At 45.4% G+C, this 121,896-nt stretch overlaps 2 protein-coding genes across 4 annotated transcripts; both read left to right on the forward strand.

Annotated features, from left to right (window-relative positions):
- The first annotated feature begins 17,950 nt into the window (after positions 1-17,950).
- On the forward strand, positions 17,951-93,738 carry SPACA6 (sperm acrosome associated 6). The gene is made up of 13 exons (XM_061597739.1): positions 17,951-18,105; positions 43,990-44,050; positions 49,585-49,650; positions 65,387-65,458; positions 76,658-76,740; positions 79,227-79,237; positions 82,895-82,972; positions 85,048-85,116; positions 86,790-86,867; positions 87,583-87,686; positions 89,028-89,184; positions 90,360-90,609; positions 93,520-93,738. Exons 1-13 carry the CDS (start codon positions 17,951-17,953, stop codon positions 93,554-93,556), a joined length of 1,221 nt encoding a protein of 406 aa, XP_061453723.1. The 3' UTR covers positions 93,557-93,738.
- An 8,128-nt stretch (positions 93,739-101,866) lies between these two features.
- On the forward strand, positions 101,867-120,877 carry LOC133370398 (protein BTG3-like). Of its 3 annotated transcripts, none has more exons than XM_061596666.1 (5): positions 101,867-101,983; positions 111,990-112,185; positions 115,878-116,015; positions 117,247-117,502; positions 119,174-120,877. In XM_061596666.1, exons 2-5 carry the CDS (start codon positions 112,013-112,015, stop codon positions 119,354-119,356), a joined length of 750 nt encoding a protein of 249 aa, XP_061452650.1. In that variant the 5' UTR covers positions 101,867-101,983; positions 111,990-112,012; the 3' UTR covers positions 119,357-120,877. The 3 variants fall into 3 exon arrangements, with proteins under 3 accessions (XP_061452650.1, XP_061452651.1, XP_061452652.1); XM_061596667.1 differs by lacking the exon at positions 101,867-101,983 and adding an exon at positions 109,945-110,013; XM_061596668.1 differs by lacking the exon at positions 101,867-101,983 and adding an exon at positions 110,172-110,191.
- Positions 120,878-121,896: the final 1,019 nt, after the last annotated feature.

The following is a 121,896-nucleotide window of genomic DNA, read 5'->3' on the forward strand; positions in this document are numbered from 1 at the left end:
TGTTGCAGTGGCCCCCACAGCCTCAGCCAAAAGCATTTTTGCAGCTGAGGCGGAAAATTCTGTTTTTTAAAAAATAAATTAATAAAACAAAAATGACAATTTGTCACCTTTTTGTGACACACAGTTTGCTACCTGGGGCAGCCACTTCATTCTTCCTCATGGGTGCACAGGCCCTGGGATGGCCACTTCACAAGGTCTCTCCAGGCCTGTGCAGGACAACCAGATAGAAGGTTCAGCCTTTCTTTTCTTTAATTTTCCTTATTTTTAGGCCGTTTATATACCACTTCAAAAAAACAAAAAAAGGCAGCTCTGGGCACCAACGTTAAATCACACGGTGGGGAAATGTGTGTATAAAAATGAATGAACCAGTGAAAGCACCAGAAGAAAATGCATTACATTGGGATAAATGGCTTGAGAAATGTGTACAACAGTCAAAACTGCCTACAAAAATGTATGAGGCCAAATTTGTCTTTAAAAATGTGCAGGAATGTGGAAAACCCAATTTGAGATGAGAAAAACAAGAAACGGAGAGAACCGAAAAGGACAAATCATTCCGTCCCTACGCCTGCGCCAACTAGAAACTCTTTACCTAGAACGGCAAATCGGATCCTAGGAGGGGAAAGAGCCGGAGTGTTGCTACTCCCGGTGCTCAGGCAGGAACCAGCCGGATGAGAACCAGGATCGGGCTTTCCACATCTCTCGTGTTGAGCCGTCCGAGCTCCTCCCAGCCTTTGCTGTGGCTCCCTTGGCTGCGGCGGAGCGGGGAGGGGAGATGGAATTTTTTCTCCTGGCTGTCGGCCAAAGGCTCAGCCTGGCTGCCCGGCCGCGCAGCGAACGACAGGGGGAGGGGAGGGAGGTAAGGCGGGAGCCAAGGCAGCAGCGGGGGACGGAGACTCCTCTCTCTGCAGCCAGCAGCGCAAGCACAAGCGCAAAGAGACGCAGAGACAGACACGCGGGCACACGCAATCTGGCTCCCAGAAAGACACGGACTCCTCGGGCCCTCTCCTGCGCGTGGCCAAGTAACGCGGGCAGACAAGGAACGGCGCCGAACGTACTTCCTTCTCGCGCTTTGGCCGTGCGAGTTAGGCACCCCGGGGGATGCGGAAAGGAGCGCAGTTGTGCCTGCACCTCTGTCCAGTGTACAGTGGTTAAGATCACCCCCTCCGGGGTAGACACGGAAGCGGGCGCAAAAGCCTTCGTAGCAGCCGCTACAGGCCCTTCCCTCCCGCCTTGAAATCTCCCACGCAGGAGTAGACCAGCTGCGAGCCTCTTGAACTGCCTCTGCTTGGGAAAAGCGCTCTGCAGCCCAAGACTTGGGAGGCGGCTTCCTTAACCCCAATGGGCTTACGCTACCTGAGACCCTCTTCTAATGCTATGCTATCCAAACCTGATCTTCTGCTTCTCTTGTGTCTCCGTGGCTTTCTTCCTACCTTTGGGGTACCGCAGTGCAGCCAGAAATGCAGACTTGTCCCTAGAAAAGGAAAGCAATTCCTTCCTGTCATAGGATCCCCCTACATGGACAGCTTGATGCCATCTGTGTAAGACTGTGCATCCTGCTTTGGTCCCTTAGTTGCCTTCCTGAGCCTTTGTTGTTGTTGTTGTTATGTGCCTTCAAGTTGATTACGACTTATGGCGACCCTATGAATCAGGGACCTCCAATAGCATGGGTTGGGGAGAGAATGCTGGCTGAAGATCCTAGTACACATGAGTTCCTCCCCAGTCTCCACTCTGCGACACTATATGAGTTTTTGCCCAAGCCCACACTAATTCAAATCAGGGCCAGCCTTAATATGAGGCAGATGGCTACTTTTTTGTACGGCCGGCCCTACCATTAGGCAGACTGAGATGGCCACCTCAGGCTGCAGATGATGGGGAACGGAGTAGTAGAAAGATGTTGGCTGTGCCCTGTAAGCTAGCCTGCTGTCCCTAGGAGGACACTGTCCTGTCCCCAGTGTTGAAATAAGAAACAATTGCCAATCTACCATCTGTATGTGACACGGGAGCACCACAGGCAACAAAATGTCTTGAGTCAGCTCTGGTTTAATGTATGAGCAGACTTTCACAGATGAATCACCACAGCTTGCCCTTTCATATCACCCAATGTCAGTTCAAGCCCAATACTATTCAGTGGAAACGATTCACATGTTCATCCAAGAGTTACCATGTGATGAAAGATAAGTGATGGGCATGCACGTGTGAATAAGCTTATAGTCTGAATAGCTCCCATTCACCAATATCCCTCACTTGCCTTCCCTTGTTCTTATGACTTAAACAGCAGCCTGGCATACAAACAGTTAACAGGATTATTATTATTATTATTATTATTATTATTAATTCTCCTCTCATGGGGTGAAGTGGTGGGAAAAGTTTCATCTAATAAATTTCTGGGTATTGTTGCTTAAAGGCACAAGAGCAATGCCAGTTTTTTGTTTTTTTTAAAGGTGACAATCTTATCGGGAAGAATATAGTTTTCCGGCACAGATATGGCTTAGCTGTTACCTGAAGCATGTTTTTATATACATTTGATTCTTTTCCCTAATTTATTTTGTGTGCAGAATTTGAATTTCCATCATACAGAACCCGTTTCATCCACTTCTCGCTATCAGGCTCTTCTTTCTTCCTAAGCATCAAAGACTTTAGAAGCAGCCATAAACCCTATTAAACCTTGCTGGGGAAGCCAATTACCACCTGTAAACACATTATCCTTGATCAGCAAGAGACTAATCTGCCCAACAGCAAAGTGGATCTCAAATTGGGGATTGAGAGACACCAGCAGAACATGGGCACCAAAAGAAGAAGAAGATGGTGATGATGAAGGGTTTAAAAAGTGTTTCTGTGTGTTGTGAAATTGAGAACAGAGCTGGGTATATAGTGAAAGTGAGTCCTAAAGTGGATTGTTTCTTTCCAATTCTGTGTCCTGTCAATTACGCCTGCCTCAGTGCGAACCAATAATAATCCCTTTTATTCTGCATTATTTTCCATTTGTCCTTCCAGTGAGATGGCTATAAATAAACCAGAGCAAACAACAACAGCATGTTATAGCTAGCAAGAACTTGACAAGACAGCAAAAGCTAAGGAGAGCTGGTAGTTGGAACTCAGGGCTAAAACTGGAGAAAAGGGAACTCGGGCCCCAGATCAGCTGTGGATTGGAAGGGGTGTATGTGGGCTTGGTGAAGCTGGCCCACTCTCAGTGTGAGACATAGGACTGCGATGAGGATAGCTATGATTAAGGGATTTCAGTTGTGCCAATTGTCCGGCAGGGCTTCATTTAGTATTTTGAAATGACTCTCAGTTTAGCTGGGGTAACTCCAACTGAAGTAATTGATGACCCTGCCTCTGTTCAATCGAGCCACATTTTTTCTTTCTGCAGTATGAAATCAGTATCAATCAGAGGGTGGGGAGTATATTCTGTCTGTGGCTTACATGAAATTATTTCATGAAACTGATCCCTTCAGTTTCGGTTGTGTACTGTACAACTTTTCTGAGGATTGTTAGTTTGCCTTGGCCTGCCTTAGACACCAAGTTTGCAAGAGCAAATACCCTCACTGAGAGATTTCTCTCTACTTTCCCAACTGTTTGCTGCTACTTCCTCTTAGTCCATATTAGAGCTGCCAACTGTCCAGAAACTGACCTGGACAATTCAGAAGTGGCATGTTGAGAAAACATTTTAATTCCACCTTGGATAGCCCAATGTCCAGGATGTTGAAGATTTTTAGGATGGGACTGGTATGAATTTTCTCCTTTAAGACAGGACGTGATCGTGACGGGAAGGTTTTCTGCATGCCCCATTCTTTAGGGTTGCCATTATTTGCCCGGATCTTATGAGGACTGAAGATATACAGTCAGTGCCTAAGCAACACTTGACCCAGATTATCAAAATCTAGAAACGGCTCAGAAAGAGGGAATATCAGTGTTTTCCTTTCTCTGCCCTGCCCTGCCCTGCCCCACTCTGTCACTTTTTTTTAGGAGGGGAAAGAGCAGAGAAGAGAAATTTAATTTTCAATTGTTAATAAGAACACAATATTGGGAAAATCAGTATCCTGTTTCAGCAATGGCCAGCCAGATGCCTCTGAGAAGTTTACAAAAGCTCCCGTTGCTAGTCCCTAGCAGCTCCTCTTCAGAGATATACTGCCTTTGAACTTGGAGGTTTCATTTAGAACATGGGATATTGCCTGTGTTGTAAAACCTGTGTTATGCCACCGTTAAAGTCCCTTTGGCTGGTACATTGTATACAAATGAATATAACAGAACCCCAACAGCAATAGAACAGCTGCTTCCACAGCAATGGAGTCAGTCCTGGACCAGTGCCTTGGAGAGGACAAGGCAAGCGGAAACCGCATGTCTTTCTTCTTGTTTTTATGGCCGCTCATATGCTTGGAGAGGGCAGGTGATCAATCAGTGCCAGCAAGGAGGAGTGGTGCCAAGCAATTCTGGGAGATAGCAGAGGGGCCCCCTGCAGACATATGGGTCTTGGCAGGTGCCCAATGATGTCAATAGGTGCATTTGCGTGGCGCCATGCATGGCCTTCCAGAGGCCTGCTCCTGGTTTCAGCCATGCAAAATACAGTATTGCAAGGTTCCATTTTCTGAACGAGGGCCAACTCAAAACTTTTCTAGGAGTATCATACTTGTGCAGAGTGCGAGCAGGTTTCTGCTGGGCCTTCAACGGGCGAACTACCTTAAGTATAGACTTTCTTTCCACTATAGAACAATGTAGGCAATTTTTATTTTTCCTGGGATTTCTTACTGGCCAAATTTGCAACTCTCGCTCCTATTGCACAGAAGTGTGCATAAACATGATGATCATCTTGCATCGCCACAGGACAAACTCCTCAGGCACTTCCAGGTCAACCCTAAAATGGCTACAAGGAGTGGGGCCTACAGTTGCTAGGCAACCAAGGTGCTTCTTTGGCCTTGCCAGGCACGACAGCCAGGCTGCCAGGACTCAAAGTAAAGGTAATTGTCAAAGCACAGTGAAAAGAAGAAGGGGGGGCATTTAATGTGCACACACAGTGCTTTATCCAGGAAATAAAAAATCTAGGGCATGTAGTGCCTGTTTTGGGCTAAAAAATTCCACACATCAGGTCTGCCTCAGGCTGTGAATTCTTGTGGCCTATTTTAAGCTTTAAAATATCCAGCCATTTTAGAGGACAAAACCAGGCCACAAGATATTGCACTTCCTATGTCAAAGACAGTTGAATTTTCAGAAGTTTCAATTGCTGTGCTTCTAGACTTAATCTGATAATGGAAGCCACCTTCGTGTCAAAGATGGGCCTTTCTTCTTTTTTACCTCCCTATAGGCTGACTGGATTTGACTGCAGCTGCAGCACAGAGTTTCTTGGTGGGATCCTCCTCCAAAGTCTTCATTTCTACGGCTTGCATGCTCTAGATTTTGAGGCCTGTTCAAAACTTTCTCTGTAGTTATTTCCCAGGTGGGATCAGGGGCCTCTGCGGCTGGCTCCAGGAATGAAAATCCAGGCAGGATCTCTTTCTTCCGACGTCAGCACAGTTTTTTGATGTCCCGATGGTGAGGTCCCAACAACAGTGAGGTGAAAGAGGTAAGCAAAATGGAGGGAGAAGGGATGGGAGGCACATTAGTTACAAGAGCATTCAGACCCACTATAGGGCACTCATGCATGGAGTCAGGAGTCTCAAGCCATGTCACCTCTGTGCATTTGAGGGAAGATCCAGGGCTTATGAATAAGAAGAGCTGTGCTCCTGTATCAGGCCAAAAGCCCATCTCATCCAGTACTCTGTTCGCATGGTGGCCGACCACATGCCCATGGGAAGCCCACAGATAGACAGGAGAAAACCAGTGGGATACGGTTATCCCTGGATATAAACTATATCGGAAGGACAGGGAAGGACGTATTGGTGGCGGAGTCGCTCTATACGTGAAAGAAGGCATTGAATCCAGCAAGCTCGAAACCCCAAAAGAGGCAGACTCCTCCACAGAATTGTTGTGGGTGGTGATACCGTGCCCCAGGAGGGACTTAATACTGGGAACGATCTATCGTCCCCCTGATCAAAATGCTCAGGGACACCTTGAGATGAGATATGAAATTGAGGAAGCATCCAAACTAGGAAATGTGGTAGTAATGGGTGACTTCAACTACCCGGACATAGACTGGCTGCATATGTGTTCCAGTCATGACAAAGAAGCAAAGTTTCTAGATATTCTAAATGACTATTCCCTAGATCAGTTGGTCATGGAACCGACCAGAGGGACGGCAACCCTGGACTTAATCCTCAGTGGGGACCGGGACCTGGTGCGAGATGTAAGTGTTGTTGAACCGATTGGGAGCAGTGACCACAGTGCTATTAAATTAAACATACATGTAACTGGCCAATTGCCAAGAAAATCCAACACGGTCACATTTGACTTCAAAAGAGGAAACTTCACAAAAATGAGGGGATTGGTAAAAAGAAAGCTGAAAAACAAAGTCCAGAGGGTCACATCACTCAAAAATGCTTGGAAGTTGTTTAAAAACACTATATTAGAAGCTCAACTGGAGTGCATACCGCAGATCAGAAAAGGTACCGCCAGGGCCAAGAAGATGCCAGCATGGTTAACGAGCAAAGTCAAGGAAGCTCTTAGAGGCAAAAAGTCTTCCTTCAGAAAATGGAAGTCTTGTCCGAATGAAGAAAATAAAAAAGAACACAAACTCTGGCAAAAGAAATGCAAGAAGACAATAAGGAATGCTAAAAAAGAATTTGAGGAGCACATTGCTAAGAACATAAAAACCAACAACAAAAAATTCTATAAATACATTCAAAGCAGGAGACCATCTAGGGAGACAATTGGACCCTTGGATGATAAGGGAGTCAAAGGTGTCCTAAAGAACGATAAGAAGATTGCAGAGAAGCTAAATGAATTCTTTGCATCTGTCTTCACAGTGGAAGATATAGGGCAGATCCCTGAACCTGAACTAACATTTGCAGGAAGGGATTCTGAGGAACTAAGACAAATAGTGGTAACGAGAGAGGAAGTTCTAAGCTTAATGGACAATATAAAAACTGACAAATCACCGGGCCCGGATGGCATCCACCCGAGAGTTCTCAAAGAACTCAAAGGTGAAATTGCTGATCTGCTAACTAAAATATGTAACTTGTCCCTCGGGTCCTCCTCCGTGCCTGAGGACTGGAAAGTGGCAAATGTAACGCCAATCTTCAAAAAGGGATCCAGAGGGGATCCCGGAAATTACAGGCCAGTTAGCTTAACTTCTGTCCCTGGAAAACTGGTAGAAAGTATAATTAAAGCTAGATTAACTGAGCACATAGAAGAACAAGCCTTGCTGAAGTAGAGCCAGCATGGCTTCTGCAAGGGAAAGTCCTCTCTCAGTAACCTATTAGAATTCTTTGAGAGTGTCAACAAGCATATAGATAGAGGTGATCCAGTGGACATAGTGTACTTAGACTTTCAAAAAGCGTTTGACAAGGTACCTCACCAAAGGCTTCTGAGGAAGCTTAGCAGTCATGGAATAAGAGGAGAGGTCCTCTTGTGGATAAGGAATTGGTTAAGAAGCAGAAAGCAGAGAGTAGGAATAAATGGACAGTTCTCCCAATGGAGGGCTGTAGAAAGTGGAGTCCCTCAAGGATCGGTATTGGGACCTGTACTTTTCAACTTGTTCATTAATGACCTAGAATTAGGAGTGAGCAGTGAAGTGGCCAAGTTTGCTGACGACACTAAATTGTTCAGGGTTGTTAAAACAAAAAGGGATTGCGAAGAGCTCCAAAAAGACCTCTCCAAACTGAGTGAATGGGCAGAAAAATGGCAAATGCAATTCAATATAAACAAGTGTAAAATTATGCATATTGGAGCAAAAAATCTTAATTTCACATATACGCTCATGGGGTCTGAACTGGCGGTGACCGACCAGGAGAGAGACCTCGGGGTTGTAGTGGACAGCACGATGAAAATGTCGACCCAGTGTGCGGCAGCTGTGAAAAAGGCAAATTCCATGCTAGCAATAATTAGGAAAGGTATTGAAAATAAAACAGCCGATATCATAATGCCGTTGTATAAATCTATGGTGCGGCCGCATTTGGAATACTGTGTACAGTTCTGGTCGTCTCATCTCAAAAAGGATATTATAGAGTTGGAAAAGGTTCAGAAGAGGGCAACCAGCATGATCAAGGGGATGGAGCGACTCCCTTACGAGGAAAGGTTGCAGCATTTGGGGCTTTTTAGTTTAGAGAAAAGGCGGGTCAGAGGAGACATGATAGAAGTGTATAAAATTATGCATGGCATTGAGAAAGTGGATAGAGAAAAGTTCTTCTCCCTCTCTCATAATACTAGAACTCGTGGACATTCCAAGAAGCTGAATGTTGGAAGATTCAGGACAGACAAAAGGAAGTACTTCTTTACTCAGCGCATAGTTCAACTATGGAATTTGCTCCCACAAGATGCAGTAATGGCCACCAGCTTGGATGGCTTTAAAAGAAGATTAGACAAATTCATGGAGGACAGGGCTATCAATGGCTACTAGCCATGATGGCTGTGCTCTGCCACCCTAGTCAGAGGCAGCATGCTTCTGAAAACCAGTTGCCGGAAGCCTCAGGAGGGGAGAGTGTTCTTGCACTCGGGTCCTGCTTGCGGGCTTCCCCCAGGCACCTGGTTGGCCACTGTGAGAACAGGATGCTGGACTAGATGGGCCACTGGCCTGATCCAGCAGGCTCTTCTTATGTTCTTATAGGGCCCTCTCCCACTCAGGTGTACCAGCAACTGGTATTCAGTTGCATACCATTTACATTCTTTGTTTGTTGAATGAATTCCCTCCCCATCTTTCCATTTATATAAATCCCAAGGTGGCTAAAGCTTACACCATAATGAATGCACTTACGATAATCATAGTATCCAATAGTATGATGTCTTACCTGTTTGGTTGCCAGGCCATCGGGTTACCACTATCCATAATTGTATAGACAAGTTAGACGATGGATTGTTCCTGTTCAGTGTGCCTGCCACCAGCCAGTTCTTCTTTCAGGATACGACATTCCATTCGCTTTCCCTCCTCTGAAGTTTCCATCACCTCACCCCACAGCAAACGACATCCTATGGCCACTGAGCATGCTCAGTCCTCATGAGGGGTGAAGGGGTTGTCTATTAGGGGTTTTATCCTAAAGGGTTTTTTTACTTTTGCAAACCATGGGGTGCCCATATGTATACTGGTAACCTCCTCCCCTTCTTTTCCTGAATCCTCGTATTGGCTAGATAGTCACTGTAACTCAGCACCACTTCACTAGTAGTATATATGAGAGCTTTGTCCATTGTAAGTACTTTATGAACACGTTTTTCCCCCTTATTATCTTCACAACACCCTGTGAGGAGGTAAGGCTGAGATGGTGAGAATGACTGGCCCAGAGTCACCATATGTATGCCTAGGTACCTATGTATGTATGGAAGAAAAGCAGGATATGCATGTAATGACGGAAGTGCATTATTATTTATTTGATTTATTAGTCACTTAATACAAAAATAGTCTCTAGGTGACTTCCAAACAGAATGAAAATTCGGAATTATCACTCAAACCCAAATGGTCTCTGCGGCTTTGCGGTGCCCTCTGCCAAAGTGCCAGCTGCAACATCTTCTGTTCAGAGATAGCCTGAATGCAATTACCCTACCTTGGTTATCTCCAGATTAGATCACTGCAATGTCTGGTAGGTAGGACTATCTTTGAAGACAGTTCAGAAAGCTGAGTTTCTACAAAATGCAGGCTCTAGTTTACTAATTGGAATTGGCTATGGAAAGGCTCAGCTCTCAAAACAGCTAAAGTAGCTACCAATCAATTTTGGGACACTATTCAAAGGGCTGATGACTACCTCTAAATCCTTAAAGAGCTTGGGACCCAGATACCAATAGGACAGCCTTCTACCACACGAACCTGCCCAAACTTTGCAGTCAATCTTAGAGGCCTTCCTCTGTGTCCTTCAGCCACAAGCTTAGTGGTAGAGCATGGGCTAGAGAATGTCTCAGGTTCAGTCCCCAACATCTCACCTGAAATCCTGGAGAACTGCTGCCAGTCAGTGTTGACAGTACTGAGCTAGATAGACCAATGGTAGGTTTGAGTGTAAGGCAGCTTTCTATGCTCTGATGGTGGTGACTGGGGATGCAACCTTCTTGGTTGTGGCACCCCATAAGTATGTAGAATGTCTTCCCTGGAGAGGCTTGCATGATGGCACAGACTTTTGTGTCATTTTGGCATCACTCAGAGACCTTATTTGTTGCAGCGTCATTCCACCATTTCATATAAGGCTAAGCTGTTCCTGATTATGGTTTTATTTGTTGTGCCAAATTTATGGTTCTGTTTTAATTTCTGTTTCTGCTATTTTCTTCTGTAGTGGTTTTATGTCTTCACTGCTTTTAACGTTGTACTGTAAGCTGCCCTGTTGTTTTAATTTATATTTTCTGAACAATAAGTAATTTTTAGAAGTTAAGCATTGGTGAAAGTCTACCAGTGTATGTGTAGGCATACTATATATCTATATAGATATACGCATTGTGGCTCTGGCATAACATGGGAACAGAAAGTATAAGGCAACCAGTCTGAAGTAACCTTAATGCAGGAATAGCCATTATGGTGCCCTCCAGATGTTGTGGACTATAGCTCCCATCAGCCCAAGCCAGCATGGCCAATGATAAGAGGAGATTATGGAAGTTATAAACATCTGGAGGGCCCCACATTGGCTACCCCTGCCCTAATTTATTCTAGAATAAATACTTCTTCCAAATGGTCCATCTATTCCAGCCTTCCCTTTTGATCTCCTCCAGTGTCTGGCCCCGCTGGCTGGCACTGCCTCTGATGAACTTCATGCCTCTCTCTGTTTTATCTGCCCTACTTTTTCTGCTTTCCCTGCCTTCCAACATGGTCCAGTTTTCACTTTAAGCTTAAGATGGACAAAGTCGCCCTAGGCTCCTACTGGGAGGAAGGGTGGGATATAAACAAACAAACAAACCATGTAGAGTTATTCCTGTACAGGTTCTTTAGGATCTCAGGGTTTTGTACCTCATTCCTGTACTGCTCACACGTGCATTCAGAATCATATGTCTCAGGGTCAGCATGACCACCAGACAACCCTAGGTGACTAGGCAATAACAGTACAGCGGGCAAGCACAGCATTTTTGGATGATGCTTCCCTTCCTTGATGCATGCACTGTTTCTGATCAGGAACATGGAGAGATGAGAACATGGCTGCACTCATACTCCATGGAGGTAAAGAAAAGGTATGCAGTGGTTCCTAATACATGCACACAAATATGGTAAACGGTGATTGATTAAAAACATTTATTTATTACATTTTATCCTGCTCTTGCTCCTCCAGGATCTTTGGGCAGTATACATGATGGATATTAATGTGGCAGCCAACAAACACCCTGTAATTAACAAGTTGAGGCCTTGTTGGTGGTGCTGCCACTGGGGACTACCCATTTGGCATTAACCCATGACAGGGCCTTCTAAGTGGTGATTCCCTCCTTGTGGAATGCCCTCCCTGGTGAAATGCATCTGTCTCCCTCATTAGTGACATTCATGGGGGGTGATTTAAAAACATTCCTGTTTACCTAGATATTTGATACTGATCCTGGCAACCCTGAAATCATTGGCTGAGAGAATGTGTTTTTAAACTGTTTTTAGAATGTTTTTAATTATATTGTTTTTATGATGTGTTTGTCCCCCCTAGGCTCCTTTGGGAGAAAGGATGAGATGATAATAATAATAATAATAATAATAATAATGCAGTAGACAAATAAATATATTCTTCTCTCCCATCATTTTATTCGGACCACACAACAACCTGTGAGGTAGATTAGGCTGAGAGATCGTGACTGGCCCATGTCAGTCAGTAAGATCATAGCTGATGGCAATTTGAACCAGATCCTTGTCCCGTACTGCCAGTGCTACATGTCTCCCTCACATACTACAAAACATAAAACGATGCCCTGTATAATGTGACTAATACATAACCACAGATGTAAACAAAACATATACTATATTATGTCACATGTAGAAGGAATGCTTGTCTATACTAATTCCACTCAGCCGACTGACTACAACAATCAAAACACAGAATGAAATATCCAACGTATGTAAATTCCAGCAGAAGCAACTGTTCTGCAAAACTAATGCATAATGATACAAAAAGGGGCTAAGATACGCCCACATGCTATTCTATGAAGGACTATGATAGACGCAAGCATCTAAGCAATCGACTTGAAGGCATATAACAACAAAGCATGCTGTCAAGCACTGTCTGCAAATCCACAGTCGATAGTGACAATAACATGAATCTGTTTGAAAGACTTTGCGTGGCACATGTATCTAGACTTTTAATGTGGCATACAATGGCCTTGTTCAGACATAACACTAAACAATGAGCCTCAAGCTTATCAGTGCTGCCCCCAACTCCTGCTCTGGTGGAGCCACAAGCAGATCAGAAGCTTTGGCTTCCATTTTTCACTAACCACAGTTTATTGTTAAGTCTGAAACTGGAGAAACCAAAACTGGGATTAGTTGGTGCAGAACCATGAGACAGTTCCTGGACAGAGATAGTCTTGCTGTAGTGGTCCATACATTGGTAACCTCATGATTAGACCAATATAATGTGCCGTATGTGGGTCTGCTCTTGTTCCTGGTTTAGAAGCTGCAGCTAGTGCAAAATGCAGTTGCTAGGCTGCTTAGAAGGACACTCAGCTTTACACATATTACACCACCGTTGAAAGATCTGCACTGGCTGTCTATTAGCTACTGAACCAAGTTGAAGGTTTTGTTGTTGACATTTAAAGCCCTAAACAGCTTGGCACCAGGATACCTAGCAGACTGCCTTCCCTGGTATAGACCAAGCTTCCAAAGAGATCCTACTGGTCTTTCCACCACTGCCAACAGATTGGCACTTGATGACAATAAGGAAGCAGACCTTCTTTGTGATAGTATCCACCCTCTGAAATGCTCTCCTTTGGGTAATTTGCAATACGGAGGCAGTACTGATCTTTAAACACCTTTTAAAACATATATATTTACCAGACTTTCCTGGACCCCAACTTTTAATTTTTAATTTTGTACACTGCTAAGTTTTATTGGTGATATACAGTTACATTTTGTTTTTATCTAGGTTCTATCTAGTTTTTAGGAAATTTTATTGAATGCTGTTATTGTGTTTGTGCAAACCACTTAGAGGGTTTTTTATTACTAAGTGGTATTTAAAATATATAACTAAACAATAAAGTGTGGTTACTCTTAACTATAGTTTAGAGAAACAAGCCATCTTCATCTGTAACTTAGCCATAGTTAATATTAACCACAGTTTCAGGTTTGGACATAATAAGCGGAGGTTAATTGAAAATGGAAGTATGAGCTCCCAATCTCCTCCTTGTCAGCGTGCCATAGGAGGTGAGCGAAGGTGGGGCCTGGGCATGCAACACAGCTAAATCGTAGACTAGCATTATGTTTGAATTAGACTAATTTATAAGTATTGATGCAGTACACTGGCTTTCTGCCCCTCCCATAGTAACAACAGGCATTTTAACAACTTTGTGAGCAAAAGGATTGACTACTGTAACTTGTTTATGTATGTATTTATTTATTTATTATTTGATTTATATCCCGCCCTTCCTCCCAGCAGGAGCTCGGTGTTGTACATGGGGTTGCCTTTGAAGCAGAGCTTGGAAAAGTTACTTTTTTGAACTACAACTCCCATCAGCCCCAGCCAGCAGGCCACTGGATTGGGCTGATGGGAGCTGTAGTTCAAAAAAGTAACTTTTCCAAGCTCTGCTTTGAAGACAGGTGAGAAACAACAGCTGCTTCAAAATATAGGTGTTAGGTTATTAATTGGTGCTGACCATTCTGAAAACATCACACTAGTGCTCAAAGAACTATACCGCTTACTAGTCAATTTCAAAGCATAATTGGCTTGGGATCCAGATTCCTCAAGGAACCTGATGGTGCAATGTGGTCATCTTTGGAGTCTGTCGTCCAGGTGCCCCACCATCTAAGGTGATGATTATATATTACTTCCAGTATCAGAGGCAATATGCCTCTGAATACCAGTTGCTGGTATCACAAACGGAAGGATGCTGTCGTGTTCATATGCTGTTTGTGGGCTTCCTGTAGGCATCGGGTTGGACACTGGGAAATAGGATGTTGGACTACATAGGCCTTTGTTCTGATCCACTAGGGCTCTTATGACCACAGAGGGGGGCCTTCTGGGTTGAGGTACCCCAATTATTGAATTCCCTCTCCAAAGGCATTCACTGTTGCCAACCTTACTAACTTTTCAGTGCCACCAAAGACATTTAAAGCAAAACAAGCCAGGCTTTTAAATGTATTTTAAAAAATATTTTGTACAGTTATATTTTAGTTTGATTTTTAAAAATTGTTTTTGTAAACTGCTGTGGAAGCACTGCTGATGAGTAGTATATAATTTTTAACAAATAAGCCATGAAGTTAACATGATTTAGACCTCTCCTGCTAATTGGAGAAATCATCTGGGTAGGCAGTAGTAAACACCCCAATTAGTTCCATATTGTACCTTATCCAAACCTCTTTGTGATGAGGCAAATTGTGTCCTGCCAGTCTTAGGGCCAAACTATATGTGACCTTAACTGTGTAGTTCTGCCCTTGGGGGTAGGTTATTTTTCACAAACTGCTAGCACTGGGCTCTCAATCTTTACCCTAGCATGAGGGTAGCAGGGCTTTAAGCAAAGATCAGCCCCCCTGTGCTAGCAGTTGGTGGGGAAGAAATACCCTGCACTCAAGGGCAGAACATTGTAGTTTGACCCTTCAGTGCAGGAATACACTGAGATGATCCACTACATGTTCTGTATTTAAGGACCACCTTCTTCCATAAGTATAGTGGGACTTTGTTGCAGAAGCCCAGGGCCTCACTCAGCTGAATGAACAGAAGGGACACCAAACATTGCAGGACTAGCTTACCACATTTTGAAGTAAGTGAAGTAATACAAATTCCCATCTAAACTAGAGTTACATAATTAAAGCACTACATGAGAACCAACGCATACTCTTCTCTTTGGGGTTCCTCCACCATCTGGGGTACGATAGATGGTTATCTGGACACAAATCTTTGACAGTGGCCACAAGGCTATGAAACATCTGGGGAGATTCATTCTGCCCCTTCTCTTCTGTGTTTTAGACACTTGGGGTCATTTCCAGACAATCTGCTTATTAAGCCTTCATCCTGATTAGTTGCGGAAGGTTTGATGACATTGGCTACTTATTGAGCAATTATTCCAATTTGTTTGTGAGGTTAGATGGCGTTGCATCAGCAGTTGTTATCCCACACTTTCCTTACTGTAAAAAGCCTGATTTTTTTTGAGAAAGTGGGTTTGTTGTGCAAGAGCTTCAAATCAACTTTAATTGTACAACCAGAATTTGCCAATATTATTGTGATTGTATCCCATCTGAAAATGGTGACAGCCTGGAAGCACTCTGGATTAAGATGGGTGTTCCCCCCCCCCAGATTCTCAATAACTTTGGGAGTAACCCTGGCCTCTCCCAATTACTTTCTTGAGAGGAGCTTTTTTGTTTGCTCTTTATTATTATTATAATTATTTATTTAATTTGTATCCCGCCCTTCCTCCCAGCAGGAGCCCAGGGCAGCAAACAAGGCACTAAAAACACTTTAAAACATCATAAAAACAAATCTTAAAATACATCAAGAGAAAGAGTTAAAAACAATTTAAAACTTTTTTAAAAGGGTTAAAACATTATTAAAAAACATTTAAGCAATTCTGACACAGACACAGACTGGGATAGCTCTCAACTTAAAAGGCTTGTTGAAAAAGAAAAGTCTTCAAAAGGCGCCGAAAAGATAGCAGAGATGACACCTGCCTAATATTCAAAGGGAGGGAATTCTACCGGGTAGGTGCTGCCACACTAAATGTCTGTTTCATATATTGTACCGAATGAACCTCCTGATAAGATGGTATCTGCAGGAGGCTCTCACTTGCAGAGCACAGTGATCTACTGGGTATGTAAGGGATAAGACGGTCTTTCAGGTATCCTGGTCCTGAGCTGTATAAACTAGAACCTTGAACTTGGCCCGGTAGCAAATGGGCAGCCAATGCAATTCTTTCAGTGGAGGGGTGACCTTTTGGCGATACCCTGCTCCAGTGAGCAGTCTCGCTGCTGCATTTTGCACCAGCTGCAGCTTCCGGACCAACCTCAAGGGCAGCCCCACATAGAGCGCATTGCAGTAATCCAGCCTGGAGGTTACCAGTGCGTGGACAACAGTGGTCAGGCTATCCCGGTCCAGAAACGGCCGCAGCTGTCTCACCAGCCGAAGCTGGTAAAAGGCACTTCTAGCCACAGAGGTCACCTGTGGTTTATTTTTTTATTTGGAGTATTGTTTTTCTAATTTGTTGTATATTGTTCTGGTTGCTTCTTCTTTCTTTTTTTATGTGTGTGACATATTTTCTGGCTCGTTGGGCCAAAAGGCAGGATAGAAATGTTTTCATAAAATAAAATAAGAGGCTTTCTTGAGCCTCTTGAGGTTTTGTTGTGTCATTCATAATTCTCTGGTAAGGGAAAATTTCTGGGGCCTTGTCCCATAGATTAAGAATGGCTGGTGCATGTGTGTGGGAAACAATGTGGAAGCTTTTTCCAATGCCAGCCGAGCTGTAGTACCCACATTGATGAGAGCACTGGCTAGTTTAAATTGTGGACAATTCTTTTCCAGGATTTGCTGAGTCAAAGGCCCTGCTCAGAATTCTGTTTGAGGTGGTAATAAAGAAAAAGGGAACAAGCCCTGGAGCAGCCTTTCCCAACCGCTGTGCCTCCAGATGTTGTTGGACCACAACTCCCATCAGCCTCAGCCATTGGCAATGCTGGCTGAGGCTGATGGGAGTTGTGGTCCAACAACATCTGGAGGCACACTGGTTGGGAAAGGCTGCCCTGGAGTCTTCATAGGGGAGACTCCATTTGAACCTTTTCTATGAGCTCTATGGGTCCTAACTGAAGACTAGGGCAGACTTGCTCAGTTGATGGGGAAAGAATACTGGGTCTCTTCTTTTTAGTTTGTTCATGGGAAAGGTAGAGAGTTTAAGGAATGAAAAGATGGGCCAAGCTGCAGCCTGACTCCTAGCATATGTTTGAAGAGTGACTGGCTGGTTCCAAGAGTGGGGATTAGGATTTTTCTTTCAAAAGACTGCTGGCCCCAATCTAAACTGAGCAGGGAGGCTGCTTTTACTCACTCCTTGCGTTACGAGAATGGCATTATTTCTCATGCCAGTTTCCACCTTAGCCAAGAGGAAAAGTAGGGAATGACAGCAGGGGCCTTGCCCTTGGAGGGGAAGCCGACTAATCATGCCACAGTTTGGAGCCTTAGTTACTATTATTACTACTACTGCCCTTAGAGTATTTCTTGTTTCGTTTGTATGACACCTACAATATACTGCCACTGAACACTTTAGTGAGAGAAATCCACTCCACGCACGCTCAGGGGCACTATCAGCAGGGCTCGAAACCTGGCACTCAGAATCGCCGAGACACCCTGCTGAACCCTCTCTCGGACTGAGCTCTTCTTTTCCTTATCCCTTGACCAAGTCAGCTGGTTCTCTGGGGCCAAGTGGGGCGGGGGGAGAGCGAGAGAGACCATGGACCCAGGAGTCCTGCGTCTACCATCACCCAAACGCAGCCTTAATCTTCCTCCTCCTTCCCTAGCTAACTGTAGAGGGCACCAGTCCCAGTGAAGCCTCTCCACACACCCCCAGTCTTCCATGAAGTGCGGAGGGGGGGCGGGCGTGAACAGGACGAGTTTGCTGCAGGCAGCAGGAGGTTGCTTAGCGCAGTCCGCCAGCGCAGGCGAATCAGCAACTCCAGGGCCGGGAAGGGAGGGCGGCAGTCAGCTCCTTTCCTTTCCTATCTGCCTCTCCCTCGCTCTCTCCCACCCCTTTCTTTTCCGGGAGGGGATCCAATATCCCGCCCCCCCTTCTCCAACCAATGACATCACCAGCACCCCCAAAGAGCCTCTCCCAGCATGCAGCGCTGGCGAGCCCCGGAGACTTGGTCTGCGTTGCCGGTGGAGGCGCAGAGCAGGAGGAGGAGGCTGGTGGCGGTGGCAGCGGCCGCAGCAGCAGCGCTTCGGGTCCTGGCAGGTGAGTGCACGGCGAGGCTTGAAATTAAAGATCGGCGGAGGCAGAGAGAGGGAGGGGGCGGGGGAGGAGACTCCCCTTTCCGAGCCATCCCCCCTGCACTGAACGGGGGGCGCATGTCATTTTGGCATTCCTCTATCCCCCCCCTCTGCATCCGCAGCAGCCCTTGCCTTGCCTCTAATCTCTCTCTCCCTCCAGCTTTCTCTTCTGCCTTTCTCCTGTCATCTTATCTAGATCCCTCCCTCCTTCCTGCTTGCCTCCCTCCCTGCCCCCCTTCTTCCCGCTGGAAGTTCAATGGCTTTACTCCCCGGTAAGTGGCTTATGGCAGCCTCCGCTCCACCTTTTCTCCCAGCCCCTTTCCTCATTCCTCCCGGCTCCTTCTGTCATTCTCCTGCTGCCTCAGCCCGCTTTTCCAATCCTCTTTTCTCTCCCTTTGTGGATTCATCCCCCCCCCCCATGATCACTCACTCACTCTCCCTGTCCCCTGCAACCTTTCTCTGCCAACCCTATTTCTGTATGTGTGGGGATGTTCTGCTGCTTTCTCCCTGTTTCAATCCACTCCCCAACCCACACCGCTTTCCTCCTGTCCTTGAGTTCATGCCTTGCTTCTTTTCTCCTCCCTGCCCCGCAATCTGACATCTCCCTCTCTGTTCCACCCCCCATCATCTCCTTCCACCCTTGAATTTCCCTGGGCTTTTTGCCTCCCTCTTTTACATCTGAGTGGGAGAGTCCATTAAATCCCTCCTATCCCATCCGCCCCCCCCCCCGCGACCACCATTCTGTGAGGGGAGTGGATGCAAGAAGGGCAAAGCCTCCTTCCCCTGCAGGTGCAGCAACTCCTGGCTGGACAGCCAGCCCCCTCTTTCCCTCCCTGTTCCCCCTGTGGGGGCCCCTTTCTACTCAGCCTCTCGGGCGCTGTGTATTTTCCTGTGCAGAAGCCTGGAAAAAAAGGGGGGGACACGAAAGAGAATCAGATTGGAGGTCAAGTTCGAAGAGAGGGAACCAGGAGCCTGAGAGGAGGAGGGATCTCTCCTTTCTCCCAAATCAGAGAAGAGAGGGCTGGCAGCCAAATGACAGACACCCCTTCCCCTCCTCTCTCCTATATAACACTTCCTAGACACACATTCTTTGTTCGTCCGGATCTCTCCCCCCCCACACACACACACGCATACTTCACACATTTTGTGGGAGCTGTAACTGAGGGAAGAGAGGATCGCTGCAAGCCCCCTCCCAAAGGATCAGGTAGGTGGGCAGGGTGAGGTGGTGGGTGAGGGAAGATCACAGGAGGCTGTCTGAAGGAAGGAGGCTGAGGCACTGGGGCCCTCAAAAGGACAGGTTTTACCTGGGTGGGTTCATTGGAAAGGATCATTTGGTCCTTTTCTCTCCCCCCTCCCCGCCAAATAGGGAAGGCAGTATGATCCCATGTATGTTTCCTCGGAAGTCCCACTTTGCTCACTGGGGCTTGATCCCAGGAATAGGACTGCAGCATAAGTATTGCCAGGTCTTAATACTTTCTTCCTTTGCCCCCCTATCTTCCTTCCTCTCATCTTTTCTAGGATGGGTGCTGTGCATTGCAAAAAATGGGGGGCACTCTCTCAGTTACTTTTCCATCCCACCAGTGCACACATTTGAATCCGTTGGGGGAGTCTGTCTGCAAAATCAAAAGAAAAAAAGGGCTGTCAGGACGCTTGGGTTCCTTCCTAGGGAGCAGGAGAAGAGTGAGGTCTAGTGGGCTTGAGCAAGCAGACTTCCTTCAGTGGGGAGTGGTGGTGGGGCTCGAGGGGGTGGGGATGGAGTGGAAGATTGTCTTGGAAATGGGGCCTGTAGGATTTTTGTGTGGTGGAGGTAGGTGAATCTGAGACGGAGGTTATGAAATATTTTCTGATTATGTTTTCAAGGTCCTTAACGAAGGTTTGGGGTCCTGACATTTAAACAACAACCCACCAAGCCTTCTTGGAGACAGCAGCAATTCTCTTTTCCCAGCCACCCCTTCCCAGTTCTGCTTGTCTCTCTCGCTCTCTTTCCTCTGTCCCTGAATTCTGCCATTCCACTGCCCATATAATTTATTCATCCCAAGATGCACCTCTGCAGTTGCAGGCAGGAATGGGGGAGGGAGGCCAAAAGAGCTTGCCTCCCCCCCCAATGACTGTACATTTTGCTGCTGCTTGCTGCCCCTAACCTGTCCTCAGTAGAATAGGGGAGGAAGGCATTGTGGGAGTTTTGGGGGCATCAATAGACCTGGATGTGTGGGGGACCGACCCGGAGGCTAAGATTTAAGGGTGGGGAGGGGAGTGGAACATGAGAGTAGGAGGAGCCCAGGGAAAGCAGCAAAGAGAGCTTGGGGCTGACGAGGGAGGAGGGAGATGGGGATGTTTTTCAGTGTCTGAACCATGTCTCCCTTCTGTGCCCCCGATTTTGACTTGGAATTTGCAGACTGAATGATATTCTGTTGAGATCAGGAAGGGATGGGGTGTGAGGGCAGGAGAGCATGTCTTTGTGATAGAGCTCAAAACTCTTTTCAGTGGGAAGCGGCTTGGACATTCGGCTGAAATGGGATTTGGATGAGGCGAAGAAGAAGCTGAATTTAGAGCAAGGGAGGCATCTTAAGATTCTAGACTCCTATCCCGCTACTCTGAACCACACACCTCCTTCCATCTTAGCCAGCTCAGGATCAGGTACAGGACTAAGGAGTCCGGATTGCGTCCCACCTACCCTCCCCCACCTCACCAATCCAAGCTAAGGTGGCTACTCTTGTAAGAGCTGTGGCACTCACAGGGTTAATGTCTGGCAGTCTCCTTGGTGGGGAAGGGCGGGTCTGGAATTAAAGGGTCAAGGGGGAGAGACCCAGCTGCAGCCTGTCTGTGAAGCCAGACAGGGTCAGAGGTCATGGGCGAGGTCAGGGGTCTCTCCCAGCGCAGCCTCCATTCATTGGCAGAGCTTTGCCTAAGCATAAATCAGTTTGCCTAGGAGGGGAGTGGGGTCTAGGGGCTACACACGGGGAAGGGAGTCACACCTCGGTGGTGGTTGGGGAAGCTGCTGCAAAACAGGGAATCCTTAGCTCACAGCCTTATATAATCCAGCCTTACAGTTTTCCATGCATGAAAACACCCTTCCCCTCCTCCCTCCCACTCTCGCTGTATATAGAGACAAATTCATATTCCGCTTGTGTAGCACAGCCATGAATACACACACATGTGTATGTAGCACCCTAGAAAAAGTTAACGTGTTCAGAACCACCTCTGCAGTCCAAGGAAATAGATGCATATGTTCTTCATCAAAGGTGTTGGTGCGTCCGCGCATGCTTGAATGTATACAAGCAGCCTCTTTTCCAGGGTGGGGCATCATCTTGGGAGTGGGGGGGCATAGTCCTTTGGCTTCCCACTCTCTGACCAATATTGCAGTCACCTCTGTATAGAATAGTGCCAGGAACAGGAACCACACACCCAAATTATGAACAAGAATAAATTGTTCTGCAACAGTTAAACTCATTGCTAATACACAGATGCATGCGTACTCTCTTACATATCCACTGCCGTGTCCTCCTGTATACCTCTCCATCCTCTCATGTCTCTACGTGACACTATCACACAAATGCTGACACAATATAGATTCCCGGCCCCTTGTGATTACTTCCACACCTTTTTTTACAACACCCTGCAATACAAGAAATGTATTTCTTACCCAAAAACTGTACCTGCTCCCTTTTGGGTCCTTCCCACTGGTGGGAATCAACCTTTACTTAATGCAATGGTAAAATGCGTATATAATATAATTATGAACAATGTTTTGTTTGAATTAAATCCTGCCATCACTCCAGTGCTATGAAACAGCAGATAAGTTTTAAACAGGGATGAGAACATATCTAAAATTCCACACATGCATCCTCCAAGTGTTATGGTAATATCCAACAGTCATAGTGATCTCCCACAATAATGGACACTTGAGAATAAAAACAGGGATGCAGCTGACTCTGGGGTGTTGTGCAGCAGCAGTTGATTTTATGTTAGTTGTTTCAGAAAGGTAACAGACATTATGTATAGGATAGGGATATAAAATGATGGGGGAGTCTTTGAGATGTCTGCTTTGCGGGGAAAACACCTACATAGCTTGCCTGCCTGGTGATTTCACCATTTTCACCCTTGCCCACCTCCTCAGTTGTAACCTACTTTCTTCACACCCAAATAAGGATGTCTTGGAAGATAAGAAGTGGGGGGCTGACCTATTCTCCCCAGGTAGCCTAGAGTTGACTGTATTTGTGTGTCTGTCAATTTGAGCACTAGAGTCCATGTTTTTCTTTTGGCACATGCAATTTGACCAGTGTGCTTTTATGTGCTGGACTCTTTTTAAATGCTTTAATCTCAAATCCGAGTCCAATAAAATCATAATTTAGGTGAAAGGGGTTGGGTGAGAAGAGCTATGCACAGGGCACCCTTGTGTATCTATCTATGGTTGACTAATTGTAAGGCCATGGGAGATGATATGAATGTGGAACAGCCACAACAGGATGATGTACAAAGGTGCTGAGGGCTCTTGAGGAGGTCATGTTCACCTAGTGAAGCATGCATGCACAGCCAATCTTTTGTGCACGCAAACATGTGGTCTCATGCAGTCCCTATGCCCCCCTCCATGCACTTTCACTGCCTGAATCAGAGCCAGAATCCTCTTAAGAACTTGACCTCCCGACCAGCTCTAAGGCATTGTGTGTGAGAGTGTGTCTGTGAGCAGGGAGGGAATTGCAGCAGAGCAGGGACAGATGGGGGAGGGGAGCTTATTGCAGTGGTCCCATCTCTAGCTGTTCTCCATCTCTTCTTTCCCTGCTCCTCATCCCTTCCATCTCTCTCTCTCTCTGTGTCCCCCTTTCCCCCATGGGTTTCCTAGTGTTGATCTCTCTCCCCACATCCTCTGTGTGACATTTGAGGGTAGAAGCCTACATTCCAAGAAGCCGCAAATGTTTCTCTTTGCAATAGTTGTTGGGGGACTGTTGAAGGCTCCATTTGCTCTGAACTCTGGGTTCAAGGGGCCTGGTAGAGGGTGGGGATGCTGCCGTCCTTCAGTATGAATGGGGTCATCATGAAAAAGGACCTTAGAACACAAACAATTATGGGATAAATTGCCAATCTGAACCTGTGTGTATGAGTGTCAAAGCACCCATGATTAACACACAATGGCACACTGTTATCCATTTCCCCACCTGTCCAGATATATAGATATGTGCCCACCCATCACTCCAGTTCACTCAGCCAGCTCCTTATGTCTGCCCTTTTTTTCTAATGCACACCCATCCATGTATTGCAACTCGCATCCTGTCCTTCATGTCTCCCTGTTCATCCATCTCCTCTACTGGCTTCCCCATCCATTCATCACCCTTTATAGGCACTGATCTATTTCTGCCCCTGATAGACAACTTCCAGCCCAGCTCAGTATCCACCCACCCACCCCCTTATCCATCATTTTCAGCTTCACCCACCCGGTAATTCCCATGCACCTTTCTGTTTCTTCCTACCCACACCCTAGCCTTCAACACTGTATGTTCGTATTTCCTGAATTATTTGCATTTCGCCACCCATTTCGCCACCCTGATATTACACCTTATCCCTACTTGTTCATGTATGCCCAGGTTTTCACATACCCTAGGAAGAGTGGAAGCCTGGCCATAGGGTCTCATGCTGCCTTTTGGAGGTTGGTGGAGTGGCCAGAAAGTATGTTTTTGGGCTATATAATATGTATGTGCGGATGGCAGGCCTTTTCACTGCTTCCTTAAAGGGTTGGAATGATTATGGGCACCTGCTCTCCTCCTTGCCATGTTATCTCTTTGGTTGGTCTACTGTAGATGATGTGTGTGTGTGTTTTCCCCTTATGGGTCAACAACATATTTGCTTTTTGGCATTCCCCCCCCCATGTGTCTCTCTAATATGCCTACCTGTTCAACCCTTTCAGGAAGCATTGCAGTGTCCCCAGGATTAATTCATTACACAGTGTGTGTGTAAGGATAGGATGGGGAGAAGAAGAGAAAATGCAGAATGACATGGGGGTTCCCATTTTCCACACATACACGTTGCTGTGACTGGGAACTTAGGGTTGGCAGGAGGGAGTGAAGGAAGCTGAGAAGAAAGGGGTGGAGAGTGTTTCCTTGTATTAGAGACAAAAATGTTGTAAGTATCAGGACTGGGGTAGTGATGGCTTGGGAGGTGGTCATGAAATAAGAGGGAAAGGTATGGGTCTTCTTTCTAGTAGAATTTTTTAAACATTTATGTTAGGCCAGATGCATAAGGTTTGCCAAGCTGGGTAAAGTCTCAATTTCTTTTGTTTTCGCCCATCTGGAGGTGATAGGTAAGAAAGAGGTGAAAAGTTTGTTTGTCATGCCAGTCTCTGTAAAAGGCTATCCTCTTTTGCATGGACCAGACATGTCTTCCATGTCCAAGCAAGCGAGTGGCCACCAGTTCAGTCCCAGTCTCTCCCACCACCACCCTAATTTTTCAAAGCTGCATATGCTTGCTGTCATGAGGAATGCAGGGGAATGGATTTGGGAGTGGGTATCCTTAACCAGTTCTGGGGTGTCAGGCTACGGGGTGTGAGTGGTGATGTTCTAGGGGTAGAAGAGTGCTTCTAGTTGGAAACTAGGTTTTCAGATTGGCAGGATTTTATGATAGACTGAAATTCTTTTGAGAAGGACATAATCTGGGGAAGAGGTTAGTTAAGCGTGCATTGTCAGACACCTCTAATAGTCATTGCCCTTTTTTTAGCTTTTCTTGCATGTTTGGGGCAAAGATTAATGACTGTGAGCATGGGACCTGGTGGTATGGTAGTTATCTTAGCACTAGCTACCAGAATGTATTCTTGTGCATATGGTATGTCTCGCTGTTCCCAGAAGGGGAGTGGTGGTAACAACGCAGAGCCGCCTTCAGTGTCTAAACATGCAGGCAGAGTTCCAGCCTGTGCATGAGAGTGGCTGAGTTTGGTTATTAAGCAAAGGGGCTAGTACTCATGGAGAGGGGGACTCCCTTCAAGAACTGTACTGAGACCATCTTTTGCACAAGGGAGCTGTTGCTTTGCTGATTAAGGGTTTTTTTGCCCACTTTTCAGTCTCACTTTCTGAGACAGCCAGAACAAATAATTGCTAATGCTTCTGGACAAAGCCCCACACCTGCATTCTAATCTTGTCCTGTCCCTCACCGCCAGCTACCTAATTCCACACCCAAACCAGAGGCTGAATCAGAGCAACTTCTACCTTGCAGAGGAAAATCACAGATCCCTATTCCAAGGCCAGTCCTAGGGGACAGTTAAGATGGAGGTTTTGGTGTGTGTTTGTGTTATAAACAAGGCCAGCCCAATCAAGAGGTGGGGCACCACAAGTAGTGAATTTGGAGTTCACTTTTAGATCAACTGATGTCCAAAATAGCCCACCACTGAGTCCTACCCAAACTGTCTCCAGATATGTGGAAGTGGCTGGAGGCAGAGAGCTTATATAAAGCATACAGGTTTCCTGGCTTGATTTCTCTAGGCTTGTGCCATCTTGACCAGAGGCTGACCGGGTACTGGAATATGGGATAGGAGGAAGCTGACTGGCAGGAGCAGTGGTGTCACGGGATGATGAAGCTCAGCAGGTTGGCACAAATTAGTGTTTTTGCCTCTGGTGACAAAAAGGCTAATTTTAAGTGAAGTGAAGGGTTTGGGGTGGGAGGAGTGGCAGTGAGCAATTTTAAAGGGGCAGGATTGATCACATTCCAAAAGTCAGGCGTGGGAGCATACATCTTAGAGGTGAGATTCTAGGATTTCTGGCGGGCTTGTATTTGAAATGTAGGGGCGATGTGTTTCCCCTGGGATCCCTGCATCATGCCAGTCTCCTGGGCTGTTGGTCCGTGCTTTGCATTTTCTTGCTCCCTAACTGGGTCACTGTTTTTGATTTTTGGCTTTGGTGGGTAAACTCTTAGCCCTCCGAAATTGGTGTGGTGATATACTCGCAGTCTGGAAGTGTGTGGCCTTGTGTAGCTGTCTTGGGGTGTGTGCGCGCCTATCTGTGTTTGCACGCCTCTGTGGGTACCATGACACTGCAGTCTGGTGTATGCATGAGAGTCACTGCTGTGCACTTGCTTTGCTGTTTCCTCTTTGTCATGTTGCTTCCTTTCTTTTCCGGCATTTTGTGCATGCAGTGAGTTTCACCTGTGTGCATTTGTGGGGTTTTGTAATTTATCTGCTGCTATGTATTAGGAGGTGGGTGATGTATATGGCTGCGTTGCTCTTTGTCTGCATCAGTGTTCTTCTTTATCACTGTGAATCACTGTGTGTGGCTCAGCACCTTGCTCTGATGCCTTGTTCGCTGTTCATGTGGTGTTTTAGGCCGGATATCGTCGGCACATGTCTGGGGATTGTGTGTGTGTGTGTGCAGCTGTACTGTTGTACATGTGTATCAGGTGCTAGACTGATTCTCCTGGGACTCTGCCCTAACCCCGCCTGGTAGTGTCTGTGTCTCAGCCTCTTTCCCCCTCCCCAAGATCCCCCTTCAGGGGTCAGGGAGTGCCAGCTAGACAGTCTGCCGCCATGGCAACAAGGCCTAACACAGGCTTTAGCCTGATAGTTCTGTTCCCCCTTAACCCTTCCGGGCCCAGCTCTTGCTACCTCCCCCCCCTCCCAATTCAGTCTAGTATTGAGTTCTCTTGTCCAGCAACATTGCTAAAGCTCTTCCACCCCAGTCTTCACTCTAGCCCCCTGTGGCTTGAAACGCTGTTATCCCCTTCTTCACAGCCAATACCCCTGACTTTGTAACATCAAAGCTGCTTAATTGCTTCAGCCCTGGACCACCCTTCTACAGCTTTGTAATATCCCTGCATCCTGATTGCCAGTGTTGCTGCTGTTCCTGATTGCCAGTGTTGCTGCTGTTGTGACACTAAGCTTCCCCCCACCCTCAAAACCCCCCTCCTATTCTATTGTGTCTTACTAAAACCGAAATGGAAAGATTCCAGTTTCCCACCCACCATGCTTTTCAGTTGTTGCCACAGGAGGAAAAAACAAAACAAAAAACCCACCTTGTTCTTCTAGAGTTTTCTAAAGATGAGGTGCTCATAGGGACTAGAAGCATACCCTTCCAACCATACCTGTTTTCTCACTGTGTACATGAAAACCTTATTCATAGGGTTGCCATAAGTCGGAATTGACTTGAAGAAAGTCCATTTCCATTTCATATTAGCTGGAGACGTGGATGGAATTTTAACCTCTTATTAGGTTATATTTAACTAGATGTCAGCATACATGATGATGGTGGTGGTGGTGGTTGCGGTTTTCTACTGAATCTCACAACTTTGCTGTTGTATAATATGGCTCAATATTCTTAAAATCATATGATTTTGCAAGTTAAATTTGTATCTAGCAAACACGGATTTGTAGGAGCTAAATGTAAAATACGTGTTTTCTAACTGAGGGGACATTGGAAATTACTATTTCCATGGTTTTTCTTGCTCCAGCTGTCAGACTTATATATATATATTTAAGTGTTCCTATTTTTACTCTTAACAAATGTTGGTTGGTCATGTAGAAGCCACAGATTGACAATAAACAGCAGCTGCTGTGAGCTCAAAGCATTGTCAGCAGGCCCTGAGAGAGAACTCAAGGTGAGGAAGGGAAAGGAGGAAGGAATCTTCTCTTAAACAGGACTGTCCTAATTCAAGAATGGCCATCCTTGTTAGATCGGGCTTCTGTACCTTTGAATAGCTGGGCAAAAGAGGGAATTTTAACAGAACATTTCAAGTAAAATGTTCCTGCATCAGACCAAAGGCCTATCTAGTCCAGCATTCCGTTCTCACATTGCTGAGCAAGATGCCTATGAGAAGCTTACAAGGAAGACATGAGCAGGATAGCTCCACTCCACTTGTGATCTTCAGCAGCTGGAATTCAGAGACATACTGCCTCTCATACCTCAACATTGTCCCCTTAATAGCAGATTCCATCATTTTAACTATGTGCTTTGTGAAGAAGTCCTTCCTTTGGTGTGTCTTGAATCTTCCAACATTCCGCTTCATTTTATGATGCCAGGTTCTAGAAAGATGGGTGAGATTCAGTGTGGCACAATGAAATGAGAAGCTGCATCTGCTAAAATTCTCTCTTCTGCACACAACTCTGAAAAGTACAGAAGCCCTGATGTTGAAAGGCTGGCCATCTTTTCCCTAACTCCTGTGCCGTCTCTTAATGTGAATGTCAAGAGAAGGGTTCACTCTCCCTCTTCCTTCCCAAGGTGTCTCTATTCACCATGAAACATATGGCTCTTTGCATTATAAGAAGGAAAGAGAATTCTGGGATATCAGTCTGTCACTTCTCAGAATATGATTCTCTCAGTGTGGGGGGGGGGAGAGAGAGAAGTGGTGAAAACAGTGTTATATTCTTCGGTTCTTGAAGTGGAGTAGGTATGATACTCCCCTTTGAATAACCCCTACCAGAAGACTGCATGCTGTTTGCTTATGTTCATGTAATGCAGCCTGGTATAAGGAAGAGTTTTGTATAATGTTGGTCCATTGCACGAAGAGCAGAATTGCCACGGTCCTTAAAACACTTCACATTTAAATGAGGCGATTAGCAAGAGAAGCCTGCATGCTTCTCTGGTTATCTAAGCATCCTTCAGTACTGACTGTTTCATGGACAGATGGGGTTTTTACACCGGCAACAGTCTGATACGTGCATATGGGTGACAGGTGGAAATGGTCAATTAGCACAGGAAACAAACACCCTCACCATTACTGTTGTGTGGAGTAGCAACACAACAACTCTGACCTGGCCAACCAATTAGCAGGGCCTAAGGCAGGGGTAAGGAACCTTTTTTGGCCACATCTGACCCACTGGCCAACTTTTAACAAGTGGGTGCGACCATCTACCTTACAACATCTGGCATCATAAAGTGTGAGCAACTGATCAACCTGTTCAAAACCTGATGTCACATATGATATCAGGTGTGGGGCAGGTGAGCGTGGCTTGGGAGAAATAGCTTCATGGGCCAAATGGGGAGGCCTAATTTGGCCTGCAGGCCAGAAGTTCCCCACCCCTGGCCTAAGGGGTGTCTGTTGCTTAGAACTATGGAACAGTCTTCCCGAGGAAGTGCGCCTGGCACCGACTCTGCTTTCTTTTCAGTGCCAGGTTAAAACCTTCCTATTCTCTGAAGCATTTTAATTTAAATTGATTTAATTTTAAAAATGTTATTGTATTGATTTTAGACTGTATTATTTTGTATTATATTGTGTCATTTATTGTATTTCCTATGTTACTGTATTTCTGTGTTCACCGCCCAGAGAGCTATTGCTAGTCGGGCGGTATATAAATTTAATAAATAATAATAATAATAATTAGCAATGTTTTTTTCTATTCCCTGATTCTAGGGAAATGGCTAACTTTGCCACAGATGGGACTAAAGAGCCACTGCATTGTTGCAAAGTGTGTGTGTGTGTGTGAGAGAGAGAGATTTAACATTTATATCCTGCCATGCGGCCTTAGAAGGCCCTCATGGTGGTTTACAATACAACTTTCCTCTAATTTTCAATTTAAAACTTAGAGTTTTTTGTAAAAAAAAAACTCTTAAAAGCTACAAGACAATGAAACGCCACCAAACTGAAAACTAATAACTAAAAAAGGGAACTAGTCAATGTAAGGTGAGGACAAAGCTGGCCTGGTGGGCTTCAATTAGGGTAGCCATTTACGTATTGCCAAAAAAGAGGAAATTCATCACACACACACGAAAGGGGGGGAAGAGGGCACAGATCTGCATAAAATATCCATGTGCTAATTTGCATGTGTTGATGCACATTTAGCAGTAACTCCTATAATTTAAACAGAAATACAATGCATCTCAACATAGCGGAGAATAGTGACCACAGGACCTGTGTGCCTGCCTGCCCAGACTGCTGTCTAGGTGCTGTGAATGGGTGACTTCAAGGACCTTGCTTTCTCTTCTTATGGTACTTTACCTTTAAACTAGACTTGGACTTCAGTAGGGAGGGAGTTCCAAAGAGGTGGCACTTCTACTGAATAGGTGCTGTGCCGTGTCCCCTCTTGTCCAGCCTCAGACAAAGATCGAGGCCTTTATTGAAGATCTTGGTGTATAAGGAGGCCTCTAAGAGAGAAGTCATTCCATTATGTCACCTGAATCTAGGCTTAGGGTGAAGATCCTGTGGCTGTCAGCCTGAATACATTCAGCTCTCAGTATCATCCAGCTCTCCGGAAGCTGTAGGCCCCACTTGCTATCTGGACTGCCCCTCTGTGAATTGCTTCCCCTTCTGATACATGTATTTGTGTGTGCACATGTAAGAGACTGAGAGTTAGAGAAGGGATGGGGTGACACACAGAGAGAAAGCGCTGTGCAAACACTGCAGACACGTCCCAGTTTTGGCCCTGGCTCTGCCCACTTTTGACACTGGCTCTGTCTGCAATCTCCCCGCCCCATGACTTTTCCCGTGGGTCAACGACCCTGCGTAGGAAAAATCTTCTTCGCTGCTGGGTTAGGGCTTATCTCTGTGTTTCCTCCTCCTGATACATCCCAGCCCTGGCCTCCACCTTCTCCACCGTCAGCCACTCAAAAGATCTGGTCTCTCAAACCACTTCCTCCTTTCTCCCCTTTACACCAAGATGTGTGTCACAGAGGTCAGGTGCCATTCTCTAAGAAAGCTGTGTCTGTGGTGAACCACCCTAAGCTGGTAGAAGGCACTCTGGGCCACAACCCCTTAGTAAGAATCTGAGCACAAAGCTAGGTTGAGCAAACATCCCAGACTATGATTCCCGCCCTTCAGGGAGAGTGTTACCCCCTGGTTCCTCCAGACCAGGAAAACTATTCCCAGACCATCTCCCCTCCCTCAATATTATCTCTGATGCTGTTGTGGGCCAAGGGTAGGGGTGGTGCCTTTTGAAGGGACAGGTGTCAAAATTATTTCTGTACACAAGGAACTGGGCTTTCAGGAAATCAAACAGTTGAGGCCGATCGCTCACTTAAGAGTGCAAGCAAAGGAGAGCATGTGAGGTGGGGCACGGAGATGTGGGCTCCCAAGACATTGCCCCTCATCCATCCCCCGCCCCACCCCATCCAGCTCTGTTTTGGGATGGAAGGTCCAGATCGGCTAAAACCATGCATGTTGTCTGGGAAAGGTCTCCAAGTGGAGGGAGAAATGCTGATGAAGATAAAAAGGGTATGCGCAATGTGTGGATCCCCAATCGATGAGGCTGTGTTGAGAAGATGCCTGCCTCTTTGTCTTTTTTTTTTTTGAGCTCCCCATTGTTGCTTTGTCAAGATTTGGAGGCTTGAGGATTTTGGTGCTCCTCTATAGTTTTTGAACAAAATGCAACCGTCAGTGAGTTACCTCCAAAAAAAAAAAAAAAGGAGTTGCTTGTGGATGTATCAGTGCCACTGCTTTTGTTTGCTTTCTTTGTTTATTTTGTCAGTAGTCTTCAACCTTTTAGTCTAGGACCCAACTTTCACCCCAGTCTTTTACAATGGACCCACTATTCATTTTTCATTATAGATGTATGAATGTCACCATCTTACCCTATTCCCTGCCGACAGGGCTGTCAATGGCTGCTGGACAGGGCTATCAATGGCTACTAGCCATGATGGCTGTGCTCTGCCACCCTAGTCAGAGGCAGCATGCTTCTGAAAACCAGTTGCCGGAAGCCTCAGGAGGGGAGAGTGTTCTTGCACTCGGGTCCTGCTTGCAGGCTTCCCCCAGGCACCTGGTTGGCCACTGTGAGAACAGGATGCTGGACTAGATGGGCCACTGGCCTGATCCAGCAGGCTCTTCTTATGTTCTTATGACTTATCTCTTCCCTTGTCTTCCACTTTCATGCTTTATCCTCTCTTTCCCCTTCTCTTAATAATATATATATCTATAAAGAAAATGGTGATTGCCCCTTTAGTGTGACCCATCTGAGGCTGACCTGCAACCCTCTGCTCCAGATAAACTGATTAAGTGGTAGTTACCTTCTCTTGCTCTCCAAACTAAGCCTGCAATCCTAAACATGCACTAGAGAGAATAAGCTGCTGCATTTACCTTACATGCTTTTCTAGGTAACAATGTTTAGGACTGCACTATAAATCCTGGAGCATGTCTGCTCCTATTGAGTCCTCCAAAGATAAGGAGAGAAGTCTTGGAGCCTGACTGGCCGAAAAGAGGAGACTTTGACTTACTAGTCTGTCATATCTGTCTGTCCCTGAGGCAGAGAGTCACAGTAATGTGCTAACAAATACAGGCCCTAAGCCTTGCAGTGGGAAAGGGACAGGATGCCTACCCTAATAGATAATTTGCTACCCTAACATGGTGTGGACCTGTGATTTGGTACAGCTTTTCTAAAAGAGATTAGATGAATTTCTGAAAAATAGATCTATTTGTGTCTATTAGCTGTGATAGCTATATGGAACCTTCATGCTCAGAGGGAGTACGTTCCTGAGTAACAGGTACTGGGATTAACAACAAGGGAAGGCCATTGCCTCATGCCTTGCTCATGGAACTTCCAGTGGCTTCTGGTTTCCTGTCATTGGAAACAAGATACTGGGTTAAATGGACCTTGGTTTGATCCAATAAAGGAGGGATCATAGCTCAGTAGTAGAGCATCTGCTTTGCAGCAAAAGGCCCCAGGTTCAATTCTGGTAATTGCAGGTTAAGGAACAGGTAGGAGGTGGCAGGGAAGGCCCTCTTTCTGCCTGAGATCCTGGAGAGCTGCTACCAGAGTAGGCACTACAGAGCAGACAATACAGAATAGCTAGATGAACAAATATTCTCACCTGGAATAAGGCAGCTGCTGTCTTGCCTTGTTGAAAACACACAACCCACGCCCATGCCAAACCAAAACTCAAGCAGTGTGCAGTTTGTTTCCTCTTTCCATTGCTAGGACCAAAATATGGAAAGTCCAAGCTCATCGTTCCATAGATTCAGGGAAGTTGTTTCTACCTCCAACCAGCTAAGTTTTTATTTTCTAACGAAGCATCAAGGCTGACGTGACTACCAGTGGCATTTGGAGTTCTGCATATTAGCTTTTGAGCGTATCTGCATGGTGCTTATGTTAGTGATCTGATGGATTTTTGCAACTGGTTTGACTTCCGAAGGCCGCTAAGTCCAGGGTCTCCAACCCACGCTGACACGTACCTTTCTAGATGGTTAGTGGGAATGATGATGGGATTGTGTTGCATACATTTCCAGCTTCCCTTTGTTAGCCTGGGGAAAAAAGCACCTACCTCTTCAATAGGCACTTCTGTTGAGGACTGGAGAATCTAGCTGGCTTTTGGGTAGTTGTCTTGCAGGTGTGCCTTTTAGAGAGCCCAGAGGGCGGGGTTTGTTTGAGAAACTCCTACATATTATTGTGGGGGTTTGCCCCTGTTTTGGCTATAGCTGGTTGCGTTTGAACTCAGAATCCAAATGATGACTATATTTTGGGTTGGGAAAGGATTTTTCAGTCAGCTGAAATTTTCTACTAAACTGTTGCTTACCTATTGACATCCTGCTTGTTCCTATTTTCTGCTTGCTGCACACTATGTTCTGTAGATGGAATAAGTTACTGTGTGTATTCCCTGTTTTCTGTAATGGCAATCTCCAAGCACAGAAACTGATGTTAGCATACTAAGAACCTCAGTTTTCCATTAACAGTAAAAGCAAGCTGCTAGCCCTTAAGGCTGTGAAGATGTGCCCAAAGGTGTGTGGGCAATGCCAGGTAAACCTCAGACCCTCCAACACTGCACAGATGAAAATATGCCTGTGTGTGACACCCTTGTCCTCCTACCAGAGATCACCGCTTGAGCATTGCCTATTGTGCATTGCTGGCTGTTTGTAAGCTTCATTCATTGACTGCAATAGTCTGTTCTCTGCTGATTTAGAAGTCAAGATGCTGTTTGTTCTTTTGGTTACAGATATAGTAGAAAAAACATGATTGCCTAATAATATGCACGCCACAATTTCAAAATATATGCCACCATCTGAAGTGTGTAAAGTGGCACTGTTTGCTCTACCTAGCGCCTTTAGTGTTCATGTGCATACATTTTTATATGCATGTGCACTACAGTCATGCATCCACCATTTCTCCCATGTTCAGAAATGCACCTTCTTGAGATCCTGGGGAGGAACTTGAACTCTGAAGAATTACAGTTCTAGCAGTTCAAGCTAACAAAGCTTTAATAAGGCTTTCCTCTTGTAGAGGCAGTGATTTAGCAGGACAGGTAGCAACAAATAGAGATTGTTTCTGGCAAGCAGGGACAGTTGACATGAATGGAAATCTGAGAAGAAATCTGAGAAGGCTTTTGTGCCTTCCATAGATCTTTGCCACTTCCTGTGACTCGGAGAAGCAGGATGAGTTATGCAAATATATACAAAACTCATTTTGTACAGATCCACTTTTTGGCACAGTTGACACAGTTCATTCAGTAGTTCCAGACAGCGAATCCAGACAACAGTGCTCCCAAACCATTACATTCCCATCTTTTCTCCAATATAGTGTCATTTTTTCAGATTCAAATGATTTCATTGCAATCCTTGCACATGTAGATCAGTGTAGTGCTTGCCTTTTACACAGGAGTGTTCAGTGACATGGGTTGGTGATGTGGCTGGTGATGGTGTCTTTGCCCACAGCTTTCTGCTTCCAATGTTGTATTACCTGCCTCTTCTATTACCTTTTCTGCAATGCGGTTCCCTCCTGTCATTACCTCTTAAGCAGCTTGAATTTGCAATATTTGAAATTCATATATGTGTGTGTGTGTGCGCGCGTGCATGTGTGTGCGTGTGCGCACATGTGCTTATGTGGCAGAAGTACAATAAAATGTTATTAATGTGTTAAAGTTCAATTATGCATAAAGAATGAACTTTGCTAATGCTTCTTTTTTGAAAAAAATATGCATGAAAGATAATTGAGTTTGTGTGCATGTCTTTGCAGGTAAGAACAAAAAGGGGGGTGTATAGGATCAGACCTGCAGTGCACCATATGCCTCTGTCCACCTACACAGTCATCCATTTATACATTTATAGTGTGGAAGGACAGGTGATTTATTTATTTAACAGGATTTGTATACCCCTTAATTGTAAATAAAATCTCTTAAGCAATTTACAAAAAATTATAAAATATACATTAAAATAGTTAATATTAATTGGAAAATTAGCTTGTGTGTGAAACCACAGTTTTAATTTCACTTCCATTTGTTTGTGGAAGAGCATCGACTGCATAATACTAAGAAAGTCTGATATGGAAGCACCTCTATAATTTGCAGATGTGAGCACATGCAAAGCAGGTCTGTCCATCTTCTCCTACTGAATCACCTTTTTTGCATAGGTAGGTAATCAAATTGGTCCATGCAGCAGAATTCACTGCTCTATATTTAAGTCGACTAATTTTTGGTGAGGCTGTGAATTACTGGAAATTTTGCCTTCAGCCTCGGGTTTTGAATAAAATGACCTCCAGGTCCTTTTTAGATCTGTGATTCAACCACATTGAAGTTCAACAAATAGATAAGATGTGCACAATCTGAAAGTAGAAATTAAAAAGAAGCCTAATAAAGGTTTGAGGTAGAGTGGCTGTGTGACCTGCTTTACAGAGGACAGTTCTGTATTTTGAAGTCCTCTCAGAAAATAGTCCTCTATTTGAAGGTGGCTCCTATTTGGAACTGTGTAATTCAAGTCTGGTTTCAAGATAAGGAACCATAAAAAGGGAAAGCATGAGCTTTGAATTTGCCAGTCCAACAGTTAGCAGCACTTGGTTAGCAGATAGAAGCACCAAGAGAGATTACAACTCCCATTATTCCTGACCATTGGCTGTGTGGCTGGGACTAATGCAAGTTGGGATTCCAACAATGGCTTGAAGCTGTTCCCTATCTCTGGTTTAGAAAATATGTGGGTTTTTAATGGGAGAAAGGTGGCAGTCTCTACCACATCAGTTGCACCAGAACAGCTGGACCAATGACAGTGTCAAGGACCAAGATATACATGGCTCACCAGATCAAAGTGACACCAGAAGAGATCAAATATCAGGTAGGGATAAGTAGAACCAAGTTGTATAAGGGTAGGGAACTTGCGGCCCATCGTATGTTGTCAGGAATGATGAGAATTATATCCAACAATATCAGGAAGCCCATAATTTCCCTGCTGTATCACTCTGAAGAGTTTTGGCAGAGCAAGCAATTCACCTTGCACTGCACCAGATGCCTTTGGGCATGTCATGTATGGGCTAGCACTGCCTGGATATATCCTAGGTCTCACTAGAACCTGCCTTTTATTCCTCCAAGGCTAGTTAGGACCTTAACTTGCCTCTCTGTGTTAGAGACCTCTGGGCTTCTAAGCCCAAGTTGCATACCATTTCTGGAATAGTCCTGAACCCATGCAATGTGGGTCCATTCTGGAAAGAACTCAGTCTCAAATGGATCTTGTTTTCCAAATCTAGAAAAAGGTCAGAACTAGAGATTGCCACAAGATTTGATCAGATTTGTGATCTATCATACAGATGGAGCAGAAGCGTGAGAAGCAATAATTTTGTAAGATATTTCAGGCACTATGTGCTATTGAAGCAAACTAGAAGAAACTGTAGGATGGGATGAGATCCCTTAATTCAGCACAAAAAGAACAGTGCCTGTTTTAGATTGCAAATACAGGGAAGAGAAATTATTATAGTGTATTAGTATCAATGGAAAGATTTCTGTATTTGGATCAGGGCTGTGGAGTCGGTACGCCAAACCTTCGACTCCGACTCCTCTATTTTTCTACTGTTCGACTCCGACTCCACCCAAAATTGCTTCCAACTCCACAGCCCTGGAAAGCACTGTAAATGTCTTTTTAAATTGGAAGCTCTTGGTAGGAGCATTTTTATCACTGCCTGAATATGCGCTGATCTTGGCATCACAGCATTTGTCTTCATCTGGGTCCTGTGTCATACACTGACACACAAAATGTTTTCCATCTTGAGTTATGGTGAAATGCTCAACTACAGCTGACTTCATGGGAAGCTTCTTTGACATTTTGAATTTATATTTTTAAAAAATTGTCAATCAAAATTTATTTTGAAGTTGGAGTCGGTACATTTCTACCGACTCCGACTCCACCCAAAATTGCTTCCGACTCCACAACTCCGACTCTACAGCCCTGATTTGGATATGGGCATTCTCAAAATTTATCAGAGTCTGAAGTTTTTCTTATTCTGCAGCTAGGAAGTTGGCTGAAAACATTTAAATCTGAGGTTCCCAGGGTTTGTGGGTTTCATTAATTTTGGTTTGAAGTAAATAGCTTGAATAAGGGGTTTAGTGTATTCTGTATCAAAGCAAATCATCATAATTTTCAGTTCAGAACAAATTAAAATGATTATAGATTAATATACAATATAAATAGCCTAATTCCTCATAAAAGTAGCCTCATGTTCCTATTTGCACCCATTCCAATATTCAGTTTCCAGACTTAGCGGCCTTGGTCTAAATAGCTTTTTGGACATGTGTTGCTTTTAAGTAAGTGTGCTACTCTGGACATAGACCCAAATGTGATCCCGTTCACTTCAGCAGGGCTTGTACAAGAGAAGCTACTGGTGGATTGTGCCCAATGAAATCACTGGCATCTGAGGCATGACTCTTGAAAAAAATTCTTCAGATTCCCAGGCAACAGCATCACATATTTAAATACCTTGGAAACTAAACACCTGGGATATTTCTCGGTCAAACTTTGTAGTCAATATTTTCTCCCATTTTGGGAAACCAGCCTTTTTCATCTGCTAAAAACAGAAAAACAATTGGTATTTTTGAAAGGGATATGGGAGGATTTCTGGCAAACTGTGGTCTATTTCAGATACTTACCTGGGCCAAAGATTGCATTCCTAGTGCAACATGGTGTGATACAGAGTCTGTATTATAGATGGTCCACACAGGTGGGTGTTCGTCCCAAGTAGGCCCTCTGCATAATCTCCCCTGCCCTTTTTGAGATGGGAGAATTGTGCAATTCAGGCTTTGCACAGGCAGATGCTCACAAGGAGCGCTCACATCATGCATTACATTAAGAGTATGGTGGCTCCACTTCACTTCTAAGAACAGGATTCTTTGGTCTGGATGGGTAAGTATCTGAAGAACCAGGCCATAGATGTCTTTTCCTCATAATGAAAACAGGTTTTTCAAATCATTTTTCTTCCCGAAAATTAGTTTCCTAGTTGTACAGAACTGAGCAAAACTTTTTAAATAAAATACAAAAGAACCTCTGAAGGAAGTCTTTGGAGTCTTGCTCAGGCACTGAAGTCATAAGTAGCTATATCTGGATCCCTTTTTTTAAAGGCCAGATTAGAAGCATTTGGGTTGAAGCTACCACTGGCAGTCTCTTGCTAGTAGGCTTAGAACAATAGCATGCTTTGTATATCATGTAGAACAGGGGTGGGGAACATGCGGCCCTCCATATGTTGTTGGACTCTAATCCTCATCAGCCCATGCCAGCATGCCCAATGGGCAGGGATGATGAGAGTTGTAGTCCAGCGACATCTGGAGGGCCACAGGTTTCCCATCTGTGATGTAATGTAACCCCCCCCAGCATGTGTAGAAGAGGACATTGCACCTCACCATGGAACCCACCATGGTGTTTCTTCAACACTTTAAACTCTTCCTGGCATGTTGTCCCCCTTTTAGCCCATCTAGACTACAGGAACCCAACACTTGTGCTCTGTCATCCTTATTCTCCCTAGAGCAGAAAAGATACTCTCCTGGATATTGTCAGGAAGCCCAGTGCACAAAGAAGTGAAAAGCTTCCGTTCTCTTTTGGATACGACTTGTGCCATCTTCTGTTTATATGTTACCGTGGCCAAAATAAAGAGTTTCTTCTCTTTCCACTTACCAAAGTATTCTTGTGAATGACAACAGTGTGGTATCCTCTGTACTAGTAATGATGCAGGATATTCTTTTGGGGCTATGTCTGCATGCCAGATGTATATTGGTTTCATCCTAGTTATGGCTTCCACACCAAGAATTCTGGGAAATGTAGTTTACTGAGGTGCTGACAAGTCTCTGTTAGACTATCTCTGGCTCCCCTACACATGACTACAGTCCCTGGGTTTTTAGTGCATCCTTCCTCAACCAAGTGCCCTCCACATGTTTTGGACTACAACTCTCATCAGCTCTAGGCAGCATGGCCAATGGTCAAGGATTATGGGAGTTGTAGTCCGAAACATCTGGAGAACACCAATTTGAGGAAGGATGACCAAGTGAAATGCAATGGCAGTTTAACCAATTTGTCCATAGTATAGATTCTTTTTGTGTGTGAAATGTTGTCTCTCTGTACACTGATGCTAACCTTTCTGTAAGCTAAGAAAGCTGTGTATTTTCCAGCCAGGTATCTGCTTGCAATGGCTGTTGCGGGTCATTCCATTCCCAGGTATATTTCCACAGTGCCCGCATGATCACTTCCTTAACTATTTTACTCAACAGTCTGCAAATGTGGCAACTTACATAAGAACATAAGAAGAGCCTGCTGGATCAGGCCAGTGGCCCATCTAGTCCAGCATCCTGTTCTCACAGTGGCCAACCAGGTGCCTGGAGGAAGCCCGCAAGCAGGACCCGAGTGCAAGAACACTCTCCCCTCCTGAGGCTTCCGGCAACTGGTTTTCAGAAGCATGCTGCCTCTGACTAGGGTGGCAGAGCACAGCCATCATGGCTAGTAGCCATTGATAGCCTTGTCCTCCATGAATTTGTCTAATCTTCTTTTAAAGCCATCCAAGCTGGTGGCCATTACTGCATCTTGTGGGAGCAAATTCCATAGTTGAACTATGCGCTGAGTAAAGAAGTACTTCCTTTTGTCTGTCCTGAATCTTCCAACATTCAGCTTCTTGGAATGTCCACGAGTTCTAGTATTATGAGAGAGGGAGAAGAACTTTTCTCTATCCACTTTCTCAATGCCATGCATAATTTTATACACTTCTATCATGTCTCCTCTGACCCGCCTTTTCTCTAAACTAAAAAGCCCCAAATGCTGCAACCTTTCCTCGTAAGGGAGTCGCTCCATCCCCTTGATCATTCTGGTTGCCCTCTTCTGAACCTTTTCCAACTCTAGAATATCCTTTTTGAGATGAGGCGACCAGAACTGTACACAGTATTCCAAATGCGGCCGCACCATAGATTTATACAACGGCATTATGATATCGGCTGTTTTATTTTCAATACCTTTCCTAATTATCGCTAGCATGGAATTTGCCTTTTTCACAGCTGCCGCACACTGGGTCGACATTTTCATCATGCTGTCCACTACAACCCCGAGGTCTCTCTCCTGGTCGGTCACCGCCAGTTCAGACCCCATGAGCGTATATGTGAAATTAAGATTTTTTGCTCCAATACAGTACAAATACAGAATACAGGACATTACAGTTCTACTGTCCAAACAATCACCTGCTGCTACCTGCAGGCGTTAGATCAGATCAATATTTGGATGAGCTACAGGCCCATCCTGTGCATGTGCCATAGTACATGCAAACATATGAAGTTGCTTAGCATTGTGAGACCATTTGCCGATCTAGCCTAGTATTGTCTGTGTCTGGCATCGGCTCTCCAAAGCTCCACATTGAGGTCCTTCTCATCCCTGGTAACTGAGATCATTTTAAACTGAAGGGACCAGGGTCTAAACTTGGATATTATATACAGAAAGCAAGTGCTTACCATTGAGTTATGGGCCCTGTCTATTTGTGAGGAAGTGATGAAACACGAACATGTTCAGATTGCAGAAAAGTGCCAGCCCAAAATGAATACTAACAATTACCAGAAGGCATAAAAGAACAACTCCTCCTTGAGACGCAGAAGAATAACTAACCCATTCTCTAAGTAGCCAGACTGTATTCTCATTGACAATGCTAGCCAGTGTTTTAGGGACTATTCTATATGAAAGCAGAACTTTTGAAGATTCCAAAGCGACATGCATCCACAGCCCTTGCACAGAAGTGTCAAGAAGTAACACAGCATCAGTTTGCATTTGTTTGCTATTTATGATGTAGTCCTTTTCCCCGAGATTCACTAGATTTACCACATGTTTGAGTTTCTCATGTAAACATAAGAACTGGAAATTTGTCTTTCAGAAAACAATTACAACTGAAATGCCAAGGATGCTAAGTGGGAATTTGTAGGAACAGATAACAGAACCCTTTACACAACAGGGAAACTACAGAATTCTGTGTGTCCCACTTCTAGTATTGCTGCTCCATTGATGTAAAAATGGAAAAGGCAGGGTATTATCCCTCATAGAATCAGGAACATTGTGTCATGGGATGGCCTGCTCCAAGCCCTGTTTCTGATCTCATACAGGCTCTAGTATGGCAATCGTGTCATTCTGCAGTGCAGGTCTCAGCTCAGTTGTGTGTTGCAACACAGCTGATATGCAGCTGACCTACTCTGTTGTGCAGATTTGCACAGGCACTGGTATGTAGATTACATTCAATGGATCCACAAGACATGCAGTGCAGTGGACATGGCCTGAAAGATTGTGCCTTTACCCAAGGATGCTTAGTGAGCATAATGGCAAATTAAGATCTGAAGACAAATCCGACTCATGGGGATCTCCTTGGTTCTCAAGAACCTTACTTGTGCTCCCTTCTGTCAACACCGAGCTTAAAGTCTCCCACTGAAGAAAGAAGAGGAGGCTTCAAAATTAGCCTCAAGCACAAAAGCCTCAATAGACAAGGAAATACTTGCTTGTACAAAAATGGGAGGGAGGAGTATTGCTCCATGCAGTGAAGAGGCCCCTACTTGAGAGCACCCTGCACTCTGTGCCGAGTGCTTTAGTGTAAAATAGGGCATGTGGGATGCAATACTTGGAAGTATAGGGCCAATGTAGCTTGGGGTTTCATGCAACAGTAGTTCTATATTGTCTCTGCCACCAGTGCATAATCTGCAATTTCCTGTATCTGCCATGTAGACGGATGAAGTATTTGTTTGGGGATGTGCATGGTTTGCCATGAAGTCAGGGAAAGCTAAATAAGCACATCTGAGACTGCTGTTTGCTTACTATAATTATTCTTTCAAGATTCAAATCCTTCCAAGACAGCTTACAAGGAGCATCATAAAATCACAACAAACAATAGCCAAACAAAAGCTATCAAGATCCTTCCCACAGAGCAGTTGGTGGTAGAGGAGACAGTCCAACTGGAGCAGGTTCTGCCTGCCTCCCTTTCTCTCCTGAAATTCTATTCCTGTGCCCTGATCCTGATGTGAAGATGCCCCTGTAAAACATTAGTGATACTCAGGTAGGGAGTTATTGTGACTCACAATTGGATTGTGATCTGACATGAAGTGGGTCGTAGTGAGTAGCAATCAAGGCTGGCTCCAGAGCATGGCGAGATCCAGTGAGACTAGGACCTCAAGACTTGGAAGGATCACAGAGCACTAGGACTTACTTTCTGCACAGCATGCAGGAATATCACGGAGCATGAGGTTCATCAAATTAAGCATAGTGCAGGGAGAGAGAAGTTTCTCCCTCTCTCTCAAAACATTGATTGGCAATAGATTCAGGGCAGAATTTTCCAAAGTACTTCTGTACACACATGCACACAGAGTGCATAATTAATGTGTGGATTTACTGCCACAGGATGTGGTGACGGCCACAGGCTTAGCTTTTTTAGATTAGACCTATTCATGGAGGAAAGGCAGGCCTATCTATGGCTATTAGCCACAGTGGCTGAATGGAACTTCCATATTCAAAGGCAGTACGGCTGTTTTTTTTGCGGCGGGGGATACAATATCAGTTGCTGAGGTGGAGGTGGCAGAGAAATACTGTTGGGTCCATGGGTTTCCCTGAGGCATTTGGTTGACCACTGCTTGAAACAAGTTTCTGGACTATGTGAATCCTTCATCTGAACTAGCAGGGCCCTCCTCACATCTGAGAATTCTCTGTTTGCACATCCTACCTCTTTTACATTAAGCGGGACTCAGAAAGAGTACCCCTAAAACCTCAGAGCTAGTAGTGGTGGTGTGTGTTTGTTTGTTTGTTTGTTTGCTTTTTCTGCTTTTCCCTGATTGTCCAGAAAGATGCAGGGACGCCAAGTGTGTGTGTCAGCCAGAAGTGGTGTGCAGGAGGTGGGAGAGAAATCTAAAATGGCTGCCACTGCCGGTCACTTGTGTATCAGCGGCTGGTGCAAAAATCCTGGCTAGCCTTGCCATGAGGATGGAAGCAGAAGGAAGTCAGAAAGGGGGGGGGGAGGAGGAGGGAAAAAATGAAGCACTGTAAAAAGGGGAAGAAAGAGGGTGAGTTGGGGCAGTTGGTTTCGTGTTAAAGCCTGGGGTTAAATCTGGACCCTAAGTTTTGAAAGATTAAAGACCATTGCTGTATCTACCCCCTAAAAGAGATGGGAAAATGGGCTGGGAAGCCCTACTTGTCTGCTGGCCATAGGGACAGTTGCATTTGGATGAAAGAAATACACTAGAAAGTGCCAGCCCTCTTTGGCTGAGGCTGCGTGTAAGGAGAATAGGCTGTCAAGAACAGTCCTGTCTCATTGAGGGGTTAGTTACCCCAGACCAGCCCTGGGTATCTCTGAGGCAGGAAGGTTCCTGCCGAGCCAAGCTGAGCCTGGTGGGGTGGGAGGAGAGAGTTAACCACGGCTGTTGGATCATGGCCCAGAGCTCTGTTTTTTTTTTCCCAGCGTCCCTCTCTCCTTTGCTCTCTCCCGCCCTCCTTCCCTCTCTTTCTCTTCCCCCCTACGCTGGCACTGAGCATTCACTCATTCTCCCAGCAAAGCACCCCATCTCCCTTCCAACTACTCTGTGCCATTATGCCCCACACCCTCTGTTACCTCCTCTCCCACCCTGCACCCAGCCTCAGGCAGCAGCTACCCCAGCTTGGCACAGCCTGGCAGGGTTCCCGGCCTGTCGTCCCTCTCGCCCTCTGTGCCAGCCAAATCCCTCCATTTTCTTTCTTCTTCACTTCCTAACCTGCATTCTCTCTCTTTTGCCCCCCAACCCAGGGCATCTCCCCGCTTGAACCCCGAAGATTGCAGCCCCGAAGATGAATCCGTCCTGAGCAGGGTGAGGTGTTACGCTAAAGACTTTGCTTTTTTTGTGTGCCAATTTTGCAAAAAGTTTTGTTTTGGGCTAGCTGCAGTGCCACGGACTGAGATTTAGGGGCAGCCCCTAAGTTGGTTGATGGTGTTGGGATACTGAGGTGCTTTGCTTTGGAGTTGAGGGGAGACCTGGATGGAACGTAAAGGCAGAATTTCATTTTTTAATTGAGGGGGCCCCCGTGAGTGAGAAGGCGAGCTGGAGTTCCTCAGTTTATCTTCGCCGTAGCGGAGCCCAGATAAATTCTGCAGCCTGGTGGGCCATGTTGCCGGTTTCTTTGCCTTGGGTGTCTACCAGGAAAAGGGAGACAATAGGCGGGCCAAAATGAGACACATTTTGCACAATGGCAGCTCTGCAGTCAGAGCAGACCCTGTCCCCTGCTTCTTCATCTAATGTAGGAATGTCAGGGCATATACTGCTTAAGGGTTTGCCATGCTGATGTCTTGAGACCACCAGTGTTGCATCCCGAGCTCTTCATTTCTCTCCTAGGGTGCCCGTTAATTCTGGCACATGGCCTCCAGGTCCCACGCCCTTCCAGGGATCCATCACCCTCGGATATCTGTGTGTGCCTGCAGATTTCAGTAGGCAAGATCCTTCGGTATCCTTCAGTAGTGCAAAGGCCAGTGGCCTTCTTTCACTATTCCTACCTGCACCCAGGGTTCTGGTGTTGCTGCCCCTCTGTCCCGAACATTAGCCTAAGCTCCCTCAGGCTCAGATGTAAAATTCTTTGGCCGCAGTGCAGTTGTGTAACAGGACTGAAGGCCTTTCAGGAATTCCCCCATCAGCCTCTGGGCTGGAAGATTGGGGGGGGGGAAGGAGTGTGCCTGGAGCCCTGTGGTTCCCAGGGAATCTAATCCAGCCTGGCTATAAGCATCAGGAGCAAGGTATAGTGGTGGTAATAGGGGGGATGCAAGCCTTCAGGTCTTGTTCAGACACCTCCTTCCATGGTGCTGCATTTTGTTCAGCTCTTCAGCTCCCATTTGTCTGTATGTAAAAGCTGGTGTTTCTTTTTGTTTTTTTTAAACCAGCACAGGGTCAAAAAGAAGAAAGGGTTATTTGAAGGGGAAAGTAAGGGTGAAACAATGTATGGATGAGAGGGTTGCCAGTGAGAAGCACCACTCGAGTCAGGTGGGGAGGAATAACAGAGGTGGCTGTGGGGGAAGCTGCAGTGGGTCAGGGTTGAGGGGGAGAGAGGAAGAGAGAATTGCAGCATTGATGGAAGCTGTATGTGCAGCACTAAGAAGGGGGCTGGCGGGTGCCATGGGCGATGGATCGGCACAGGGAGGGTGGATTGGCACAATGCCAAGGCCTAGGCGGCCGTTGCTAGGAAACCCAGGTTCCCTTGGCAGCCAGACCGCCGTTTCACTTTCATTAAAGGGTGAGGGAGACAGAGACAGAGAAGAAATGGGGAGGGAGGGGGAAGGTCAGGGGGAGTCATTAGAAGGGGTGGTGGTGGTGGTAGAGTTGGGTCAAGCAGCACAGTGTTTGTAGAAAGTCACACGAACAGGTGGAGCCAGGTAGGAATGCCAATCAGGGATGGGTGGCTCGATGATGTGCTACCCCCTGGCCCTCACAGATGGCAAAGAACAAACATCTCCCTCCCCACGAAAATTTTCACAAGGAAAAGGGGTGTGTGTCTGTGCCCATTTCAGGCCTTCTGTTCACAAGAAAGTGAAATAGTAAGAAAAGGAGAGGTGGACAGAGTGTGTGTGTGTGAGAGAGAGAGACCCACTGCAGCTGTAAAAACTGGGATATGTCATTTCAGTACTCTTAGAAAGCCATAGAAAAGGTACAGCTAAACAACAGCAGCCCTTGGACCTCCACCCCCTCTCCAGCTTCCCCACTTCCACTCTGCGTTGAAGGAATAAGGTTTTAGGCCCAAAGCCTGATTCCTTTCTGTTGCCCACCTCCCCCAAACAGGCCGCACTTTCCTGCCATTGTCCCCCTTGGCCTCCCCTGCAAAGGTCATTTTTAAGCTGAGACATTATGAGGAAAGAGAGACATATTGGGGTGTGTGGAGGACGGCTGTGAATGCCTGTATGGGGGGGGGCAGGGCTGGCAGTTAAGGGGCACTTTGAATTCCAATCTGAAATAGCTGTGGTTGGGAGCTGGCAAGGGCGGGGGGTGGGGGCAGGAATCATGCTGGGTGAATATTGGTTGGCACTTGGGGAGACAAGTTGCTGTGGGAGGAGGGTGGTGGGTCAGCAGAGCGGTACGCCACAGCAGCTGGCAATCTGAGGTGGGGGGGCAGGGGGTTAGAATAAAGATTGGCACTCTCTGGACTGGAAAAAAGGAAGGAAAGATTGATGGCATGGGGAGGGCCTCTCTAGTTGGCACTTAGGGGTTGGCACAGGAGATGGCAGGTAATGATAATGGTTGAGGAGGGTGAGCAATGGGGATGGCGGGGGGGGTCCTGGCATTTTGAGGGCAGTTTGGCTAGCAGAGAAGGCCTCGCAGGCAGGTGGGTGGGGGCAGAGGGCTGGCTGCCTGGCACTCACGGGGGCCAGCCTGCTGGCAGGCAAGTTGGCATAGCATACCGCAATACAGCGTGATGTGAATTCATTAGAGGCCAGAGTGAGAGAGCAAGACAGGAAAGGAAGGGAAGTGGCGGGGGGGGGGACAGGAGACGGGCACTGACCCAAAGGCCAGACAATGGCAGCAGGTAACCATGGTGATGCACCCGGCTGTGCCAGCCTAGCTGCTGAAGTGGGAAGAGAGTTATCCAGACAGCCCTTGGGGAACCGCCTGCCCACAGTGGTGTGGGGTGCGGGAGAGGGTTGGGTCACTCTTTCCCCTTCTTTCCTTCTGTCTGCTATTTATGAATGTCTGGCTGGTGCCAACACACCTCCCCCCCTTGCTTCTGTTCCTTCTGCTCCCTCTCGCCATTTCTACCTCCTCTGCTCTCTCCACACCGTTCTCACACCTCCGCCTAATCTTTTCATTCCTCTATCACTCTCTGCTGTATGGCTCACCCCTATTGTCCCTCCTGTCCCCCACTTCCCCCCAATGATGCCCTTTTTCTTTCCAGCCAGATCCAATCCCCTATAACATTCCCCTCTCCATCCCAGGACCCTCCTGTGCTCATGGTGTCGCCTGAGGGAGGTGGTGGTGGGGAGGTGGCACGGTGCCCAAATCTCAGTATTCCTCTCTGCCTGCAAGTCCCTATCTTTCTCCTCCATTGTCTGCTTCAGCCTTTTGCGTTTTTTCCTTCCTCTTGTTCTCCACACCACCGTCACAGCTGCCTGCCTGCTTCTCCCACCTCATGTTTGGCCCCTTCCATCATTTTATTTTCCGCCCCCATCCTAAGTGTCTTGGCACAAGGTGCCCAACTAATAGATATTCTGCAGCTTGCTGTCCTCTGCCCACCCACCCTCTCCTCCATTCCAGCACAGCAGCTCAGGGAGAGCCCCGCTGCATGGTCTGCAGGTCTACTATCCCTCCCTGGGTCCCCATTAAAAACTCCACAAGTTGATTGGAAGATCATGGGGGGAGTACATCTGGGCTTTCTTTTCCACCTTCTCCTTTGTAGGCCCATCTTCTCTGGCTCTGTTCATCCATTTCTCTACTACAGTGATTTGCTTTTTGTTTCTGCTGTCTCTTGCAGCAAGAGAGGTTTGTGACCAGGACTGGCCCTATTGTTAACTAGAGTGAGGCTAATGCCTCAAGCGGTAGATCCTGGTGGCTCGGATCAATGGCTCGGTAATGGAGTACAGAGCTGCATGCACCATGAAGCCTGCCTTGTGCCTCCTAAGCTAGCCTGTTGCCCTCAGGTACAGTGGAGGATGCTGTCCAGTCACCAGTGTTGAAGTAAGATTCAGCTGCGTATCCATTCAGCTTTTATACGCAGAAGGCAGAGAGGGCACCATCGAAAACATTGTGCTGCCCTTGTTTGTGATATAAGGAAGGCATGTTAGGTTTTTTGAGGGCTGACCTGAGCAGAAGGAGTGTTGGCTGCTATGGGAGAGCAGGGGTGGCACTGAAAATGTGGGGTGTATGTGTTTCATCACAGCAGACAGGGCTAGCTATATATCCAGTTTTCACGATGAGGCAAAGCTCCATTTTGTTCTGACACAATGACCATCTTTCCCATTTCTAATGCAGGAGAAGCAATGGCAGAATTGAAAATCCATTTGGATTTCCTGGGAAAGGCCTGTAACACCCTTGAGAGCCTTCAAACCTGGTGTATTCAGTATTTGCTCCTCTGAGGGAATCATTACAAAAGTATTCCAAAAGAACACCTCAGCGTGCAGCCCATAGATAGGGATATACAAAGGCCTCCCTTCACCCCCAAAATGTAGTTAACCATCAAAATTCCAGGGTAGGATTGATAGAGACCCCTGTTTGAAATCCTGGAAAGCTGCTGCCTGTCAGTGTAGGCAAAACTAAGCTAATGGACCAATGGTCTGACTCAGGATAAACCAGCTTTGTATGGCTTCTCTTGAAATTGCTGTGAAGTTTTGCCTGAGGCGGAATATCCAAAATACCCCATCAATTTTTATGCAGGTTACACCTGGCAAAAACCTAAGGCTATGTGGAACTGTCCTGAGAAATGTCAGTTTGAGCAAAATTTATTTGGTTTCTCTTGAAAGACGTTGCCCCTGAGGAGGAACTCCTACATTTTATTCCAAATTACAGCTCTTCTTGTACGGTTCAAAAGAGGCCACCAAACTCCGTGGCGTATAAACTCTGAGGTGTAAGTTGTCCTTATACTGTGTCATTCATATGGGCTTGTACTTATAGACAGAGAGCCCCTTTTGCGCCAAACAAATGTCCACAGCAGCATACTCTTGTGCAGGACCTCAGGTCTGGGAACTTGCCAAATGGAGAAGCCTTTGTAGGGTACCAGGGACAGATGTTCCCATCTCTTGGACTTCTGTCTCCAAGAGGATTGTGGCATCAAGGCATACTTCTTGAGCAGCTATCATGACAGAGACACCTCAAAGCTTCATTTTCTATTTATTTAAATATACCTGCTTGCCTCCTGAGTCTACAAGGCTTAGCCCTCATATAATTAACTAGACCTCTCTCTTTACCTGCTGGTTGGTTGGAGGAGGGCGCCTCTGAGCATTGGCAGAGTCTCTCTCTCTCCTCCCCCCCCCCATACACACACAAAGTAGTCATAGCTGGTTACTGAGGGCCAGTGTGATGTAGCAGCTAGATGCTAGAGTGTTGCATGTTGGATTTTGGATGTGAGAAATAGGCCCATCATTCATTGAGCAGAATGCAAATGAACATAATACATAAAATAGAATTAAGGGGGTCATAGGGTGTTAGTTTGCAGACAAGTCTGTATCCCCTGTTCTTCCTCTTTTTTCCAAAGAAAGCCCTGTAAAAGTAGGGATCTATTTACTTGTTTCAGGTACTACCATTCCACACACCCTTTCTGGGAACTCGGGGTGATTAAACTGCAGATATGCTTTTCCAAAGTCTCCAAATCCACTAAACTCAGTTTTGCTTTATTCAGATTCCTTTTTTAAAAAAAACACCCTTTTTTTTTGTAGGCTGAGAACCAGATCACCCATTACAGAGCCCCCCTGAAGAGATATGGGTGTGGACATCTCCTACAGGTAAGACGATTCTATGAATATTCTTTTCCCTCAACTATGAACTTCACTTCACAAACATTTGGCACATTTAAAACAAAAAAGTATTCTGCAGTTCTGATCTTGTTCATTCTCAACTTTGCGGCTAATGTTTCCATTTTACAGATGGGGAACTACAGCTGGGAGAGTAATGACTTCCCCAAGATGGCCCAATGAGTTCATTGCTGTTCAGAGATTTGAACTTGGGTTGTCCAGATCCTGCATTCTGGGCTCGTCCAAACTGACCTTGATAATCCATGTTTTCCATATGCGCTTTGTCATCTGACAGTCCCCACTAGCCTGTTTGTTCGCTCTTTGCTGATATAAAAACAAGGCTTTTTTTGCACCCACACACGCAGCGGGGAGGACCCGTACTTCTTCTCGCTTTTTCCCAGCTCCGCTCCTGATTGGTTCACTTTTCCCGGGCTTCTTCCCCCAGACATTCGTGCACATGCGCAAAAGTGATTGGACGGGAATGACGGAAGGGGTGTGGGGAAACGGCCAAGGACCACCCATGAACCGCCTACATTGCTAAAGTCTGGGGTATTGCATCCTAGCGCTATGTTGAAGTGGGTGATTCCCGGTTTAAAAAAAGGAAATCGCATTTTTTGCGATACTGCAGATGCGGATTTAAACACTATAACATCCGCGAAAACGGGCGACATCATATGGACCATGGAAAATTAATGAAGACACAAAGCGATCATATTGCTGATTAAACAATCGTTTGGACGAGCCCTCTGTCAGTAGTTAGCCCTGGCTGTTTCTTTGGCCACCAAAAAGTTGTCCCTACGCCTCTTCCTAATCTTGATCCTATTTGAGGTTCCCCACCTTTAGCATCTCTATCAGAGCTGCTTCAGACATTCCAGGGAAGTACTGAGTGCAGAGATGCATGCGTGAGGCACTTCCTTTCCCCCCAAGTTGAGTCCAGAGGGGTGTGATGTGCTCATCCCCTACAGCAGGCGTGGGGAACCTTATTTCAACCAGAGGGCCACATTCCCTTCCAGGCAGCTCTTCACATGCTGGTGGTGGGCAGAACCAGAACCAAGAACAGGCAGAGTACCAGATGTAAATTCTCCCTTTCTACAGTGTAGGCTAGTTTCTACACAGACTCACACACCCCTCTCTATCCTCCATCCAGGCAAGGAAGACGCATTGTTAAGAGTTCATGGACACATTCCAGCCAGGCTGAAACACTTGGGATATGAAGCTGGGGCAGTGAGGTGTGTGGCTTGGGGAGGGGGTGTGTGTGGCTTGACAAGAGTTCCAGGGGCCACAAATAGAGTCCTCACAGGCCACATTCATGACCCTGGCCTGAGGTTCCTCAACTCTGTCCTACAGGGGGATATGTGTTTTTCCCCTCCTTTGGAAGGATGCGCTTCTTCCTGCATGAGAAATAAACATTGCCTCCTTACTTATGGGGAGAGAGAGCATATGTCACTCCCGCTTCTGCTCTCTTACCTTTCTTTCAAAATATCCAAGGCAGCTAATTCTTCCAGTGTTTGTCACTTTTGCTGAACAGCCTCAAGGCTGGCTTTATATTGATAGAAGCCCCTAGGAAGAGACCATCAACAGACCACTACCCTCCCCGCCTAACTCTCCTGGTCTCCTGTTCCTTGGCCGCCTTGCAGTGGGTGTTATGGTTGAAAAGTACATGCCACTGGGGCACAGGAAAGACGGATGCTTAACACTAGAGCAGTGTTTCCCAAACTTTTTTTATTTTTTTGTTGCTGGACTACAGTTCCCATAGTTCCTGACCATTGGCCATACTGGCTGGGGCTGATGGGAGTTGTAGTCCAGCAACAAAAAAATAAAAAAGTTTGGGAAACACTGCACCAGAGGATTGCACACTTCCCAACGTTCTCTTTGGCCATTCTGGAGTAGAAGAAATATTCATTCCAATAGAGCTTGAACAGAATAATTTCTTGGGGGATTGTGTCCATTTTAATTAGAGGGATTGTTTAGCCTCAGGCACCCAAATAACTTAGACCGGTTCTTCTTGCTACAAGCCACCCACACACACCTCAATATCTCTGTGACATCACAGGCACTGTCAGTGCTAATGTTCATGTACCTCAAGGCACAATGGTGAGTGTAAGCCTTCTGCTTTTATGCACCTCCTCCCCCCTGCAAATATGGGTTGAGTTACTTTTATATTTTGAATTGATTCATGGTTTCCTCTTACACTTAGCAGCAAGTCAACACTTTTATTTATTTATTCATCATTATTTTGTCCTGATAATAACCGGGCAAGAGGGATACTTAACACTAGATCCTCTAGGGATCCTTAACACTAGAGGATTGTGCATTTCCCAGTGTTCTCTTTCGCCACTCTGGAGTGGAAGAAATATCCATTCGTTTCAAAATTCCACTGCAGAAAATGTATGTCAGTAGCAGCTGGAAAGAGTTTGGATGAGTGGGCAGGTTTGGATGAGGAGTTGGGAGTGGAATGTCTGGGATCTGTAAAATGGCAGAGAGGTTCTGAGACTTCCCGTGTGCTAAGCACCTGTCTGTGCAGAATGCTGGTTGCCTTGATTTGATGCATTTGGTGCCCTCGCCAAGCTATGTGGATATGTCTGGTTTAAGGCCACAGTCCTGTGGGATCAGGCCAAGCATCCATTCCTGCAGAGGCCATCCGGATCCTTCCAGGAAGCCCATCAGCAGAGCATGAAAGCAACAACTCTCCCCTACTCTGTGTCTCTCCACTCAGCAACTGGTTTTCAAAGACGTACTGCTTCTGAAACTGGAGGCGCCATTTAGTTATCATGACCTATATCTCTTTTTAGTTTAGCACTAAAACACTAAAGTGAAACATAACATAAAAGTTGCTATTTGGAAATTACCTTCGCCCCCGCTCTCCCTGGTTCTGATCCAAAAAGTACGAGTCACGGCTATTTTTGCCAGTTCCTTTCTTCCCTACAACAAGGAGGAGGTGGGAGGCCTGAATAAGCATGAGATGTGTGCATTAGCTGAGATTGTGCAGACCGGGTAGAAGCCCATGGACTTCATCCTCCCTCTGTCGTCAACTTTATCACAAGAGGCCTACTTATCCCACCTCTGAGTTATGCATTGTTAGAACAGTGATTCTTTTTTTTTTTTTTTTTCAATAATTTTTATTCAGATTTTCATAAAACAAACAAGACAAAATCATAAAACATTCAAAGACAAAAAACAAAATCAAAAATAGTTAAACAAAAAGAAAAAAAAGAAAAGAAGAAAAAAAAAAAAACAAAAATAAAAAATAAAGAGTAAAATATTGACTTCCCATTTGTCAAAGATCAAATCAGTTATAAGTCTATAATATATAGCAATCCTGTCTCTTAAGTCATATTATAAAATCACTTTCCTCCAGTAGTTATCTTACTTAATCATCAAATCTCATAAACATTACTTTATTCTTTCCACAAAAAGTCAAAGAGAGGTTTCAATTCTTTAAGAAATATATCTATCAATTTTTTTTTCCAGATAAGCATATCGATTAATCCATCTCATTACTAATTATGATAATCTTATTGTCATAACCATAGTCAAAATAAACATTTCAATTAATCCATCACATCAGAATCTGTTAGGTTCAGTAATTTCAGTAGCCATTGTTCTATTATCTCTATTAGTTCCATTTTCCATCTTCCATCTTCAGTAGTCTTGTTAAGTCCAGTAATTTCAATATCCAATCTTCCATTATCAGTATTCCATAATAATCTTGCTGTCAAAGCCATAGTCATATAATAAGAGTCTGATGGGAATTACCTCTATCCCAAATATTTTCTTGCCATCCATTCTGAATAAGTTGCTGAAATACTGCTGTAAAATCATATCTCTGTTCTTTTTTTCAAAATACACTGGGTCATCTCTTAAAAGTTTTTCCATTGTCACATGGCTGCAGTTAATTCCATAGATTTTCTCTATATTGGGCTCCATCACATCATTCCAGTCCAGAAGATAATCCATGCCATTGATAACTTTATCTCTAGAATCTTCATTAATTTCTTCAGAGATAACATTGAGTTCCAAACAATAGATTTTATTTCTAAAGTCCATAGACTCCAAATCTTGTTCCTGTTCCACGTTTGTTCCAATCTCCGGGATCTCCTCTCTCACAGGGACCCCTATTCCAGTCTCCAGGGTCTCCTCTCTCACAGGGACCCCTATTCCAATCTCCGGGGTCTCCTCTCTCACAGGGACCCCTTCCAGGGTCACCTCTCTCACAGGGACCCTTATATCTTTAATCTCCTGCTTCATTTTACTCAATTCAATTTTCGTTATCTCAATCTCATTCATTATTCTCTGAAACATAGTTATTTCCAGATTCTCAGCCACTTTCTTAATTGCCATTTTAAAAGAAAAATATAGGAAAACCACTTCTTATTTCAGCAACAATTGGGTTAATACTCCAAACTTGGTGACATCACAGTATAAACAGAGCAGACAGCCTTATCTCTCCAATAGTTAAGTAAACAAAATGCAGTTCCCAGGATTGAAGCAATTAATGGCAATCGTCAAGAAACAGATTCGTCAAAATAAAATAGACCAAAAAGAGAGTAGTCTCAAAACAGTATAATATTTTTCAAAATAAAAATCTGGAATAGAAATCCCTCTTCTGTGTGTATCTTTAGAATGCAAATCCAGGACAGCTTTTTGCAACAAAAACAGAGATAAGCTATTAATTAGTGCGTAGCAGAGAGAAGTTACGGCTCCCCAGTGAGATGTCAAAAACCGATCAATCTGGCAAATCTCTTTTAAACAGCAACAATTTAAGTCAAGTAAAAGAAAAATATAGAAAGAAGGGTGCTTGCCTGTTAGTGCGTTCTCTCTTAGAAGATAAGATGAACGTTCGCTTTAACAGATAGAGCTTGCTGTTGAAAATCCGTCCCACCTTCGTCGGCTGGACCTCGTCCCATAAATTAATGAGATCTGGTCGTCCCAACAAAAATAGGCTTTGAGGTTAATCTCTTCGTTTCTCCCTACCCGGGAGAAGTTTAATCAGTCAAAAAAAAAAGAAAAAACTGACTGATATATCTGAATAAGCTTCTTTTGAGGCAGGAGCCCGTCTCAAAAGCAGGCACAGGCTAAGTCACCCTTCCCGGAAGTGCGTTAGAACAGTGATTCTTAAACGATTTATAGAAGAGGCTGTAGCGCAATGGTAGAGAACATGCTTTGAATGCACAAGGTCCCAGTTGCAGTCCCTGGTATATCCAGGTAGGGCTGGGAAAGATCCCTGTACAGCTGCTGCCAGTCAGTGTAGGTAACACTGAGGCAGATGGACCAGTGGTCTGACTCGATATAAGGCAGCTTTCTGTGTTACCAGCGGAAAATGTCATTTGTTTCTCTAGTCCTTGCACAGCAGAGCTTCTTAGGAGGTGGTGCCCATATTTAATTAGTAAAGGGTGCCATTTGGATTGTCATTATAAGGCACTGAAACGTCTTAAGCTGGCAAATTGTGAGGAATTTGGAATTGAAAGTCATCTCCATCAGTGTGCATCTTGGCTGGCAAATGTCTCAGAGACGCTGAGCATATTCATAAGCCACTTTATTGCCTAGTGATGCCTATCCTTCCCCCTTCATTCTGTGTATTCAGTCCTGCTGCACTGGAGTGTAGAAGGAGCTGCATTTCCATATGGAAACCTTTCCAATGGCTTCCCAGGCGGGGGCCATAATCTGAAAAACAGCATTTTGAGTAGAAATTTCAAGAGGGAGTGTACAGAGTCACATCTTTGGCATCTCATATTATTATTATTATTATTATTTCTTACAGTAGTGACCTGTACAAGAGCGCAGGATGAATGATGCATATGATTTTTAAAAAATTGTTTAGCAGTGCTATAAATATATGTGCCAATAGCTGTAAATAGCAGTTGCTCAGTGTGGTTGTGGATGTCCCTTCTTGTTTCAGTGTTACATTCAGAATCAGAACTATGAAGAGGGGGGTCTGGAGCTCTCAGGGGCTCCAGTCACGTCACAGGGAATATAGTGTGACAACAACACAGGAACTGGGAGTGTTCTGATTGTTTTAATTCTGATTGTTGGATAGTTTCCATTAAATAGTCAGAAAACTACAAGGAGTGTGGCTGGGGCTTCTAGGAGTCAGGAAAGGGGTCCTTGTAATGCTCTGCATCACTGAGGCAAATGGGGTTGAGTTTTTATTCAGAATTCATTGCAGTTTCTTCTGGCAAGGAGACCCCATTTTGAAGCCTGAGGCCTTCCCAGACACAGCCCTCAGTTCCTTACCTCCACCTTTGCGGAGAGGGAATTGGTCTGTGGTAGAGCACCTGCTTTGAAGGCAGAAGTCTCAGATTCAATCCCTGGCTTCTCCAGTTGAAATGAGCCAGGAAAGACTCTCCGCCTGAGGCTCTGGAGAGCCGCTGCCAGTCAGAGTAGACCGTACTGGGATAGATGGACAAACAATCTGACCTGGCATAAGGCAACTTCCTATGCACCTCCGAGTACTTCCTGGCCCCAGTATTTGAAGCGTCCCAGCCCCAATAGTGCAGGAGTCCTCAAAGCTCAACCTAGGAGAAGAGTGTACTCTGAACACAAGCTCAGGGCACATTCCTGTTACCATAACCTGATTTCCTGACATGAGGGAGTGACTTTGAGGCAGGCTCAAGCTTTTGTAACAATCCCTGAGGTGGTGTTAAACTCCTGGCACTGGTTTCACCCCAGTGGCCAGCAGGGTGAACCCTCTGGGTTGGCCAGGTCTGGTGTCAACTGAACTTGGGCAAGGCAGAGCTAAGTTCAAATCCCTGCTCAGCCCTGAGTGCCTTGGGAAGCTTTGGGCAAACCAGGGTTTCCTGACTTTAATCCCATCTCTGCAATGGTGCCCTGCGTGCCTGCTACATGCACTACGTGTGGCTCAAGCTATGACTCCTGCTCATGCTCACAGTTGTGGTTCTGGTTCCAGCAGTAGGAAACCTGGTTTGTGGAGCAACAAGGGAACCCGCCCACAAGAGTGTTCGGTTCTTAGAAGACTTGAGGCACCGGGCCCATGGACACAAATTTACTTTAAAAGTTGCATATGCTAAGTTGTATGTATAGATGCACATTTCAGCCAGTTTTCAGAGGAAAAGCCATTCTGTAAGCAAAGGTTTTTTTAAAAAAAAGTATAAAAGGTGGCAGTGGGAAGGGACAGGAGATCTGGGCCCGGTGCAAAAGACTCAGGGCTCAGGCCCCCTTGGCTGCAACACCTCTAATACCCAGCCTAGCAGAACACTAGCAGTGAAAGAGCTCCCTCTTGTGCATTTTTTGTGAAATGCCTCTCGTTAACCCATTGCTACCATCCACTTGCACTTCTGGCAGCTGTCCATTCTTTTTGTCTCTAGCTGGTCATTTAAGTGTTTATGCTGTTTGTATCAGGGACAGGGAATCTGTGGATGTCCAGATGTTGTTAGACTTTTATCTGTCTGTCTGTCTGTCTATCTATCCCACCCATCCTCCCAGCAGGAGCCCAGAGCAGCAAACAAAAGCACTAAAAACACTTTAAAACATCATTTATTTTTATTTATTTATTATTTGATTTACATCCCGCCCTTCCTCCCAGCAGGAGCCCAGACTTTAAAATACATTAAAACTACAACTCCCATCATCCCTGACCATTGGCCAATGCTGGCTGGGGCTGATGAGGGTTGGAATTCAGAGAGCTAGAGAGCCATAGGTTCTGCATCCCTGATTTACATTGTTTGCCAAAGGTGTGAATAGGACAAATATGAGCACATGGGTGGACAAGCTGGTGCTCCTGTATTGTCGACTGAACAAGGTCACTACCCAGTCCTGTGCCATGTTCCCCCCACCCCACCCATGGCTCTCACTGTGGTACTCTGCGGGCCTGGGACTCTTAGGAATAAGGATCATGATGTAAAATCAGCAGACGCAACAGCCAGATGCCTTCTTGAAACCTTTCTTTCCTCTCCTGCCTTGTGTAAGCCTTAAGATGAAGTAGCCTGTGGCTAACTCATATGCATTGCATATGAGTTTCCCACAGTGCCTGCCTTACATGTGCAGTATCATAAGGAAGCATAGTAGCAAGGACAGGAGCACCAGCAGCTACTATGAACGACGGGCAAAAGATGAGGTGTGTGTGTGGCAGGGGGGAGAAACAGAAGCTCAAAGGGCCAGTCGGGAAGGCTTGGCAGCCATAATGTGGTTGGCCTTTGGGGGAACAGGGACTTAGACTGCAACCCTGTGTATACCTACCCAGGAACAAACAGTAATAAGTGCAGTAGGGCTTAGCCTCCAAGTAAAGATGCATAAGGTTGGGCTGTTTGTGATTTAAAGAGAGTAATGTGGAAATCTAGACTTCAAGATTTTCTTCTGAAACGTGGGGGTTGTTTGTGGCAAATGGAAATCATCAGCTGGCAACCCCTGAGACAAATCCAGACTGCTGGGGGGAGTGCACCACCTGGTTTACCAGCTTCCAGTCTAGAGATGAAGGGTGCTGTCCGTGGAGGGGTCAGTGGTAGTAGCAATGGGTCTTTCCTACTGAATCACTTCGCTTTATTACACTGAAATGCAGACTTTCTTTCATGGAACTCAAGGCAGCAAGTGCAAGGTTCCCAGTCAGTCTCCCAACGAGACCCAGATCTGCTTAGCTTCAGCAAGGTTGCTATATTATGAGCTTTCAGACCGTAGTTTTACGTGAAACTAACTTGATTCTTCTCTCTCTCTCTCTCTCTCTCTCCCTCTCTCCCCCCCCCATTCCAATGTATTTCCCCCCTCTAGCTCTGCAGAGTTTGGTTTTTCTGCCCTACAGTGCAGGCAGGTTTGGCTTATCTCCCCAGTGCCAAGTCATTACTTGGATTCATCACAGCTAGTCCCTGTTTCCCCCCACCAGCAGAATTCTACCTACTTCATACTGTGGTTTTGCCGGTTGCCATAAACCCGTAGATCCGAACTTGCGGTACGACTGCCTCACACAAGCTCGAGTCTGTGGGTATGTGTCGACCTTGGCCAGGACATCCAGACATCTTGCTGCACCGGACCTACTGTGTAGCACTGCGGCTTAGGCACTCTTCTCCCTAACAGTTGGTGACAGCTGATGTCCCCGCAGGGAAAGCAGTAGTTTGACCACTTCCAGCTTCCCATCTCTGCTGTCTTTCAGCTGAAAGTGTAGGGGAAAGAACAGAATGTGGTCATGGGAATCAGTTTTCTGAGAACCTCTGCTTTTGTTTATTAAAAAACAACAAGATTCTAGTCCTTATGCCTGTGAAGATACGCTTGAAAGTGAATTGCTGAAATTTCAGAAGCCAGAGAAAGTGCTGTGTAAGATTTTAGTGGAGGGGCAGGAGCATGCCTTCAGTGCCCTACATAGCTCCATGCTGCTCCCCATGATAAGCAAATCCAGATTCAGTGATGCTAATAGTAGTAGCAGTAGTAGTAGTAGTAGTAAATTATGCAGAGGCAAAATGGTGTGTGTTTGCTACATTGGCTTAATTTAAACAGGTTGTAGCATTTAGATTGCCTGGGAGCAGTTTTTTGTTTTTAGCATGCAGCAGACATAGCCCTGCCAATGGCTCCATGACCAGCATCAGCAGTGGCTATGGTTGGCATATGCTGGGGCCCATTCACGTTGCTCTTCTTATCTCCCATGCATGCAAGTTGCTGAATCTTTTTTGTGATTTATAGGCATAGATTTTGTAAATGCTCCCTAAAAGTAACAGTCTTTGCTAATCTCAGATGCACTGAGGCTGGCTGTAATGATGCAGTGATAAGGGAAAGCATTTTTGACATTCTAACCTGATTTGGGACTAGAAGAATCCCCAAAGAGCCTCTTGTCTAAAGGTCCATGAAAATTTGGAGCTGGGTGTTCCCTCTTTTACATGTAGCTGGGGGGAAGCCAAACCTCTCTGAGAAGAAAATGTGTGCCATGTCCTTCTTAAGCGTGTAGGTTTCCGTGATCTTAGAGAGGGCAAAATTGACCATTTTCTGTCACATGGTGGAGCCAAGGGAAAACCTACAGCTGGACTCCTTCCTAGCCTATGAATGGCCAGTATCTTCAGTCTGCAATGCAACTAATCTCCTCCTGCTGGAGTACCACCACATTTCCAGATGAAACCTGGGGGAACCTCCCTCTCCTCGTTCTCCTCCTCCTCTTCCTCCTCCAATTCTGCTGCGTGCCTCGTGTTGAGGTAGTAGGTTGTATGGTTTAGAATAACACCATCAGGAGATAACTGTACAGCCTCCTAGCTTTCCCCGGGGCAACGCCACAGTACAAGAGACAACTTGGTCCACTTGGCAGCGGGGAGTCAGCCGCCATAAGGGTGAGTAGCTATGAGATTTCCTGTTGCAATTTGGCTTAACCTCAGAAACTCCGTGCTGTAGTTCAGTGTGTGGTAGTGCACCAGAAGACAAAAGCACGTGCAAGGCCATTGGCAGTTCCTAAGGCTGGAGAGTGACAATGATTTTAAGAGAGTTGAAAATGGTTTGAGGGAGGCTTCTCTTAGTATCGTGGAAGACACTGTTTTCTTTTTGTCCTACCGTTGCGTTTGGTCATATAGGTTTTAGAAGCTATGCAAAAACCTCAAAAATCTGTTTGATCGGAGGAGAACGAAGGATGATTGTGCACACCATCAATGTTGATCCTGCTTTGAAACATCAGCTGGGGTGGCTACGTATGCACTGCCAAAAAAAAGTGTGAATGGATTTGGATAAAATGTGCATATGCTAATTTATATGTATAGATGAAAATTTAGAAATAATTACTGTAATTTACATAGAAATGCAATACAGTTGACCGTAGTGGGGCAGAGTGTGACCAGATGACTTGTGTACCTGTTCAGTCTGCTGTCAGGGTGCTCACTGTTTCTGGGCATCCTTAAGGCCCCTTCTGCTCTCTCTTACTTGTGGTTCTTTGTCTTTAAACTATATTTGATCCAAACAGCCCTTCAAATAGAGAGTTGTGCTCTATAAAGCAGGACACACGGCCATCCTATCTTCAACTTTCTAGGAAAAACAAACAAACAAGGCTATATTTCTCCAGTTTCAGAAGTCAGAGAGGTTGCTGAATAAGATTTTTCAGTAGTCAGGGATTGTCATGGGGGGGGGGGGACTGGAGGTTTTCAATAGTGTAAGAACATGTGTATTATACTTGAGAGTTAAAGACAGAGATGTGTCTTCTTCCACTGGATGAATGGCATAGTTGTCATGGGTGCTGACCTGCAAGGGATATCAGGCTTCTTATTTGTTATTTATTAAAATTTATATACCACTTGATTGTAAAAAAAAAATACCCCTCTAAGCAGTTTACAACAGATATTAAAATGATCGATAAAACAGTTAAAAACAAGTAATTTAAAACAAGTTAAAAACAGCAACAGATAAAAAAATATTAAAACACATCAGCTTCTATGCATCTGGATAGACTTGCCTAAACAAAAGAGTTTTAAGCAGGCCCCAAAAAGAAAACAGCGAAGGTGTCTGCCTGATGTCAATAGGCAAGGATTGCCAAAGACATTGGTCTTGGTAGTGGTTGCAAGAAATGACATTGGGCCTAGGAGAAAGACAGGGAAAGGCATGTAGGTGCCACAGGTTTACTTGTTGCATTTTTATCTTGCCTTTCATCCAAGAGTGGCAGACAAGGTGTTCCCCTCAGTTTTGTCATCAACAACCCTGTTAGTTGGATAGACCGTGAGTTGGTGACTGGCTCAAGACCATGCGTGAGCAGAGATTTGAATGTAGGCCAAGTACAACATTCCATCAGTTACACCACATGGCCTTTCCTGATGGGAAAGGTCAATGCCATCTCTTACGTGTGGTGGACAAATGCTGTGTGTAAGTTACATAGCAGCAACAAATGGTTTTGTAAATCACTTTAGGAGAAATTAGAGTGCCTAAAGAGTCCTTAGAGCACATATGATGAGGCAGTTCATGTCTCGCCATAGCAGCGTGTGAAAATGTCAGCTGTGCAAGTGTTCATTGAGCTAAATTGTGATTGGGCATATTGCTGTGTGATATGCGCAGTCTCTTCACAAACTTCTAAATGCCCCTTGTGTTCACGCAATTGGACTGGTTAACTAGTGCACAGATATGAATTTGATTTGTATTCCCTTGACAATGGAAGAACAAATGGTGGAGATTCTGGATGAAGGACTTTGGGGGTGGCGGTAGGAGTGATACCTATTCCAGATAAATTCTGGAATAAAAAAATGCAGGATCCTAGAGAGTGATCTTTTAGTTCTAGTATAGTATGTATATGGGGAGGGTGATATCCATTTACAAAATTGCCTATGCATAGAGGTGTTAGAATATGTGGATTTAGCTGTGTTTGGTAACCTTTGCAAAATGGTGTGTGGTATGAAGTGACTCTTTGTTTTGCTCTGTAAATTGTCCTTGTTTGTGCTATGAGCAGCTGTCTGGTGTGGCATGGAAGCTATATTATGAGATGTAGTCTTTAATAATGGCACAAAGCCCTTGCAGAAGGAAATGTATGGAGTTAGGAAGTACCACTTTTTCCCATGAGGGAATGGGATGTACCTGTGGGCACAGGACGTGTACTTCTTTTAGGGGAGTTATCTATGTGGGGAGAGGCAGCTTCATTTGCAGATGGGCCACTTTGTGTTTGTGTGTATCCACAGCTGCCTCTTGTGTCCTTGTCTAGCTATGCCATGTTATGTACATCCTTGCGGTGCATTTGTGCTGTATGTGCACACTTATATGGAGATCTTGTATTTCAAATAAGAACACGAGGACCGTGTCTTGCTGGGGTAGACCAAAAGACCATCAGATCCAGTGTACAGCATCCAACAGTTAGGAACAACAACATAGGAACAAAATAAGCTGTCCTATACTGAGTCGGACCATCCAGCTCAGTATTGTCTGCACTGACTGGCAGCAGCTCTCCAGGGTTTCAGGCAGGGAGCATTCCTAGCCCTACCTGGAGACAGCAGGGGATTGAACCTGGGACCTTCTGCAAGCAAAGTAGATGCTCTACCGCTGAGCTATGTCCCTTCCCCTGAAAGTGCCAGCCAGATGCTTCTGGAAGCTCAGAAACTAAGCATGATGGTTTTGGCCATCCCCATTTGACTTCAAGGATCTGGTACTTTGAGTTGTACTGCTCTGAAAATGTAGGCTCTGTTCAGCTGACACGGACAATTAAGACTGACGATGTAGTCCATGATTTTTTCTGATCCTCTCTGGAAGCCATCTGAGCCAGTGTATCCGTCAGCCACTTACTGCACTGTGTCCAGCATGGATGTGCAACACTCCTGTGCTATCCATGCAGTCCCCTGGTCGTTGCATGTTTCTGCATGCAGAGCCTTGTATGCCGTGTAGCTCTTTTTGTAATTTTTTCACAATGTGACCATGTGTGGTGGTGTGCTTTGCGGCAGGTCATGAAGCACTGTATGTCCAGCTCTCAATTGGTGTGGCGTGGATTGCCTGTGCAGGATGACTTCTTTTTTTTCTGTGTTGTGTTTCGCAGATGCTGCATGCTCTTGTCTGTGATGGGTATGGAGCATAGTGCAGGTCTGTAGGCAAAGTGCTGGTCCAGCCCCACCTGCCTAGTTCACCTGCTGCTCATTGTCTCGGTTTGCTGCCATTTGAATTTTTCCCAGCCAGCTCCCTCCTCTCCTCTTCTCTCTCTCTCTCTCTCTCTCTCCCCGCCACTCCCTCTTCTCCCCTCCTTCTCTCTCTCCGCCCTCCCTGCCGTCTGGATCCAGGCAAGTCTGATAAAGTTCCATTCCAGACAACAGCCGCATTGCGTTGCTACAGCATAGACAGCGGCCCAGGGAGAGGGAGAGAGAGAGAGAGAGGGAGACATACAGCCAGAGCTAAGCGATGATGGGGAGACAGAGGAGAAAGAGAGAGCATTCATCAATACGCACATCCGTGAACCAGAGCCAGTGCCAAGGACAGAGGATGGCAACCAAGGAGGGCAGACAGCAAAGAAGACAAGAGCAGGTGAACCTTTCCTCTGTGGGCACAGGAGTTCACCAGCCATGTCCTGTCAGGAAAAAAATTGGCAGGGGTATAGGGAGGACCAGGATGGAGACAGAAGGAAAGGGGGTGGGGGGTGGGAGTGAAAGAAGCAGGTGAGAAGAGAACAAGGGGAGGGGAAAGGACTGACACAGACCAACAAAAAGAAGGAGGATGGAAGTGGGGACAGAGGAATAGGGGCGGGTGGGGTGACAGGTGGCATGCAAGGTGCCAAAAAGGAAAGGGGCATGGGTCAATATCCAAGAAGCCTTAAGTACAAAGCTTGGGTGGCGATGGGGAGGGTGGGGGAGGTGAAGATTAATGACCCAGAGTAACAAGTTTGACAGTGAAGAAGGGGAAATCTGTTGGGTGGGTGGCCATCATCTTCCTTGGAAACATGACAAGCTGGTAGCTGTAAAAGAATGTCATGCATGCATTTCCCCTTCCTTGGAGACAGACAGACCCACACGACACTTGAGAGAGAGAGCTGCCCCAGGTGGCAACTGTTGAACCCCAGAGAAAGAGAGCTTCTCTCTGTGTGCAGCTTTGCTTCCGCTCATCCCCAACGACAGGATGGAAAGATGGCATTTCCTCCCTCCCCCCCGGGGGGGGATTCTTAACAGGGATCCCAGCTGCCACCCCACCCCCCCGGGTGCTTCCTAACATGACACACCATGGATCCATGCTCTTCTTGAGGGCTCAAGCACATGCCCATGAATTCTTGCCTTGCTCCCCACCACCACCACCAAAAAAGGTGGGCATCCTATGCACACATCTGAAGGATGTTGTACCTACAGGGATGTGCACATGCCTCAGGGCCCACACCCACTTTGGGGATTCCCATCCTCAGACATCTTACATACAGAAATCTCTTTTAGCAACATGACTTGGTCCTTTCCTTCTCCCACAAAACTCTCTCTCTCACACACACGCGCACACACACACACGGAAGAATCCTTCAGGACTCTTGGGCAAGGATAAAGAATTCTGTGTGAGGGAACTGGATGTATGTGGAAAACAGAAAGACTGGGAAAATGGTCTTTAAAATATTTGCCGCAGATCTGTCTTTGGTTGTTCGCAGGGATAACTCTGTGTGTGGTGGGGTGTGTTTGATGTGGCAAGTTGAAAGCCAGGTGGAATGTATGCAGGGTAAGTTCTCTATGCAGACAGAGGGGGTGTGACATGCCACATGTGTGTGCCACAGATGAATCCATTGTGGGCATGGGGGCAGTGTGCATGGAAGGTCCTTTGAAAGAGAGGGATAGTCGGGTGGAGGTGTGCATGCATGGAGAGGGCATTGTTTGTGATGAGGATGGCATAGTGCGTGGGTAGAGGTGTTAGTGTCAAGGTGAATGCATAAATGAAATCTATGTACAGGAAAACATGCAACACTTATGTGTATTGTGTGCATGGGGTGTGACTTGAGAGAGAGGCGGCAGGAGTGTTCGCTGTGCATGCCATGGTTGTGATTGTGCAAGTTCTTGATCCTCATTTCGACAGAACTCACTTGCATATCAAAGACCCCAAGCAAGGGCATGTTCAGGGTAGTTAGTTCACTCTGTGAGGAGTGTCTGTGTCGTAGCATGTTTAAGGGTGGCTGCATCCAACAGTCTTGGGCTGATGAAAGTTTGGTGTGCCTGTGTGAGCGTGTTGTGCATACATCATGAGCTGGGTATAGAGTGATTTGTGTATGTGGTTGTTGGCTTTGGGGGGGATGGGGAGAGGACTGGAGTCCTTGGCGGATGATTGAGGTTGTCTGTTAAGATGCCCTTTTTGGAATTGTGTGTATGAATGTGTCTCTCCTATTATGTCGCAGAACTGTTCATGGTGTGGCTCATCTCACCAGCATCTCCGTCCAGTGACAGCAATGAGAAACCACCCTGACCAGGTGAGTGGGGAAGAGAGAAGCATCCTTTTGTGTTTGAGGACTGGCTCCGAGACCTTCTACACCTCCCTCAGACATGGCAGATTATGCTTTTCCATGCAGCATTTTTCAGTGTCTTTCTCTCCCCCCTTGGTGAATCTCTGTGGCACTGCTCCCTGGGGCCTTCACACTGGCCACCAAGGGCTGTTTCAGACGATGACTGCATTCAGGCCCATTCACTTCTTTCAAACTATGGGTCAGCCAACGTGCTTGCCACAAGCAGACACTGCCCCTTTATCACGGCACCTCAAAGCAATGTGTGTTTGCAGTAGCTTGTGGGAAATGAGTCAGACAGCCCACCACAAGCAAGGGCCAGCCACAGGCTGAAGAATAAAGCAGCTGCCCTAAGCACCATGTTTGTGGAGACTCAACCCTGACAGAACTGCCAGTTCTTTGTGAGGAGAGTAGTTCATTGCCTTGGTGGGACTTGGGCTGAGATGCGGGCCTCTCACCCATGGGATGAGCTTAACATGGCCCTGGATACTCTTTTCAGCTGCCTGGGCCAGCACATTTCCTTGACTTGAAGCTGACCCAGAGAACTGAGCCTGCCAGACAAGCATTGAAATCCACTTCACCTTTCTGTGTCCTCTGGCATATGCTGGAACATTCCAGAAATGTAGGCCCGTCCCTTATCCAGCATGAAAGGGAGTCTTCCTGGAATCCTAGTGGGAGCGAAGGCCTACGATACAGAGTTGCCTGTAGTACAGCGGGTTAGGCCTGAGGCTGCCCATCCCCCAACAAGCTCCTATCATATGTTACCCAAATATTTATATTCCTGCATCCTCACAGTTGCTTCTCCTTGCTGGGCTCGAAACTGACTCACTTTTTGCAAACTTCTCAATTGGTGTTCATCAAAATGGAGATCAAGCCAAGGCTTCCTCCAAACCAAAAAGCATCCTTTAGAAAACTAATGGTTTCCTTCAGAACTTCCATAGATTTCCCACAAGAGTTCCTGTAATTAAATGTGTTTTGCCTGCCCTAGTTTCTTTTCATATCTGCTCAATTTTTATATTTTATTTTACCTTATATCCTCCCAAACAGCTTTCAGGCTCTACCTAAAATCCCTTTAAAATATATCACTCCTTATTTAGTAACTGGCTCTGATGCTTTCTTTCACCATAACCTGCATGAATGCACATCACCCTGCTTTCAGGGTGGTTCCCTACTCATACCTTTTGCAATTGTATTGTGCCTGGGGCAGACCCTTTTGGTTGTGTGGTGAGGCTCAAGACACCCCACTTTCTGTAGTAACAAAGCACCTTTAGGGGAATCACACTTTCCAAGGTCTGTTTACAGCAACTATTATTTATTTATTTATTTGTTACATTTATACCCTGCCTTTCTTTCACCATGGAACCCAAGGCAGCATACATGTGGTTCCCAGGCAGTCTCCCATCCAGGCACTGAACAGACCCAGACCTGCTTAGCTTCAGCAAAATGGTGGCCTCATGTGCCTTCAGACCATAGCCTGGGACCATAGCCTTGACTATAATACTTGTACATTTGGGATGGGGAACCTCTAGACCTCCAGACATTGTTGGATTCCAACTGCCATCAGTTCCCACCAGCATGGCCAGAGGTAGGGAGGATGGGAGTTGTAGTCCAGCAACATCTGGAAGGCCACAGGTTCCCCATTTCTCATTTACATCAGAGTTCCCCAAACTGCGGTGCTCAGCCTTGGAGGCAAAAAACCTGTTAGTTGCCGCAAAGTATGAGTAGAAGGTGAGTGGCAGTAGAGAAGGAAAGGGAGGAATGTAGGGCCCAGACCTTTGCGCATTTTGTTCCTGATTGCTTGCGTTCCATTGTGGGAGGCAGAAGTCATGGGAAAAGACATTGAGTTATATTCAGTGGTCATTCTACTTAGAGTAGACCCATTTAAATTAAATGGGCTCGACTAACTTGGGTTTTTAATGTCAGTAGGTCTACTCTGAGTAAAACTGAGTTGGACACAACCCAGGAGGTTTGGAGATTAAATAGATCTAGTTGTGGGAAGAGCTGGCAGAATAAAGAGGTTGGTTTCTAGACCCAGGACAAAATGGGAGGTTGTAGACCACCCCCACCCCCACCAATGAAATGAGAAATGCAAGGCTTCAAGCTTGCTGGGATATTGCATTCTTTGGCCTAGAATCTTTTCTTTCTAGTCTCCGATATTTGGGGATTGACTGCAGATACTCAGTTGTCTTGTGTGAGAACACTCTGAACATGTTCAGGAGAATTTCTTGTTCATCTTACTTTTCATGTCTCAAGATTTGGCTTTAAGAATAATGATCCATACTGGAGGGGCAGTGCTGAACCTCAAGAGAGTCCTGGAAAACACGGATCAAGACCAGGAGTCAGTTGAAAATGATGATTTATTTGGCCACTCATAACTTCCTGGGTGGCTTACAACAAAATATTTAAAAACCCATATACAATAAAAATTATAAGCTAACAATAATTCCTTGCATAAAGACAGTATAAAATAGTTTATAGACTGGATTTAAAACACAGTTAAAAAGTGGATGAATAAAAAGGTCTTTTTACCTGACGTCAGAAAAACCGTAAAGAAGGTGCAAAGTAAGCCAAAGGGGATCTTTAGGCCCTGTTCCAGGTGCCTGTGCCAAGTGAAGTGAGGAAGGTGACTACTGAGTAGAGAGCCTTTAAGTGTGTTTTAAATCCAAGCTTTAAACTGTTAGATTATTAATTAGATAAAAATTATGTTAAAAAGTAGCAGGGTGTTTTGTTTTATATTTTAATTATTAGGGGAAACTAAAAGAAAAGGAAAATTAACATTGACCCAGTTCTGCTGAATTTAAAGGAACGTTATTAAGACTTCCTTGCATTTCTGGACTGGCTGTCACCCCACTGCTTTGCTGTCTTCTTCTGCAAAGGAGGGAAGTTTTGGGGATATCAATGAAACAGGAGAATAAAGGTCACTCAAGAGATTTGAGAATCAGCCATGAAAGGCATATTTGAGTCTAGCAATAGTTGAGGACTGGAAATTTGCCTACTGTTTTTATTCCTGTCTTGCTAACCTCACGGTGCCTTGTCTCCCCCCTGTTTTTTTCCCTCCCAGGTTGAGGAGTCACACAGGGAAACCATCTCTCCCCCCCCCCCGTTCCTTCCTTTTATATTCCCCCATTATCCTTTCTCTGACTCCCTGCTTCTTGCTTCCTTACTTCCCGGCATCCTCTCTGTCCCTGAGACCCTTAACCTGTGAGGAAGCCCAGAGGTCACAGGTGAGGTTCTTGGGAACTGAGCGGATAGCCCCCCCCCACGACCCCCAACATCAAGGTTCTTATCCAGTTCCATCAGGATGGTGCAAAGGGGCTCCGTAGGCCAAACTACTAGATAAATTTTGAAATGGTGTGGCTCTCTCAGTCTTCGAGAATGATGAAGACAACAACTGTTTAAGGGGATTCCATGTTATGCTGGGGGAGCACCCACACCCACAGAAAAGCACTTAAGATTAATGGTTTTCACAGCAGTGGCCCAATAGCATATATGGCCTTTGCACTACAAACCCTTAGGGGAAGACATCCCTTCTCCATCCTGCTCTAGTCTAAAATTACTCTAAAATTTCTGTGTCCACCATGTACCAGTATGATCTCCTATCCTAAGTACCAGGACCACAGAAGATTTACCTGTACTAGCAACGCAGTAGTGAACAACTGAGCTTCCTCCAAAAGGAGGTTAGCCTACTTAGGGTTATCGGAGACAGCAGAGTGCAGAAGCAAACTAGGCTGATTTGATTTGAGTGGGTGCATCAACACTGGTTTTCAATTATTGTTGGTTTTTGCAAAGAACCCTGGGAATTGTAGTTTTGTGAAGGTACCAAGAAGTCTCTCTCTAAGGATCCCTGGACTTCTCCTTGTCCCCTGAAGCAGTCCCTACAGTTCCCAGGATCCCTTGGAGGAAGAGAAAGCAACATTTACACTAGCAAACATCAACAATGAAAGGGACACCCAGTCTGTTCCCCTTGTGAATTGGCAATGGCAATGGTGCATGCGGCACTTCCAGGCTGCCACTGACAGTCAAAGAGAGGAGGAGAGTTTTGTGTGCTTATCCATTGCTGCTGTCAAGCAACAGCAGAGGAGGTGGGGAGAGCCTTTTCTATTCCTGTGTGCACTGCTGGTTTGCTCAAGCCACATATATAATCCATTTGCTCTTGTGCAGCCCATCAAAGGCCTCCACGCAGGCATAGCAGTGCAGCTTGAAGGATGCAGCTCACCCACAGCCTAAAGTTATCTCTGGCCACCAGGAAGTGGCATCCATCCTTCACCAACCCAGCACCAGGGCTTCTGCTGGGAGGAAGGGCGGGATACAAATTAAATAAATAATAATAATAACTGATTTCTGGTCACTGCACTGAAACCTATTCCAAGTGAAATCAGAATTTCTGGATTTGCCCGATTGGACCATTATTCATGTATCAAAGAAGATCTGCCTGTTCTTCAGCAGTGGAATTCTATCACCACTGGGAAGCATCTTAAGATAACTGGATGTGCCTTCATCATGGGTGGTATAATACCAGTAATACTGAAGCATTCTTGATTGGGTCCATGGGCTAATTCTTTACCACACACGGGCAACCTGCAAGTGGAGGCCTTCAGTGTGGCCCACTCAGATGCCTGAGTTGCCCCCCAGTTACCAAATTTATGCATCCAAACAGTGACCCTGCTTGAGTGGGGAGGCGTGGCCCTCTTCCAAACAGGGAAATAAGAATGTCTTGCAAGTGTAGATCCCAGGGGTGTAATGGTCCAGAGTCTCAGGGGGTCTTAGACCCCTTACTTTTTGGGGAGCAGGATCCCTATGCCTCCAGCGTCCTATGAGCCAATCAGCATGAAAGAGGAGTGTGTTAGCCACTGAGAACAATCTTCTTACATGATTCTTTGTCCTTTCCTGTTGATTGGAGCCCATCAGAGTGAAAGAAGGTGAGCCAGCCAATGAGAAGACTTTTCTCAGTAGCTAACACTCCCTTTGCATGTTGATTGGTTCCTAGGGACATCTGTTGTTCTGGGAGAAGGTGCACATGGGAAGGACAAAGGAGTGTGGAAATGATGACGGAGAGCAAGTGAGTGCGGACATGACTATGAGAGGGCCTGGCATGACTATCATGAAGGGACCCTGCACTTCTGAATTGGTCACTATGTTACTGGTAGATCCCACTGGAACTACACTTGCAAAAGCTCTCCCTGCTAGGGCCTGTAAAATTTACCAGCACCAATATACAAGCAATGTTTAGTCACAGAAGCACTCGTATAACATATTAATTGTGGCACTCCAGGAGTGGATTCTACTGGCATTGCCAGCGTCAGAGACTCTGTGTGCATATTTGTATATCGGGTTGCTGCCAATTTTTTCAAGCTCCTGAAAATTTTCATTGGATTTGGTGATCTGGCTGGGTAGAACTCCCTACAGAAATCATTGGATGAATTCTTTTGTGGGCTAGCAGTTTCCCCCAGTGTGCAAGCCATGTTGAGAGGTCTCTAAATCCTGCCGTGTATCAGTGACATAATCTACATGTGCCAGAACCTAGTGGTCCTGGAACCTCTGTGGGCTTCGTAGCATGGATTTGGCCCTCCCTGCCTCCTCACATAGCATAATCTAGGAGGGGAAGAGATGGCTCCAATTTGTGGTTCCAGAAGCTCTAAATGTTCTAGTGCTGTTCCAGGAGTATCACAAATCTGAATAATTTCAGCAGACTTCTGGAGAGATAATCCAGTAAATCTACATTATTTACAAATCAGATACTTTGTGTTTCACCCATCCCTATCTGAAAAAAATTGAGCCTAGTTAAGCTTCCCCTTCGCAATAAAATCCCACTCCCTCCTCAGTAATTGTCATGCTGTGTCCACCAGAGCATGGCTGTTTGCAGATTAATTGGCAAGAGTTCTCCAGGGTATTGGCTTGGGGTCTTTTCCAGCCCTGCCAGCCAAGGTCCCTAAACTGGAGATAACATGGATTGAACCTGCAACCTTCGGCATAAAACGCATGTGCTCTGCTACTGATCCTAGGTCTCTCAAGTCATCACTGACCAGTGCTTTCCACAAATATCCTTATATTGGGGGGCAGGGAATCTCATAGCAGGGACATTTGGGTCATGTTCTGAGGGGGAAAAAACCCTTACACAGTCATTCTGCCCCTTTCATAGTCCGACTCTGCACTTAAGACCCTCTGGCCCAAAACAGTTGATTTCCTAGCTGCTGTGCATCATTACAATGTTAACAATTGACCCTGAACTGTGATTTATTTATTTATTATTTACATTTATATCCCACCTGTAAGGAGCTCGAGGTGCTGTACATTGTTCTCCCCTTCCCCTTTATCCTCACAACAACCCTGTGATGTTGGTTAGAGATGGGGTCTGGCCCAAGGTCACCTAGTGAGCTTCATGGCTGGGTGAGGAATTGAACCTTGAGTCCCAGATCCTAGTCCAACACTCTTAAGTACTATACTACACTGGCTCTAGGTGGCCTGTGAGCCACATTGGATCCATGAGATATATTTATAAGAAGCTGCCTTAGATTGATTGAGCCATTCTGTCAAGCCATACTTTAATGTGAGAGCACATTACTTCATGCATATAATAGCCCATGTTCAGTCTACGGATCCAGTGAGCCTTTGACTGACCCATGGAGCCTCTTGCTCTTATTTCTGTTGTTCATCAGGCAGCTTTTGTCCTGTTGCCAGTGGCTACCAGTGCCTCAGCTACAGGGCTTATGTTTCATTATGTGACTGCATGTGCATTCCATGTCTAAATGCAGTTTCCTAAAGAAAGTGGCAACTGGGATGGGAGCAGAAGGTACATAGGTTGATCCCGATCCAGATTTTGATTTGACTCCCAACTGAGGAAAGGCCAGCCTTTCTGGATTGAAATTCTGAGAACTCTCCCATTTCTGGTTCAATTTGTGACACCCAAGGAAAGCCCTCCAGTGTGTGGCCCATCTGCCTTGTATCCAGACTGCAAACTCTAAGCGGGCAGAGATTGCCTATCCTGACCTGAATAAACTGACAGCTAGTGTGATGTAGTGGTTAGAGTGTCATACTGGGACCTGGGAGACCAGGGTTCAAATCCCTGCTCAGCCACGAAGCTCACTGGGTGACTTTGGGCCAGTCACTGTTTCTCAGCCTAATGTACCTCACAGGGTTGTTGTGAGAATAAAATCAGGGGGGAGAGAACTATGTGCGCCACCTTGAGCTTGAAGGAAAGATGGGATTAAATGGAAATAAATACGGATGCTGTGAACAGCTTAAGGGTTGCCAGTGATGAATTTATGTGCCACAATATGCTTAATATAGGAGCAAATGAAGCTAAATCTATCCAGGAGGTGTGTGGCTCAAAACCTCTGTATAGAAGAATGTGACTCTTTACTGCAGGCTGAACTGAGGGAGGATTTCTACACCTACCCCCACCCGAGGGAGCAGGTTTGACAGGTGTCTCTGTGCCTTTAAGGCTCCTCTGAGGAGACACCATCAAATGGCTGATCCCCTCTATCACAGCAGCGTTGGGCTTCATTCTTCCCCCTCAAGAAAATAAAAGGATGCCTGTAGGATCACCTTGGCAAAATCTTGTCTTGCGTGTTTTCTGTTTCATTAAAGAAGGAGCTGTCCAGCCGTTTTTGTTTTGTTTTTAAGATAGCCTTCCATGTTCCAAGGGCTCTGCACAAGTAATAGAGGCATGTTTATAAGAATAGGAATTGGCTGTGCTAGTGAGCACTTGTCATTCTTCATTCTGTCCTAGAGAATGTTACATGAGAAAGGTGAAAGAGTTGCCAGTGGTATGGAATACTTTACCCAAGCATGAGGCCTGTTAATTGGGCATAAAAGAAACGTGGTCTGAGCTTTCAGAGGATGCCGTATAGCCCACAGCTAGCTGGCTGTGTGTTGGTCTGCTGATGCAATGCAAGTGATGCACTCATTTCTCCTGACTAGAGGAAAACAAATGGTAAAGCACACACCTGCCGCCTGTCTGCTGCAGGAAGCCATTCTCAGTCATCCCAGAGAAGAGGTAGAGGAGAGGCAGCATAGGAAAGGCTGCGTTTTCCAGTGGATTATTCTAGGTGGTTGCTTAGGGCAGCACTTTTGCAGCAGTATCAGGCAAGAACACCTCTTATCATGGGTACTTTACTGACCAAGACCAGCAGAGGGCAACATCAGAATGGAGAGCTCAATGGTAAGGAGAGTCCAGGCAACAACCAAGAGGGTCCAGCAGCTGTAATGAAAGTGAGAAATGCTTGCAACTCAAGCTTGGTCTGATTTTTTATATATATATAAGCAGCATGTGAATCTTTACTGCATTTCTATATTGGTTTTTTATATACAAATGTATCCAAGATGGCTTGCATACAGTGAAAACAATTAAAAAGTGGGCTTTCAGGACAAGGAGCAGCGAATGGAAAAGGGGGTTTATCACACGTCAGTGGTGATAAAAAGGACACAGTTCATAGGGTGCTACTCATGCAGTCACAGATTATACAGCATTCATTATTGCAACAGAAGCACAAACTGATTTTCCTGCTACACAATGTTGTCATTTATTGCTGGGAAAGCGGAATTTCCCCACATGAGCAGTGACACCTTCAAGAATTTGGCGGGGGGGTGGATATCTGGAGCCACTGCATCAAGTGAATAATAACTGCACTACATTGAAGACAGATATGAAGACATATTTTGACTCCTCTGCAACTCTGAATGGACTGCATGTTATGCTTGTAAAAAAAAATTAAAAAAAAGATTAGTCCATCAGGGGTATTCTTTATTCCAGCTTTCATCAACCTGCTACCTTCCAAATGTTTTGGACTACTACCAGCCCCAGCTAGTACATGTGGGGGGGGGGGCTGATGGAAGTTGTAGTGCAAGCCATCTGGAGGGCTCCAGATTCACAAAGACTGCTTAGCCTCTTGCATTGAGTGGGGGGGAGTATGGAAGATACTGCAGTTGAAAAGGTACCCAAATTTCTGCTCACAAGAATGTTATGCTCTATTCCAGAATCATCTATATACACACTTCCTTACGTATGGTTTAAATCTTGGTTTACTACCTCTAGTGCCTCAAGCATATGGAGAGCTCCTGTAAAGCCAAAAGAAGCCTTTTTCAAAAATAGACCTTCAGGCAAATTGCCTCTGAGCATGTTGAGAGTGCCTTACCCGTCTGGATATGCTGCTGAATCTGGTTTTTATGCTCAAACCTAGCATGGGAATGGCCCCACACACCGCCCTATCTGAAAGGTGGTTTGGAATAAAATGGCATGCAGTGATGGTAGACTATATAAATGTAGACATTAACGATGTGATTGCACAGGTGTATACTGTGGCAGCAAACATATGCACTGACAACTACAATCTTTTCTGCTTTGCAGCCTCTTAGTTCAGATAACTGACTACACTGATATAATTGTCCCTGCCAATTCTTCCTGGGTTGCAATAGCAAGAAAAGCAGCCCCCAGAATTACTTCTGTCCAGCTTCTAAGATGGAATCCCTTGGAAGAGGAACATAAAAGATTTGGCTCCTGGAGCCTAAAAGGTTCCCCACCCTTAGCCTAGGCCCAACCTGGTGCCCACCAGATGTTGTTGGACTACAACTCCAATCAGCCCCAGCCAGCCTGGCCAATGCTCAGGGATGATGGTACTTGTAGTCCGGCAACATCTGGAGGGCACCATGTTGGAGAAGGCTGCCCTAGGCAGCACTGGGTTGGCCCCACATGGAGGAAGCCTTTTCCTCCTGCTAGAGCAAGGGTAAGGAACCTCTTTCACCCTGAGGACCACATTCCCTTCTGGTCGACCTTCCGAGGGCCACATGCCAGTGGTGGGCGTGCAGCCAGAGGCAAAAGTGGGTGGAGCAATGAATCTACATTTTACCTTTATTCTGTAGGCTAGTTTCTACACACACATACATCCTCTATGCTCCATCAAGACAAGCAAGAGGCAGTATAGACTTCAAAGGCATATTTTAGCCAGGCAAAAACACTAGGGATGCAAAGTGGGGCAGTTGAGGGGTATGGCCTGGAGAGAGGAGGAATGTTATTGGGGAGAATTCCAAGGGCCAGATCGGCTTGGAGGGCCACATTTGACCCCCAGGACCTGAGAGTCCCCACACACACACATGCTATAACAACCTCCTCTCTGTCCAGATGGCTAGCCTCTATCCACCTGAAGCATTGGCCCTGTAATGATGGAACCCAACCTTCCCGGGTGGTACAAGCAGCCCTCACTTGCTGAACCAGACCTGAAAGACCAGGTGCTGAAGTATATCACTACCAGCTTTAAGGAATTGGCTGTCTCTCCTTTCAAGCATCCTGGAAAAAGCAGTAAACTGTTACTGGATTTTTCTGATGGTATTTAAACACAAAAAAATGCCTGAGGGAGTGCATCACAGGGTGGGGATTTGAAGCAGCAGAAATGGAGGTGGGCTGGAGGGACACAAAGGTTGGGACTGAGAGTCTGAGGGCCCAAGGCTGAGCTTGTTTTGTGGAGCAGCCTTCTCATTCCTTCCCTATTGATTTAGCTGTCATGGGTAAGAGCAGCTTCTGCTATCTCACTCTCTCACTCTCCCCCCCCCCATTTAAAGGACATGTTCTTAGCTTCAAGCTGAGCTGTCTGGTTTCCATGGAGACAGAGGTCTGAGGCCTACAGATCCCTCCTCTTTCCCATTACTGCCACCCATGCACACACATTCTCCCCCCCTCCTCTGCCGCCTGTAGCGGTGCCAAGAAAACCAAGAACTGTACAGACAGAAGGCGCGGACAGTGGGGCATCTTTCATCTTGCCAGGGTGAGTCGTCATTCCCTCTTGGCCTCTTTGTTTCAGCAAAAGCCGCTAATGCTGTTACTAATGTACTTAAAACATGAGATCCTTCGGTTGGTTGTCATGAACAGGTATCTGTGGTGGACAGGTGCGAACACTAAAACTCTTGTCCAACCCAGAAGGCAAAAAAGTCGTATTTATTGATATAACACATTCCTATTTTGGCTTTCCATCTAATTCTGGGTCCTTTATTAAGTACAATAAAGACTCCATACAAAAATCACCTAAAAGTCATAAAAGTTAGGGATTTACATCCAACCCACGCATAAGCCAGTGTGGTACAGTGGTCAGAGTGTTGGACTAGGATCTGGGGGACCACAGTTCAAATCCCTGCTCAGCCATATCTGTGGGTGACCTTGGGCCTGTCACTGTCTTTCAGCCTAACCTACCTCACAGGATTGTTGTGAGGATAAAATGGAGAGGAGGAACCATGCACACTATCTTCAGCTTTTTGGAGGAAAGGTAGGATATAAATGAAATAATACTAATAACCCACACAAACAAGAATTGTGAACATGGCATAAGCTTTTCTGGACTAGAGTCCACTTCATCAGGTGCATGATGTAATCCTCAATTGCAGGTATATAAACACATGGTTATAATTTTGTACAACTATCATGTCCCACTTACCTTTTTCTTTAAACTAAAAAGGCCCAAATGTAACCTTTCCTCATAGATGAGTTCATGCTCCACCCCCTTGATCATTTTAGTTACCCTTTTCTGAACCTTTTTGAGCTCTACAATACAGTATTATTTTTGAAGTGATGCCACCTGTAAGTAGGACCTATTTGGATGGCTGAGAGTGGAGCGTAAAGTCAGGGATTCTTGAGGGATCTTTGTGGATTCATATACAAACTGACCTGATGCTGGCTGCCCCTCTCTCTGGCTGTGTGGACTGAAAGTTAACAATCCACTAGAGTTTGCTCTTCTCCAGATATCACAACACAGTTTTCAAAAGTTTACATGTATCAAAATATGTTTTCAAATACTTGTTTTGATGGGAAAATATATCTAGGAATACATATTTCTACATGCATTTAAATGCAAATTTTCAGGCAGACTTAACAACATGCAGAATTAATGCAGAAACAGGAATGAATGGATTTGGAGGTAAACACATGTGAAAGTAACATGAACTGAAAATAAATTGATTTGCCCATCGCTAAGCAAGGGATGATAAGGGTGGAAGATTTTGAAGTAAACCCATAGACAGCTTTTGCTGTAAGGAGAGTTGTGCTGAATGTGAAAAGAACTAGGAAGCCAGTGAAAAGATTTGAGGAGTGCATTATATGGCTTGAATGTCGAGAAAGGCAACTATTTCAGACCCCTTTCTGAAATCCTGGAGAGCCACTACCAGGGTAAACAATACTGAGCAAGACATATCAATGGTCTGACTCAGTGTAAGGCACCTTTTAATGTCCCTATGTTTATTTACTTTTGCTTCAGAGTAGTTTATTTCATTTATTAATCACTTCCCATGAAACATACTGAAGTGATTAATAATAAAAGCATTAATTATAAAAACATATATAAAAGCAATCTGAAATCCAGTAAAAATATGGGCAGGGATAAAGATCTCCACTTAAAAAGCTTGTTGAAAAATAAAGATCTTCAATAAGCACCAAAAGGACAATAGGGACAGCGCCTGTCTGATATGTAGTGGGAGCGAATTTCAAAGGAGAGGTGCCACCATGCTAAAGGCCCAAGTCCTACATTGTGCAGAGTGGACCTCCGGATGAGACAGTATCTGCAGGAGGCCCTCTCCCGCAGAGCGCAGTGATTGGTTGGATATATATTAACCTAGTTGGCCACTGTGAGAACAGGATGCTGGATTAGATGGCCTGATCCAGCAGGCTCTTCTTACGATCTTATGTAATGACAGAGATGACATTTTAGGTTTAAAGACCTCATTGGCAGCTACCACTTTGTACATGAGCCATGAAATCATAACCAACTCTATGGAGCTCCCTTATGACATCAGCAAAGGGTTCTTTTCTTGGGTGTGGTTCTGCTCCAGCAATTTCCTAGTCCTGTTTGGGATGCTTACGATGATGTTTATGGGATGCCCCCTGCTCCTCTGGCTGGCTGTTTCCTCCCAGGGAACAGCTTGCCTCTTGTGTTTCTCCGACCACCAAAAACGCCTTCGTGTTTGCCAGCACTTTTTTGGCCACCAGAGTAATCAGCATGGGGCTTGCCTGGCAACTATGGAAAAGGCCTTTACACCTTTCACCAGAACTCAGGTGGGTGAGTGCCGTCCAATTAAGTAGTGAAGCAAAATGGACGTGTTTGCACATATGCCTGTGTTCTAGGTGCGCAGTTCCAGGTGTTCCAAGGTCATGACAAAGTTCCTGGATCTCAGAGCTTGACCTGAATTTTCAGGGGTTTAGCTTTCTTCACTGCAGCTCCATAGCCAGAACTGTGTTAAGGGAGTCTAAACGGGCTCAGTTATCCCAGTGCCTTTGTAGTAATAGGTCAGAAGAACACTGGAAGGCGGGAGCGAGTGAGCAATTGGATAGAATACTGCCTGCGCACTTTTTCATCTAAAGGTACTAGATATGCTTACTCTCAGGGAGAGGCCTGGTGTATCACTTTTAAGCTCCAGAGCCCTTCCCCACAATTCCTGTGGGCCTGTTTCTCAGGGTCTCCAGGGGAAGGAGGACTGAAATTTCACACAGGGCAGAGACAGACTATATTTTCTTTGTTCAGTTTGTTTAAGCTATTTTTATTCCACTCTTTCAGTACAATAAGACTGAGTGGCAGGATATCTTATTTGGATGCAGATTAGGTCCCAGGTTCAGTCCCCAGCAGCATCTCCAGGTAGGGCTGGGAAAAACTCCCTGTCTGAAACCCTAGAGAGTCATTCCCAGTCAGTGTAGATAGTACTGAACTGGATGGACCAACGGCCTGACTCATTATAAGGCACCTATGATTGTTCTTATGTACAATAGGCCTCCTCAAGGTAACTTACAAATCACATCAACACAATACAAAATATTTGCAACAAATAAAAAAGTCATTAAAAACAAACTACAGGAGCAGTTAAAATGCAGAGGTGGGGGAAACAGCAGCCAAAATTGGTAAAAGAAATAAATAAGAAGCAGAATTATAGTCAGCTGATACCAATTATAAGGAAGGGACATAACTGAGTGGTAGAGCTTTGCACACAGAGGATCACCGGTTCAGTATCTGGTGTCTCCAAGTAGGGCTGAGAGAGACACATCAGTCTGAATCCGGGAGAGCCAATATAAGTTTATTATTTATTTATTATTTGATTTACATCCCGCCCTTCCTCTCAGCAGGAGCCCAGCAGGAGTTAGTGGAGACAGTACTGAACTAGATGGGCCAGTGGTCTGACAGTATAAGGCAGCTGCCTAGGTTCTTCTAATAGCCCTTTATAATACCACAGGCAAAATGGGACAAACTTGGTCCAGCATCTGGGATACTGTAGACAATGCCAGGCAAATTTGTCTAGGGAGGGAACACCACAGTTAGGATGCCACCACGTCCCAAAAGGCTCTCTCCTTGGTAGCCACCTACTTCACCTCTAAAGGTGAGGTGATCTGGGGAAGAGTCTCAGATGAAAATCTGAATTGATGGGCAGGCTCACAAGGCAGGTGTGGGGAACCTTTGGCCCTCCAGGTGTTGCTGAACTAGGGCTGATGGGAATTGTAGTTCAGCAACATCTGGAGGGCCAAAGGTTCCCCACTTCTGTTCATAAGGGAGCAGGTGGTCCTGAAGATGTTGCCTGCTTGGCTCTTTTGCCAGTTCTACAGCTTGAGCTCAGCTTCCTGGCATACCAGGTGCCATTTCTCACCCCCATTACGCTTCAGTCCTGACCTGTACAGCCCAACCCCTTGGCTCCCAAGCTCTGCTCCTTTTGAATTCTGCTTGTGTACCGCCCACCCCGCTGCACAGCAGACTCCCTGACCAAGGTGCTTGAGGTTGTCGCGGATGTGCAGGCTCTGTCCCCTAACCTAGTGGTTTGGGGGGATTTTAACCTGCACGCTGAGGCAGCTCTCACAGGAGCTCCTCGGGATTTCTTGGAAACCATGACTTCCTGGGAACTGCACCTTAGTAATACGGGGCCCACCCATGTAGCCGGTCATGCTCTTGACCTTGTGTTTGTCTCGGGAGGGGATGGAAGTGCTCTGAAAATAGGGGCTGTTGTTGTTAACCCCGTGTCATGGTCAGATCACTATCTGGTAAATATAGATCTCTCATTGCCGCACACCCTCCACAGGGGACAGGGACCTATTAGAATGGTCCGTCCCAGGCGCCTGATGGAGCCTAAGGGATTCCTGAATGCACTGGGGAATTTGGAGTTGTCTGAAGGTCGCCCGGTCGAAACCCTGGTGATGGAGTGGAATAGGGAGATCACCGGGGCAATTGACCGGGTGGCTCCGAAACGTCCTCTCCCCCTGAATAGAACTCAGACTGCGCCCTGGTATACTCCATGGTTGCGGGGTCTGAGACAGGAGGTGAGATGACTAGAGCACCGGTGGCGGAAATCACACTCTGAAGATGATCGGACACTGGTTAGAGCAGCAATTGCAGCCTACCAAGTGGCAACGAAGGCAGCAAAGAGGGAATTCTTTGCTGCCTCTATTGCATCCGCAGAGTGTTGTCCCAGGAGGTTGTTCCAAGTGGTCCGAAGCCTGGTCGGTCCAGTTGTGCAGGAACCCATGGAACCTTCTAAAGCCTCCTGTGACATATTTGCTAAACTCTTTGCTGATAAAATTGAGCGCCTAAAGAGTGTGATTCCGTATGCCGTGGATACAGGAAGTGTGCCAGAGTCGGCCAGTTGCATTCCGGTCTGGTGGGATCGGTTTCAGCCTCTTCCCTCTGAGGAAGTGGACAAGGTGCTCTCTACTGTGAAGCCAACCACTTGCTTGTTTGATCCTTGCCCTACATGGCTCATTTTGGGCTGTAAAGAGAAACTGAGCGAAGGGATCAAGGCAGTGGTGAATGCTTCTTTAGAAGAAGGTGTGGTGCCATTAGCCCTCAAGGAGGCGGTAATAAAGCCCATTCTGAAAAAGTCCTCCTTGGATCCCCAAGATTTAAACAACTTTCGCCCAGTTTCTAATCTTCCATTCTTGGGCAAGGTCATCGAGCGAGTGGTGGCCAAACAGTTAAAGACACACTTGGATGAAGCAGATTATTTGGATCCATTCCAGTCTGGTTTCAGGACTGGTCATGGAACTGAAACAGCTTTGGTTGCTATGGTGGATGATTTAAGGAGGGCGTTGGATAAAGGAGAACATGCATTCCTCGTCCTCCTGGATCTCTCAGCGGCTTTCGATACCGTCGACCATGGTATCCTTTTAGATCGTCTGGAGAGAATGGGAATACGGGGCACTGTTCTACGGTGGTTCCGTTCCTATCTCTCAGACAGACATCAACGGGTGGCATTGGGGGATAAGGTCTCGGACCCTTGGCCTCTCAATTGTGGTGTGCCACAGGGTTCTATCCTTGCCCCCATGCTATTCAACATCTATCTAAAGCCACTGGGAGCCATCATCAGGAGATTTGGGCTGCGGTGCCACCAATATGCGGATGACACCCAGCTCTATCTCTCGTTTAAGTCCTCGCCAGAGTTGGCTGTGGAGACCATTTCAAGTCCCTGGAGTCAGTAAGTGAATGGATGGGAGGAAATAGGCTGAAGCTAAACCCTGACAAGACCGAGGTACTGCTCGTGGGAGACAGGAAAAGATTAGAAGCTTTAGACCTGGTGCTCAGTGGGGTAAAATTGCCCCTGAAGGACCAGGTCCGCAGCTTCGGGGTCATCCTTGATTCCCAGCTGTCCATGGAGGCTCAGGTTTTGGCAGTGAGCCGGGCAGCTTGGTTTCAATTACATCTAATACAGAGGCTGCGACCCTATCTGCCTGTCCATCTTCTCCCACGGGTAGTACATGCCCTGGTCTTAGACTACTGTAATGCGCTCTACGTTGGGTTACCCTTGAAAACGGTCTGGAAACTGCAGCTGGTACAGAATGCGGCAGCACGTTTGATTACGAATAGCCGTCGCCGCGATCACATCACTCCAGTGTTACAAGATCTACACTGGTTACCAGTTGTTTACCGGGCCCAATTCAAGGTGTTGGTACTAACCTTTAAAGCCCTATACGGTCTCGGCCCAGCTTATCTGAAGGAACGCCTCCAGCATCAACAAATATGCCGCCTGACTAGATCAGCCACTCAAGACCTTCTCTCGGTCCCACCAGTCAAAACAGCTAGACTGGTGCGGACCAGAGAGAGGGCATTTTCAATCATGGCCCCCACCCTCTGGAACACTGTCCCTTATGATCTTCACCATGCCCCCTCCCTGCCAAGTTTTCACCAAGCCTTGAAAACCTGGCTATTCAGGCAGGCCTACAAGATCCCTGGGATAGCCTAATTTTATTGGTTTTAGCTATGGGTGGGTTCGGTTTTGTTTTATATTGTAGTTCTTGGGTTTTTATGTAGTTTGTATGTTGTATTTTACTTGATCTGGAAGCCGCCTAGAGTGGCCGCTTGTGCGGCCAGATAGGAGGCCTAGAAATAAAATTTATTATTATAATATTATTAATAGGTAAGGCATGTGTGCCATTCACCACCTTCCTCTTGTCTTTTTTCCAAGGTGTGGCTGAAATTGAAAAGCTGAAGGACACATTTGCAAGGACCATCTTTTTCCTCGAAGAGAAAAGCATGGCCAAGGGTGGGTGTATATTCTGCACAGAGAACACTCCATAGCTAGATTCATATCCCACCCTATCACAAGGTTTCATGGCAGCTAATAACAATGTTCACAGGTAGCCATGCTAAGGCTGTGACAGGACACACAAGAGTTTTATGGCACCATAAAGGTACATTTAAAATACATTTAAAGCACATGAAGAATCATGGGAACTGTAGTTTTGCCCCTCAGAGAGCTACAGTTCTCAGCATCCTTAACAAACTACAGTTTCCAGAATTCTTTGGAGGAAGCCATGTGCTTTAAAAGTATAGTCTGGAGACTGACTGTGGCATTAGCCTCCTTGAAATGGAGCCTATTTTTTCTTCATACAGCCAATGAAAATGCTCTAATGCAGGGATGGGGAACCTGTGGCCATCCATATGTTGCAGCTGCCATCATCCCTCTCACTCTTGGCCATGCTGACTAGGGCTAATGGGAATTATAGTCCAACAACATCTGAAGAACCCCAGAGTTCCTACCCCTGCTGTAAATTAACCAAGTTTGGTCCCTCTCCAGATGTTTTGGACTACAACTCCCATCAGCCCCAGCTAGCACATCTGTGCTGTCTGGGACTGATGGGAGCTATCATCCAAAACATCTGGAGGGCACCAGGTTGGAGCAGGCTGGTTTAGTCTATGAACATTTATCCCACAATACATTTGTTGTAGTGTTAAGTCTTTAAACTTTAAATGTTAAGGTACCGCAGACAGAATATTTTTTTTATGAATAGCGATATCTGTTCCCCTGTCCCTATGTATGATTTTAGTGGGGCTTACTCCCACATAAGAATGCCCAGGATTAATTGTTCTTGTAGGTTTATGTCTCTTAAAGCATTTATTTATTTTTTATTTATTTATTAAATGGTATATTCTGCCCTTCCTCTCAAAAGGAGCCCAGGGTGGCAAACAACAAGTGATAAAGCAATGAAAACATGTTAAAAGCAATTCCAAAAGATGCAGGCTGTATTTGAAATATAAAAAGCAGATCAGGGTCACAAATGGTTCCAGAAGGATGGGAGGGAAGGGCGAGGGTAACCCAGAAAATAACCAGGACTGTCACTTGGTTGAAGAAATCTCACATGATTAATCCTTTGCATTTTTTAACTTGACTGAATAAAATCTACATAAATCAGTGTGTCAGAAAAACAATGGCTCTAAAGGGGAAAACGTCCTGTCTTTGGTTTTGTGTTGCTTTAGGTGAGCACTTAGATATCTCCCCCTGCCCCCCCAAAAAAGAAGAGTAAAGAGGACACAAATTTGCATTAAAATGTGCATATGCTAATATGTTGATACAAATTTTGAAAAACGTACTATTGTTTAAGCAGAAATACATCTGACTATAGTTGAGATGGCTGTGCAAAGGCGAGCCTTGTTCATTTTGTTGTCCAGGTGCTAATGGTTGATGGGCAACTTAATGCCTACTCCCTTTGTAGAGCTCCTTATCTTTAAATCATGCTTAGACCAGGAAGCTTTTAAGTAGAGGACTGCCCTTTGTGTTACTATGACTCATGGCCTGCCCCAGGGTTGCAATAAGCATCTTCACCCAGGACAGAATGCCCTGTTAACATAATTCTCACTGTCAGGAACACCTTTTTAATCAATCAAACAGTTTTTAGTAAATAATGTAGCTCATCAATTAGCTAATGCTGCAACCCAAAAAAACACTTGGTGTGTTCTTGTTTTTAAAAAATAAATAAACTTGTCCCATGTGTAGGGAACACTCAGCTTCTAAGCATTTGTGGGGGGGGAGTAATGTAGAAAGGTTCAGGTAAAGACAATTGGGAAAAGAGATGTTGGACAAGTATAGATGCTTGAATATCTCATAAGATTGGCTTGTTTCTTAGCTTCAAGAGAAAGGCAGACAGTGGAAAGGGCCTTCATTGGCCAAAGGGTATAGCCCAGCCTTCTCCAACCTGGAGCCCTCCGGAAGTGCTAGCTGGGGCTGATGGGTTTGGTAGTCCAAAATATATGGAGGGCTCCAGTTTGGGGAGGGCTGGTGTAGCCTTTTGCATCCAAGGAAATAACCCAATGCACCCTTTCTCCATTTCTCCCCAACAGTGCCTTATTCCCTAGCAGTTAAAGAGGCTGTAGAACAGGTTGAAAAAGAGGTGGCCCAACTCAAAGCAGGTAATGTGGAGGTGCTGCTATAACTGGACTCTGGACAGAGGTGCCAACATTGCTGCCTCCATGCACACATTCTCTTCTGCTAGCCCCAAATGCCCCCCACAATCCATGGCCAATACCTTTGCATCTCTGGCTAACGAAATGCAAGTTGTGTCCACTCATCATATGACTAAAAAAAAAAAGTGAGAAGTAACTCCTTAAGTACTACAGCATTTTGCTGGAGCCTCAGCCTACTGGAGGAGATAGCTAATATGCCTTGCAAATAAGCCCACAGAAGTTACTAGCCTGCAAAAAAAATTACTAGTCTGTTGGGATCTGGCAGAAGAGTGAGGGAAAGCTGCAATAATCTGTTGCATTTCTATGATGGACATGGCGGAACAGACTACCTTTGCTTTGCTCTCACAGGATGTAGTGACAGCCACCAACCTGGATCACGTTTTAAGAATTTGAGACCAGGGGGTCCCAAACTGTAGGCCATGGACCACCAGTGGTCTCGAGCTTCATCCAGGTAGTTTATGGTATGTCTGTGGATTTGTGGTTGCAAACAGCACATCCATTGCATTAAATATTCATATTGATTTTTAATTGCATTTTATGGCTTCTTTTATTTCCTATTTTGTATTTTATTGTATTACAGTTTGAATTCTATAAAATACAATACATACAATATATAAGAAATAAAAGAAGCAGTAAAAATGCAATTAAAAATTATACAGCATCTAACACAGTGGCTTACAATTGCTGCAACAGGCATAAAAACCATTTGGTGGTCTGCCAAGACCCTCAGAAATTTTCAGGTGGTCTGTCGGGGAGAAAGTTTGGGAACCATTGGATTAGACATATTCATGGAGGATAAGACCATCAGTGGCTACTAGCCACAATGGCTATGTTCTACCTCCACTGACAGAAGCAATATGTCTCTCAGTACCAGTTGCTGGGAATCAGAAATGGGGAGAAAGCTACTCAGGTCCGGCTTGTGGGCTTCCCATAGCCATCCAGTTGGCTACAGTGAGAACAGGATGCTAGACTAAATGGACTCTTCTATAACAGAATTGGCTAATCTGCAGCCCTTCAAATGCTGTTGCGCTCCAAGTCCCATCAGTCCTGGCCAATGTGAATGATGGAAATTTGAAGTCCCATAATACCTGGGGGGGCACACATTATCCACCCACATATCCATCCATCCAAACGTTCAAGGTAGCTTGCAACATTGCAGTTAAAAAATAGACAATAGATGAATTAGTGTGGTTACACACTCAGACCAAGAGAGCTAGGGTTCAAATACCCATGCAGCCATGAAGCCCACTGGGTGACCTCAGACTAGTCACTTTCTCTGAAATCTGTCCTGCTTCACAGGGCTGTTCTGAAGGTAAAATGAAGAGGGAGAGAAGCATGTACATCACCTCAATTGAGATCCTTGGAGTAAAAATGGGTAATAATAATAATAATAATAATAATAATAATAATAATAATAATAATAATAATAATACATTCCTTCCCTCGTGTACAGCTCCTGCCTGCATCCCACCATGCGGTGAGTCCAAAAAAATCCACTGCTTTCCTATTGTTCCCCAGACACCCCACATTTTTGCCAATGCCCCAACCTGCATCCTTGTCCCAATTCTCCCTCTGGTTTGTATTTTTGTTCTCACCGCACCCTCTGTTCTTCCTCATAGGGTTCCAGATAGAGGCTCACCAGTACAAATGTTCGTCTTGCAGCACAGTGGACTGTCAGCTGCCCATAGATTGCCCGAGTACATCCCACTGGGTTCTTCTTCAATTTTCTGTTCTAGGGGTTTGCATGTTAAGGTGGCGGAAGAGTCTATGGTGACAGTACCAAGTAGACTTTTGTGCCCAAGGGCCTGGAAGGCATAAAGATGGCAGCATAAGGATTGTGGCAGCAGGAGGGGAGATAGGAAAGGCCATAGCTTAGTAGTAGGGCACATACCTTACATGCTAAAGGTCCCAGGTTTAATACCCGTCATTTCCAGATATTGCCAGAAAAATATCCTGTCTGAAACCATGGAGAGCCACTGAAGAACAGAGTAAAACTGAGTTAGATGGACTGAAGGTCTGATGCAGTATAAGGCAGCGTCTTTTGTTCCACATCCTCCCCCTCCCTGTGGATGATGGCACACCAAACTGGGTTTATAGGCTAATAGGAGACATAGGTCATGCTGACCACCGTATAAGATGGCAAAAAAGACCTCCCCAACCTGTTGCCCTGCAGATGTTTTGGTACTACAACTCCTGAGCAGAGCTTGGAAAAGTTACTTTTTTGAACTACAACTCCCATCAGCCCCAGCCAGTGCAATGCTGGCTGGGGCTGATGGGAGTTGTAGTTCAAAAAAGTAACTTTTCCAAGCTCTGCTCCTGAGGTTGGAGAAGAGTGAATTATGCTTTGCTAAATATAAATTAATTTGATTCTTCCTCCACACACCCTCAATTGCTTATCTTCCCACCTCCAAGTTCAGGATGTACATAAACTTCAAGGGGATGTAACTCTTCTCAACTGTGAGGTTAAGTTTCGGCTTCCTTCAGACCCGACGTTCAGATGGAAATTTGCCAAAGACGTAAGTGAGTCTTTGAAGGTTCAACCAGAGCTCTTGGTAAACTCTCACATCTTGGGATTGGTCTACAGCAGAATATTAAACACTCATTCTGTCCCTTGTTCAAAGATGTTTTGGCCCCAATGACTCCTCACTTGGGGTTTCCCTAAACCCCAAGCCCGTTTCCACCAATTTGTGGTATAGTCCAACAAATCTCACTTCAAAGACTACAGTACAATATCGAGTGCACATAATGGCCTGGGCTCATTGCAAGGAGGACTGTCTTGCCGAGGAAGGGTGAACATGGAATGTGCACTCATGCACTCATGCAGCACAAGGAGAAGAACACTTATCCTTTAAAGAGGGGGTTCACATGGCAGATGAAATTGACAAGCCTCAAGGCAAAGTCTGGAGAAGCTCCACAGAACCTCCAGGCATTGCAGCTGTGATCACCAGATACTAGCAGTGACAACAAGCAACAACTGCTGATTTCAAGGCCCACTCACTTGTGAGCTTCCAGAGGCACCTGGCTTGCTGCTATTGGGCACTGGAATATTGATAGGCCTCTGGTCTGATCTAGCAAACCAATGTAGACTTTCCTTGAGCTTTCTGTCATCTGTACAGTGAGTCTGACTCAAGTCTCAAAGGCTAAGCCAGGGCTGATAAATCTTTTTTTGCAGTGCTGGGGCCACATTCCCTTCTGAGCATGGCAGTGATGTGCGGGGCCAGAGGCAGAAACAAATGTACAGTTTACCTTTCTGCTATAGGCTAGTTTCTGCACACCCCTCTCTATCCTCCATCCCGGCAAGCAAGAGGCATTATCAGAGTTCAAGGACACATTCCAGCAGAAGGGGTAACGCAGGGCTGGGAAGAAGAGGTGTGGTCTGGGGAAAGGGGTGTGTTGTGGGAAGAGTTGCAAAGGCCCCACAGAGAGACTTGAAGAGCTGCATTTGACTCCTGAGCCTGAGGTTCTCCACCCCTGGACTAAGGGAAGGGGTGATGTAGGTGAGACGTAGGCAACATTCACACCACACATTTAACACACTCTTACTCCACTTTAAGAGCCATGGCTTCCCCCAGAGAATCAAGGGAACTGTAGTCTGTTAAGCGAACGGAGAGCTGTTAGGAGATGCTTAACAAACTACAGTTGCCAGGATTCTTTGGGGGACACCATGACTGTTAAAGTGGTAGGAGAGTGCTGTAAATGTATGGTGCGGATGTGACCTTAAAGTGAATCTACACCCAGTTTTTCTCCTTAACACCATGGTTAGAGTCATCTGTCTCTTGCTTAGGGCCTGCATAGGGCTACATCTGCCCCATCTTCATTATCTTACGCTGTGTCTCTTTCTACTTCTCTGCCTGCAGACCAGAACAAAGAAGCTTTTCCTTTTCAAAGACCTGAGCTTTGGCTTCAATCCTTCTCTCCTTATCCGGCCCACCCTGGAATCCCATCGTGGGACATTTTTCTGCCAGATTGCAGAGGAAGACGAGGTGCTTGTCAGGAAGTTCTTCTATCTCAATGGTGAGGAGTCAGGGCTTGTGGTACAAGCAGGCTTCTCCAGGGAGACATCCAGTAGTGTAGTGGCAAATTCAGAAATGCAGGATCCCTTCATGTTAGTCTCAGCCACACCTCCTCCTTTTTTTTTGCTGCAGAGTTGAGAATGTGATCCTTGTTAATGCTTTCTCTTACAACAGATGTCCCTAGAAGCCAAAAAACATGAAAGAGGAGAGCGTTAGCTACTGTGAAGAGTCTTCTCAGTGGCTGACTCGCCTCCTTTCACTCTGATTGGCTCCAATCAGCAGGAAAGGACAAGGAAGCATGTGAGAAGACTCTTCTCAGTTGCCAGTACACTGGCATTTCATGCTGATAAGCTTGTAGATTGCTGCAGGAAGTCTAAGACAACCCCCCAAGTCCCTGGATGACTACACCCCTGGAGAGGCACAGGTGGTTGGTACTAGGTAAGGTCTATAGATTTGTTTATACTTGGATTACACCTGGAGGCAAATGTGGAGCTGTGACCTCCTTTCACATGACAATAATAACAACCACAAACAATAATATACAAAGGCTCATCTTAATCCACAGATGAAACTTTACCCATCACTGTGTGCTTGAGATATTTGAGATATTTATACTGTGCCCTTCCTTCAAAGATCTCAGGATTTGTGTGAATGACTCTTCGTATCCCGGTTTTTATGTTCACATCAGCCCTGTAAGGTGGATAGGGCTGGAAGATAAGGAATGGCCCAAGGTCATCCAGTGAGAGTTGTGGCTGACTGGGGGATTTTAAACTTGGCTCTGCCCATTCCTAATCTGATTCCCTAACCATTATACCACGCTGCTAGCTGCGGAAAGCTACACTTAGAAATTTGATTGAATTTTTGCCTGTAGCTCAACTATTAAAATAGACAGAGCTTCTGTCCATAAAAAGCTGGCAACCCCAGAATAGTTCGACTGAAGTCAAACTAAGTAGCAACACCTTGAATTTACCAGGCCCAATTTACATTTGGTCTATAAAGCCCTTAACAGCTTGGCACCAGTTTATTTGAAGCATCACCATACCCCACTGGCCTAAGTTCAAGATTCTGGTTCTTATGCATAAAGCCCTATACAGCTTGAGAGCAGGATAGCTGAAAGATTGTCTCAGCCCTTGTATACCCAGTAGATCACTGCTTGGACTTTGTCCTCTCTTCCAGTGACAGAGAAGAGGCTTGCACTAGAGAAAGAGTTGCAAGAGATGTTCAAAGCCATCTTGCATCCCCCACCAAAGTTAGAGCTGGAGGATGCAATGGGGAAGGAGGAGGTGCAGACCAGCCTGCCCTCATTGCCAGAGATGCCCTCCTTGCAAGAGATGTTCTACGCACCAGACTCCCTGAGCAAGAAGAATGTCATCTTCCTCATTGTTGGGATAGCCATGAGCTCTATGCTGGTCACCCTGGCAGCAATGTGAGTCTTTACAGTGGATAGTTCTTCATACAGGAAGGGGTAGAGTTCTAAAACTGGCAGCCTATTTTATTTGATCACATTTTACACATAAAAATGAGAAGCTCTGGGGTACAAGCTTGCCTGGCTGGAAGAGCCTTAATTCAGCAGCGGAGCACACGTTTTGCACACAGTCGCACCTTCAGTCTCCACCATCTCCGAGCAGGACTGGGAGATCTGGAGGGCCGCTGACAGTAAGAGTACAGTATACTGAGCCAAATGGACAATGATCCCTCTAGCATCCTGTTCTCACAGTGGTCAACCAGATGCCTGTGGAAAGGACCTGAGTGCAAGAGCACTCCTCCCTCCAAAAGCATCTGTCGTGAACCACCCTGTTCAGATCTTGTAAGTTCAAGTCTGTGGCTACCTTTTTGGAATCAATCCATCTCGTTTGGCCTTCCTCTTTTTCTACTCCCTTCTGTTTTTCCCAGCATTATTGTCTTTTCTAGTGAATCATGTCTTCTCATGATGTGTCCAAAGTATAATAACCTCAGTTTCATCATTTTATCTTCTAATGACAGTTCTGGTTTAATTTGTTCTAACACCAAATTATTTGTCTTTTTCGCAGTCCATGGTACGCAGAAAGCTCTCCTCCAACACCACATTTCAAAGGAGCTGATTTTTCTCTTATCTGCTTTTTTCACTGTCCAAATTTCACATCCATACATAGAGATAGGGAAAACTATGGTCTGAATGATCCTGACTTTGGCAATAATCTTGCATGGTATAAAGCAGCTTCTTGTGTTCCTGTGTATGCCACATTAGCAATATAATCAGCTCTGTGGAACAGTGACAGTTGATTTTATATATATAAAACACACATACATATATAAAAAAATGTAATGTACTGCCTTCAAGTTGATTCTGACGTATGGCGACCCTATGAATAGGGTTTTCATGAAGCTGAGAGGCAGTGACTGGCCCAAGGTCACCCACTGAGCTTCATGGCTGTGTGGGGATTCGAACCTTGGTCTCCCAGGTCGTAGTCCAACAACTTAACCACTACACCACACTGGCTCTCACACATGTATAAAACGCAGTTTAAAAAACACTTTGAGATTTTTTAAATTTGTAGAGCTTTGGCTATGGGGCTGTATATAAATGTAATAAATAAATAAAATAAATAAATATATCAAAACAGCCTTTCTAAAGGAAAAACAGGTCCAGACATCACTGGGAGGATTTTGCCCTTTCTCACACCCACACAGATGAAAGAATGATGTTTGCCATCTGCACTTTATTAATTTTTTTAAATAAAAAAGATATAAATTACAGTGTATGTATTAGAACTGTCAATTGATTAAAAAGTCTTTTTAATCACCTGCTTTTTAAACCAATTAGCCTATTAAATGTAGGACTGTAATCCAATTAAAGAAATCTCAGGTTGCAAGCCTACACCCAATTACCTAGGAGTAAGCTGCATTGAGTAATCATGCATAGGATTGTAGGACACAGTCATTAATCAAATAATTGATTTGTAGTTGTTGTTATGTGCCTTCAAGTTGGCTATGAATTATGGCGACCTCCAACAGCATCTGTCCTGAAACACCCTTAATATCTTAAGAATTGATTAAATCTGCCCCAATTTGCATATGAGAACAGCCATTCTAAAGGAAAAACAGATTGAGACATCACTGGGAGAAGAGACTTTTGCCTTTTCTCGCCTACACATATGAAAGAATGATGCCATCTGCACTTTGTTAATTTGTTAAAATAAATAAATAAATCTGCTATCCAAATTCTTAAGGCCATCCAAATTCTTAAGGCCATGTTTAGGGTCATCTGAAATGTTTTATTATTGTTTTTAATCCATAGTTCTACCTAGCTAATAGACTAAACAAATGCACTGTGTAAATATCTTTGTAACTACTATAATTCGATCAACCACCGTGAACACTTGCATTGCCATCCAACAAGAAAAATTTTACTCCCCTGATTAACAAATTTATTTGCACATCAGCAAAACCACAAGTTCTAAAAGAAAGAAAAACCTTTGTTTTTTGGATAATATATGCATGTTTTGCATCTCACAAGATTCATTGCCTTCTGCTTGAGAGGAAAAGAAGAAAGCCTGAAAAAAGATGATGCATTTATCCATTCATAGTTTTAACTTTTTTGAAACCTTGCAACTTTCAAGCAATTTATGAGTGGGTTTATGAATGAATAGATGTGAAACTGCCGGAGCAGGAAGAGATTCATCCATCCCTCATAACATATTTGAAAACTGGCAACTTTAATACCATGTTTTCATTCAACAGTTGTTTCTTAAATGTCAGAAACAGTTGTTTCTTAACTATCTCTCATATTATCTTGAAATGAAATCTGTATTTCTGATTCTTCCCCCTTGCCCCGCTACAAAACACCAGTCAAAACCAAGTTTGCTATCATTCTAATCACAAATTTTGGTGTATGGAAGGCTCTAAAACTGCTCAATCAGGATGCCTTTTTAACCTGTCAAAACGGTTGGGGCTTTTAAAAATCATTTGATCTATTAAACACTGAAGACTTAACCCCCACCCATTGTTATAGGCAGAACGCTTCCTTTTCAAAATATTTTCCCCACGCTCTGTAACAATAGTAATTCTGGCTCCAAAAAAATGGTCCTTATGGTAGCAGTTCCACTCATTAACATTCGCCAGCTAAATATCCCACCTTAATCCTATGCATGTTTTTTTATCCAAATGTAAAAGTCCCACTGAGATCAAGGGGACTTTCTTCCAAGTAAAATGTGGATAAGAATACAGCCTTGATTGGTTAATCTAATCTCTTAAACAGTTTATAAAACTGTCAGTTTAGGATTTCATTTATGTAAAGTGGATTAGTTTGGAATAGCTGTGAACAACCTATAACTCTATTTCCCTCTCTCTCCCTCAGGACAATTTATCAATGGGCTACAGACATCAAACTGTGAATTGAAAGGAACTTCATAGAACATTCTTGTTCTCTTCTCAACTTCTTCCTTTGTTTTGCTGTGCCTTGGTAATAACTGCATAAGACATGCATAACAATGACACAGTAATATAATAAAAAAAACTCATGTCATATATTTGAGCTTCTAGGGACGAGTTGTGACTTTTGCAATACACACTCAAGATTATCTCTTTTCCTTTTTAATAACGGGTTGAGTGGACTGATGACTAAACTAAAAAGAGATTAAAACACATCTATGTATCTGGATAGGCGTATGAACGTAAGAAGAGCCTGCTGAATCAGGCCAGTGGCCCATCTAGTCCAGCATCCTGTTCTCACAGTGGCCAACCACTTCCTATGGGAAGCCCGCAAGGCTTGCTGAAACAGAAATGTTTTAAGCAGAAATGTAATAATGTGAGAGACTAAGATCCTGAGCGTCATGGTTTATTTAAACATGCAACAGGACAAGTTATCTGCCTTGGGCACTGTTTTTGTGCATTTGGGATTTAAGGAGGAGCTAGAGATAGTTTTATAAAAAGATGACTAAAATAATAATAAGAAATAATAATAAGAGACAGACTGACTTCCTGTTTTCATAAAGTCATACAAATCGTATAACTAGTCAATCTGAGGAAGGGAGAGTCTCCCAGTTACTCCCCCCATTCTTTAAAGATACTGCAATTTTTCTTCTTCCCTCTGCCTGTCTATTCATTTTCATTCTTATTCTGGGTTGTAGCCAACTAAATTTCACTCAGAGTAGACCTCTTGAAATCAGTGGAGCTAAGTTTATCATGGCCATTCATTTCAATGGGTCTGTTCTGAGTAAGACTAGCACTGGAGACAACCCTTTGTCATTTTCTTATATACTTTGTGCTCTGTTAAAAAAGGTCACAAGATAGTGGTCCTCACGATCTGGGCAGGGGACTAAAGTGGTGGTGGTGAGATGCTGAGCCCCCACCCCACTTTGCAAAATGCTCTTACTTGCTGTGCATAAGTTGTGAGCAATCCTTCTATTATAAATTTCCTGCAGAGTGAGTTCTCCTGCAGAAAGAAAAGTGCATTTTATACCACCTGAAGAGGATGCTTTATGCTCTGAGAGTGCCTTCCCTTCAATCACTTAGGTAAAGCTACCTAATACAGCTTCCAGAACCTTTTTTTTAACCTATTACATCACCGACAAGGTGAGATATAAATGTAACAATAAATAAATTGCAAGGTTCCCAGCAATATATATGCCTCTGCATTCCCCTGTATTTTATTGCGCCAACAGGTTTTAAATATGCTTTTATTTTTACAGTGGGATATAAATGTTAACAATAAATATAAATAAATAAATAAAACTGCTGTGTTCCCAGCCATATATACGATTTGGCATTATCTCTCTTGTTGCACCAACAGGCTTTGAATATATGCATTTATTTTTAATTGCATTATTTTAGCAAACAGGTGTTTGCTGCCCTGGGCTGCTTTGGGATGAATAAAACATAGGTGTTTCTCCTGAAGTCAATTTCAAGCGCAAGAAGCCTTCTCCTCTCTTTGACCCCCAGAAGAGTCTTCATCATTAGCCTTAAGCTCTTCCCTCCCATCACCCAAGGCTTATCTCGTGCTTCCTTTGTCTAGAGAAGGTCAGCGCCTCGCACGTGCCTGGGACCGCAAGATCAAAAACTTAGAGCGCCAAATTCCTCCCCCCCCCCCAGCGCTGCTGGCCTGTGGCACTGACCGCACGCCGTCTTCACGCCAACGCAACGTTTACGGCTTTAGCACCAAGAGCATTTTTTCTCCCTTCCCCGCTTTTTTCAACACAACACTCGACGAAGCGGCCTGGCAAACTCAAAAGCTTCTTTATTTTCTGACATTTTGGTGGCACTAATAAAGCTATTGCCCTACTATGAATGCATCAACAAAGCTCCTTCCTTTTCCCAGCTAGATGGCATCCGTATGGAACAGAAGCCCCCAACTGCTTAGCATTTCACCACAGCACTTGGCACAGGGGACCACAGCTATCCTTACAACACCCCTACACAGTAGGCCGGCATCATTATCCCCTTCGTTTTACATCAGATGCAGGTTGGAATAAAGATCTCCAGCTAAAAGGTTTACTGGAACAGGAAGGTCTTCAGCTGGTGTCCCCAAAAGAGGACAAAGAGGAACCAATAAATAAGAGCTTGAGCCTGAGCTTCCTTGTTTCCTCCTTTGTCCTAACCCTTTTTCCTTTTGTGTCCCATCTTTTTAGACTGTGAGCAGGCACTGTCTTCTTGTTTTTTGGTGATTTGTAAACTGCTCTGGGAGCTATTTTTGGCTGCCGAGTGGGATTAAGTTGTGTTTTTTTTAAGTAAATAAAACACTGCAGAGGTGGAATGGAGTGGGAGGAGTGATGATAAGGCTGAAGGCCGATTCCAAATCAAAGGCCAGCTAGTGACTTCCTAGTACAGCAGCGGTTCCCAAACTTTTCCCCCCAATGGACCACTTGAAAATTGTTGAGTCTTACTGATTTTTTCCCCTGCCTGTTTATTTTGTGGCATTGCAGCACGTGTGATGTGCTAGACGCCATCTGATCTTTACCTATTTTTATTGCTTCTTTTTTTCCTTATGTTGTATTACAATTTGAATTCTACAGACTTCTGTAAAAATTCAAACGGCAAGTGTTCTTCGCAGGCTTGCCACAGACCACCTGAATGAACCTCATGGACCAGCGGTGGTCCGTGGACTTCAGTTTGGGAGCCCTTGTACTAGAGGCTGAACTGAACAGGGGATTCAGGCATAGTTCATTTTCCTACCCGCTCCACCACAAATGGAAATGGAAATAAAAGCACCTCAACATTGACTCCCTCTCAAAAAAACTCACATTTCTTCACCCTGTAATGCTTAGAAGTCTCCAAATATTCCATGTTTTCCTAGTCATGGTATACCAGAATCGGTTCCAACCCAGTTTGTACTCAGGCACTTTCCCCTCCACCCCCCAAGTCAGGTTTTATAGAGTATACGCTAACCAAACCTATCTGTTTCAGCAGGCCTAGCCAAGCACAGTTTGGTTACATCTGCTTTGAAATTTGTTTAATGTTTTACACTGTTGATTATTTTGAAATGAATCTTGGATGCTTTTATTTTTATAAATGTTTTTTTATTTATAACATGACCTCTGTCAGGAGAGGGACAGGGGGAGTGTAACTCTGTTGATTCTCCTTGATCTCTCAGCTGCTTTTGATACCATCGACCATGGTATCCTTCTGGAGAGACTCGTGGAGTTGGGAGTTGGGGGTACTGCTTGGCAGTGGCTCCGCTCTTACTTGGCGGATCGTCTCCAGAAGGTAGTGCTTGGGGAGCATTGCTCGATACCCTGGACTCTCCACTGTGGAGTCCCTCAGGGATCGGTTCTGTCCCCCATGCTTTTCAACATCTACATGAAGCCTCTGGGTGCGGTCATCCGGAGTTTTGGAGTGCGTTGCCATCAGTACGCTGATGACACGCAGCTCTATTTCTCCTTCTCATCTTCTTCAGGTGAGGCTGTTGATGTGCTGAACCGTTGCCTGGCCGCGATAATGGACTGGATGGGAGCTAATAAACTGAAACTCAATCCAGACAAGACCGAGACGCTGTTGGTGAATGCCTTTTCTGCACAGATGGTGGATGTTCATCCCGTTCTGGATGGGGTTACACTCCCCCTGAAGGAACAGGTTCGTAGTCTGGCGGTTCTTTTCGATCCTTCCTTGTCACTGGAGGCTCAGGTAGCCTCGGTGGCTCGGAATGCGTTCTACCACCTTCGGTTGGTAGCCCAACTACGCCCCTATCTGGGCAGTGACGACCTCGCCTCAGTTGTTTATGCTCTGGTGACCTCTAGATTGGACTACTGTAATGCACTCTACGTGGGGCTGCCCTTGAAGACGGTTCGGAAGCTGCAGCTAGTGCAAAACGCAGCAGCCAGACTGTTGCCGAGGACCAATCGGTCCACACATATTACACCTGTTCTGGCCCGTTTGCACTGGTTGCTGATTTGTTTCTGGGCTAGATTCAAGGTGCTGGTATTGACCTATAAAGCCTTACACGGTGCGGGTCCGCAATACCTGATGGAACGCCTCTCCCGCTACGAACCTACCCGTGCACTTCGTTCGACATCTAAGGCCCTCCTCCGAGTACCGACTCATCGAGAAGCTCGGAGGGTAGTGACAAGATCCAGGGCCTTTTCGGTGGTGGCCCCCGAATTGTGGAATAGTCTCCCCGAGGAGGTACGCCTGGCGCCTACGTTGTTATCCTTTCGGCACCAGGCTAAAACCTTTCTATTCTCCCAGGCATTTTAATTCATGTTAAAGTATTTTAATGTTTTAATGGTTTAGTGATCTTAATATTACATTATTGTTATTATGTATCTGTATTTTTATATTTTGTGATTTTTGTTGATTTATTGTATTATCTTATGTTGTACACCGCCCAGGGAGCCGTTGGTTATGGGCGGTTTATAAATGAAATTAAACTAAACTAAAACTAAACATGGTTCCATATACTGTAATCAATTTCAGACCAAATATATACAAATGCAAAGCAGTATCATTACAATACACATACATGGCCTATTTGAGCATTAGAAGACAAGGGGGAATCAAAGAGAACTAAAGAAAGGGAGAGATGGAAACAAAGTGGGGGTGAAAAAGTGCATGCTAGTGTAGCACAGTGGTCAGAATGCTGGACTAGGATCTGCAAGGCATTTTTAAGTGAGAGTTGTGTATCCAAATGGACACCCAGGCCTAACCTGTGGACACAAAGGGACACATTAAATTTAATCAATGAACCAAGAACACAAATTCAGATTGGAAGCCACTGAAATACTGACTAGAGGTATTATTTTTTTGTGAAATTGAATAGAAACAGTAGAACATAGGGGCACATTTTACACAATAATTCTTAGGGTTATTTCAAACGCGGAGTCTTTCTGAAAAACGCCTTAACAAAATCTCTCTCCCTTTACACTGTGATGTCTAGTTCTCTGTATCTTTGTTCTTTTTTTGTAAGAACTCTGCTACAGCAGGGTATGAATCATAAGCAGCAGCTTTTAATTTTAATTTAATTTAATTTTAATTCACGTATTTACTGGTGGGTGGGCAGGGTGTCTTCACTCCCCTTTTTTTTTAGTTTGAACCGTTGTTGCCTCAATGCAAATATCAGGGCTTGAACATGCTAGAGAGTCTTCAACGTGCAAGCCATTTGAATGAAAAAAATGGACAACCAGTAACAATTCCTTTAAAAAAATACCCTGAAGATCTGGAGGAGACCAGGGTTCAAATCCCCACTCAACCATGAAGGTCACCGTGTAACCTTGGGCCAGTCATTCTCAGCCTTACCCACCTCACAGGGTTGTTGTGAGGATAGAATCAGGAGAACCACGTTTGTACACCACCTTAAGCTACTTGGAGGAAAGGTGAGGTATAAATGTAACAATAAATAAATTGCAGGATTCCCAGTAATATATATGCTTCTGAATTCTCCTGTATTTTATATGCACCAACAGGCTTTTGGTGCAACTAAATATGCTTTTATTTTTAAGGTGGGATATTAAATACACACATACACAAACATAATAATATAATAAATAATAATAATAAATTTTATTTTTCAGCCGCCTATCTGTCTGGGTTAGGGACACTCTGGGCGACGAACAACAAGAATAAAAACAATACATATAGATCAACATAATCAAATTTTAAGCTAAAAAACCATTCATTAAATCAATTGTAACATAAGTTAATCTGTCCCAATCTTGTAGGCCTGCCTGAACAGCCAGGTCTTCAAGGCTCGGCGATAGCTGGACAGGGAGGGAGCATGTCTGAGATCGAAAGGGAGAGAGTTCCAGAGGGTGGGGGCCACAACAGAGAATGCCCTCTCTCTGGTCTGTACCAGCCTAGCTGTTCTCACCGGTGGGACCGAGAGAAGGTCTTGCGAGGCTGATCTCGTCAGGCGGCACAATCGGTGATTCTGGAGGCGTTCCTTCAGATATACTGGGCCGAAACCGTAGAGGGTTTTAAAGGTCATCACCAACACCTTGAATTGGGCCCGGTAGACAACTGGTAGCCAGTGAAGATCTAATAACACTGGGGTGATATGATCCCAGCGACGGCTATGCATAATCAAGCGTGCCGCTGCGTTCTATACCAGCTGTAATTTTCGGACCGTTTTCAAGGGTAACCCCACGTAGAGCGCATTGCAGTAGTCTAAGCGAGAGGAGACCAGGGCATGTATCACCTGAGGGAGCAGGTGAACAGGAAGATAGGGACGCAGTCTCCGTATCAGATGTAATTGATACCAAGCTGCCCGGCTCACTGCTGTAATCTGAGCCTCCATGGACAGCTGGGAGTCAAGTATGACCCCAAGACTGCGGACCTGGTCCTTCAGGGGTAAACTTACCCCATCAAGCATCAGGTCAGTAATTCCTAACTTCCTTTTATCTCCCACAAGTAATACCTCAGTCTTGTCGGGGTTCAGCTTCAGCCTATTCTCTCCCATCCATCCACTTACGGATTCTAGGCACTTGGACATGGTATTCACAGCCAACTCCGGTGAGGACTTAAAGGAGAGATAGAGCTGAGTGTCATCTGCGTACTGATGGCACTGCAACCCAAAACTCCTGATGATTGCTCCCAGCGGTTTCACATAGATGTTGAATAGCATGGGAGAGAGGATAGAACCCTGTGGCACTCCACAATGAAGAGGCCAAGGATCTGAAACCTCATCTCCCAATGCCACCCGTTGCTGCCTATCCGAGAGATAGGAATGGAACCACTGCAAGACAGTGCCTCCTATTCCTAATCCCTCTAGGCGGTTTAAAAGGATACCGTGGTTCGGTATCGAAAGCCGCTGAGAGGTCCAGGAGGACAAGGAAGGTGTATTTACCCCTATCCAATGCCCTCCGCATATCATCTACCAGAGCAACCAAGGCTGTTTCCATACCATGACCAGTCCTAAAACCCGATTGGTATGGATCTAAATAATCCGTTTCCTCCAAGTGTGTTTGTAATTGCGCAGCCACCACCCTCTCAATCACCTTGCCCAAGAATGGTAAATTAGAGACTGGGCGAAAGTTGTTTAACTCTTGGGGATCCAAGGACTTTTTTTTAAGATGGGCTTTATTACCGCTTCCTTGAGGGCTGATGGCATTGCACCCTCTTGCAAGGATGCATTCACCACCGCCTTGATCCCTTCGCCCAGTCTCTCTTTACAGCTCATGATGAGCCATGATGGGCAAGGATCAACCAGACAGGTGGTCGGCTTCACAGTACAGAGCACCTTGTCCACTTCCTCAGAGAGAAGAGGCTGAAACCGATCCCAACAGACCGGAATGCAACTGGCCGACTCTGGCCCACTTCCTGTCTCCACGGCCAGCGGAAGCGTGCTCTTCAGACGTTCGATTTTATCGGCAAAGTGTTTAGCGAAAGTATCACAGGAGATTTTAGAATGTTCCATGGGTTCCTGAGCAACTGGACCGACCAGGCTTCAGACCACTTGGAACAATCTCCTGGGACAAGGAATAAATAAATAAATGCCTCGCAGGGTTGTGAGAATAAAATCAAGAGGGGGAAACCCACGTTTATAGCCACCCTAAGTTCCTTGGGATATAAAGGCAATGATAAATATAAATAAATAGCGATGTTCCCAACATTTATGCTTCAGCATTTCCCTGTTTTTTAGTGCACCAACACATTGTAAATATGCTTTGTTTAAAGACGGGATATCAATGCAATAAATAAATAAACAAAACTGCAGTGTTCCCAGAAATATATATGGTTCGGCATTCTCCTGTATTTTAGCGCACCAAGACTTTTAAACATGCTTTCTTCTTACGGTGGGATATAAATGCAACTAATAAATGAATTGCCGTGTTCCCAGCAATACACATGGTTCAGCATTCTTCTGCATTTTATTGCTGTTAATTGCATTATGTTAGGCAATACGTGTTTACCGCCGTGGGCTGCTTTGGGAGAAATAAAATGCACGTCTTTCTCCTAATTTCAAGCACCATAATCCTTCTCCTTTCTTTGATCTCCGGAGGAGTCTTTCACACCTATCATGTCGTTATCCTTCCCCCTCTCGCCGAGGGCTAATTGCATTATTCTTTTATCTAAGCACAGCGCTTAGCACCCGCCCGAGGATGCAAGATCTAAAAGTCAGAGCGCGAAATCTCCCCACCCCCACTGTGACGCGTCACCCCGACCCTTGCTCTTCGCCTAAGACGCTGGAACTTCCCACGTGCGCAGGATCTCCTTTTATAGCCGGGGACGCGGCTCGCGCAGGGAATCCCCGCCTCTTTGCCAGCTGTTTAGGCCTGCCTCTGATAAACCGGAGGAGCCAGGAGAGACACGCACACGTCAGGGAGGAAGACCGAAACAAGCGAGCCGCGTGGCTGGCAGAGCGCAGAGGACCGGCAAGCACGTTGCCGTGTGGGGTAAGGCTGAGCGGGGGGCGCGCTCGGGTGCCGGGGGGCTTATTCGGGGTCTTTCCTCGCAGATCGGGAGTTGTTTGTTCCTCGCTTCTTCTTTTTTTGGCCGGGGAGTGTTTAGTGGCGGAGGGGATGGAGTAACTATGCCTTGGGTGAAAGTTTTTTTGAGGGGTTGATTGCTCATTCGCGCTGGATCTTCGGACTTCCTAAAGAGTTCACCCAAGCGCTGTGCACTCTCTTCTTCGCCGAATTAGTGGTCGAGGAGGGAGGTCGTGTAGGATGTTTTCACATCTCTCCCCCTTCATCTCCTATACTCGTCCCCCCCCACCTCCCCAGTTTACGGTTTTCTTTCCCAGGTATTCTCCCTACAAACTTTCGCGTGTGCCTCTCCGACCGTGCCAACCCTCCTGATCTGACCCAACGCTACATCGTTGCCACCGGCAACCCCCCTCCGCTCTGTTGTTCAGGGGACTGCCTAGTGGCGTTGGCGACGGGAAAATAGTGTCTGGGGTTTTTTAAAGGGACTTTTCTATATCCCCACCCCCGCGATCCCTGTGCTTCCTAAATCTTTTTCCCTAGAATTCACCCGCATGATCTCGGGTTGGGAAATCGTCTAGTCTAGTGTATTATCTTTAGTTCGGATTTCTTCTCTCCGCCCAACCCGTTCGTATACTCGTGTTTCCCCCTTAGATCGCTCTACGCTTGCCTTTTATCTCCCCGATCTCTTCCCCCCTCCCTCTATACATTTCCATTTGTGCCCATCCGCTCTTCCACCCTCCGGATCTGACCCAGCCCTGCGCTGCTGCCCCCACCGATGCCATCTTTGCATCACCCGGCGACTGCTGCCCACCCCGTCTCCTGGAGGAGAAGACTATAAGTGGCTACTAGCCATAATGGCTGTGCTCTGCCGCCATAGTCAGATGCGGTATGCTTCTGAATACCTGTTGCTGAAAACCATAGGGGGAGGGGGGAGTGCCCTTGCCCTCAGGTCTTGCTTGCGGGCTGCCCGTTGGGCCATCTGGGTGGCCACTGTGAGCACAGGATGCTGGACTAGGTGGGCCACTGGCCTGATCCAGCAGGCTCTTCTTGGGTTTAGTCCGTGCTCGGCCCAAGCCCGGATACCCGCCCAACTTTATTATTCCCCGTTTCTTAACAATCGCAGACTCGAATATACCTGACATTGCCATCGTCGCCCTTCTGGTCTGCCGGTAGCCAAGTCCTTAGGTTTTCTGTTGCCCTCCAAGACCCCCCCCTTTTGTCGGTGGGAAGGAATGGTTAGCGGCACCTTAAAGACTGAACCGCAGGACCCTATCCAGCCCTGACCCAGGAGGTCATGTAGAGTTCAGTGTGTCATGCTCCCAGGTATGTGGGTGTAGGTTTCCAGCCTTATGGAGCCAAAAGCCTACAGGTGCCCCAAGACTGTGTGTGAGCGTTTGGTGTAGCATAGCTACCTATTCCTCTGGAATTCACTCCCCCCCATGAGCTTTCTCCAGCCCCCTCTACATCCCGTCATTGCCACCATCTGAGCCCACTTTCTGTGCCCACTCCCCCAGCTTCTCGATACCATACCGATAGCACGGTTCCTTTCCCTCTGTTCTTTCCTGCTCGCTCTCTTCCCCGCCTACACTTTCCAAAAGCTGATGAAATTGTCCGGTAACTTCCCCAGTTTTGCAACCTGTGTCTTTATCAGCGCCTGGCTGGAGGCAGGAAGGAAACGGAATGGCTGCTCAGGGTGCAAAAAGCCAGTCCCTGCTTCCTCCCTTGACGCTCCATCCCTGCACCAGGAGCTTTGTTGTTAAACAAATACCTTCCTCTGCCTCCCCCCTTCCTGGTTCTGGCCAGTGAGCCATATCTTTGTTTTTGATATTGCCTGAGAACCGCAGGTGGGGAGAGTGTTGCAGTGCTCAGGTTCTGCTTGCAGGCCACTGGCCTGATCCAGCATGGCTCTTCTTATGCTCTTAATTTCTCTGCTAGCTGAGATCACAGTCCCTGTAATCCAGCCTTTGGGATGTTCTTACCCCCAGCAAATGCTGTTGTGAGGTATGCTGCCCCTGAAAATGTAGGATCCATTGAGAGACATATTCCCACAGGATAAGTCCATCTAACTGTTAGATGGACCTGTCCTGTGGGAATGTCTTTCAGGAGATCCTCCTTTTCAGGGGCAGTGTACATACCTCCTAGCGTGCAGGGAGGAACCCTTCTTCCCCCCCCCCCGCAGTCCCATTTAAAAATCTCCCCTCCACCTGATATTAACCCTGGGAGGGGAAGCAAATCACATCAAATGTAGTTTTGCCCTCAGCTACAAGTAGATAATGCATGTGCAACCCTTATGTTAAGCAGGAATTAAGATGCTTTAAGGTTGTGTCACGGTCATGTAAAGTATTATTGCAATAAATCTATTTACAAACTGTACCTCTAGTGGGCATGATTGCTCAGCGGTTGGGATTGCCTGTAATTCTGCATGTGTATGTGGGAAAACCCAGGTTTCCCTTTCTTTTATTTAAATATGTTTTGGTTTTTAAGATTTTTTTTGGTGTTTTATCATTTGTTTACCACCCTGGAGGAGGAAGGATGGGATATTTTTTGTGGTTATTATGTGGGAAAACTGTGTGAATTCGTACCCAACTGTGATGCATTGAATATAGCCAGTTTTGTTTCGTTCTGTTTTTAAAAGAGAAGCGGGATGTAGTGTTTGATATTATTAATAGCATTATTGATATTACTGTACAATTAGTACAGATGGACCTTGCAATGTTGCAGTTGCACCCTTAACTTGTAGAACCAGTGAGTTGGCCAGTAGTGTGGGAAGGACAACATAGTGTCATGATTGGAGTGTTGTACTGGGGAGCCACGCGTTCGAATCTCCACTCAGCGATAAAGTTTACTGGCATAATTTGGGCTGGTCATCTCTACTTCCTCGTGGGGTTGTTGTGAGACTAAAATATACGGGAGTAGACCCATGGTCATCACCTTCCTTCTTGGAAGGGAAGGCAGGATGTAAATGGGTGCTCTTGAGGTGTAATCATACATGGCTTGAAAAAGTGGGTGAGCAGGGAGGGGGCAAGGGGAAGATCAGCAGCAAACCGTGCCCTCCCGGCGCCTTCGACATGGCAGTGGACATTAGAAGGAACTTCTTGACAGTAAGGGCAGTTCGGCAATGGAACCGACTGCCTAGGGAGGTGGTGGGATCCCCTTTGCTGGATGTCTTCAAGCAGAGGCTGGACAGCTATCTGCGGGAGATGCTCTAGCTGTGAATTTCCTGCTGTGAGCAGGGGGTTGGAGTCGATGGCCTACAAGGCCCCTTCCAGCTCTATGATTCTATGAATATCTTAAACCAAAGGGAGGGTATTGGTGGCTCACACAGAGGGCTTTAGAGATCCCACACACACACACACCATGGCCAAACAGGGGGGGAAAAAACTTGTATTAAGGTCCTGTTAAATCCCTGGCTATTGACCTCCACCCTAACCCAAGTTACATAACAATTTGCATTTCTGAATGGCCTTTATTGGTGAGCTTAGATAAGATGGCCTGAAGGCTTTGTTGTGTCTGCCAGGCGTATCACCTGAGTTTTGGAATGACCATTGTAATGTATAGGTAAAATCCTGCAACTTGCTTTCACTCTCCTTCTCACCTTTGCCCTTGTCTACATTTTTTTTAAAAAAACACAGTTGTGTTTTCTGATGGCCTAGCCTGAATCTTGCTAAATTGGTGTCTACATCAAATGGCTTCCAAATAGCATGCTGGAGGGCACCAGGACGGCAAAACCTGTGTTCACATGTTGCCATGTAGATTGCTAATGGATTTAATGTTTTGGCCTCCAGAAAAATTGTTCTGTTACTGTTTGTAGCATTATACGTACTCCTGCTTTGGGACCATTGAATGACTTGAGGGTTATAAATATGAGAAATAACTATCAGGAGACCATATAAGATCCTAAGACATGTCTAGTCCCCCTCCCAAAGTCACCAATAAGTATTACTTAGCATTTTTCTTCCTGGGTGTATGGTAGCTCAGTAGTATTTATGATAACTTTGCAAAGTAGGCCTATGTTGTTATCCTTGGGACTATGGGTTGCAGAGCAAGGGAAGGAAATACTGAAAAGGAGACAATGATGCCTTGCAAGAAATCATTCAGTGAGTTTGCAGAATGGGGGAGTCAGTTTAGAATGGAGGGCTTCCCATAGGGATACATACTGTTGTGCCAAACATTTCTTTGTGCATTTTTAGAAAGATATTATAAGACAGTTAAAGAGATCTTTAAGCAGTATTAACCATGATAGCTGTAGAAATGAATTGGAATAGGTCTTCCCTCTCAGATGTTTGAGCTGTGTACACACCATACATTTGAAGCACAATTCCACCAAAAAAAATCATGGGAAATGTAATTTGTTAAGGGTACTGGGAATTGTAGGTCTGTAAGTGGTAAATTACATTTCCCGAGATTTTTTTTTGGGGGGGGGAAGGGAAATGTGCTTGAAATGTATGGCATATTTGCCACTGTGGCAAGCAACTTTGGAATTTCCTGGGAGTTTAATGAAGGTGTTGGACTATGCATACAGGGAAGGCTAATGGAGAATGGGAATGTGGTGGTTTGTTTCAGGTTTTTGTTCTCTGTGAGGCTGAAAGCAAAAGAGGGAAGTGGGGAAAACCCCACTGCCTAAAGATTCTTACGGGGTGAGATAAGTGAATAAATAAATTCCTTTAAATCCCCTTTATTTAAGAGGCCAGATGAGAGCCAAAAGAAATTCCCAGCTGACACCTCCCCAGATAGTGGAATGGAAATGGTTGGCGAGTCGTGGGGGTTCAGGTTCCCTAATGAGCTGGATTTTCTTCCAGATCTGCCTCTTGCGTTTGAAAACAGCAGATGCTGTGATGTGTCCTCTTCCCTCCCAATGAACTAAAGGTGGTTTAGACTTGGGTCTGCAGCTTGCTGTGTCTACCGGGGTGAGCAACCTGAGGTCCTAGGGCAGCCTTCGCCAACCTGGTGCCCTCCAGATTTTGCCGGACTTAAACTCCATCAGCCCTAGCCAGCTGCAGTTGAAGTCTGACAACATCTGGAGGGCACCAGTTTGGCGAAGGCTGCCGTAGGATCTAATTTCAAAAGCTCTCTGCAAGCTCTTGGTTCATCCATCTGTCAATAGCATTCTGGCCCCCTCTCAGCCTCTTGCTGGGCAAGGAGGAGAAAGAGAAAAGGGGTGACGGACAGCATGCAAAGGGGCAGCCCTACCCACTGCTGGCTTCAGTTCCACCCAACCTTGGCAGAGAAAATTCTCTTCCCTCTGCCTTCGCTTGTGGTGAATATGCTTCTTCAACTCTTGTCTCTGGTAAACAGATTTTCTGTCCTTTGCAACCTATTGGGCTGAGAGGCGGCAGAGGTGTCGCCAGCGGTGGCAGCGGGGCTAAGGGAATGTGGGCACATCTTAGAAAGCAATGGATCTTGCAGAGCATTTTCAGCTGGGGCCTGGCTTCAAGTTCAGTGTCTGGAGCTGAAATAAACCTCTGGAGGGGGGGAGACGTGTCACTTTTCGATTGATGCAGAATTCGAATTGAGGTAGCAGGGGCAGGGCTGTGGAGTCGGTATGTCAAACCTTCAACTCCTCTATTTTTCTACTGTCTGACTCTGACTCCTTCATAAATCACAAATGTATATTAATTTTTCTACTGTCTGACTTTGACTCTGACTCCTTCATAAATGGCAAATGTATATTAATGTATTAATATTAATAAATTAATATTTATATTACTATTAATTTTATTTTGAAGTCGCAGTCAGTACATTTCTACCAACTCCGACTCCACCCAAAATTGCTTCCGACTCCACAGCCCTGGGCAGGGCTTCTGGTTTTTAAATAGTTTTTTAGAATGGATTTTCAGGATTAGGGTGGGTAAAAGCAGGGTTTAATTTCCATTCTTGGGTGATCCTGTGAGTAAAATATGTATATGTGTGTTGCCAGGGATTGAAGCGTCCTCCCCACTCCTATAAGCGCCACTTCCGAAGTAGTTTGTGGGACCCTGATGTCCTCCTGTGCTCTTAAACATTGACCATTTCCAGGAAGCAATTGTTTTGGCTCCTCTTCTCTATGATATCATTTGTTGTGTTTTTCCCAATGTCGCTCTCCAGGCAGTGATAAATGGAGGTGAGCAGATTTGACGCTGCAAGCCAGACGGGATTGCTGAGGTCACAATAACTGGCAGCGTTTGTGACTTGGAGGGGAAAGAGTGAGGGTGGGGTGAACACCTGTAATAGGTGGCTTTCCTGCCAGGTTTACAACCTTGGGGATCTGTAGGCTGATGGGCTTTTCAAAAGCTCTGTCTTACAAGTAATGCTGTGATCCTTTCCATCTGTGCAGCAAGGTTCTAGCTTAAGCACCAAGAACCTTTTGGACCTCCAAATGTTGTTGAATTACATCTCCCATCATCCCTAGCCACTGGCCATGCTTGCTGGGGTTGCTGGGAGTTGTAGTTCAGCAACATCTGGAAGGCTACTGGTTTCCCCCACCTGAACTAGCTGCTGCAATTTATATCTTTGTAACCTGAAGAGTAGCCCGCTCTAATGTGCTGTCGTCCAGGCTGCTCTTGACTGTCGCAGGCATCCTCTCTACTGGGATAGGTCACAAAGAGTGCATTACATCAGGCAGGGCCTGCCCTATCATTAGGTAGGGTGAGGCGGCCTTCTTTGGGTGTCAGATTTTCACACACCATTAAAAGAGAAGCAAATTGTCAGTTAACTGGTTGACGATTATCAGCCATTTGGATTTTCTGCCTCAAGCACCACAGTTATAGGGGAAAACTTATAGCTCAGTGGTAAAGCATCTGCCTTGCATGGAGCAGGTCCCAGGTTTAAGCCCCAGCATCTCCAGGCAGGGCTGTGCTAGACCCACTGGTCTGACTCAGTATAAGGCATCCACCTCTGTTCCTGTTACTTTGGACTGTCTGCTGGCATTTCAGCATCAGTACGGTATACCTGCAATTTAAGGTGCTCTCTTTTTAAAGGCTACACTGCAGGGCTAGGGAACCAGTGGGCCTCCAGATGTTGTTGGACTCCATTAACCCTGGCAAGTGGGCAGAGATTATGAGAATTACAGCCCAGCAACAACTGGAGAGCCTCAGGTTTCCCAGCCTTGCTGGCTTGGCCCAACTTGTCTCAGAGGACTCTTTTTTTTACATTTATACCATTGCAGGTGTGAAGGTCAGCTGAGAAGCCTTTTTGGTTATACCACCTGCATTCCTGGTTTCAGCAGCAGGTTGCATAGAGAGGTGTTCTCTGCCCTATGGTTGTGAGATTTACTTTCTTTAAACTAGGCTTGTTGCAGTCTGAGCTGTATCCATTTTGGAATCGCGCTGAAACGTTTCCTTTTTTGGGGGGGAGTGTCATTTGATGCTGAGACTTGAGCGAGAATGGTGTAACTTTTATTTTAATGGGGTGTTGGATTGGACCAAAGACTAGCATTCTGAGAAGACAGAGTTGTAGCCAACTAAGTCCTAAGAGTAGACCCACTGAAATTGAAGTTAAGTCTCCTATGATGCAGAATGTTGGATTTCTGTGCATCTTCTCCTCTTTGGAGTCTGTACATATTCTACACAATTGATGGTTCTTGTAGATAGACATCTAGGCAAAAAAGCTACTTTTTTTGGCGAGGGTTAAATGATGAACAGTTCTAGAAAACAACTCAGTGCAGGCCATGAGTTGTGGAAGAGTTATGATGGGCTACAACAATGACCAATTAGATCCTGCTTTGCAACTTTTGTGCGTCTTTAGTCCTAGTAAACATATCAGGGCACGAGGGAGCCTTCTGCATCAACAAGCAATAAATCTCTGGCATAGCTCAAACTGTCTTGTGTAAGAGATCTTAGCGTAGTGCATGCGTTTGTATGTGCGCGCGCACACACTCATGTGCCTCTGTTGATATAAAGAAGTATGCAACAACACCCACCCACACCCCTTTCTCTTTTGGTTTTGCCGCTTCCAGGAACAGCCTCTGTGTTGCAACCTTTTGCAGCTAACTCGGTGTGTACTCCCATGTCCTGTCATTGGTAGGTACTCTGCTAAGACAGGCTGTTCCAGGAAACTGGGCAGGCCAACCCGGTGGGTGGGGGAGAGAAGAGTTTGTGCATACAATAGTATGACTTTCCGAGACAGTTGTTCTTACCTGGAGTGTGCCATGTAGGCTAGATGAGGATAAGCACCTCTGTGCTAGTGTGTTCCTGAGTGGTGGGTGTTTGGAGGAGAGGGATGCTTTTATTTGATCACTCCAGAGAACAGTTGGGCAGAATGGGGAGACCAAGAGCAGGGGTGGTGAACCTCAGGCCTGGAGGGTGCTAAATGTGGCCCTCCAGGCCTTTCTGTGTGGTCCTCGGAACTCTCCCAAGGCCACACCCCTCACTGGCACAGCTTTGCACCCCAAGCATTTTTGCCCGGCTGGAATACAGCCTTGAACTTGGATAACGCCTTTTGCTTGTCTGAATGGAGAGGGGTATGCAAGTGCGTGGTTTGAAGCTATGCCCAGTACAAAGGTGGCTCCACCCACCACTGGCCTATGGCCCTCCGAAGATTGCCCAGAAGGGAATGGGGCCCGCTTGCCGAAAAGTGCTCGGGCTATAGAGTAGCTGGGTTTAGACTAGGTAGCTGGGTTCAAATTCCTGCAGTGGTTGGTTGACGGGGGGGGGGGGGGAAGGAAGGGAGGGCCTATTCTCTTACCGTTCTCAAAGGCCCGTTTAGTTACTGTTTTAGAAGGCTGAAGGGCAGGTGTGTTGAAGCTCCGACTTGCAAATAATGCCATGATCCTTCTTATCTGTGCAGCAAGGTCCTAGCTCAAGCACCAAGAACCAGATGTTGCTGAATTACATCTCCCATCGTCCCTGGTCATTGCCGTGCTTGCTGGGGCTACTGGGAGCAATAGCTCAGCAATAGCTAGTTCAACAGATCTGCTATAGGGGGCATGACTTATAGATATAGGGGGTAGCCAGTAACTCATGATTTTCTGGTATTGTTTAAATGCTTTTGTGGTGTTCTGCACCACCCTGATGTTTTGCAAGAGGGTGTTGCATAAATGCTTTTATAAAAGTAATATAAAATTGAGGGAGAGTCAGTCAGTGGATCTTGTGAACTTTGTTCAGGGCCTTCCTACCAGACTTATTAAACAGGAAGACTTTTCCCGCCTCCAGCAACAGATAGCGTACCTAGTTTGTGACCTATAGTTTGCTATAACTGAGAGACGTGATCTACTAGCACCTGTACCCTCCCAAATGCCCTTTTGGTTGAGTTTTGCTGTGACGCTGATTCACTGCTGAAACTGAGGTCCAGGAATTCTTTTTTTTCTTGTCTCAAGGATCGATTGGTTATTGGCCTTGCTCGAAAGCTCCTGGCTCACTTTTTTTAAAATTGTTTTTATATTGTTTTAAATTTTAAAATTGTGTTTTAAATTGTTTTTAAAATATGTGTTTTAAATTGTATATTTGTTTTAATGTTTTTGATTTCTGTAAACTGCCCAGAGAGCTTCGGCTATGGGGCGGTATACAAGTGCAATAAATAAATAAATTTTGAGTCACCTGGATCTGTTTTGCCTTGGGAGCTCAAACCTGGAGCTGGTGTTGTCAAAGGTTGCCCACTTGCAGCTCAGCTTAGTTTTGGATGGGACTGACGGGGTTGGACTGGATGTCCTCTGGGTTCATCCTGACTCTTGAGCAACAAATCTATCTGTTTTCATCTGGGATATATGTGTGCGTGCAAGGCCATGTTTATGACCCAATTGCAGGAGCCCTGATGTAAGAGCCCTGCAATCCCCCTTCCTCAGTGAGTCACTTCTGCATCATAGCTCGAGTCACTTTTTTGTGGTTCTACTGTTGCAACTTTTAGAACAAAGGGTTTCCTTGTGCTGGACAGGAACCCATCTCTGCCTGCTGTTTGGTTCTAGGCAGATTTAGGGGCTTTTCAGGTGCTACTCTGAAGCCCTTGGCTGCTTTGTTAGACACTTCAGATACTGAATGGGATTTCCTGTTTTCTCCCCCAGTATACACGACTTGACAGCCCACAATGAAAACGGAAGTAGGAACAGCAGTCAGGTTCATCTCTCGTGTGGTGAATTGTAATAACAAGCTGGACAAGGAACAGGTGGAGGGTTTCTCCAAGAGCCTGATCAGAATCCTATGCGAGCGCTACACTGGGCACTGGTACCCAGAGAACCCCACCAAAGGACAGGCTTTCAGGTAAACAAGGAAGCCAAATTTAATTTTTTATAATTGTCAACTGATTGAAAGGTTTTTAAACTAATGAATCACCTGCTTAAATTCATGATAAACTGACATTCCAATTATTACAAAACTTTGTGTTATTATAAAACTTCAATATAAGTTGGTTTTTGTTGCCTTGACAGAGAGAGATAAAAAATACTTTGCAGATAAAGGCCCCATAGGCACTATACATTTTATGCACTCTTCTACCACTTCAAAGAGTTACCGCTTTCCCCCAAAGAATCCTGGGAACTGTAGTTTAAGGGTGCTGAGAGACCACTAACAAACTACACCTCCCAGGATTCTTTGGGGGAAGCCATGGCTGTTCAGAGTGGCATGTTACTGTTTTAAATGCACGGTTCAGGTGGGACCAAAGAAAAAGACCTGAAAATAAAGGATATTTGGTTATAATAATAAATTATACCATCAGATATCCTTCAGATTATAAAATTTCTGCAATGTGCTCTGTGAGAGGTTTCACTTGGTGTTCGTCCAGAAGGTACAAAACTCAGGCTAGGTACCTGAGAGGTGCAACCTATTATGAGCATGTTACACATTTGCTCTAGGAGTTCTATTGGCTGCTGATAGGCTGCCAGGCTGAATGTGTTGTTACCAACATAAGGCTCTAAACCTGGTGTGGGCAACCTTATTTCAGATGCTGCTGAACTACAGCTCCCATCATCCCTAGCGATTGGCCATGCTTGCTGGAGCTGATGGGTGTTATGGTCCAACATCAGGCAAGCCAAAAAGTTCTCATTCTTCTACTTAGAGTAGACCCATTCAGATGGGTGGACCTAAGGTAGCCATGTCCATTAATTTCAGTAAGTCTATTCTGAGTAGGAGTAACCTTGGATGCATCCCTTTTATCTCTGTATGTACATACCACTGACTTGCCAAAATGGCTTCTAAGCTGCACACAGAAGGTGGATATGTGTGTCTTCCTACTACCTGAAGTGTTGGAAGTGGAGCAAGAGCAACTCCTGTTTTGTTTAAGCTCCAGAGGGAAGATAGGGCTAGAGTCCTTCAGATGGATAGGCTTTGTTTACCTTTTACCTGTGATGCTCTGACTTCCTTCTGTCCCTAGACTGTGATGCCTTTAGGGAAGCTTACCTGCCCCTCCTCCTTCTGCCCTTCCCATTCCTTTGTCCTCCGGCTGACCAGGAGAGAGGAAACTCCCTTTGTCTCTGCTCTATCTCCGAGCATGGGGCTGACCCCTACACCTGGGCGTTATGCCTCCAACTTAGCTAGTTAGTTAGAACTAGGTATGCCTTTTCTATCTACTATGTATTCCTCTAAATAAAGTAGCTTTTCTTATTTCACTAAGTCTCCAGTCCCAGTGATGCTGTTGCAGGGTAAAAGCCTGCTTTCTTAGGCAAACGCACGCACACGCTGGCACACTCGCATTTCAACATCTGCTGTTACTCTCTGCTGCTGTGGTGCTGCTTTTAAATGAAATTAAGCAACACAACTACACACCGCAACATGAAGGAGGCACAGATTCATCTGCTTTAAAGAGTTGTACAGATGAGGGAATTTTGGCAAGTGCAGCTTCTCTGGTAGGGGTGAGAAAAGCAGCCCAACTCCCTCTGCTGCTCAAAGCAGAAATCACCTCTCTTCGCTCTGATCTCATCCTGGCCCTCTTGAAAGCCAGCTACCTGTCTGCTCCTGAATCCAGCAGTATATAGTTACTGCAGCTCCCATGCCGTCTGTGGCCTTGCACCCCCCTCTCCCCCCCCATATCCATGACCTCTCCTCTGCCACCCCCTTCCATCTGAAGGTCTCCTAAACTCTGGAAATTGTAGCTCTACAAGGGTTGTGTAGGCCCCCTCCAGAGCTATTCAGAGCAGACCCATTGAAATCCATGGACCCAACTAACTAAGGTCCAGCAGTTTCAGTGGGTCTTCTTAGAGTAGAACTCTGATACAATCCATTGTGCAGATAGGCCCCATAGCCATTGCGGAAGATACCAATCCTCCTTTGTGGTTCCTCGCCGTCTCTCTGATTAGTTTCTTGTTTTTTTGTTCTGTCTGTCTGCTCCTCTGCTTAAAAATAAAAATAGGAAGTAATGATGATACTGGTGCAACCCACCATAGGTTGGGGCATGACTTACATATGGACCCCTGCTCGAAAGACCAGAGGTACCAAGGTACGTTGTACTCCCCTCCTGATTTGCTTTGGCTTAAAGAATGGCACAAAAAGAGCTTATGCATTTAGCAGACACCTCTTCCTGCTTCAGAAACATGAGGGCTAGATACCTGAGTGATTTTAAAGTTCGGATTTAAAAGAAGCAGGAGAGGGTGGGAGTGGGCAGAATAGGACAAGAGCAGCAATTCTCCGTGCTCTGCATCACGATCCCAGATGTATCCAGCCTCAGCTTCATGTAGCTGTTTGTCAAGCATAGTATGAAGCAATGACTTAATGCCTTTTTTATGGAGTAAATTGTTTGCAGAGCCCGCTGCGAAATAACTGTATTGTACCTCTCAAGGCTATTTGTGTAGCTGATAGAGCTGCAGTTTGCATACCAGTTGGCTGCTCTGCCTGTGTCACTAGCCTGCCAGCCAGATGGGAGTCTTGTTTGCTTGGGCGCTGTCTGAAGCTTATTGTACCATAGATTATTAGCCGGCAGTTCTTGTTTCATAGATTGTTGTGCACACTGCGTACCTGAATGCAGAGCTGGCCAAGTCACGCGCGGTTAATTTCAAATAAAATCCTGCTGTGTTTAGTGGAGCCTATTTCTGATTTCCATTCGTGTGGCGTTTGCATGTGCATGTGGAGAGGGTAGACAGAGATGTTGGAGTCATCCAGCAAAATTGATTAGTAATAGATTCTTGATAGACAAATACATGGCACTCTTTAACACAATGAATAAGCAACCTATATGGAATTCACTGCTGCACAATATGGTTCTAAAAGGGGGGGTGAAACAATTTCATGAGGATCAGTCTATAATAGCCATAATAGCTAGTTTTATTTATGAATGAGAGCCAGTGTGGTGTAGTGGTTAAGGTGTTGGACTATGACCTGGGAGACCAGGGTTCGAATCCCCACACAGCCATGGAGCTCACTGGGTGACCTTGGGCCAGTCACTGCCTCTCAGCCTCAGAGGAAGGCAATGGTAAAACCACCTCTGAATACAGCCTTTTTGAACTTGGTTTTCCATTGCTTCCTCACAATGTAAGCGCTCTGGGCATCTCATAAGACAAGGGAGATGTTCCTAAGCCGTTTTGAGCTTCAAAGGTTAAAAACAGCATTTTAAACTGGGCCTGGAAGTGGACTGGTAGCCTATTGCCATCCTGCCTTGCTTTGCAGAGGCATCCAGCTCACTGTCAATCAGCAGCTGAACAGAAGTAAACCTTCCTTGCTTGATCTGCTCCATCGAGGGCGGTTCTGATGTTCTTAGCTAGGAGTTAACTTCCTGCTCAAGCAAAAAGCCTCCTGGCTGTCCATGGGTCAGCCACTCCCATCTCGGACAAAGCTACCTCGCAAGGTTGTTGTGATGATCAACAGGAAGAACCATATATGTCACCCTGAGCTCCTTGAAGGAAATGAAGGGGAGGAAAGCAATTGGGGCGGGGGGAGGTGCTCCCCAGTGTATAGTACCTGCTGTATTTGGTCTCCACCTTGCTCCAACTCTAAGCCCTTTCTGCATTGTCCCTCCTTTCTCCCAGATGCATCCGGATCAACAGGCAATATGCTGTGGACGAATCAATCCTGAAAGCCTGTGAAGAGTGTGGCATCAATTATGCGGACTTGGCATTGCCCAGGGAAATCACAGTTTGGATTGATCCTGGTGATATTGGCTGCCGGTGAGTAGATGTGATTGAATTGTTCCTTTTTAAAACAACCCCCCCCCCACAATAGTTTAGCGGTTCCTAAACTTTTTTCTCCCCACATACCTCTTGAAAACTCCTGAGGGTCTTTGCAGACTACCTAATGATTTTTTGCCTGTTGCAGCAATTGCAGTGCGCTGTGCTAGATGCTGTATGTTTTTTGTTTTAATTGCTTCTTTTATTTCTTATATATATTGCATTTTAGGGCATTACAATTTGAATTCCATAGAATGCAATAAAATACAACATAAGAAAGAAAAGCAATAAAAATACAATTAAAAGCCAATATGACTATTTAATGAGATGGAAGTGCCGTCTCCCATCTTCAACCACAGATCTACAGGCATGCCGTGGACCACCAGAGTGACGTTCGTGGACCAGTAGTGGTCTATGGACCACAGTTTGAGAAGCCCTGGTATAGTTCATTCAGGAGATGCAGGCTGGGTTTGGTTGGTTGGGGACACTTGTATCCCAGTAAAGCCAGCGCAAGGAACCTGTGGCTCTCCAGACATTGCTGGACTACAGCTCCCATTGTCTCCAGCCACTAGACATGCTGGCTGGGGCTAATGGCAATTGAACTTCTAGAGGGCATCAAGTTAATCCTAAAGGGATTGTTCCAGGGCAACCCTATGCATGTTTGTTTAGAAATGTCTCTCTGTATTCAGTGGGGCCTACTCCCAGGTAAGTGTACATAAGGCTGCAGCTGTTGTGAATTAATTTATTGTACTCACACATGAAGAACACAGCCATTCTGTAATGTTTAAATTATGTACTTGTGTAGGAGAAGGCATCCTTAGAACAGGTATTTTCTTTGCGCACAAGAGTTGGGGCAAATGCCTTTTTAAAAAATAAGTACTTGCGTTAAAAGTAACTTAATTGAGCATCAGAGGTTTTTTTGTTCAAAACTGAGGCAGCTTTTAGGTCAATCTGATTATTTATTTATTTGATGCGTTCTGCTCTCCGCCCCCCCCTTCTCCTTATGTAAAGCGGCTTACATAAGAGCAGTTAAAACAAATCCCTGCCTTTAGGCTTAAAGTCTGAAAGATATGACATAAAAGGAAAATTGGATGAGGAGGAAAGAGGAAAACAAAAAAGTTCTGGCACCAGTTCTTAAAGTTACATAGCAACTCATGATGATCACCTGGAGTGTAAATAGATGAAAGCCCCCCTTGTCTTACTTACCTCTACTTTCCCCCCATCCACCCAGGTTTGGTGAGGACAACCACCACTTCACGGTGAAGGATGAGGAGGACAGCAACACTGGCAAAGCAACACCTGAGCCAGAGACATCAGACTATCACTCTGCGTCACCTACGGAGAGTTTGTTGTCCTCTGAGGATGAGGGGACAGTCAAGCCTCTGGCAGCATCAGCAGCATCGTTAGCAGCAGCAGCATCGTCGACAGCATTGTGGGCAGCAGCATCAAGCAGAAATAAACCAATGGCAAACAATACCACCCAACAGGTGAGGGAGAGAAGAGTGACTGAGCCCTGTGATTGGGGGGGGGGGGAGCAGGGAAAGACTGGGATTCTGGTTCTGCTTCTTAAATTTGCTTAAGCAGCTGGAAGCCACGAAGGATAGCCTGAGCTGTTTAACCTTGTGAGGACAACATGTTGGGAAGGGACTGTAGTTCAGTGGGAGAGCATCTGCTTTGCATGCAGAAGGTCTCAGGTTCAATCCCTGGCATTGCCAGGTAGAGTTGGATAAGACTCCCTCTGTCTGAAACCTGAGAGCCAGGCCAGTCAGTGTAGAGAATGTTGTGCTTCTTGGTGGTGGTGGTGGTGGGGACCCACATACAGTAAAAAATGCCATCCAGAGTCACTGCTGTCCAACTGATCTGGGGGTGGGGCAGGATCCTTCAAGTTTGGCAGTCCATCACTGATGCAAAACCTAACCTTTTGAGTTGTTTCTCTGGTAACATGGTTGTTTTGCCCAACAAAGGGGAAGGGAGAATCTGTTTGGAGGATGGGTGGGAAAAGATTATTTCTGGACCCTTATTGGGCAACAACAGAGATACCAAAGAAAATGACAGAAGATATTCTTCATAAGTGAATTCAGCTCTGTGTTGAACTGATACCAATTCTTGTGCTTCCTTAAACTGTTCCATGCCCAACTTTATTTATTTTTACAATTGTATAACCCACTTGTTGAGGAACTTCTTCCGCAAGACAGCTTAGTCTCCCATTTAAAAACCAGTAAAATATAAAAATGTGAAATACAATACAGCTAAACAGCAAACCACCCTAAAAAGTAGAGTTCAGAAACGGAATATTAAATGTAATACAGGTAACAAAACAGTTTTGCAACAGAAAAGCCAACAAGAACTTATACTGCAGAAGTAAAAATATCCACCAGAACACACTGTTGCACAGGAAGATGTACTTTTTTTGTCCTGTTCTGATCCCTCTAAAATCTTCTGTCTTCAGCCGGGCTTTTAATTGTTGGCAAAGTCAAATAAAGCAGACGGAGTCCAGAGGTAACACTTGACTGAACAAACTGAACAAAAAACTGTATAATCTTTTTTTTTTTTTTTTTTCAATAATTTTTATTCAGATTTTCATAAAACATACAAGACGAAATCATAAAACATTCAAAGACAAAAAACAAAATCAAAAATAGTTAAACAAAAACAAAAAAAAAAAAGAAAAAAAAAACAAAAAGAAAAAAAACTGTATAATCTTGAGGAGAAATAAAACAAAGATTTTGCCTTTCTTTGGTTTAGGCATTGCGTATAACAAAATACACCCAAAACATGCAGAGGAAAGCTCCCACAGAACTACACATCCAATCAGAGCAATGTTATCTTGGTGAAGATCATGCCACTGTGCCTAGTTGCTAAGCACCTCCAACCCGCCCCTTGCGTAGTTGACTAACCCTTAAGTTTCACGTGGAATGATCTCTGCTGTTACACTTGCAAAGTTAATGATGCAGGCTCTTGGTGTATTAGGCCACTGACTTTTGCACTAAGGAAGTGGTGTTATAATATTTTAATAATTTTACTGGAATTGCTATATTGTTAAGGTAGCTTTTATAGATGCACCCTGCTCTGGAATCGCTTGTTTGATGAAGGGCAAGTTAAAAACTGAAGCAAAAAAATAAAAATTCCTATTTTAACCCCTCTTTCTCTCCCTACAGGGTTCCCATCTTTACCGCGCACCATCTCCTCTTTGGATCCCACACCTCCGAGCCTATGTCCAGGTCGGCTGCGTCCCTCTCAACGTCTATGTTCTCCCAGCGCCAGCACCGCTTGTTCCTGCTCCCAGGAGACCCAATCCAAATCTGGTGAGACGGCTTACCAGAAGAGCACCAAAACCCTGAGGGCGGTCAAGGCTGGAGTTGTTCTTTGGAATACAACAGCCGTTGTGTTCTCTTCCAGGGAATAGCTGGCTCCTATGAATTCTCTTTTGCTGATGGTGGTGGGTTTCTTGAGGGCTAGTTTCTTAATCTTGCCCCTTCTGTGTGTGCAAGGTCCAGGGAAGTGGTAGAGGGACTGTCACCTTGTTTCTATGGTGCTGAACAACTGCAGCATTCTAATTGTATGTTTAGTACGTCAGAACCAGATGTCTAGGTTGCCCTGTGTTGGGCAGACGGAAAGGAGACCTGGTTCGCTTTTCCTCTTAGCACTGACAGGGAAGCAAAATCTAGTAGTTAGAGCAGGGTTGGGTGAGGGGAGATAGGCAAAGGATGGTTGTCTTATTTCAGCTCTTAGAAAAAAATGTGAAAGAACTAGGAGTCCACTCTGGGCTCCCATTCCTAGTCCCTTGGCCAGTGGCTTTTCTCAAGGTATTTTCTGCTTCTGGGAAATGGAGATGATAGGCGCTGTGTGTATATTCTGCACTTTATTAAGATGCTGCTGCAAAAAAGGGGAGTGACCTCTGTATAACTTCATGCACTTTTATGCAAGAATAAGCCATTATATGCAAATCTTTTCTGCTTCTTCTAATCTACAAACAGAGCTGGAACATGGGGTGGGCAACCTGGGGTCCTCTGGGGGACTCCCATCACCCTGGCCATTGGCCATGCTGGCGGGGGCTGATGAGAGTTGGAGGCCCAACAATATCTGGATGGCTGCAGGTTGCTTACCCCTGTGACAGAGCCTAACTCCTTTGCTCATCCCCATTCCCGCACCCAGCTTCTGAAATTTCTCTGGGCATTTCCGCTACATTTCTAGCTCTTGTTTTTACCACTTAGAAGCAGGGATGGGGGAAACCTGTGGCCCTTGCAATGTGGTTGGACTACAACTACCATCAGCTCAGCCTGCATGGCCAAATGGTTGGGAATGATGGGAGTTGGAGTCCAGCAGTATCTCCAGGTTCTCCACCTCTGACATGAGAGCTAGAAACAAATTTTTTTAAAAAAAGAAAACACAAGAAAACCCCTGAGATTCGTACCAACTATAATCTTTTGCACATCCCTGACAGGTGAACTCAGTGGGCTTACTTCTAAGTAGAGATGAATTGGATTGCATTTCAGCTGCCAAATTTTCTGCATAATTAGCAATTTCTGCATTTTGATAATATGCCGGGGGGGGGGAACACACACAGCTGCAATAATAATACTTACCTACCTCAAGAGTACAGGATAGTTTATTATATTATTGTTATTGTTAATATTATTGAAGAAGCCTTTTGGCACTTGACTGGAAGCACTTGTTGTTGGGCAAAGTATTATTACTGTTGCTGTTAAAATGATAGATAATATATATATTCTGTGTGTATATATATATATTTGTATTCTGTAAATAACAATTGGACTCTGTAGAATGAAATTATATAACTATCTGCAGCTCATTTTATGCAACATTGATAACAATGTATTTTGCCTTTTTCTAAAAACCGTTTTTCTACAAAACCTCTAAAATTAATAAAAACTGTGAACAATGCAAGATATGGAGACTTAATGTTGTGTTTTGGGGTGGGGATGGAAAGCACGATTGAGCTTCTGTTCCTTTGAATGGGACAGTTTTTCTTTTTGCTTATTATCTTAAATGCAACATCACTACTTCTCACCTTACAAAAAATGTTTAAAGTCAAATCTCAGTGCTAAGGAGCTTACATTCTAAAATTTGCCATAGAACAGCGTTCCTCAACCTGGGGCTGATGGGAGCTGTCTTCCAAAATATCGGGAGAGCACCAGGTTGTGGGCAAAGTTACATAGAAGAAAGGGGGGGGGAGAGAGAAGATTTGGAGAGAATCTGCTTTCAATTTCCAGTTCATTACTCCAGGAAAGAGTAGATAGATACGCCAGCCTGACCAGTGGTCAGAGATGATGGCAATGGTAGTCCAGCAGCATCTGGAGGGCCACAAGTCACTATGAAGACTGAGGCTGCAATCCTCTGTGCACTTAACCTGTTTGGTACAGCAGGAATCTCTGAGTAAACCGCAACAGGAATACACCGTAAAGGATTGTGGCTGTGGCCAAGAGTGTAATGGAGAAGGTCATGCAGATCCGGTCCTATCATTTGGCGGAGTGAGGTTTCTACCTTGGGTAGCTGATTTGGGTTAAGGGCCATGGGAAGCTGCCTTACAGATGCCAAGGATTGAACTTGGGACCTTCTGCATGCAAAGCAGATGCTCAGCCACTGAGCTGCAGCCCTTCACCAGGCAGCTCCAGCATGCCTTCCTTCCATCATCCCTGACTATAGGTCAGGCTGATGGGAGCTGTCCAACAACTAGAGGGCCATAGGGCCACCACCCCTGTACAGTTTTTGTCACTGAAGGATATCATAGCGCTAGGAAAGGAACATAAGAACATAAGAAGAGCCTGCTGGATCAGGCCAGTGGCCCATCTAGTCCAGCATCCTGTTCTCACAGTGGCCAACCAGGTGCCTGGAGGAAGCCCGCAAGCAGGACCCGAGT

The sequence above is a fragment of the Rhineura floridana genome, chromosome 15 (assembly GCF_030035675.1).
Source record: "Rhineura floridana isolate rRhiFlo1 chromosome 15, rRhiFlo1.hap2, whole genome shotgun sequence".
Taxonomy (NCBI): domain Eukaryota; kingdom Metazoa; phylum Chordata; class Lepidosauria; order Squamata; family Rhineuridae; genus Rhineura; species Rhineura floridana.

Excerpts from the sequence above, each read along its gene's own strand:
- SPACA6 (XM_061597739.1), top strand. The coding sequence starts at position 17,951 with ATGACATCACCAGCACCCCCAAAGAGCCTCTCCCAGCATGCAGCGCTG. Across the intron at positions 87,687-89,027 it reads GATGGAAATTTGCCAAAGAC|ACCAGAACAAAGAAGCTTTT; the intron begins GTAAGTGAGTCT and ends CTCTGCCTGCAG. Across the intron at positions 89,185-90,359 it reads GAAGTTCTTCTATCTCAATG|TGACAGAGAAGAGGCTTGCA; the intron begins GTGAGGAGTCAG and ends CCTCTCTTCCAG.
- LOC133370398 (XM_061596666.1), top strand. The coding sequence starts at position 112,013 with ATGAAAACGGAAGTAGGAACAGCAGTCAGGTTCATCTCTCGTGTGGTG. Across the intron at positions 112,186-115,877 it reads ACCAAAGGACAGGCTTTCAG|ATGCATCCGGATCAACAGGC; the intron begins GTAAACAAGGAA and ends CCTTTCTCCCAG. Across the intron at positions 117,503-119,173 it reads CAAACAATACCACCCAACAG|GGTTCCCATCTTTACCGCGC; the intron begins GTGAGGGAGAGA and ends CTCTCCCTACAG.